This window comes from Tasmannia lanceolata, unplaced genomic scaffold (genome assembly GCF_043159265.1).
Source record: "Tasmannia lanceolata isolate RefF3 unplaced genomic scaffold, GAP_Taslan_0.1 ptg000013l, whole genome shotgun sequence".
NCBI classification, from domain to species: domain Eukaryota; kingdom Viridiplantae; phylum Streptophyta; class Magnoliopsida; order Canellales; family Winteraceae; genus Tasmannia; species Tasmannia lanceolata.
This window is the reverse complement of record NW_027518690.1, coordinates 39,669,212-39,813,390: the sequence shown is the minus strand read 5'-3', so window position 1 is coordinate 39,813,390 and position 144,179 is coordinate 39,669,212. Positions and strand designations below refer to the sequence as shown.

The 144,179-nt window shown below is 38.2% G+C and overlaps 6 protein-coding genes across 10 annotated transcripts in view; 2 read left to right on the top strand and 4 right to left on the bottom strand.

Moving 5' to 3' along the window:
- The window catches only part of LOC143890092 (glutathione gamma-glutamylcysteinyltransferase 1-like), a 14,050-nt gene extending 3,743 nt beyond the window's left edge, over positions 1–10,307 (top strand). For both annotated transcript variants that reach the window (XM_077394643.1, XM_077394644.1), the window contains exons 4-8: positions 5,153–5,316; positions 6,848–6,899; positions 7,908–8,135; positions 8,228–8,728; positions 9,972–10,307. In XM_077394643.1, the coding sequence (XP_077250758.1) occupies positions 5,153–5,316; positions 6,848–6,899; positions 7,908–8,135; positions 8,228–8,728; positions 9,972–10,061 (1,035 nt within the window). In that variant the 3' untranslated portion in view covers positions 10,062–10,307. The remainder of the gene's footprint in view (positions 1–5,152; positions 5,317–6,847; positions 6,900–7,907; positions 8,136–8,227; positions 8,729–9,971) is intronic.
- Positions 10,308–25,091: 14,784 nt separating this feature from the next.
- LOC143890091 (large ribosomal subunit protein eL14z-like) lies at positions 25,092–34,418 on the top strand. The gene is made up of 5 exons (XM_077394642.1): positions 25,092–25,245; positions 25,400–25,501; positions 31,670–31,799; positions 31,882–31,994; positions 34,099–34,418. The coding sequence occupies exons 1-5, from the start codon at positions 25,243–25,245 to the stop codon at positions 34,153–34,155; spliced, it is 405 nt and encodes a 134-aa protein (XP_077250757.1). The 5' UTR covers positions 25,092–25,242; the 3' UTR covers positions 34,156–34,418.
- Positions 34,419–35,282: 864 nt separating this feature from the next.
- LOC143891447 (proteasome subunit alpha type-3-like) lies at positions 35,283–52,254 on the bottom strand. The gene is made up of 10 exons (XM_077396019.1): positions 52,026–52,254; positions 51,868–51,907; positions 51,687–51,770; positions 47,686–47,759; positions 47,390–47,476; positions 47,181–47,265; positions 46,883–46,929; positions 46,462–46,527; positions 36,693–36,783; positions 35,283–35,588 (listed from the first exon to the last, which is right to left on the bottom strand). Exons 1-10 carry the CDS (start codon positions 52,127–52,129, stop codon positions 35,517–35,519), a joined length of 750 nt encoding a protein of 249 aa, XP_077252134.1. The 5' UTR covers positions 52,130–52,254; the 3' UTR covers positions 35,283–35,516.
- Positions 52,255–61,307: 9,053 nt separating this feature from the next.
- Positions 61,308–81,148, bottom strand: LOC143890090 (COP1-interacting protein 7-like). Of its 3 annotated transcripts, none has more exons than XM_077394639.1 (14): positions 81,017–81,148; positions 80,796–80,923; positions 78,235–78,414; positions 75,531–75,651; positions 75,369–75,408; positions 74,975–75,027; positions 74,842–74,897; positions 73,419–73,571; positions 73,027–73,277; positions 70,745–72,372; positions 68,013–68,957; positions 63,116–63,524; positions 61,677–61,739; positions 61,308–61,584 (listed from the first exon to the last, which is right to left on the bottom strand). In XM_077394639.1, the coding sequence occupies exons 2-14, from the start codon at positions 80,852–80,854 to the stop codon at positions 61,517–61,519; spliced, it is 4,026 nt and encodes a 1,341-aa protein (XP_077250754.1). In that variant the 5' UTR covers positions 80,855–80,923; positions 81,017–81,148; the 3' UTR covers positions 61,308–61,516. The 3 variants fall into 3 exon arrangements, with proteins under 3 accessions (XP_077250754.1, XP_077250756.1, XP_077250755.1); XM_077394641.1 differs by having other exon boundaries at positions 75,369–75,405; XM_077394640.1 differs by having other exon boundaries at positions 80,796–80,864; positions 80,975–81,122.
- A 12,152-nt stretch (positions 81,149–93,300) lies between these two features.
- Positions 93,301–120,522, bottom strand: LOC143890089 (serine/threonine protein phosphatase 2A regulatory subunit B''beta-like). The gene is made up of 13 exons (XM_077394638.1): positions 119,834–120,522; positions 110,632–110,877; positions 110,317–110,422; positions 110,116–110,215; positions 107,947–108,052; positions 107,689–107,779; positions 106,504–106,645; positions 105,301–105,448; positions 105,096–105,205; positions 96,916–97,072; positions 96,692–96,817; positions 96,415–96,567; positions 93,301–93,830 (listed from the first exon to the last, which is right to left on the bottom strand). Exons 1-12 carry the CDS (start codon positions 119,984–119,986, stop codon positions 96,427–96,429), a joined length of 1,626 nt encoding a protein of 541 aa, XP_077250753.1. The 5' UTR covers positions 119,987–120,522; the 3' UTR covers positions 93,301–93,830; positions 96,415–96,426.
- Positions 120,523–125,209: 4,687 nt separating this feature from the next.
- Positions 125,210–142,525, bottom strand: LOC143890088 (casein kinase 1-like protein 10). 2 transcript variants are annotated; one of them, XM_077394636.1, is made up of 14 exons: positions 141,541–142,525; positions 141,395–141,435; positions 140,169–140,238; positions 139,937–140,085; positions 139,702–139,797; positions 133,154–133,224; positions 129,107–129,168; positions 128,916–128,979; positions 128,717–128,801; positions 128,254–128,380; positions 127,954–128,027; positions 127,235–127,316; positions 127,017–127,147; positions 125,210–125,923 (listed from the first exon to the last, which is right to left on the bottom strand). In XM_077394636.1, the coding sequence occupies exons 1-14, from the start codon at positions 141,614–141,616 to the stop codon at positions 125,636–125,638; spliced, it is 1,416 nt and encodes a 471-aa protein (XP_077250751.1). In that variant the 5' UTR covers positions 141,617–142,525; the 3' UTR covers positions 125,210–125,635. The 2 variants fall into 2 exon arrangements, with proteins under 2 accessions (XP_077250751.1, XP_077250752.1); XM_077394637.1 differs by having other exon boundaries at positions 127,259–127,316; positions 141,541–142,523.
- Between the last annotated feature and the right edge of the window lie 1,654 nt (positions 142,526–144,179).

Genomic DNA, 144,179 nt, shown 5'->3' with positions numbered 1-144,179 from the left:
CTCGGGTAGGGTTGGGTTCTCCAAAACCCGACCCGCCCGACCCGAGTTGCAGCCCTAAACAAAACCATCCATAATGGCTTAATCACATAGAACACCTAGTGAGATGCGTTGCCATGCATGTCTTGAGTAGTAAAGTCAATAAAGAAGTACAATGTAATTTGAAGTATTAGAAAGTACAATGACCAGTCTCCCCTCTAAGGACCCCAACTCTATGTCAATACCAAATAGAATTACGAGGTATTATTGGTCCTTTGCCGATATGACATCCCATGCATAAGATACGGTTACTTTGTTGTGCAGCTCAATGATGTAACCTACCAAGTATCATTCTCGACATTAATGAAATGAAATGCAGATAATAACATCTTTCCATTTTTTTTTGTTCTGACAATTTCGATCGAATTTTGGGAATTTCGGTCAAAATTTCGGGGAATAATTACGTGAAAGAAAATCATGTAGTTTTTGTTTCGGTGGGGATGGAAATAGAAACATTTCAGTCATTTCGGGGAAATTTAAAACCACGAACCCTTCCAAATGCGCATACTCTAGGCTATACTGGGATGCTCCATACTTTTGCAATGTGTGAAATCGGGGGTTTGAAGAGATGTGGATGTAGCACTTGACAGAGAACTGTCCCGAAGATGCAAGAGTTCGAATCAAGGTTACTTGGAATGCGGTTCGTTCCATTATGCGGTACGGGAACGGGTACGGGGTACGGTGGTAGCCATGTACGTGGTACGATGAGGGTAGGCTAAAGTTTGTCCGCTATATTGGGTCGCAAGTCGGTTTGGAGCGTTAATCCGGGTCGCTCTGGTGCTCTCTCTCTAGTTTAATGTTATGCCAGGAGATGCTAAAACATTATTAGGCCTTATCTTAAATATGACAGTCAAGCATATCAATTGGTGGCTACTGACAGTTTTTGGGAAAGGTAATCACATTTGACAGCTATTTTAAAAAGAGATTAAAACTTGTAGTGCCTATATCAGTTTTTAGGAAAGGCGATAACATTTGACTACTGTTTAAAAAGAGGTTAAAACTTGTAGTGCCAATATCAATAGGCTTGTGCTCGAATTTTTTATTTAGAGTTTTTAAGTGGCCTCATGCCTTCCACGGTATCCATTTTCCCTCCTCCTTTATGCCATTTACATACCCCGCTCTCCCTAGGGGTGAACATGATTCGGTTTGGTTCTTTTTTGGGTTATACCCATGGTTTTAAATTTCGACCGAAATCCGAAATTCCGAATTTTCGATCGAAATTCTGACCCAAAAAATCTGTTTTTTTAATATTAATTTAATATTTCACCGAAATTTCGACCGAAATTTAATATGGAAAAAAATATTCGTTTCGGGTTATGTACCAGATTTCGACCGAAATTTCGAAATTCTAGGGGCCGAAACCGGTACCGAAACCGAAATTTTAAACCTTGGTTATACCAGAACCGAACCAATTGCTATCAGTTCCCAGAATTTGGAACCAGAACCAAAGCACTCACCATTAGAATCGAACCGAACCAGAACCGAATTTGATTGGTTTGGTTCGATTCTGGGTTTACCCAACCTTTTTTTTTCAATTTTTTGGATGAATTAATGGAATGCATGGGCTCAATTATCATGCTAGTGATGCACTAATACTCTATAGTCTATACTATAGAAATGAAGGTCAAGATTGGCCCATGAAAGTTTAATGCTATATTAAACTGATGCTCTGTACTGATGCTCAACATTGGCCCATGAAAGTTTAATAAACCACCATGTATCAACCTGTTCAACAAAATTTAATATAGCATTGATGCTCTATACAAAATTTCATTATCTACACTCTTTCAGACGGTTCAGTTCTCAAGTCAAAAGAAAAATTGTAAAAATTTAAAACTCAGTATGTTAAAAGTTTCGGTTCTGGTTCGGTTCTCAGCTCCAAGACCCAAACACAAAACCGAACCGAAAACAAAATGGTTCCCAATTTTGGGAACCAGAACCGAACCACCAAATCCTAGAACCGAACCGAACTAAATAGAGGCCGGTTCGGTTCGATTCTTCAGGTTGAACCGGAACCATGTCCACCCCTACCTCTCCCTGCAAAAACAAGGAAGTAGGGAAGGAGGTTTTACAATACTGTGCATGGATTGTATTTCAATTGTCGATCTTTAGTGGAGGTTTATGTCGGAACAACATCTGTTCTGGTTAGTCTATTTACCTCTTCTCGGTTTCTTTTTTTTTTTTTTTTGGCCTCCAATGAGGTATGATTAGATTAAAGGTGGGAAGGAGAGTTGTTTTTTGTTCTCTTTTCCCCTTCTTCCCTCTCTCTCTATTTCTCTATGCATCTCTCCCTTTCCCGCTGGTTGCCCAGGTCACCATTTTTCGTGATCCGGGTCGAAAACAGCCCACGTTTGGGGTCGACGACCCCGAATCGCGGGTCAGAGGGTGGGAGGGCGATCCCGGCAACATTGGTTCGAATCGTATCTGTTGAAGTATTAAAGATAAAAAAACATATTTCTCCAACAACTTAAGCTTTTGGAGAAGTTGGTAAGTTAACAGTATCGAATCATAAATCGGATCGTAAATCGTAAGATTTTTTCATATTTATATATGTAAATGAGAAAAAATATTAAAAATAAAGAATAAAATGAGTAATTATCTATTTTCCATTTGAAACTATTAAATTAAATATAAAATTCCATGATTAATAATCTGAAGCACAAACCATATTCATTGCACAATAAATTACTAAACCAAGCACAAAATATATTCATCATAGAATAAATCATTATATAATTTATACCAACAGTAAACAAAGCACATACTCAAATCTACAAAAATCATCATACAAAGAAATGTCAGTGATAAACAAAGCATTTTGAAATGATTTTCATTTTGAAATCACAATCAGTTTTCAAAATCCAAAACAGACAGAATCATAAAATCGTAAAAATTGTAAAAATCGCACGATTCAAAGTCGAATCGTACTTGAATCGTAAGATTTTTACGAAAAAAGATTCTTCGTCCGATTTGAATCCCTCAACCCACGAATCGATTTGAATCGTAAATCGTAAGATTTTAACTACAGAGTATATATATATATATATATATATATATATATATATATATATATATATATATGGCATCTAGGATGTCTGTCAGGTGGGCAACTCTATCCTTCTCCCTATCAACGAAGTTACATCTGAAATCCGGGTTCCAAACAAGGCTCCATTCCTCCCTACAAAATCAGTCTTGGACCCAAGCATCTCTGTTGTTGGTAACAACAAAGATTTCAGGAAAAACATCTTTTAGCGCCGCTTCCATGCACTGCTTATCATGTTGGAACCTCACTCAGTCACCTTTGTATACTTTTATGTTTGACACTTTAGTCTCCAAAGCAGTTTTCTAAAACTCGGTGACTCGGCTCGGAACTCGGCCGAGTCGACACGGATTTGCAATGGCTGCGTTTTGGTGTCCCGGACTCGGCGAGTCCTGGCCGAGTCATGGCCATTTTGAACAACCGACTGTTTGCCGCTGAAAAACCCTGTATACCCTAACTTATGAAGAAGAAGATGGAGGAAATGTATATCTAGCCTTCTGTTTTACTTGGGACAGCCACTCTATTGTAAAATAATAGTCATAAATATAACAAAAAGTGGTGTCCAAGTAAAACATGAGGGCAAATACATTACTTACCCAAAAGCAATACAATATTTAATTTTATTTTTTGGGCAGTGTAATGCCAGCCCCCCTTTTTGCTCTTGTCTTATTCTCTACTTTCCCATCACAAATTAATCAGCTTCACATAAAAAGTGCCTCGTTTTTGCTGCCTACACCGTCATTTGACTCATCTTTGGTAGTTTAAATAGGTGTGAAATTTTATTTGAACTCCCAATTTTTAAAGAAAAGAAAAGACATGTTGGATTATTGCAATTATTAAAGGGCAGTGATAAATTCACCCCCTTGTGTTACAGTATTCATCCCCTATTTTTCAAAATGGATTGTACAACTCACACAATAGAATGATGAATGATCCAAACTGTCCATTTGATGGGCCACAATGTAAATAGGTGCCCCAAAATCATTTCCATAGGATCTTCCTAGCCATCTGATTTATAGAGGCTTGGATGATCTAAACCATTCATTTGTTGGGCCCTACTTAAATGGGTTTGGATTTTTGTATTTTTTCTTTGATTTTTTTTAATAAAAAAATAACGACTCATCTGACTTGACCGTGTCAACTGCGTTCTTGGTTGTGTCAACCGTGTCCGCACTGAGTTGACAAGGATTTTCTTCGGCCGCGTTCCGCGTCGAATCCGCATTTTTAAACACTTCTCCAAAGTGGCTTGCTCTTGATCCATTAAGTCTAATTCTTTAGCATTGGGTGCTGCTCTAGTTTTGCTCTATTTGATGCTGGTAACTTATTGTGTAATGACTAACTTGAGTAATTTCTGGATGTCTATAGAGTCAACATCATTAAGAGAATATCCTTCTGTGTTAACTTTATGAACCTCAAGTTATTTGCCAAATTTGCCAGCTATTTGGATCTGTATAATGATGGTAGGAAACATACCTAGCATTAAATCATTTATTATTATTTTTTTTAATGGTAGCATTGGTGGTTTCTTTACAGACACTATGATCATTTTGGTGCATGCGATTAAACTCCTGCCATGGTTGAGATATTTTGGTGCATGGTGGTCACTACTAGGGAAAGTAGCTAGTCTAGCCAAAGGCTCTTTTTTTCCAGATGATCTATGAATATTAAGTTACATTGAATGTTATTCAGTTAGAGAACATTGAACTTTTATCTTAATTTGTAGCAATCAGTACAAGATTAAGATGCCAGCAAGATTGAATATGGTAACTAGAATTATTTTATTTTTTTAAATAATAGAGCTCGATGGTTAGATGTTTGTTGTAGATATGAGGAACTATGTTTTCAAGATAAAAAAGAATCAATCTGACAAACAACATATGGCTGTCGCTCATGCCTTGCAGACTAATGTAACTGTGATACTTGGTATCTAAGATTCTGATCAATGGTTTAGTCTTTGTAATCTACATCTTTGTGAGTAGAGTACTTGATTTATTCAGCAATGCTTTTTCCATGTCCTTCCCTTTGAGTTGAAATTTTGGGAGATGATGGAAATATCATATTAGCGTTTGATTGCAGACAGGAACTGGTCATTTTTCACCTATTGGTGGTTATCACGCTGGAAGAGATATGGCACTTATTTTGGATGTTGCTCGCTTTAAATACCCTCCTCATTGGGTTCCACTTTCACTTCTCTGGGAGGCCATGGAAACAATTGACGAAGCAACGGGATACCAAAGGGGGTATGAGTTTGTGTGCGCTCTTTAATTCTTGAAAAAGAATTTTACCTAGTTATAAATGCTAAATGTTACAATTTACAACATGTTAATGAGAACAAAATTTCAAGTAAATGAAGGCACATTCTCTATAGAAACCTTATTGATGGTCCTTGTTATTTTTGATAAGTCAACAATAGTTTCTGTAAAGCGAATCAACCACAGTCTGCAAACATGCATCGGCCAAATGTATTAATTAAAACAACTCTGATACAGGGATGGACATGATGCTGCGCAATACAGACGTGAATCTCCAAGCAACCAAATGACATATATTTCCCTGTAAATGTCGAAACAACAAAAGAAAAATAGAAAGATGTTATGATTTACAATGTATAACGTTATTGTTTTTCTCAAAAAAAAAAAAAAAATTCCTATCATAATCTCCAGAAAAAATAACACTGAAAATCAAAGAAACACGTTTTTTCCTAATTTTTCATGATATTTTTTCTAGAAAACCATGTAGAAAAATATTTAAGATTTTTAATCTTCGCCAACATGCTTTGTGGGCCATCCTAGTTGAATCGAAGGTGGGCCTACTTTTCATTTCAATGACAAGAGTCACAAGAATTTCAAATTTCAAATTTCAAAACCTAAGCATCATACAATGACTCTCTAAGTAAGCAAAGAAAGGGGAATTATTTTTTTGTCTAAGCCATTTTACTTTGCATTTCATTTCGTTAATGTAGAGAATGATATGTGGTAGACAACATCATTGAATTGCACTACAAAGTAACCATATCTTATGCATGGGTTGTTAGATCGTCATGGGACCAATATTACCTCATAATTCTATGTGATATTGGCGTGTGCTCCAACGCATGTCACTAGGTATTCAACGTGATTAATCCATTATGGATGGATGAATGACTTTCTTGCTTATGTGATGGTTTCTAAGTATGTTTTAGTGCTTATTCCAACATTTCCCAAAACTTCATCTTAAAATTTCTTCATTTGCTTATGTTTCCATATGTTTCCGTGATTTTACAAGATTTCCACCGAAATTTCCAACCGAAGCCAAAATGTTTCCGTTTCTGTGCCGACTGAAAATGAAACCCAAACCGAAATTTAAAACCTTGCTTGATTTTAGGAAGACCCATATTGATTTTTTTGGGATTTATTTCTTAATTTTTGTTCAATTTTTTTTTACACATGTATTTAAATCCACAAAGTGGTGTATAACCTTAGGAAGCTAAACTTATGAAGTCTGTTAAGTTTGGTTATGGTTCTTTATGATAATTTGTTTTAAAAAATTAAATCTTGTAAGCTATTTTAACCTTAAATGTGCTCTTTAATTTTTAGGGACATAGGCATTCTTAACCCAGACGGATTTTTTAGGTTCTATTAAATTTCTTAGTCCACAAAAATTTATTTGAGATTACTTTGGAAGTTGACTTCCTTGCATTGGCAAGACAATTTGAATCTACAAATGACACTTGTTTGTCGGTTATTTTCAAATGCTGCTCAATTGACCTGTTGAAGCTCAATCATTTTGCAGGTTCATGCTTATTTCAAGTCGCCAGAAAGCACCGTCTCTGCTTTATACCCTGGTAATGTTGGCTAAATTATTTACTCATAGTCAAGGAAGCGCGGGTACTCTCTGGAGGCCCACGCACCCGTATCGGGTGGCGCGTATTGGGTGCGGGTGCACCTGGGTACTCCCTGAGTGTGTGTACGGGGTACGCACCCAAACAGCAGACAGTTCAAAACTGTTTGGGGATCACATTTGGACTCAAAATTGCATTTAGGCCCTGTTCATTTGAGATTGTGACAACCGATTTAGAGCCCAAAACTGATTATTGGAATCAAAATTGTGTTTAATTTTGAGTCCAATAATCTGTTTGGGGCTCATATTTGGGCTAAAAATTGCATTTAGGCCATGTTCATAGATTGTGACACTGACAACCGATTGAGAGCCCAAAACTGATTATTGGAGTCGAAATTATGTTTAATTTTGAGTCCAATAATCTGTTTCGGGCACATTCGGTTGGGAGTTGGGACAATCCCAAACGAACAGGGCCTTTAATTTTTTAATTTTTATAAATATGTAATAAAATATAAAAATATATTATATTCAGCGTACCGCCAACGTATCTGTATCCTTTTTTCTTTTTTTTAAATCACGTATCCATGCACCCTTATCGTGTCATACCCGCACCCCGTACCCGTATCCATGCTTCGTACCGCATAGTTCATTATCTAGGGTGAAGGGGTGAGACCTAGCCAGCATTTCTGTTATTTTAGTTGATCTTTTTGTTTTTCATACTATATTTTTAGAAATTCAAGAAATAATCCCTGGCCAGTTGCATATTTACGGAAGGCTTATCTACTCATTCCACACATTACACTTTTAATGGATTGTAATTTTCTTCAAGAGTTCCTCATGAAAATTGACACATTTTAAAAGATTGTGGGTTCTTCACTCATCATACACACTTCCTAACTGTTAAATAGATAGCATACTATCTTTATTTGATCTTGATGTTGTCATTGACATGTGAAATTATTGAATGGTACTTTATGGTGTTTTTAAGTTGTTAATTTGAAACTGTCTGCAGAGTTGTAAACATGAGAGTTGGGTCAGTACGGCAAAGTACTTGATCGAAGATGTCCCCATCCTATTGAACTCAGAGGATATAAACAATGTCCAGAAAATTCTCTCTGCTTGGTTTACATCCCTACCTACCGGTGCAGAAGAGTTCATTAAGTGGGTTGCAGAAGTTAGGAGACAAGAGGAAGGGGAGTCGAGTTTAAGCAAAGAGGAGAAAGAGAGGCTTTCTGTTAAGGTCTTGTACTGCTCCCTAACCCATCGCTTCCTATTTTGTTTCTGATGACCCTGAAATCATATGCCCTAATTTCCTCATCTTTTGGGTTTCAGGAAGAAATATTGCAACAAGTACATGAGACCGAACTGTTTAAACGTGTAACAGAATGGATGTCGTCTACAAGTCCTTGTTTCAGAAACTTTCAATCTTTAAGCAACAAAGATACTTTGACTGAAATTGCAGCAACTGTTTGTTGCCAAGGAGCAGAGCTGTTGACTGGAAAGCTTGTTGAAGCTAATAGGTTTTGTTGTAAGGTGTCATGTGTGAAATGCTTGAAGGGTAACGGTGACCCACCAAAAACAGTTGTCTCTGGGACAGTGGTGACAGGTAGCATTGAGGAAGGGGTTGATATGCTGGTTCCCGTATCTCAAAGAAGTTACTGTTGTTCTGGTGTGAGTTGTGTTGGGAAGCACCCGGCAAGAAATGATGTTCTTACAGTTTTGTTGCTGGCACTGCCTCTACAGACATGGTCTGGTATCAAAGAAGAGAAATTGTTGGCAGAAATTCAAGGCCTTGTGTCAACTGAAAATCTTCCCATTATGCTTCAAGAGGAGGTAGACCATTTTTTAATTTCCTTGTTTCTATAACATTACTTTTGTCACTCAATCAATTGCTGCCTCAGTTGACTTTTTTACTCTAAAACACGTCTGAACTATAGAAGAAGAACCATCCATTGAGTTTGTTACTTTGTTTCTTTGGGCTTATTTGGACAAGTGTGGAAGGTCTATTTCTTGACAAACAATAGAAAAGAATTAGAAGAAATTAATTTCTATAAAAAAAATTTACAATATAAAACCACTTGTTTACCCAGAAATGGCGAAATGTGGGATCCATACAGAATATATACTTCCAATAAATAGACATGGGAGAATTCATATGTATGATGTAACCAATCTATCCAAAATTTGTTGATGTTAATGCATTTTTAAGATTACAATATCCAGAATTACAACATTCAGGGAAGACCCAATATACTTTCAGAAGATGCAATTAATGTTTTGAAAGTTTAAGAATCTATGTAGCTTACACAGGCACATCTGTCAGTGTCAGATATAGACACCCTAGAAAATCCAAGACACTGACATGTTCATACACTTGAATTTTAATTTTACAAGATATTTTATTTTATATATTCATAATATAAAAAAATGCATCTAGATAAATAGGGTTGTGATCAAATATATAAACCATATATAACACTAATTTCCCTAAATAAGAACAAAAGATAAATTGCTTTTCCTTGTAACCGTGTTGATGTGGGGCACATGGATTAAATTCATTTCCCTCCGAAATTGAAAACAAATATTTAATTTTCAGTACATCAACTTCTTTTGTCAAAAAATAATCGTACTATAGAAGTGTTCCCAAGGTGCCCCTTTTCCTCGCAAGAATTTGGAGAAACTATACTAGTTGAAGCTCCATTTTGCCGTAGCTCCATTGCAACAGAATCAGTACAAAAATGAAATGTGTCTGATGCCAGCCTCTAAAAGCAGTTCATTTATTGTGCTGAGGCAGATTTTAGATCACTCCTCTCGAAATACATATTCACTGTGCTTAGCTTCAAAAGGAGACTTCAAGAATCTCATTTGCCATAAACAACAAGTCTTGTTTCCAAGCACAATTTACTAAATTTCATAATATTCGTTAAAAATTTTACATTTAAATTCAAGGGAGTATTGAACAAAGCAATTTCTAAATTCTGGCGGTATATGTATTCTGTGACTATCGTTACTACCATCATCCAAGACCTATCTAAAGAAAATTGCTTTGCTGATTTCTCACATTTGATTATGGCAGGTGCTGAACTTGCGACGGCAACTCTATTTCCTCAGGCAATGTCAAGACAACAAGGTTGATGATTATCTCGGTGAGCCCTCTCTCTTCTAAATATTATGTGGCTCTCTTTACATCTTCCTGTAATTGATGTTCTTCATATGAGATTGTAAATAGTCTGGGCAGATAGAGAATCAGATGCTAATTGCAGTAAGATATGCTTATTTATGAGCGTTCAATGTAAAGCAAAGCTGATTCTTCTAACACAATTTTGTGGGTCGAAGAGATTTGTGACTGAAACAACAAATTACTCCAAAAGCTTGAACTGTTTGGTGTTATTTAATCATTTATACTTCAATACTTCCCCAGGTGCGTGGCCTCTCTTTTTGTGTTGGAGGTTTTTTCTTTCTTTTCTTTAATAATGAGTTCTTGGGTTTTGAACACAGGACCCGCTGTGAGGCAATAGCTCTGATACCATGTGAAACAACCAATTGCTCCGAAAGCTTAAAAGCTACAAGAGTTGGTGTTATTTAATCATTTATACTACGCAATCTTATGGGTGAGATTAAAGATCATTGTTTGTAAGGTGCTCTGTCTTTCTCTCATTACTAGAAGCGTCAATGGGTGATTGAGCGCATCCATAGGGATTAATCCCGCCCTAAACTGGGGTGGGGATACCCTATGTCATAAAAAAGAAATTACTGGAAGCCCCAAGCTGATTGTCTGGCCAAATCAGAAGCATCTAGTGCCTCATTTTATATGGGGCAATCTTTGCCCACCAAGTCCACTTGTATACCTTTCTTTCGAAACGGAATCGGCATCTTTCTTTCTATAAACAAAAAAGGGTTAAAGCAAAGCTTTTAGTACGACATACACACGGTATATAATGTACACACGAAGCACTTGTATTGTCTGACAAATGTAGTCATTCTCGAATAGCTCTTGTCAATTTAGAATGTCTCATGTGCATAAGACAAAAGTACACCTCTGTTCTATGCCAAATATTTGGGCGTGTTTTAGCAGCCATGAAAAAAATATTCCATGGGATATTAGTGGGGCAGTTTTTGAGAGATTGGCGGATAGGGTCAGACTTGAGGATGGGAGTGAGGGGAGCATGGAAAACTTTATGTTTGGCTGCAGGTAGTTGTTACCTTGTAGATTAGAGGTATAATTAAGTAGTGGATAGGAAGGAGACAAACATTTGATTTACCTCGTAGAATAGTGATAAGTGGTGTTTGGTTGCCAACCTTGTAGGGTAGTGGGACGGAGTGTCATTGCTGAGAGAGAGAGAGAGCAACATTCTCCAAGCTAAATTCCACTCTCTTTTTTTTTTTTTTGAGAAGTAGTCTAAGCTGAAGGGTGCCCTTCCAAAAATCAGACGAAAGGGCCCCAAAGTGTATTTATTTTTACAATTTCCGGTTTTGTGATAAATGCACTTCGGTGATGAGTATCTAATGGGGGTGCCCTTTCATCTGAATTTTGGAAGGGCGATCTTTAGCTTAGACTTCCTCTTTTGAGAAATTTGGCTTGGAAGGCATAAGGAGGCCCTGGACGCTATGTCACCAGACATGCAATAATTACCTATGTTTAAATGTTGCATTGCCAACAAAACAAGAGATTTTGCTGGTGTGGCATCCAAATGCAAAGCAAAACCTCTAAACTATCCTGGTTTTTGTGAGTATTATTTTTCACTGTTTTTTAGACATTTCTCGTGCTCTCTCCGTCTGTGCCTCATCAATTATCTCCTATCTGTCCTCATCTCATCTTTTACAGTTGGGCCCACGAATATTCTATTAAATAATTTTCATGGTTGCCAAACATGCCTTTCATTTGGAAGCTTCCCTTCTCAGTTTTTTCTTGTAAGACCAAAATTCACTTCCCTACACAACCGTTACACGGAATCAAGAATTGGAATTGACATCATATTCCAATTCCCATTCTGATTCTCCCTTAAACGGAAGGAGAAAAAATAAAAATAAAAATAAAAATAAAATTTTTAAGTTACTAATACTAGCTCTGCTATATTTTGATAATTGCACTAACTCATGCTGTCTTTTACTGTTTAATTAGTTTGTGAGAGCTTTTTGTAGGAATTGTGTTAACCTTTGGCAGTTGGTTAAATAGTAAAGAAAAGGTGAGTTAGTCCAATTATTAAAACATGGTAGTGGGCGAAATCAATATCCAAATTTTATTGCAAAAAAAAAATATCTAACAAAAATTCCATTTCTAACCGGACGGAATAAGAATACCACCTCTTGAGGCAGGAAACAGATTCTGGCATCCCTCATCCCCTCTAATTCTGCTCGCTTGATTCCGTTCTTTTTTTTTTAACCAAACACTGGAATCAAGTGGGATTGGAATCACATTCCTAAGCCTGATTCCAGTAATCTAAACAAAAGCAACCATTAAAGGATAAACACTTGAGGTTGAAACTTAATCACGTGTGTGTGTGAGAGAGAGAGAGAGAGAGAGAGAGAGAGAGTAGTGGTTCAATCCATGACCTTAGGTGGGTATTTGATTCCATTTTTAACAATTTTTTTGGTAGCAGCATTACCAAGATCAATACCACAGATATCAGCCAACCTAATGAGATATAACAAAACATCAGATAGTTCTTCTCCCAAATGCTCCTTATCAGATTCCTCCCAATTTGGCAACCCCCTTTCCACCTCCCCCCTCCATTGGAATATCTCTGACAGCTCTCCAACTTCACCAACCTACATATACCACAGAAAATAGAATATCCCAAAAGATTAATTAAGTGAAAAGCCATCATATCTCAATTTGATGATGTGAAGATATCATCTCTTAAAATTTTAAGCTAGGATTAAAAATGAAATTTCATTTTAGTTTAAAGCTTGGAATGCATGTATGGTGTTGAATTTCTTCTTCTTCTTCTTCTTCTTCTTCTTCTTCTTCTCTCTCTCTCTCTCTCTCTCTCTCTCTCTCTCTCTCTCTCTCTCTCTCTCTCCAAAATGAAAGAAAAAAGTAAGGGCTTCATTAATTCATATAAAAGCATGAACCATCCCTTGAAAGAAAGAATAATATGGAAAATCTATTTTTCAAAACTAAAAGGTATTTTTTGAAGAGAAGGCTACACAAATTCTTTAAAACAGGACATGATTATCTACTAATTTAAAACACACACACACACACAGAGAGAGAGAGAGAGAGAGAGAGAGAGAGAGAGAGAGAGAGAGAGAGAGAGAGAGAGAGAGAGAGAGAGAGAGAGAGAGAGAGAGAGAGAGAGATTTATGAGCGTGTAATGAAAATTACCATGGCAAGAAGTAGATTCCTTGGGCTATGATACTTTTCCCAATCTCTTGCCTTAGCAAATTCCTCAAGCTTCCTTGAAAGGTATTTCAGACTTATCTCCCCAACCTTCTCTTCTTCATCTCCTACTCCTTTTTCTTTTTGTTTTTCTTCTCTTTCTTCTTCTTCTTTTCCTTCTCTTTCACCTTCTCCTCCCATACTTAATTTTTGGATGTATGGAAAGAAGAGAGATCTTCTTGCTTTAAAGGAAAAAATGGAAAAAAAAAAGAAGAAGAAGAAGGAAGTGGGCAAAGGCCCCATGTTTAATATATGAGATTCCATTACCCACCATGCAAAATGGCCAACCACGCTTGTCTAAAATAAGGAGAGAATATTTATCTATACTATGTGCAAGGAGGATTGTCAAAATCATGAAAGATACATCTTTTCTAATTATTTTTCATGCACCCTTGTTAAATTAAAGAGAGGCTAAAATTAGGCCTAGTGGCCGACGTATAATCTGTTGGAGATTTTGTCAAATAATCTAATAGGAATTTTCTGTTAATATTATTGCCATGGATATAATAATAATAAATCAAAGTAATCAAATAATTCAGGAGAAATTTTTTAGAAATAGTCTGTGTTTAGGGATCGAGGCACACCAGAAAATGCGGTCTCCTTAGAAACGATACGCCCTGTTCTGCACTTGGTTGTTCGGCGTTCATCTCCCAAGATACAACGATCCTTTGGGTCTCTTCTGTGCAAGGAATCGATCCATCAAACTCTTAACCGACCATATCACAAACACTAGTATAAAAGATGATAAACTGTAAAAAGGCAAAAATCTGATGTAAGGGTTTTTCATGGTAGAAGAATGTACTTTTGTTTTTGCAAAGATCCAAATTGGGAGAAGAATAAAACGTTTTTATAAGAGAGAAGGGTTACGTTGTGGAGAGATACTCACGCCCCTTAATTCTCTCTTTCTATAACGTCCCACTTCTTCCAAAACGGTTTTCCACAGTAATTTCCTAAACTTCAGAGAAAGTTAAAATAAGAAATAAAAACAGATAAACATGCTTTAATTTTTTATTCTAACAGAAATAAAAACAGATAAACATACATAATTTTTTTTTATTCTAATTTTTTTTAAATCACTTACAACATCACCAATCCATATCAAGCACTGAGGACTAAGGCCCTCTTTGGATGCCATCAATCATTGTCCTTATTTTGTAAGAGAGACTAGCAAGACCAATTGTTGTCTTTATTTTGGAAGAGAGAGACTAGCAAGACTATCTAGATGAACAAAGTCATGACCCAGTGCAAATGTGGCGTGTGTTTGATGACCGGGACAGTTAATTTGGTAGGCCATCACAGGGTGACCCAATGGTGTCTGGTATAATGCTGAAGGAAGATCACATTCACATGACATGATTGAGGCATGCAAAAATCAACAGTTTAAAGAAATCTTAAATGTTGTCTTTTCAATATGATTGATTAATTAAAGATCTGAAATCATCCATTAGAGTGGGAACAAGGGCAATTATCAAAATATGGCAGTATTGATATCATTTCTCTTGAGAAAATCCGTCGGTAAATCCGATTTGATCGTGCACAAATGATCGAAATAGTAAAAAGAAATACAAATCACAACATGAAGACCGAAATTTTACATGGTTCGGTCAAGATGCCTACATCTACAACACAATCTTCACTGCGGGAAAAATAAAATACAAGGATTACAACAGATTAACTCAAAACCTGCAAACCCCCAATCATTTTCTTGTCCTCTCAACTAAGACCCTACACAAAAGAAACCTAAGAAAAATCCACTAGAAGAAACCTGAGAAAAACCCCTGAGAGGAATCTCTCTCTCTCTCTCTCTCTCTCTCTCTCTCTCCTTCCTTCCTTTTTTTCTATCACGCCCACCAAGAGAACACACTCTCTCAAAGTATTCAGCTGCCACACAAAAAAGCCTCCACGCCAAGAGAAAAAACGTATGCTCGTTTTCTATTGGAAAACAAGGCAACTTCCCAACAACTCTCTTATTATTTATTACAGTTATTTAACTTATCCTAATTCCACTTTTCCTTTGAAAATAGTTTAGAATCTAGATCGAATCTAATCATAGTGAGAGAAGTTTCAAAAGGAGAATGCTGTGCCCACATTTTAATTACAAAGTTGGAACCTTTATCTTACAATTGCGACTTTGAAAAACATATCACATTTTCAAAAATTCCGTTAGATATGGTTTAATCATTCTAATGGGACTTTAAATATTCATTACAAGAAGTCGTGAACATTCGATGATAGCGGTGGCATTTAAGTAAAGAAGAAGAAAAACCCACGCAATGTTCGAACCATGGTTTCGGTGGGGGGGGGACCGAAACCAAAATTTATCGAAATTTCATTTTTCACCATTTACCAAATTTCGGCCGAAATTTTGGAATTTCAGTCCGGAAATTCGAACCAAATTTCGAACTGAAATTTCGGTTTTTGGTGGGGTCCGAAACGGTTACCGAAACCGAAATTTTAAACCACGGTTCGAACACATCAACACAACGCATGCAATATTTGCTTATTTAATTTGGGGCCCACAGAATGAACAATCAAATTGGGAAGTTATATATTTGCCCCATTTTCTTCCAAGGGCCACCCCCTCCAGAGTATTTACGACTACACTTTTTACATTACAAGGAGGTGGCCTGAGGAAGAAAAGATATGATTTTGTAATCATACATTTCAATAATGCCATGTGTTGTGTGTACCAAAGTCATTTTAAAAAGAGGAAAGCTATATTCACAGAAAAGGGTGGAAAGGGCGCCCCCATTGGTCAAATACCATTTAAGATGGCACAAAGAATACAATCATGGTAGCATTCCTCTTTTAAAAATGAGATAGGGCTAATTTTATAATAGAGGAATGGTAAGCTCAGGGACGCCCTTGCAAAAAAAGGGATGAAAGGAACCCCCATTGGTTGCACCCATGGTTTAAAATTTCGGTTTCGGTAACCGTTTCGGACCCCACAGAAAACCGAAATTTCGGCAAAATCCGAAATTTGGTATTAAGAGTCGAAATTTGGGTTTAAAATTTCAAAATTTCAGCCGAAATTTTGTAGCAATTTTTTTTTATTAAAAAAATGCCAGTAAAACGAAATTTCGGACCGAAATTTCGTAATCGGCGAAATTCGGAATTTAGGTGAATTTCAGATTTCGGTCAAAACTTAAAACCATGGTTGCACCACACCAAAGTGAATTAATGTGTTTGACTTTTACATATGATAAATGCACTTTGGTGTGGTGCAACCAAAGGGGGTGCCCTTTCATCCGATTTATGCAAGGGTGCCCTTGAGTTTAGCATCCCTCTTTTATAATAAGGGATTTGCTAGTGTCCATTGCAGAAGGCATTTCGCAGATGGTTTGTGCATCTGACAGCAACCATAGTGGCTCACTTTTCAGCAGATTTTGTACTCATTCATGAAGTGGCTGCTGCCAGATGCAACAAACCATCTGCAAAATGCCTTTTGCAAAGCAAACTATGATAAAATATATGAGCATTTTTTTTTTTTTGAAATGATTAAGATTTATTAGGAAAGCTAACTATGATTAAGAGAGTCTAGGCAATATAGAGTACAAGAGAGAGGAAGGCGAAGCAAAGACATGAAACAAAGAGGGCCTGATACTAAGGGGGGAAGAAAATCACATATCTCTAAAGCCGCAGGAGATGCTCCCTCCCAGGCTAAGCAATCCGTACAACCATCTCCTAATACTCCTTGCTAGAGCAAATCTCCTTCCAACAATGCATGATAACCGAGGCTGATTAAAAAATGGAAGTAGACTTTGGCCTATGAGATGACTAAGGTTAAGATCTAGGAAAAAAGTAGAGATAGTACTCAAAGACTAGATTCTTGAATTTGCGATCATTTCTCTATTTCCAAAGCACCCAAAAACATGCAAACACTACTAAGCTAGCTTCCTTAAAATTCTTCACTTGTTAGGCCACGGCATAAAAGACCAACATATGAATTAACATACTTATTAATATATGATTTAAAACATGGCACAATAGAGATGGCTGTCTAGACATCCATGTCACGGGTGTGTGCCTAAGATAACTCAATTTGAAATATCAATTCAGTGAAACATCCATACTTTCCAATTCCTACACTTGCTTTGGATTCCTTAAAAAATTGAAATTCCTACACTTGTTCTAGATTCCTTTTACTAGAATTTAAAAGTTAGGGGAAGGATAAATTTGGCCTTCCAAAACAGGGGTTGAAAGATCTATAGTCAGATTTAAGTGAATAAACCAAAAGAAAACATAAAAGGATCTAAAATCAGATCTAATGGAATAACCCAAAAGAAAAGATATAAAAAAACTTCACGATCAGATCTAATGAAATAAGCCAAAAGAAAAGATACATGGGATCCAAGATCTACTCCAATACCCTCTTTGGGAACCTTTATCCATGCAAGCTGAGAAGGATAGAAAGTAGAGAAGGGAAGAAGAAGAAAGAGAAAAGAAGAGATGAAAGATAGGAGAAAATGGGGAGGAGAAATTAAAGAATATAGGTTTCTTGACTACCACCCCATAAAAATATATTTATAATATGGGATTTGTTTGGCAATTTCACGGCTTACTTTTGCAGAAGAGAACAGCCACATCAGATTAATTAGATCAATAAGACAAAATATGCTAAACTGAGCCCGTGTGGCTGTTCTCTCCTACAAAAGTGAGCCTCGAAATGGCTTTCTGCAAAATTTTCTAGCCAATCCTACTATATCAAGAATCAAAAGAATTGACGAGCACGGGCTATCCGGTAGTAGGTCCTATCAAATAAACATAAAATAACTTAAGGAAACTTAAGTCTCTAATGAATGTAACTTTGTATGTTGGGCCCTAATTACTATCAACAAAGCTAAACCGTTGATTTCTGTAGTCCTTTATTTACACATGGGATGTCCATTCAGGATAAGACAAGATTGTGTGTTGCCTTGTGATGTTCTCTCCAAGATCAACGGTCTTGATTTCAAATACATGCTGCATGTGCCCCCATATAGGACCCAAAACTTGCCTTTTACCATTGATGGTGAAAGTGACTGTTTTGCATTGCTGTTCTCATAGAAATGAGGAAGGAAATAATCTTTTAAGATGATAAGAGTATGGTTAATTCATATGGATATTATCATAAATTGAAACTTCCAGGCTGCTTATCTGTTTTGTGTGTAAAAATGTAGGGAATTTCAGAAATATTTTCATTTCCCAACTTTTTCGGAAGGGATTTGCTAGGGTCCATTGCAAAAGGTATTTCTCGAAAGGTCTGTTGCTTTAGGGAGCAGCCACCCCATTAATACTGACAAAACCTGTTGGAAAGTGAGCCTATGTGACTGCTCTTTGACGCAACAGACCTCCCGAGAAATTCCTTTTGCAATGGACCCTAGCAAATCCCTTTTCAGAAAATTCATGCAATCCAAAGAGAGCCTTAAAGAAAATGACAACATTAAGACATGTACCCACTATACCACGTGCAAGGTGATCGGTTTCGTGAATAACCTAATCTAATCTAACTACTATATATAAAGGCGGAATCTCGGTTAAGTTCTTCCACCCTTTGCCAAAAATCCAATCTATAACCCAGCTGTATTACGCCAATTTTCTTTAATAATAAGTTACGATATTAACTACTTTCTTTAGGGTAAAATCATAATCTACAAACGAAAAGTACCAACACGGGTACCTGTCTATGACAATTACGAAAAAAAAATACCAAGAAGAGGTAAAGATATATGACAATGACGAAACAACTACTTTATATTACTCATGCAGGACACTTGCAAAATATTGACGGATTCCGGGCACCTCAAGAGGAACAACAATTATGGAAACCTCTATCAATTGGAGGGCTAGGATCAGCCTATGTCGATTGGAGGGCTAGGGTAATATTAAATAATATTAATAATTACGGAAGAGGAACAACAATTACGGAAACCTCTATTGATTGGAGGGCTAGGATCAGCCTATATCGATTCGAGGGCTAGGATAATATTAAATAATATTAATAATTATTTAATATTATCCCGAGATTTCAGCCAAAATTACCGAAATTTAGGTCAAAATTCTATACGAGAAAAATAGTCGTTCATTGATTTAGTCGAATTTCAGGCGAAATCCACGAAATCCATAAAAATCAATTTAAAAGATACTTTAACTCGGTCAAAATTTCAGTAATTTTGGCCGAAATTTCAAGATAATATTAAATAAGGGATAAAATCCATATTTTTTTGGGATATTCCTTAAATTTCGGAACGGGATTTCGGGGGGAAATGAAATTTCGATTGAAATTTTGAAAATTGAGTTAAATTTCGGAAAAAAATTTCGAGGCAAAACGAAATTTCGTTAGAAATTTCATACCATTTCGGGTTGACCGGATTTTGTATTATGCCTATTCTCTTTAATAATAAGTTATGATATTAACTACTTTCTTTAGGGTAAAATCATAATCTACATACGAAAAGTACCAACACAGGGTACTTGTCTATGACAATTACAAAAAAAAATACCAAGAAGAGGTAAAGACATATGACAATGACGAAACAACTGCTTTATATTACTCATGCAGGACACTTGCAAAAATATTGACGGATTCCGAGCACCTCAAGAGGAACAACAATTGTGGAAACCTCTATCGATTGGAGAGCTAGGATCAGCCTATGTCGATTGAAGGGCTAGGATAATATTAAATAATATTAATAATTACTGAAGAGGAACAACAATTATGGAAACCTCTATTGATTGGAGGGCTAGGATCAGCCTATATCGATTCGAGGGTTAGGATAATATTAAATAATATTAATAATGATTTAATATTATCCCGAGATTTCAGCCGAAATTTCTGAAATTTCGGTCAAAAGTCTATACGAGAAGAATAGTTGTTCATTGATTTAGTCGGATTTCAGGCGAAATTCATAAAAATCAATTTAAAAGATACTTTAACTCGGTCAAAATTTCAGTAATTTTGGCCGAAATTTCAGGATAATATTAAATAAGGGATAAAATCCATATTTTTTTGGGATATTCCTTAAATTTCGGAACGGGATTTCGAGGGGAAATGAAATTTCGATTGAAATTTTGAAAATTCAGTTAAATTTCGGAAAAAAATTTCGAGGCAAAACGAAATTTCGTTAGAAATTTCATACCATTTCAGGTTGACCGGATTTTGTATTATGCCTATTCTCTTTAATAATAAGTTATGATATTAACTACTTTCTTTAGGGTAAAATCATAATCTACATACGAAAAGTACCAACACAGGGTACCTGTCTATAGGGGTGTAAACGAGCCGAGCCGAGCAGAGCCGAGTCGAGCTTGGCCAGGCTCGGCTCGGCTCGTTAAGCTCAAAAGCTAGGCTCGGGCTCGAAGCAGGCTCGGCTCGGCTCGCGAGCGGCTCACGAGCCTTACCGAGCTCGGGTTATATTAAGTTCACACCCCTCATCTTCCTTGGACAGCCCTATCTAGTGTAATTTGACTACTTCTTTTACACTATGGGGGGTGGTCCAAGTAACAAATGGGGTTCCAAAAATGAAGTGACATATTTTGCCTCCCCCTTTCACTCCCTGGATAACTCTTTTGGTGTATATATTAATATATAATATATATATATATATATATATATATAAATATATTAAATTCTTAACGAGCCGAGCCTGGCCTAAATCGGGCTCGGCTCGTTAAGCTTAACAAGCCTGGCAAGCCGGCTCGGCTCGGCTTGTTAAGGATTCGAGCCGAGCTCGAGCGAGCTTCCGAGCCCGAGCTAAAATTGACACCCTTACCTGTCTATGAAAATTACGAAAAAAAAAAATACCAAGAAGAGGTAAAGGCATATGACAATGACGAAACAACTACTTTATATTACTCATGCAGGACACTTGCAAAATATTGACGGATTCCGGGCACCTCAAGAGGAACAACAATAATGGAAACCTCTATCGATTGGAGGGCTAGGATCAGCCTATATGGATTGGAGGGCTAGGATAATATTAAATAATATTAATAATTATTGAAGAGGAACAACAATTATGGAAACCTCTATTGGTTGGAGGGCTAGGATCAGCCTATATCGATTCGAGGGCTAAGATAATATTAAATAATATTAATAATTATTTAATATTATCCCGAGATTTCGGCCGAAATTTCGGTCAAAATTCTATACGAGAAAAATAGTCATTCATTGATTTAGTCGGATTTCAGGCGAAATCCGCGAAATCCATAAAAATCAATCTAAAAGATACTTTAACTCGGTCAAAATTTCAGTAATTTTGGCCTAAAAATTTCAGGATAATATTAAATAAGGGATAAAATCCATATTTTTGGGATATTCCTTAAATTTCGGAACGGAATTTCGGGGGGAAATGAAATTTCAATCCAAAATTTGAAAATTCGGTTAAATTACGGAACAAAATTTCGAGGTATACCATTTCGGGTTGACCGGATTTGGTATTATGCCTATTCTCTTTAATAATAACTTATGATATTAACTACTTTCTTTAGGGTAAAATCATAATCTACATACGAAAGTACCAACATAGGGTACCTGTCTATGACAATTACGCAAAAAAAATACCAAGAAGAGGTAAAGACATATGACAATGACGAAACAACTGTTTTATATTACTCATGCAGGAGACTTGCAAATATTGACAGATTCCGGGCACCTCAAGAGGAACAAAAATTATGGAAACCTCTATCGATTGGAGGGCTAGGATCAGCCTATATCGATTGGAGGGCTAGGATAATATTAAATAATATTAATAATTAGTGAAGATGAACAACAATTATGGAAACTTCTATTGATTGGAGGGCTAGGATCAGCCTATATCGATTCGAGGGCTAGGATAATATTAAATAATATTAATAACTATTTAATATTATCCTGAGATTTCAGCCTAAATTACCGAAATTTCGGTCAAAATTCTATACGAGAAAAATAGTCGTTCATTGATTTTGTCAGATTTCAGGCGAAATCCATAAAAATCAATTTAAAAGATACTTCAACTCGGTCAAAATTTCAATAATTTTGGCCGAAATTTCAGGATAATCTTAAATAAGGGATAAAATCCATATTTTTTTTTGGGATATTCCTTAAATTTCGGAACGGGATTTCGGGGGGAAATGAAATTTCGATCGAAATTTGAAAATTTGGTTAAATTTCGGAACAAAATTTCGAGGAAAAATGAAATTTCGTTAGAAATTTCATACCATTTCGGGTTGACCGGATTTGGTATTATGCCTATTCTCTTTAATAATAAGTTATGATATTACCTATTTTCTTTAGGGTAAAATCGTAATATACATACGAAAAGTACCAACACAGAGTACCTGTCTATGACAATTACGAAAAAAAAAATACCAAGAAGAGGTAAAGACATATGACAATGACGAAACAACTACTTTATATTACTCATGCAGGACACTTGCAAAATATTGACGGATTTCGGGCACCTCAAGAGGAACAACAATTATGGAAACCTCTATCGATTGGAGGGCTAGGATCAGCCTATATCGATTGGAGGGCTTGGATAATATTAAATAATATTAATAATTACTAAAGAGGAACAACAATTATGGAAACCTCTATTGATGGGAGGGCTAGGATCAGGTTATAGCGATTCGAGGGCTAGGATAATATTAAATAATATTAATAATTATTTAATATTATCCCGAGATTTCAGCCGAAATCACCCAAATTTCGATCAAAATTCTATATGAGACAAATAGTCGTTCATTGATTTAGTCGGATTTCAGGCGAAATCCGCGAAATCCATAAAATTCAATTTAAAAGATACTTTAACTCGGTCAAATTTTAGTAATTTTGGCCGAAATTTGAGGATAATATTAAATGAGGGATAAAATTCATATTTTTTTGGGATATTCCTTAAATTTCGGAATGGGATTTCGGGGGTAAATGAAATTTTGATCGAAATTTTGAAAATTCGATTAAATTTCGGAACAAAATGTCGAGGCAAAACGAAATTTAGTTAGAAATTTCATACCATTTTGGGTTGACCGGATTTGGTATTATGCCTATTCTCTTTAATAAGAAGTTATGATATTAACTACTTTCTTTAGGGTAAAATCGTAATCTACATACGAAAAGTACCAACACAGGGTATCTGTCTATGACAATTACGAAAAAAATACCAAGAAGAGGTAAAGACATATGACAATGACGAAACAACTGTTTTATATTACTCATGCGGGACACTTGCAAAATATTGACGGATTCCGGGCACCTAAAGAGGAACAACAATTATGAAAACTTCTATCGATTGGAGGGCTAGGATCAGCCTATATCGATTGGAGGGCTAGGATCAGCCTATATCGATTGGAGGGCTAGGATAATATTAAATAATATTAATAATTACTGAAGAGGAACAACAATTATGGAAACCTCTATTGATTGGAGGGCTAGGATCATCCTATATCGATTTGAGGGCTAGGATAATATTAAATAATATTAATAATTATTTAATATTATCCCTAGATTTCAGCCGAAATTTCGGTCAAAATTCTATACGAGAAAAATAGTCGTTTGTTGATTTAGTCGGATTTCAGGTGAAATCTGCGAAATCCATAAAAATCAATTTAAAAGATATTTTAACTCGGTCAAAATTTTAGTAATTTTGGCCGAAATTTCAGGATAATATTAAATAAGGGATAAAATCCATATTTTTGGGGGATATTCCTTAAATTTCAGAATGGGATTTCGGGGGGAAATGAAATTTCGATCGAAAATTTGAAAATTCAGTTAAATTTCGAGGCAAAACAAAATTTCGTTAGAAATTTCATACCATTTCGGGTTGACCGGATTTGGATTTGGATTTCGGTCGAAATTTCAAACCATGCTTAAGAGCAAGATTTCAAATTTCAATTTAAGTTTCGATCTTCTTGGAAATGTGGACGTTTCAGTTTCAGATGAAAATTTCGGTAAAAAGTAAAATAATACTGTTTTCCCTATTATATGAATAGATCCTAGGTAGTTGTTCCTTTTAATCAACTCCAATATTAGATTGCCACTTCATTTTGCACTATTTGAATTGATATTTCGGTCCCACATGCAACGCACGTGCATTTTTCCTAGTATTGAAAATTACAAATCGAGCCTATTTCCCTAGGCTTTACTCTCATTAGATGATTCTATACCTCTGATCAAGCATGACAATCCTTTAAGATGTCTTTTAGCATATAGATTAACACGTACATATGGATTTGGATTCCACTCAGATCCACATACTATTGGATTCTATCCAATTCAGATTGGGCCCTTTAGATCCGTTTGATACTAATTTAAAAAGGGATCTCATGTTTTGATATGATAGGGCCTACCATCTCTACCTTGGGGTGCAACTTGGGTCAGGCTCAACCCGAACCCGACATGATCAACCCGGTTTTGGCTTGGGTTGGGTTGGCATTTCCTTGGGTTAGGTTGGGTTAGGGTTGGGCAAAGCCAACCCGATTTAATTTCGGATTAGGTTAGAGTTGAGGCCTTTGCAACCTGAACCCGAGCTCCTTCATCTAGTGAGTTTCTTAGGGTTAATGTTTTTTCTCGTATTTTTCTTTTTAGCCCTAGATAAACCCGAACCCAACCCGACTCAATCCGACCTGATTTAGAAAAAAACAACCTTCAATGATGTTGGGTTAGGGTTGACCATCCTCGACCCGATGCTTGGGCTGGGTCGGATTAGGGTTGAGGGAATGCTATCACTGGTTGGGCTAGGGTTGGGCTCATCTCTACCCAAACTGCTGCATATGATGGGCCCATCATCTCCACACTATCAAATGGACGGCCTCGATTAACCAATGCTGGGCCCACTGTAAAGTGCGCTTGCCTTAACCATGGGGGCCATTTTAGTAATTGTACTCGTCTCGACCTTAACCTAGATCGCACGGTCATTTATAAAGGAGGAGAAACCCTAACCTTGTCCTCTCTTCTCTCTGCGTAAGAAACCCTAAACCCTAATCCCATTTCTCCCTTAGATCTCCAACCATGGTAAGAAAATCTCTGCGATTCAGCCATTTCGTTACATTTTCTTCTATGCATTTTCTATTTCGTCTGTTTTCTTCGTCAGCTCTAGGGTTTTGATCCATTTCCAAAACAAAAAAAAAAGGGTTTTGATTGTGTTTTTGTTTTGTTCCATTTGAAGCCGTTCAAGAGATATGTGGAGATCGGGCGAGTCGCTCTCGTGAATTACGGGAAGGATTATGGAAAGCTCGTCGTGATCGTTGATGTTCTCGATCAGAATCGGGTAACTTTTTTTATTCTTCTTTGTATTTTTATTGAATTAGTTACATGATTCCTAGAATGATTTTCTGTAAGAACAGTTATTTTCACTTTCTTTAATCTTGTCTGGTATAAGAAAATGATCAAGAATGCGGTTTTCTTGGTAATTTGTTTTTCATTCTTTTCTCTTGTTTAGATGGAGCTTGTTACGGCGAATATAAGGTTTAGGTTGTGTTAGAAATGAGATTAGGGTCAGAGGAGAGGAAGAAGAAGAAGAATGGAGAGATGGAGAGTCTCCACTTGGGAGCTCCTCATGAATCTGATGTATATATAGGCCCAAACTAGGGCAACAATGTACAATAACTACAATACACCTGACTACTACAAGTAATGTCTAAACTACCCTAATACATTATTCAACACTCCCCCTCAAACTGGAGTGTATATGCTATGGAACTCCAAATTGGTACAAAGAAAACTACACCAAACAACTAAAAATAACAAAATGTACGTAATCTCAAACACACATCTAGCTTGGTATGACACTCCTCAAGCTGATGTGGTATATATATAAGAGAAACATAACGAAAGATAACGACCACTATGAGAGTACGGTCGTCGAGATCAGTAGCCACAAAAAAGAAACAACTCCACCTGAAGTAGCATTACGGCGAGAGCAGTCACGTCACATCCGGGTCTCCTTGAATGAGAACCCGGCAAATAAGTTTGAAACCGCGAAGGATCAAACTGTGCTCCTCCGCAGGGGAATAACAACAATCCATCGAGCAAAAAAAGGCACACCAAAGGTGCGCATGTGAGCAACGATGAAGCATCACGAGCAGGAACACTAGCTAAGCAGCATCATGCCAATAGAAGATAATCACTGATGGGAAAACCAACGAAGACAAGGTCGACGAGGAAACCGTCGCCTGAAGAGAAGAAGAGAGAGAGAAGATAACCAGCCAACGATGAGGAAATCATCATCTGGTGACAAGGTCGACAGCATGAACATCTTTGCCCGAAGATAAGAGGAAAAGGACGGAAAAGATAAACCAACCAACGATGGGGACACCATCGTCTGGAGACTAGGTCGACGGCATGAACATTGTCGCCTGAAAAGAGCCGACCAACGATGGGGAAACCATCTTCCGGAAAAGAAAGGTCGACGGGAAAAGACCGTCGCCTGTAAGAGAGCCGACCAACGATGGATATGGAAGCCATCGCCTAGAAAAGAGGGGATAAGGCATAAAGCCGAGAAGACAAAGACTGAATACGGAGCACAACAACACTCCCCCTCGGGCGAAACTACATGAGCTCAGAGATAGAGATGACAAGACAAGGAGGACAATATCAAGACAACAATAGATAAGGCATAAAGCCGGACAACACGAAGAGACATGAAAACAAGACAACGCTCCTTCAAGGAAAGACACAAAGAACTGCATGAGAACACTCCCCCTTAAGAGAAGACAACAAAGATAGGCAACCATAAAAAGAACAACATAACAACATAAGAACACTCCCCTAAGAAGACAATACGAAGAAAAAGACAACACTCCCCCTCAAGTTGAATACCTTCAACTTGCAATGACAACGAATACAAACAAGGCACCACACCTCTCGGACATTTCATCAAACACATAGTGTGCGCCTTCAAGAAGAAGACAAAAAAACGAAGACAAACATGGCACCACACTCTCTTAGACATTTGAGAAAACACTTGGTGTGCGCCTTGAATAACTGCATAGAAGACATAGAAAACATAGAAGATAATACTAAACAATGGAACGAAAGAGGTGACATCAACACAAAAGACGTAGAAAACAATGGAAAGAAAGAAATGACAACACTAGACAACACTCCCCCTTCAACTTGCAATGAAAAGAAGAAAATCAAAGCACCACACCTCTCTCGGACATTTCATTCAACACTTGGTGTGAGCCTTGAATAACAACCCAAATGAAGAGAAAAGAAAGAAATTTGATGTGAGGTTGGGTGTATTGGGAGCCATTTGAGGAAGCTAAATGGGATGGTGGTGATAAAGTATGGTCAAAGAAGGATTTAGGATTGTGAGTTGAGATTGGGGGTTGGGATGGTGGTGAGAAAGTATGGTCAAAAAAGGATTTGGGATTGTGAGTTGAGATTGGGAGTTTTGAGTTGAGAGCCAAATAATCCAAAAAATATAGAAAAGAGAAAATAAAGGGTTGAGTGGAGATTTAGGAAGCCAAAGAGGGATTTGGAGATTTAGGAAGCCAAAGAGGGATTTGGAAATTCAAGAGAGAAAGAAAGGGAAGAATTAGGGATTGGATGGAGTCTTGGGATGCTAAAGGGTGGTAGATGGAAGAATAAAGTGGATCTTGGATTGGGGGGTGAAGGTTTACAGCAAGGAGAGAGAGGGAGATGGGTTGGTTACGGTAAGAGAGAGGAGCAAAGTAGCCCATAAGACGTTTTTTTTTAGTATTTTCGGGAATAATAATAATAATAAAAAGGAGAGATAGAGATTGGTAGGGACACCGTAAATGATGATAAGGGGACAGAGAGATTTGAGGGACTGAGGAAGAGAAAATAGCAGGAATGGATATGAGAGATTTTTGAGGAAAAATACAACTGACCCATACGCAAAACACAAGTTAGATAGATCTGTGAAAGATTTAGGATTCTCCAATCTGAGGTTGGGTCTACTGCTATAAGCTGGACTTATGGTCATCAATCAAATCAACGGATCTGATCACATACATGTGGCAAAAGTGGGGCCAAATAAGGAGGGACTAGAATTGGGGTCACCCACATGATATCTAACAAGATCAGAACCACTGTCAAGTAGGCCCTGCAAAGATGACATAAGATGAAAACCTCACTCATTGGAGAATGTTAGCCACCCGATTGGTGGACTTGACTGTGTATCAGTTGTCAGATTAGGTTTGGTTTTTTAGACCACAATGGACAGCTGAGATCATGCAACATCATCTAGGTGGGCCAGTTGTAGTGCTTCTCATTGTGTCTTTGATAATGTCTTCTCATAGAACATTCCTCTATATTTAAAGGGCCCACCTCTGACTAAGCCCCCATGATTTCTACCAATGAGCAGTATAGAGTATAGAGTCTATAGACAAGGTAATAGGGTGCACTTTGTAATATTTGACCCTAGTGAGAAATGCTTGAAGCGAGCAACCACACTTGACCCTATTTAGGATAGTCAGAGGCCCAAAAATCAAGACAATTGGAAATTCTAATACGCAATAACGTTTTTTTTTGGTTGTTGAATCTAATCCGTTGATTTTATGATTTTACTTAAACTTTGACCGTCATCATTCGACAACCGAAAATACATTTTGATGGATGCTACGATTGTCCAATTGGAATGAATTTTGGGTTAGGAGATCCAATATATGGCGTATTAAATGGAAGGTACGGATCAACCAAAGGGGAGTCTATTAGGAATATCATGAGAGAGAGAGAGAGAGAGAGAGAGAGAGAGAGAGAGAGAGAGAGAGAGAGAGAGTAGAGTTGTGGGTTATTTTGTCATTTTAAAAGTTTTAATGGAGGTAAGTATCCGAAGTTTGTTTTTGGGATGTTGTGGCAATTATTTTATAAATGTAGGACTTTTTAAAAATTATGAAATTTATGAGGACTATTTAGCAACAATTTAGCCTTCCCCAGATCCCGCAATGATGGGAGCCTCGTGCACTGGGCCGCCCCTTTTTATTTAGAAAAAAATTAGCAAACGAGAGACTAATAGGCAAAAATCTCAAAAAATCAAAGAAATCTTGTGAAACCCATTTTGTCTACCTCACCCTTCCAAATGAAGAAGGGATCTCATTCCAGTTCGGAATGAATGAGAGGTATAATGTGAAATCCTTCTCGAACAGTTCAGTGAAGATGTTCCCTTTTTCCATTTTCTGTTCCTCATCAGTTCAGTGTCCAATTTTTCATTTCAGGAGATTGCCATCAACTGGCGATGGCTGTGTTGAATTAAGTGCTCTGCCACGCCACCTTACCTATCATCATTTAAAAAAAGAGAAAAAATTCTATAATTTTCTTACAGCTTCTTCAGTCTCATAATATCCAAAACTCATATATTCTTATTGTTAGTGAACTCACTGATTAGTTGTGCCATTACCTGATTTTTGATGTAGAAAGAGGCATATAACCCAAAAGAAATAGACTAACCAGCTAGTATTGGGCACTTTTTCAGTGTACTTTTGCCAATAAAGAATCAATCATGCATGCATCCCAATATCATTACTTGTGTGCTCACATGGAAATCTGCAGAACCTTACTGCTCTACAACTCTTGCTACCATTTAGTTTAACCAAATTCATGTGGTATAAATGTTCAAAAAGCACTTGTCCAAAATAGACACTTCCAAGCAATAGATAGTTATCTGTAAAAAATCAGTCAAAATACTGATTATGCTTGCCAAGGTTTGAAAACTTGAAACTCTTCTTAAGCCTCATTGGGTGTCCTGATTCGGCTTGCTTGAGATTCAGTTTAGGATTTGCTTGGGTCAGTTGAATTTTTGCTTTTAAACCGTTCAAAACTCAATGGGATAAAAAATGATTTGTGGAGCACCAGTTAAGATAGAAGTACCTGTCAAATTAATCAAAAAATGCATTTTTTGACAATAGAAGGATGATAATAGTTGAATAAGGATGGTATGTATTTGATAGGTAAACTCTACTAGTCACATGTGCCATTAAACTTACAAGTTACAAGTCCTAAGTATTTAATCAACCCAATAATCATATAGAACAAATCAAAATTCAGTCATATTGTTTACTTGTAATGATAAAACCGGTGAATCTCATGTGACAACACAACACAAGTGCATTAAGCCAATAATATTAAACTACAATGTTGCATAAGAAATATGAATTTAAATAGTAAATCAAGAAATTATAATGTACCACACAAATTAGGAAAGGCCTGAAGAGCTAGAGCCCAGCAGTCATAATGATAAGCATGATTGATAATCCCTGAGCAATATTTCATTGCTTTCTTTATACTTGGTTCCATTCTTTGCAAACAGATCAGGTTTGGTTAACCATTGCCAGGATCAATTATCAAGACAGTTGAAGTCTCCTGTGTTGATATACCCTCCAGCCCGCAAGCTCTCATTTCTATCTCTATCATCATTGCCATTCTCTCCACTGACAGTGGGTTGCATTTCTATCTCTATTTTCATTGCCATCCCTTCACTAGCACTAGACGGCATTTCTTATACTTCTTCCATTTCGACATCCTCTACTGTTGCAGTTGGTGTGGACTTTCTCAAGTAATCAACGAGTTTTCAGTTTTATTTTCTTAAATACCAGGTTACAAGTGTAAATTTTCCTGACTTTGAATCAAGTAAAGTCAAATGCCCAAGCCCTTGGGCTTTTTTTTAGCGAGCTTTTAAAACTTGTGATGCTATCTTTATAATAATGTCTTGCAATGATTCGTGTATGTTCCATGACATCCATCTCTTCTTAATTGATATTCCTAAGGCTTTCCGCATTGAAGGAACCTTCCTTGTGATTTCAAGTAAGGCTCATGTCAGGAAATGCCTTTTGAATTTTGAATTTTGATCACAGGGGCTGGGAACTTGAACAAAACTGGGTTAGGTAATTGTAATTATTTACATGGCGCGTTGAAAATGCAAGCGTGTCAGATCGGTGAAAACATGCTGTGCTTGAAATTAGTATGAAATCAATATTGTAAACATGAATATGTTAGCATAATTATGTGCCCCAATGTATCAACATTTCTTGTAAGATTTCATAAAAGAAAAAATATTTTTCTGTTGGATTTCTCTTTTTCTTAGAGATGTTTAACCAATATGCTATATATTCTGACACATTCTTTCCATGTTTACCAATAGGATTTGTCAGTTATCACTTATCATCGTTCTAGGAACATGGGAATGTGGTGCTATGACTTGCTTGAAATTAGTCAGAAAGCAAAATTCGTCATTTAACATCATCTTTTATACCTTGTTGCTAGGACCATGGGAATTTTGTGCGTTTTCGTTCATGGCCACAAAATTGAGTTTTATTCGTTACCTATGTGCTAGGAACATAGGAATGTAGTGTGGTCTTTTAATTCCTCATTATGATGCCTCTAACTACCTCACTTCCATACCATTGCTTGCCTAAAAATATAAAAGAGAAGGATGGCTGCCGTCTCATGTTTGACGAGCATGTTGATTTGACAGGCTCTAGTTGATGCCCCTGAAATGGTTAGATGTCAAATGAATTTCAAGCGGCTTTCACTGACTGATATCAAGATCGATATCCCAAGAATACCAAAAAAGAAGTCTCTTGTTGCTGCCATGGAAGCTGCAGGTAAAACATTTAGTTGTTGATGAAATGAATGATGTATTGTATTCCTATTTGCCTATTGAAAAAGGAGTGTTAATGATGGCAGATGTGAAGAACAAATGGGAGAAAAGCTCATGGGGCAGGAAGCTGATAGTGCAGAAGAGAAGGGCTTCTCTCAATGACTTTGATCGCTTCAAGGTCATGTTGGCCAAGATTAAGGTTTGTGAAAGCTCATTCATCATCCCTCTTGGGGTAAAATATTCAATGTAGTATTTGACAAAATCGCAGTGCATGCTTGACCTCATCCATTACTAAACATTCAGTTGAGGAGATATCTTAATTTTCTTAAAACCCGGAAGCTAATTAAAAAAAAACATTCGTTTTTTAAAACCCCATCTCAACCGACTAGAGTAACCTGTTTTTTTTTTTTTTTTTGAAAAATGACAAATATATTCATATTATGAAATTAGCATTGGGGACGAGAGGTCCCATCTTGCATTACATAGTATGGCCGGTCAGGAGCATACTCCTAGACTATCAAAAAATAGAATATAGCTAAAATGTCTTCTTGGTCCCAATTACATTCTGATTTTTCCTATTACATTCAAAGATCATCCTATCATCCCATTAACATTCCAACAAAAAGCCATCCATACAACAGAGCCATCCTGCTTCCAAAATTTCGCTTCCAAAAACCTCGCTCCACTAGTCTTCTCTTCTCCAAGAATCGTAACCAGTAAAATGCCTCAAGATGCGAAAGACCAAAGTCTCTCAAGCTTGATGAGGATCTGCATCATTTCATTCACTCCCCGATTTCCTCTTAAAGATTTTTAATGAACCAACTTAAACAGGCTTCCCGCCTAAGGGACAAAGCAAAATAGTTCCTCAAGATGTGAAATCCCGAAGTCTCTCAAGCTTTGATGAGGATCTGCATCGTTTCATTTGCTCCCAATTTCCTCATAAACTTATTACGAACTAACTAAAACAGGCAACCCACCAAAGAGATTAAACAATAAAATTCCTCAAGATGCGAAAGACCAAAGTCTCTCAAGCTTGATGAGGATCATCATCGTTTCTTTCGCTCCCAAATCTCATCTGAGAAGGTTTAATGAACCTACTAAAACAGGCATCCCGCCTAAGAGACAACTAACCATAATCCTCCAACCAACAACATAAGCACGCATCCCAATTACTCATGATCGTCCTTCCACCTAACAACTTACCCTTCTTCCAGAAACTGATTCAACCATCCTTCTTGACTGAGATAAATATTAACAACTTAAACCCTAAACCAATTCCCTTAAACACATGACAACATCTTGAACCTTAAAACAACAAACTCTTCCCAGCATCTGAATGAAAATAACAGACCTAGATCCAACACTATTTACTTAACCCAGAGGCGAAAAAAGAAAAGGAAAAAGAAGAAAGACCAAAAACCCTAATCACAAACTATTTATAGTAGGGAAGATGACCTTTCTATTTCTTGAGGGCAAGGAGCTCTTCCTTCCCTTTTCCAGCTGCTTTTTCTTTTTCTCTCCCGCAAATCCCTTCCATTCCCAGAAACATTTTCTTTGTTTCATCAATATTTTCCTCATTCCTATCCCAAAACATCACCAATCGGCAACATCTCGTTAAACTCGTCAGAAGCCTCCCCCGAATTAACCTCAATCTCCTTCTCACGTGATTCTTCCCATGAACAATACAAGAGCGGACTAAGTGGCTGACTTCCCTATCCAGAGAGTCTCTAGAAGTCTGACTCCTCAATCTAGAACTCCAGCAGTCTTAACCTTTTCTCTATTTTCCTCCGCCATCTGTGCTTCCCATCGCAGACGCCTTTCTTTTCGTTCCTTTTCTAAAGCTTCTTTGAAATGGGGAAGTTTGTAAACTGGCTTACATACTTCTTTGACATTACAGCCGGAAAAATTCCTCCACCATCTGTGCATACCATCGAGTAACCTGTTGTACTAAAGAAAATCTATTATGGGTGTTACTGCTAAAAAAACATGAAAAATCAGATAGTATTATAAGCTTTATAATCTCAAGAAAATTGATATTATACTCGACCAAGTAAATTAACATGATTCGTGCACATTTTAGGCTCTCTTTTTTTTGGATTGTGAGAACCGATTGGAGTCTGGAAGTTATTTATTGGACTCAAATTTTTGTTTATTTTGAATCCAATAATCAGTTCTGTCCTTGCCATTGGTTCTCGAAATCCAAAACAAACAGAGCCTCAGATGAGTTGAGTTTTTTGTATTCTTGTTTTGAACTTCTGATTAGTAATTTGTCTCGAGCTTATATGTGCAATGTTTGTGTTCAGAGGGGAGGAGCGATCAGGCAAGAGCTCTCAAAGCTGAAAAAGCAGGCTGCATCTTGAAATTCATCCATGATTTCCCAAGTTTTTTATAAGATTGTCTTAGTTATAATTTGGGTTCTGTTATTTCCCTTTCTGTTTCGTTAAGTTTGGAGATTAAATGTGATTAGATAATATTTTCAGCTAGTGGTACTCTCTTTCATTTTTGGGACACCACATGTTTTGATTAGGCATGAGTAGAGTTCTACCTGTCCTCTCGTCAGGATGTTGAATCAAAGCTCTTAATTGTCTGATCAAATATAGAGATTCTCGAATGTTCTCCCCTATTTGGCTTGTTTACTTTCTGGTTTCTGCAAGCTGATTCGTGAAGGACCTCCTTTCTCCTTATGATCAACATTGTTATGTATATTTTTTGTTCGTTCTATTTCATGTCAGCCACTGGTTTGACGTTGTGGCAGATATGCTTCTTTCCTAATTTCGAAACCCACTTCTTTGCCATTTCCCCCTCATTTATACCTGCTACCAATCTTTTTTTTCTTTTTTTTTTGCAATTTCTGATTTGTTCTTCAATTCTTTGTGAACAACAGAAAATACAGGAGAGAGAGAGAGAGAGAGAGAGAGAGAGAGAGAGAGATTCTTTGTTCTTCAATTCTTTCTGATTTGCATGCAAAAAGATTTTGGACATTTTAATTCTTCGATTTGGGTGTTCATAAAATTGATCGTCTCAATGTGTGTTTACCCATGATTTTGCGAGAGAAAATGAGGTCATGTATATCTCTGTGCTCGTGTTTAACATTTCTTCATGTTTCATATTATTTATTGTCGTGCTTGTAGATCTTCGTCCAAAAATATCAGTTAAGATGTCTCAATGCCAGGCCCAATGTCTCCCCCCATTTGTTTTGGATCTTGACAACCGATTGAGTCCAAAACTGATTATTTGACTGAAAAAAATGTTTAGTTTTGAGTCCAATATCGAAAACAGGGCCTCAATGTTAGCCTGTCGCCCTTCTTTAAGACCCTGTCATCCTAACATTTGTCGCCCTCCATATTAATTCTGGAGTCCCATGCTTAGGCCCTGTTCGTTTGAGATTGTGACCAACTGTTCTATCAAGGCTTAAAGAAATAATGTTGGGCAACCATGAAATATTTGTGGGACGAGACAAGTGTGGGTACGTGTAACATAGAAGAAAAGTAGACAAGATTTCATCAGCCTTTATGGGGATTAAAACAAAGTATGCATCGCTTGACAGCGAGAAGCACGGTTCTAAAGTGTTTGATTATATTGAAATGGATAGATAGTTCCTCCAAAAAAACGTGTCTTAAATGGAGATGAGTTCAATGACGATAGAGAAAAATGTATGGAGGGTGGGGGTCCCAGGTATCACTGCAAGTGAAAAAGAAAAGGGAACTCAACAATGGTGCTGTTAATCTGCATCCATTTCCTCAAGTGCTGCTTTGGCCGCGGCCTTGGCTTCCTCCAAAAGATCATCTGGAACCTACAGCTCTCAGAAAACAAAACAAAAGAATGCATTATGAAGAGAACAAGGCATTTGAGAGAGAGAGAGAGAGAGAGAGAGCAACGATAAATTCGCACCCCATGCAGTACGCATATGCACCCCTTATTGCATGATTTGATGTGAACAGTGCTCAACTTTTAACGCTTTTTGACTTCAAATCACGTTATAAGGAGTGCGTACGCGTACTCCGGGGGTGCGAATTTATCATTGCCCTTGTGAGAGATATTTTCCTGAAGGGATTTACAGGGGAAATCCCCAGGAACAGAGAGGATCAATTCAATTGTCACCGGAACATGAACTTTTGATGTGGAATTTGGAACTTCCGATGTCAATCCTACATTGATGTCTTGCTACTGGGCATGTTTGGCAACCATAAAAAAAATATTCCATTCGCTACTGGGCATGTTTGGCAACCATGAAAAAAATATTCCATGGAATATTAGTGGGGAAAATTGTGAGAGATGGGCAGAGAGGGAGACACGAGATAATTGGAGGGGAGATGAAAAGCCCCTGAAAAACAGGGGAAAAACCTAATTTTAAGTAGTTTTTTTTACAGGTTTTTTGGGATTTCTCATGCTCTCCATGCTCTGTCCATTCGTGCACTCTCTAGTCTCTCCCCACCCTCCTAAGCTCCTCTTTAACAATTGGGCCCACATATATTCCATGAAATAATTTTCATCATTTCCAAACATGACCTTGATGTATTCCATCATTCAAATCTTTTATGTCAAACAGATAATGCAATGAAGATAACATTGCCATGCAATGAAACAACTTTGTTGTGTTTTTTTAGTCATAACTATGGCACTTTTTGTTGGATTCGATTCAATTGCGGCTATTGGGTAATGTAAGGGGGTAATGAGTTTTTCTTTTGGGCCAAGGAGAATGCTCCTGGGCAATTCATATTATGTAAATCTGGTGGGACTACTGGTCCCCATTGTAATTTTGCTGGTATGAATATATTTGTCAATTTTCAAAAAAAAAAAAAGAAGATAATTATCTAGTGCCCATCAAAAAAATGATTTTCTAGTTCATGCACATGCATTGCTAAATCAATTTAGCAGCGGTTATAGTGATAATTACCTTCTGATGTTGGAGATTTGACTCATCGCAGATCCAGCTCATTTCCAATTCGAAGGCCTTGTCCTTTGCCTCATCATGTACTCCATAAATGCTACATGCCAGAAAGAAAGGATGTCAACAAACTAGATTATATGCAGTGCAGGGAAATACATAGAGGATGACCAAAAGATGCATGCCTTTTTAAAATAGCTTCTACCGATATTTCTCTAAATGAAGATATCAGAAAGCTTTTGATCTCATTTCAAGCCCCTTTTTTAATTTTTGAAATGATTTAACTGGCTGATTAAGAATGGCCAAAGCATCAATATTTCTTCAAAATACAGGCAAAGAGAAAGCCTAAAATTTCATCTCACACCTTATTTTCTAGGTGATTTAAAACACCAAAAATATCAAAAGTTTTGGTGACCGTATCTTTTGATAGGAAAGATTGCATTCAGGATACAGAATAAGAAATCCCTATAAGTCAAGAAAGCTTGAATTCACCAGATCATTAGTCTTGACCAAATTTACCAGTCCTGTGGTTCGGAACACACACACTACAATACATAATCTGCAGCATGCCAAAGCACTTCCCTTTCTAATGTAACATATACACTTCCACAGCAATGTTTCAAGAAACATACCAGCGAACAATGAAATTTGGCAACAAATAAATCGAATTATTATTCTTTTTGTCGTTTTTCCTTTTCTTTTTCTTTTTTGAAAAGCGACATATTTCCTTAATATTCAGGTAGCATTCGGGACCAGGAGTCCGAGCCTGCCGTACAAAATATTAAGGAGAACTGGAACAAGCATACCCGAGACCAGTTCAAAGTACACAAAAGATCCAAAATTACAATAGAATCCAAGCATTCCATTTCTGTCTTCTGCTCGAATGCATTCTTCAGAACTTCTATAACCAGATTAGAACTATCACTCTTACCCCTCTTTTTTCTTAAATAGACATACACCTCCTAAACAAAAGATCTGGAAACTTCAATCAAAACAACTGATCAGACGCTACCATAAACCACCTTCAAAATGGTGAAATCATCAGAACCTGTTAAAACTGCATCCAGGAGCTCCACAACAAGGTAAAGAAACTACCCAAGAGATAAAGCACCTCAAAAAATCCATATAGAATAGCCCAAGCGAAAGAATGAATCTCTAAAGCTATGGCTATGGAAAGTGACACCTTCTGGATAGTAGCAAAACAGTTCTCAATGCTTGTCAACAATAGAAAGAATTGTATCTCCTTTTTCAAACACTTCTCTGTCTTATCAATTGCAGAATCCTTCTTCTTCTATTTCCTTTATCCCTCTCTTCTCTTGTCCTTCATCCCCTAGCAAAGATTTTTTTTTTTGGGGCGGAAGGCCTTTCAATTAGGGTTACTACCCTCGGCCCCTTTTTCCTCATCTTTCTTCTCATTACCAACCTTTCTTAATTCCTTCAAATCCCTAATGGCCATTGATCGAAATAGATTCTTTGTTGCTTCCAAATCATCATCGAAACCTATTCCGAAGACATCCCCAATAGCCAACAATTCATCCATTTCATCAGTGGGAATGACACTTTGCTCTTCTGATTCCAGAAATTCTATCAACCTTGAATCCGCCTCTAGTCTTTCCAAATCCTCTCCCAACCGAGTCCGAACTTCCAAACTTACCTCCCGATCCAAGGAATCCCGTGACTCCTGAGATACATCATCTGAGTAATTCATCAGTTTTTCCAACCGCTCAATCTCTGCCGCTCTATCCTCTTCCCAGTGCTGAAGACGGGCTCGTCACTCCTCTTCTAGAGCATCCTTAAAGAAAGAAAGTTTATAGATTCTGACGAACTTTTGGGTCGAACTTACCTGAAACCTTTAGAAGGCTATCCTTGTTTGCCAATGCCTCCTTAAATTGTTTCCACTGTCTCTTCCAGATACCCATAGAGATTTCCTTAGGCGTCAGGCATACTACTTCCGCCATCGCTTCATCATATTGAAGAGCCCTAAGAAACTGTAAATCATCTATCTCAAATGTAACCGCCTTCCTTTTCCTTGATGAAGAACCCGACTTGGTTGACATAAAGGCTGAATGAGTCTTGAAAGGCTTATCAAAATCTTTGAGGAGGTGACTAAAATTGGAGGCTAAATTTGATTTTCTTAGTTCTTCTTTTCTTCGAGAACCCAAGAGGTTTCTTTTAAAAAGAGAAAGACCTCCTTTAGTGGCTAAAAGGTAATTCTCGGGACACACACCACTCCCCTTCTGGCCGGCTTTACATGTCTGAAACCACGAGCCCTTTTTGGGTGGATTGGCACGAAATCTATTGATGTGACTATTAGGGTCCTTCAATGCCTTTAAATGTCCTTTATTCTTTTTGCTCTTAAAGAGGCAGTTTTTAATCTTAACCGTCTTTTCCACTGACATGGGTTGAAGATTACAACAGTTAGAGATATCTTTCCTGGAAGCTTTTCTGGTGAAAATACTTGGTTTAACTTTTCGGGTCTTCTGACACGGTCCTTCCCCAGGACTGACCCCTTTCCCCTTCAATGATGAGGCTAAATTTTTTGGGGCTTCTGCCGGCTTCTCCATTCCCAAAGTAGAAGATAATTCAAATTCTGGGGCAGTGTTTTCCAACAGCTCTTTTGACCTGGGAATGACAGATATACCTCCAGAGATTTCCAGCGGCCCACCCACAGGCAGGTCAGTCACCGACACTCATCCACCATCTTAACGCCAACTGGATAAACCGTAGAATCTACCAGAAGGTTAATAAAAGAAGGCAAACAATTCCACAAAGAGGTTAGAACCTTAACAAAAGCAAATTCCAGGCAATGGTCATGACTACCCGACATCTGAGTTTCCAGAACTTGACCAAAATGTTGACCCAGAGTCTCCACCGTGGAAAGAGACCATGCATTGAGCGGGATGTTAAAGAACTTAAGTGTCACTGTTCTTGCACAAGTATTTAAGGCAGGTGACCATGGATAGAGGGAAACTATGTATCTACCCAAAGCATCACCTCCCCGCTGGAGAATAGAAGTGGCCTGACTTTGAGACTCAAAGCAAAAGAGAACCAATGAGTAGGGACTAATGCAAAATGGTTTGCTTAAAAGGGGCAGAGCCCATTTCCTCTTCGCCCAAGACCAGACTTCTTCCAACAAAGACTTATTCCTCAAGGATCATATCAAACAACTCTTTAAAGTTTTCTTCCTAACGATGATTAGATCGGTTGGGACAATAAACACGGGGGTTTTTTCATCCACTCTGGGAATGTGGTTCTCCTTAAGGATCTCCTTAGGGATCCAAGACTTAGCGGCCTCAACCTTTTTAGTAGACTTCAGCCCCAAACATTTTCTACAGATACGACGAGTCCCACAATTGCAATAGCTACACTTCAAACACCTCCATTCAGCTAATCTTTGGTTTGGTTGTGTCCACCTTCGAGAAGATCCATTTCGAAAGTCAAATCTTCCTGTTATCAAGTCCAAATCCTCTTGACTTCCTACCGATCGAGGAAAGGATCTAGGGGGACACCATGGAAATCTCCCTCTACTCTCCCCTTGACTTATCAGGATCAGAGACCTCCGACAACAGCTATTAAAAACTCCAGATGAATAGAAAGCTTCCTGAGCTGAGTATCCGCTTTCTACCAGGTCAAGGAACGTTGGGGCCACCCAGTTCAATGCTGGAACCACAAACGCATTGATTTGTGGGGGAATCCCGGCCCAGCGGGGGAATCGCCTGCCGACGATTGAAGAACTCTCGAACGAACATTGTCCTCTCCCACAGGTAAATTTACCCTTGCATCAACTTTTCATGGTTTTTCCATTTTTCTTAGACCATAATTCCATATTAGTTTGGCAACAAATAAATCGAAGGCTGCAATATTGACGGAGTGCAAGCACAAATACATATACGGATTTGGAATCCAGGGGAATAAAATAATGAAAACCACTTCAAATAGAGTGAAAAAACAACAAGATGCGTGTTGCTGCTGTTAGTAGAGCTTCTTAAAGGATAAAACCATTCTTCAATTTTGAAATCTGTAGTAATGATTTAGTTACAGGATTAAACACGGTTTGTAACAAGCAACAAGAAGATGCGAGAAACACAATCACACAAGACAAGATTTACGTGGTTCGACAGTGTGCCCAAAGGAAAAGAGTTCCACTATTTCAATCTTAGGGTTACAAAACTCTCCTTTCTCTGGTAGTTATAAAACTCTCATCGGCCAAGAAATCACAAAGAAAACCTTGCAAACCGTAACCCTAATATTGTGGCTTATATATCAATGCCACCGCATCAAGAAAATTACTGAAATGCCCTCTAAGAGAAACTTAAAATTATATTTTCCTTAAATTACCAAAATACCCTTTACAACGAAACTGAAACTTAAAATTTCCTTCCAGCGCCCTTGGATACCCCACCAGGGGCACAATGCCCCTGCACCCCAGCTCGACCCGTGTGTTCATCGTGCACATTAATCCGTTGGGTGCTAGATAATCCCAAAATACAAGACATTTACATAACAATCCATGGAACTCCAACCAGTTTTTTGGGATTCTCCCTACTTTTTCAAAATGGTAGCAGGGACCCTGCATTTGCTTCGATCGAAAGCTGAAGATAAAGGGTTTATTCGTGGGTTGGAGCCGAGCAAAAATTCGATCCCTACCTTACACATGCAATTTACCCACGATGCCCTAATCTTCCTACAGGAGAACATGTGAATAAACAAGAAATCTAAAAAGAATCTCTGGATGGTTTGGAATGGCATTTGGCTTGAAAATCAACTTTTCAAAGAGTTTGCTAACGGAGTTGAATATGTGGAGAAGGCGTTGGTGGCACGATATGCCTCCGTTCTCACTTGTAGGTGCGAAGAACAGCCAATAACTTACCTTGGTTTGCCTTTGGGCCATTAAGTACCTAAAGCTTCCCTATGGGGACCCAGCGATAGAAAGAATTGAGAAGAAGCTAGAAACTTAGAAGAGCAAAGTGCAAATTCTCCACAATCTGGCGATTGTCAACCCCCCCCCCCCCCCACCTTGGGTGGCAGCTTTCGCTTGGACAGTGGCTCACAGGATGATCAACACATGCAATCGTCTCAAGAAGCGCAATGTGTTTCCCACAGGCGGAGCAACTCATGCGATGATCTCAAGAAGCGGCAATGTGTTTCTCACAGGCAGATCAACATATGGGATCGTCTCAAGAAGTGCATTGTGTTTCTTGTTAGAAGGAGCATCCTTTTGAAGGCAACAGAAGAATCCTTAAAAAACCTCCTCCCTTGCCCCCTTCTCCTCTATTTTTTTGAGGAATATTATCAGAGGTATTGGATTCTCTTGAGATTTTCAATTATCCATTTCAAGAACATTGCTAGTTTGGCCTCTCGCAACCCCTTTAGAAAGACCGGATTATTTGTTTGGAGCCGGGTACCCTATATTATCACATGCCATATGTGTAAGAGAGAAATAAAAGGATCTTCGAAGACAGAGAAAAAAAGGCTTTGGGAGGATCCTATCGAAGGTCTAAGATAGATCTCATAGCATGGGAAAAAATAGTAGATATCTTGGCAACATACTCATCAGCCGATACGTTGAGGAATTTGAGGTTGATGATTTGAGAGAAAAGTGTAAAAAATTACCCTACCGAAATTGGAACCCCAAGAGGTTGGCTTAATCTCGACTTTGACGGTAGTGTTAAAGGTAAACTAGGACCGACAAGGATTGGAGGGCTTACTCAGGATGCGGTCACCCGTTATCCTCCTTCCCCGCTCTGGCTGGGATTTGCATGTCTAACGAGGTGGAAGCGGGAGCACTATTATGGGCCTAGGGTGGTTCATCACTCATTTATCCGGCCCCTTGATTGTGGAGGACTCTTCTAATTTCCTAGCTCGGGCGAGCAGCTTAGCATTGGGTCCTTGGAAGCTCTGAAGTATCATTTCCGAAATTCGTGATTATTACAAGGAAATTTGTCCACGATTTTCACATACGTACAGGTTCGAAAAGGTCAAGTCAATGAGTAGGCAAAAGCCGGAGTGGACAAAAAGCATTGTGGAGGAATATCTTTTATTGGTTTTGCTAACTGATTAGCTTCTTCCCTCTGGAGCTTTGAGAATCATGGGGTGTGGTTCAAATTGTTTCACTTTGGGCAGTAGAGCCTACTCACACTTTAGATTTCTTGTTGATTTTGAAAATTATGAAATTGTTGAAGTTGCTAGTTTTCTTAATATGAGAGTTGAGATAATATTATTTTTCCAGCTTTAATATTCTTGATTTCAAGACCATGGTTTTAACTTTTAAATTTCAGCCGAAATCGGGGATGACTATCAGGGACGTCTTTAGAAGCTGGAGGAATATTCCTCCGAGAGCCTCTGCTCTCTGCATTTCAGCAATCGTTGGAATTTTTCTGTGAGTGTCGATATAACCTTGAACGACTCTCTGAGCCGTACCTGTCTTGCCTAAATGGAGGCCACTCTGTTGTGGAAGTTTATGAATCCCTTGGGATTTTTAATCCATGCTGTGGAAGATCTCTGTTTTTATTTGGGCAGGAAGTCAACGTGGAAAGGCCTCAATGGAATCAATGGCGCCCACCTAGATTGCATGCGGGTTCTTTGGGAAGCATGGAAGACTGGGACACCAGGCGGAGGAGATTGGAATTTGGTGCTAGGAAGGTTCCTAGTCGGAGCGCTGTGAAATCATCCCGCAGGCCATTCTCGAGTGGGAGTGACTGGTTGGGCTCAAAATGCAACTATAGAAACTTTGGCGCACGCACCGTAAGTAGAAAATGCTTGGATCCTCGAAATAGAGAAAACCCAAACTTAGTGTGGAGACCCAAACAGGTACAAGTCGCCACTCATGAAGAGGAGCGAGGCCTGGACGTTCCGACCTCTGTTGTAGAAGGAAGAAAAAGAAAGCTTAAGAGTTGTCTTATTGGGAGTTTGAAATCTGGATCCTGGCTCATAGAAGATGTCTGGGCTTGGGCCAAAAAATTCTGGGCCCTTCCAGATTTGGAGAAACCTTTTGCTATTAACACGGTGGATATCCTCTTCCACTTCGAATCTGAGGTCCAAGCCACCTCGATTCTTCGAAGAGGAGGTGAAGCTTTTGGGGGCTAGAACCTTTCGGGTGCGGTTTTATGATATTCCACTTCATGCATGGTCTTCTGCCACAGTGGAGATCCTTGGCTCTCATCTGCGTCAAGTCCTTGAGACCCAGCTTTTTGGGAATCACACTCATTGTTTGGCCTTCGCCTCTTCCCTGATTATGTCCCTTTTATGGAAATCCATCCCTCAATCCATTAATTTAAGGGTAGATTCCTCCATTTACTCGGTGGGAGTTAAGGTGGTGGCTGATGATAGTATAAATTCTCTGGCAATGTTGAGGGTGGAAGAATCCAGTAGTAAAGACAATTTACCCCTTTTTGCTAATTCTGATCAGATTCCCATTGACAAAGGTTCACCGGCAGCGGTCTGCTCATAGGAAAAGGCGGCAGTGACCACTGGGCGTGGATCAGAGCCGGTGGACCCCATTTTAAATTTTGAATTGCCCTCCTACCCTCCTGGCCCCTCTGGGAGTGTCACTTTCTCGTCAGAAAGTAGAGAGGCTAAGTTGAAGAGACTTGTGACTCTGTCAAATGTAAGGATAGCACCAAAGTCAGGTTTGGCAGCTCCATGTGACACTAAAGGAAAGGCGGGTAGAAAGGATGTTGTGGATTCTTTTAATTTAAAATCGGCTAAGGAGCTGAAGGCCCTAAAATTAAAAAATAGGTTCCTTAAGGCTAGTGAGAGCTCAGATGCAAAGGGTACATGTGCGGGCAAATACAAACTCAGAAGAGGTCTTGGCCAGAATGCTCGCCTCCTGGCTACCCTGTGGCCTATCAGCACTTAACATGAAGATTAAGTGCTTGTTTCGAAAGAAGGAAGTTCGTAAGAAAAATCTTCAGTCCGGTAAACACCATTACCTACGAATCTTGCAAAATTCGCCCAGTCCAAGTATGAACGGAAAAGATCGATCTGAGGACACTAGTAGCGTAAGTAAAGGTGAAATTACCTTGGTGGATGGAGACCTTGAGCTCCTAAAAAACCTCAAATATAATGAAAAGGTTGCAAGGAAGGAATCGCATACCCCTGGTGAGGTGTTAATTTCTCCTCTTAAGAAGCAATGGTTGAAAGAGCGGGCAACAGTAAGTCAAAGCTCGGGATTATCTCCTTCCCATGTCACTTTGAATAGTGAGGAAGAGCTTCATACGCCCCTTCGAAATTTGCCCATTTTTAACATGATTTTAGAAAAAGAAAGGAGAACCAGATGGGGTTTATGGGAAGAGGAGAAACAACTGGCGATTGTAAGTCTAGAAACTAAGCGTGCGACCCTGGGTGCTGACCAGGGTTTGGGGTCAGGTATCCCCGAGGTGGAAGATTGGACAGCAATTAGCGCAGTTTAATGAACCTAGTAAACGCGACAAAGGTGAGGGTGTCTTAGTATCTCAAGAATCTGGGCACCCAGAATTGGTAGGTTTTAATGATTTCTTAGTAATTGGTGATGTGTTTGGGATCTCCTACCAGGAGAATCTAAAAAAAACTAGAGAAATGTTCCTTGCAATGCAAGCCAGAGTTGTAGATGATAAGGAGGCTGAAACAGAAGCCGGATTATGCGATTAGAAGACCTACATTGAGAGGGTGGTGAGATGTTCTGTATTAGGGAGTGCATTTTTTTCCAAAATTATCATTTGAGGAGAATTCGCAAGTTGAGGAGTGGTATACACGACTTCTGGTGCCAGACTATCTAGACTAGATGCTCCTGATTGATTTCATTATTTAGAGGCAGGCTGGGAAGGAACCGGTTGCAGGAAACTAGAAAGTCAGTATTGAGATGATGGAAATTGTGATGGTGGCTTCAGTCCCATAGACTGGAGGTAGGATGATTGTTAGAAGGATTACTCGTACGGGTCAGTCCCTGTGTAGGTAATTCAAGATTCTAAGTGCGTTGAAATAAGATATAGTTCCACATTAGCTTGAGAGACCATGGTCTTTCGCTAGTGGAGGCACTCTGGTCTGGGAGTCTCTTATTGCTATTAGTTAAGAAATTGAGGTGTGGAAAAGAGTATGGAACGAACGTCTTTGGAAATGCAATGGATAGCGTCAAGAAGGCATGATAATGGAGGGAGGAAAGGGATAATTTTGGCTTTTACGTCCTATTGTATGGTATATTCCGTTTTGGGCACGGGTATGCCCGTGCCAATACATTCTTTGATCCCTTGTACTGCAGGCTGGGACCTCTGGTCCTGAATGCTTTTTGAGTATTAATGAAATATGTCACTTTTCAACAAAAAAAAAAGCATTTCCAATCCACTTCTGTTTAGCCATGCTTGCCTGCGACTTCAGGAGGATTTTTTTCACTAGCCACATCTTAATTGTATTTGATCTAGAGAATGGGTTTTTTCCCCGGGGAGGGGGGGTGGTTAGGAGAATTTTTCTTATTCAATCGAGATTAATCTAATCTTTGGTCCTACAAACCCCTTCTTAAGTGACAACATAAAAACTAACTTAAAAAATAGTCTTCACTAATAATTTATTAAAAGCTTACTGAAGTTATAAGGTACCGGTTTATCCAGAGCAAAAATAGTGTACCCACTAAATTGATAAAAACTATTTTAAATAGGATAACTTGGTCTAAATAAATTTATTTGTGTTTATGACTTTATGTTCATGCATAAATTTGTTCTGGATAAATGAAATTAGGGTGCCATTCAAAAAACATAATTAGGGTAGAAATAGAAAGAAAAAAAAAGTAGAAATAAAAACCACTTACATCTTCGCAACCTCAATAACTCCTTCCCTGCAGGTTAAATCTGCAAGCTTCAACTTCTCGATCTCTCTGTACAAACCAAGCATTTTAAACATCAAAGTTAGGAACTATAAAATCAAGACAAGGCATCACCAAATGGCTCCTACATACCTACCTACAGACATGTAGCGGTGCAACTTGGGTCGGGCTCAACCCGAACCCGACCGGTTCAATCCGATTTTGGCTCGGGTTGGGTTGACATTTTCTCAGGTTGGGTTGGGTTAGGGTTGGGAAAATCCAACCCGATTTAAATTCGGGTTGGGTTAGGGGGTTGAGGCCTTGGCAACCGGACCCGACCGACCCGGCCTCCGTCTTCTAATCTTATCATGATTTTCTTAGGATTATGTTTTTCTTTCTCGTATTTTTCTGTTTAGCCACCACTTACGTTTTAGCAGCCTGCCTTCCTTTCCCTATTGCAGCACCAAAATATCTCTGCACATTTATTTCCAAACAAAAAATTGTAAACACAAAGCAATGCCAGAAGAAAAAAAAAAGGATGTAAAGAACAGTTGGAGAAATTTAGTATGCATTTAGTATATTGCAACTTACTACAGTTGCTAATGGAGCAAACATATTGCAAAGTTCAGATGTAGACAAAAGGCGAAGCGTCAACAGAGTCACTCCTTCAATAGCTTTTTTTAAATAGTGACTTTTTCAGTTTTTCCCAACAAAGATCAACTTACATATGAAATTCCAGAGGGTTCCACCATGTATAGTTGTGGTCCGTCTCTGTCATAACCTCCAAGAATCACTCCGCATCCAAAAGGCCTGCACCACCATTTTTTTCGTAGTAAAGGACAATATTGAAAGTAGTCACATAAATATACAAAATATCATCTGCAACCGAGTACAAGTTTCAACAATTAACAATCTATGGATGAATATTCGCGACCTTAACCACCAGTAGAGCGTGCATAAATGCACATAGCTGGCAACACGTTCAGCAAGTTCTTTCACAGGTATGGGCTCACCATAGACACTGCACAGAAAACCACCAAAGAAATCCAGATGAACATTTGAAGCAGCATAGAGAATAGCTGTATTTGGGTATCTACATCAAAATGTGACCCTTTTAGCAATAAATGTTCCTATTCCCAGGCAGAATCCCAGCTAAATGGCTTGAAGATAATTAATACAAGCCAAACTGCAATCATTCAAAAAAAAAAAAATACAAGCCAAACTGCAAACCTTTCATAGTTAGTTGCTTCAGATTTGGCTCGTGCAACAATCTGCCTTCCATCAGCAGCTAATCCAGCAACACCCTGTATTTGGAAGTGCATAAAAAGTTGGACACAGACAGAATCCAGAGAAAAAAAAACTGAAGGAAATGACCAGTTGGAACAGCAATGAATTTTCATGGTGAACAATATCTGCAACAAGTAATTCCCAGTTGGTTACAGTGCTGAAAGTAATATTTGTGATACACAATACTGTGAGCTGCTCCACAAGTAGTGACGCTGCTTCACCTACATCAAGGGGATACAATATCCTACACCCAATGACGTGACAACAGAATGTATAAGACCTCTATAAAGGTTTGCTCCACCCAGATAACGTGCAATCATTCAAAATGTAAATCGAATACCAGGTCAGCCTCATAGGATAATAATCATTCTGATCCCCTGCTCTCCAGCAATTTTTTAAAATTGTAGCATTATGTACAAACTACCAATGAACTTGTAGCATCCCTCAAAAGTATTAATGAACCACAGTAGAGAACGAGAACATACTGATGATTGCAGTTAGAGAGGGACATCACAAGATAAATGAGTGGCATGGCCTGTGGGTAAATGACATTTTTTTCAAAAGATATGGTAGGAAGCAACAAGACTTTCTCTAGTATCCTACTGAAACAAATCCACAAACAACAGTAGGGAACGAGAACACACTGATGATTGCAATTAGAGCATGACATCACAAGATAAATGTGGGGCATGGCCTGTGGGTAAATATCACTTTCAAAAGCCATGGTAGGAAGAAACAAGACTTTCTCTAGTATTCTACTCAAACAAATCCACACTGCACCAGCGGGAAGAAAAGTGTATTTCCAAAAAGAAATGTTTCCAGCATTTCCATAATCACCGACTAGTCTTAGAGCACGAGATATGTTAAGACCTAAGGTTCATCACTTAGCATTGCCAATAAACCTATATTCATGGTTTAAGAGATCATCAAACAACACCAATGTCAACAGCAGAATACTTAATATTATCCAGACCCAACATACCTGCTTCTGTTTCAACTTCCAACATTTTCTAACTATTGACAAGATTTCTGTGTGATGACAAGTATGGTGATCTCAATTTAAAAAAAAAAAAAAAAACGTTAATTCCATTGAAAGCAATGGAAAAGAGTACAAAAAAGTCCACCAAGGGCATTCTCTGAGCCAAACAACACACATAAACTCTAAACTGAAAACTAGCAGAAAAACAGCACTATACAATCAGATATTTATCGCATAATGAGCTTGCTACAGTCAGCATCTTGTTTTGCCAACATGCCTGCATCAGAATTAGCGGATCTTCAACTGTGTTGGAACTGTGGAATAATAACTCTGCAAAGATATGCAATCTCGATAATAATGTGTGGCATTTTCCAAGGGCCCACCGTAGCACTTTTCACACACACTAAAACCACTTTGGAATCCCCTTCCACAATGCACTTTCTGCCAAAAGACTTCTTGAAGATACACAGGCTGCTTAGAAGGGCTCTAGCCTCCACCTCATTTAAGTCCACTCTACCACAGGACCAGAAAAGCATTAAAGGGTCTTACCCTTGGCGGTCTCTAAAGATTCTTACAATGCTGAAGAGACCATGTTTATCTTTTGAGCAGCCATTGAAGTTCACTTCTATATCATTTGGAGGAGGACACCATCTAGGATTGGGTTTTTGAGAAAGTTACCCATCCCAAATGATCTTCCAAAATCCTGAAAGATAAACTAGTAGTATGCACCCCGCTAGCCAATTTGTCCTTTTGACTAATTGAAAAAGTCCATTGTGTCCGTGATGATCTTATTGATAGATTTGCTTTTACTCTGGAAGATTTGCTAGTTCCGCTCAACCAAAATTGCCACTCTTGCAAATGGTAAATGTTTCCACATAATCCTACTGTTCCGTCCGAAAGGTCCACCTATCCACTGAAGGCCAATTTCTATAATGGAATTATAGAAGATCCGTGACATTCCCAAAAGAGAAAGAATGGATCCCCATATTTGAAAAGATGTGGGGCAATGGATGAAGAGATGCTCCAATCTTGGTAGAAGAGATTGAAGTCAACAAGGAGACCTTAGAAGCTTAGAATCTCGATTTCATTGAACTCTGGTTGTTCGACCCTTGAACATATTGAACGACAAGTTTCCCTATTGAACGACTATATGGGTAGTCGATCAAACATTTTATCGTTTATTGACTTAGGGGTAAAACCAAGTTCCATTGGAGACTAACCTTCCAACGGGACTAGGATTTACAAACACTTTGGAAGAACCTACAAACCTACTTTGAAAACATAGGTGTGAAAGAATGGGTATTTTCAATGACCCATCTATCCCTTCAGTCTTTATTCTATTAAAAAAATATTATCCAAGCACTCTAACACATGTTCATCATCAGAATCCAACCTCAGGGTTTTCAACTAATGTTAGGTAAGGCATGAACAAAACGAGGTGTCTACAAACACAATGGAAACAAGAGAAAAATTAAAAAAGAAATATTGTTCTAAAGACAACAAGGGACACAAGCAGTCAAGCATCACAAAGCATAAACCCATCCATAAATCGAGCCTCTAATAATATCTTATTATCATCCGATTCAAGCATACGAAAGAAATAGTTGTTTATGAAGCCGTAGAAACCAAAATAAATCCAGTAGATCATAAATTCATATACCTAGAAGAGAAAGATGAAAAGATCAGAACAATAGACAAAGAAGGCATGACCTGAACAGCATCAACTATCGTGAACAAGTCACTAGGAATAGAACCATATAAATCACCACCTGGTTCAAGATATACTCACAAGGCACATACCTTAATAACTGCCCTACAAAACGGCATCAGTAATACATCCACCCCCCAAACCCCAACCCCAACCACGCCCCCGCCACTACAATATATCCCATTGCTCATCCACAAAATCAAGAGGAACAACCACTAACAAAAAAAAGGTTAGCATAAGATACATAGAGGGATGACCCACAACACTTATTAAATGGTTTCTGATGTGTTCCATCCCATTTTAAATCTCAGACCCTCCGTGATACTAGAAAGACATTTACTATGTGACGTGGACACTTCGAAGTGGGTGAAGTGCCTATCTGTTTCCTTTAATGATAGAGAAAATATAAAAATGAAATTAACACAACGAGCAGATAACTCCTCTCTCTCTCTCTCTCTCTCTCTCTCTCTCTCTCTCTCATGATAAGCAATTAGCCCTTGATTGAGGAAAAGTGATTCAAAGGCACACCTGCTCTTACAAGTTTTTACTTCAAGCATCTGCATCATTAGAGTTTAGAGTATAGACTTCCTAATTTCAGCAACCAGCCCCCACAAATGATCCATTAGAACAACATCCAAAGACCCAGACAATCAAATTGAGACTCTTGTCATTCATTTTGATCAAGACACTCTTGTCATTCTCATTTATAGTTCTTACATACACTGTCGTGATGGAAAGGAAACAAATTTACACTTGCACGAGTCTAGGAGAAAGCTGAAGTCCACATTTAAGTTCAAATATCTTAAAATTTTGTATTCAGACATCCACGCAACGGCATAGTAATTCCCTCAACCTAAAACCAATGCAATCCATGAAAACTGCCTGTTCTTAAATTTGACCCCAACCATTTAAGCCTTGTTTGTTTTAGATTATGGTAATCGATTGTAGAGTCCCCAACTGATTATTGGACCGAAAATTGCACTAAATTTGAGTCCAATAATCGGTCGGGGACTCCACAATCGGTTGTCATAATCTAAAACAAACAGGCCCTTAATCGGTCAGCTAAGTATTCTCTTAAATATGGTCAACAAAAGAAATTCAGTGATAAAATTATAGGAGCAATCATCTCCAATACAACCAAAGCAAAATGAAGAGCCATTTTTAGCCCTAAAAGTGATGAAGAAATTAGTAGATTAAAGACAAAAAAAAAAGTCATAACATATATTAAAAAAAAAAAATGAAACCCTAAAACAATACCATGCCAGAATGACGATGAACAGAATGGATTCTTCTGTTGGAGCCTGGTAACATCATCTTTGAAGAAATGAGTTTCTCGACACCCTAAACCCACCAATACTAACATCAATAAACCCATCTCCCAAAAGAAAAAACTGAACATAATCAGAATAAACAAAACCCAAATTGTGAAAAACAATACCATGACAATACCATCTTTGCATTTTATGCCAATAACAGTCCTGTTCCCAAAAAAGACAAATAAAATCAAAATTTCAGCAAGAACAAATAAAAAAGAATGTAGTGATAGGAGGGGAAATAAGAAAACCCTAATTGAGAAAAAGGGGAGGAAAATCTGACCCACTGTTGTCGACAGCTTTGGCAGCGTATTCGATCTGAAAAACGCGGCCATCGGGCGAGAAAGTGGTGACCGAAAGATCATAACCTGTTCCTATACTGCTCATTCTCTTCCTTTCTTTTCTTCCTTTTTTTATCCTTAGTTTTCTCTACCTTCAAAATGAGAGAGAGAGAGAGAGAGAGAGAGAGAGAGAGAGAGAGAGAGAGACTGTGCCTTGGATCTCAAGAAAATGAGAGCAGGAGCGATAAATAGAAGGACATAACAACTCAAAATTAGGGGGGCGAAAGCATACTGCAGAGGGGTGAAAATATTATGTCCCTACTTTATAATGAATAATGATATGGTAAACCTCATTATTATTCTATGATCCTACCCGTTCATTTGTTGGGTCTAACTAAGCTTAAATAGGAAGAGAAACAAAATTTCGTATGATGATCTTAGCCCTCGGATTTATAGAAGGAAGTCGGATCTCTATTGTTATATAAACGATGAAAGTATGATTTTAAAGTTTAGGGATTTGCTAGCCACCTTCACGGGAAGCCGTTCCTCACCCATCCTTTCTTGTGATGAGACTGATGACAACCACCTATTTTTGGCAGATTTTGTCTTATTCTGTCATCAGACTCATCACATGCAAAGGATGGGCGAGTAATGCTTTCAGCGAAGTTGGCTAGCAAATCCCTAAACTTTAAAATGTTGATAATATGGTTTTAAATTTCGACCAAAACCGAAATTTCCCGAAATTTGATATTTTGCAAAATACCAAATTTCGCTGAAATTTTGAGAAAATGGCATTTTTTAAAAAATAAAAAATGAAATTTCAATCCCAAATTTTGGATTTCGGTGGGGTCAGAAATAGGTATCGAAACCGAAATTTAAAACCTTGGTTGATAATTGCAACTCCCGATTTAATCGTGTCTTGCGATTAATGACAATAATCGCAAGTCGCAATTAACTCTGATAATTGCAACTTGCGGTTAATCCTAATCGTAACATAAAGTATTAATCCTAATCGTAACATAAAGTAAAAATCGGTAGTTTCGATTGAGAATTCTTATAACCGAGCATGAGTGGTGCATAATCCCCTCAACATATCTAACCACGCCCCTAACCTAGATCTAGGTGTAGATCCGCTTTAATGAAGCCAAAACGGGCCCTAGGCCCTATCCTAGGTGGCAACTTCGGTTGACCCCATCAAGTATTGCATTTGTGTGTGTGTGTGTGTGAGTGTGTGTGTGTGGGGGGGGAGTGCAATTCGTCTATTGATCAAAATGGATTATAGGCGAAATGTACTGGAGCCCAAATTTTGTTAAAAAGACTACATTAGAGGAAACCATTGGATGATGGGATGGTGTAGATCACAGGAAGTAAAATTACGAATTTCTGTTTGGTTGCCGGGTTTTTTTTGTTCCCGGGAGTTATGTGGGAGAAAAAAAATACCCTGGGAGATAGGTGGGGAAAAAAAAGTCCTAGAAGTATCCCGGTAAATTAAAAAAACCCATGTTTTGTTGACCACACTATGGTAGGGAAAAAAAAGTCCTAGAAGTATCCTGGTAAAATACAAAACCCATGTTTTGTTGGGTGGACTATGGTGGGAAAAAAAACCCTCTCTGTATCTTATTACGAAAATGGCATTGTATAGTCTATTCTGTTTTTAGATGGGTCCCACGTTACATGGTTGAATGAAACGGTCACGATTAATTTATTTTTTGGTGGGGTTCACTGCATGCCTATGATCCAATCCAGACGTTCAATGGGCCCAGCATAAATAGACTGCTACGTAATCATCTTAAATGGAAGAATCTTGATATATTTGATGGTTGGGATAAAACAAGAACACAGGATTTTCGGGGCATGGCCTATTTACATTGGGCCCCAACAAAATTCTCTTTTGGGTGGACGCCACTGCATTTGGAAAAAAATGACGAACTTATAGAATTGTTATTTTTCTACATGTGAAGGGTAGACATTTTATGAGAACATCAGAACATTGTTTATTTATATATAGAGTGAAGGGAAAAAAAACAGTTTGCATCATATCAGTTAGGAAAAATGCAAGAAAAAATATATTATCATGCTTTCAGAATGTTCTCATAACCATGATTTCAGAATTGCAGCAGCTCATCTTGTCCTTCTGTATACAACAATTGATTCACCAACCCATGCAATCCAACAGGAATACAGATTAGGCAAGCAGGCATGAGTAGAATATATTCTGAAAACAGCAATTACCTAATATCATTCGGCACGAATAAGTAAAGCAGTTTAGTGAAACTCTATGTTTTTAAATCATGACCACATAAACCCCTATAGCAGACTATGGCCATAACTAATCATGTCATTCAAGAAAAGAAAAACAACTGAATTCAAACAATCTCCTGGACATAACTAAGCAAACCAATAATGTATGAGCCTCTTATGACAACAAAACTGGAACCAATAGTCATCACATAACCATGAAACAAGTGCTGAATATCTTGCATTTAGGTGAGAAAAGGACTGAAGCACTGCAACTCTAATGACAAGACACATAGGTTTTGCACAAGACACATAAATTGTTTTTGGTAGAATAGAATAAATTGTTTATGCTATACACGAAGACACATAAATTTTTTTTGGTAGAATAAATTAATTAATTTTATCAGATTTTCCCCTTTGACTGGGGGTACAAGAAAAATGACACGAAGAAAACCATCCTAACGATCCAATGAAGGGCATGCCAAAAAGTAACACTTGAATCAGGGAACATAGTGACAATAGAGACAGCAATTGTTTCTATAAAATCAAAAGTTTAGACTATTGAGGTAACTGTCTGTTAGAAGATATTTATTGCAATGGTTAGCCAACAAAGCACTCTGTACATTGCATCACGCACAGCACCCAACAATATTTTTTCAAGTAGAGGAATTTCTGGAGTGAAAAGCTCACAACTTGAAGTGAGAAATTGCACCTTTATCAAACAAATACCTAGAATGAGGACCATCAACCTAGCAAATAACTGTACTCAGCACAGAGCTCTGTAAAGGGGAGATCTACATTTGACAGCCGTTCAGACAAGACCCAGCCAGTGTGAAATTGTCAAATTGTAGTTTTGTGTTGGGACTTTGACACCAGATTATTTGTCATCTAACCATGGTAGACACTAAACACTAATAAAATCATCTCAAATTATCTTTCAGGGGATAAGACTAGACTTACTACCTTTTCCCCAACTGGAATGCTCACAATCTACTGTCCTTTGCACCATGTTTGAAGACCCTGTGAAAATGGCTATCAACAGAACATTTTATAAATAACTAAAATAAGAATTATAGGGAATGCACACAGTACATAATGCTTGTCAAAGCAATAGTCTAAACAAATAAAATGTAATATAGTTGTGCTACTTCGAAGACACACTCTTTCTATATCCCTCAACACACTCTTTCTGCCATACAAGACACATAAATTGTTTTTGGTAGAATAGAATAGGACAGTAACAAGAGACACCAAGAATTGAGGAATGAAGAGATTAAGGTGTAAAGCAAAAGCGTGTCTATGAAGATGGGTTTTTGCTATAATGGCAAGTTTCTTCGTTTCTTTAGGAGATTGGTTGAAGGCCTTACGCAAAAAAGGCAGTTTGAGAAGATGAGTTGTTGCTATTATTCTCCTTTCTTTTAGGAGAATTGGTCGAAGCCCTTCAAGGCAAAAAAGGCAGTCTCAGAACATAGGTTTTGCAAAAGTCTCACTCACGTATAACTCCACAATGATAACAAGGACCTTGCTTCCTCATCCAAAAGTGACACAAGTTACATAGAAGGGTGTTAAAATGAAGCACTAGTGACATAGAATCCAAAATTAGTAGACCTTATAAGTGGCATACGAAAATATGTGCCATACAATCCAACCTCAAGCACCATACATGAACCATACAAATTTCGCAAACAAGAACCATATCAAGCAGAGGGTGTATAATCTCTCCACATAGCTGAACATATTTATGTCCTAATTCTATCTCCTTCTATCCCATCCTGAGCTCTACTTAGCCATGGCTCCCTACGCAGTTCTTCCTCATCTAATTCCTCCTCATCTTCTGCTCTTCCACCTTGCCTACTTGTGGAGGCTAATTCACTATCGGCAGAAGCAGCGAATTCACGATCGACAGCACCAACAAGCCCATCCCGAGGCATTACGCCTCTAATGAAGTTGTGAATACAACAACAGGCTATGACTAAATCAACCTGTTTGGGGAAGGGGTACATTGGTTCCCCGTGGAGCACGGCGAAACGCTTCTTAAGCACACCAAATGCACATTCAATTACATTTCAGGCTGAAGAATGCCTATGATTGAATAGTTCATCAGCGGTCCGTGGCCCGTTGCTTCGAAATTCATTCAGATGATACCTCGTCTTACGGAACAGGGTGATGAAATGACTGAGCAAGGGAAACCCGCCATCCACAAGATAATACTTCCCAGGGTGGCAGATAATTCCCCTCTCGTTAGCAAGCGTTTCCCCCAATAGTCTAGAGTCAGACGCTGATCCTTCCCAACCAGCTTCGACGAATGTGAATTTTAAGTCAAAATCACATGCAGCTAGTACATTCTGGCTAGTCCACCCCTTACGACATAAAAATCGGCCTCGCGTATCCAATGGCACTTTAGCCCGAATATGTGTCCCATCGACTGCCCCAATGCAATTCTATCATATAGGAAGGAAAAATATTACTGACATAGTCTACAAGAAAGGCATAATTATAAGGCTACAAAGTCAATACCTTGAAGTAAGGATACAATCTTCGATTCGCTCTAATCTGTGGCGGTGTATCCGGTGATGGAGGTTTTATGAGTAAGTCTGACAAACTCATAATTGCGTCGAGAACCTTACTGAAATATCGACTAGCAGTTTCCCCTGATCTTCTAAAATATGCTTTCATACAGCGGTTCCTCAGGTCATGTGAGATGATGTGTAAGAAAATCGCGAACTGCTCTTCCACTGAGCAGTGGAGCGTATCAGTTAGCCGCCCGGTACCCTTTAATATATGGACAAATCTTGTGAAACATTCGACATTCATTCGAAGGAGATCATGGCAGTGCTCGTCACTTCGCAGAGCATAGGGGAGAAATGTGCGTGGGGTGAGATAGGTGTTCTCATAAGGAGAACATTCGAAGAACGCTTCTTGTTCTTCGATCACTGCAGCCAAGGCTGCAGCGGTACCAGCTGCAACCAAAGCGCACCCCTGTATCGCGAAATTCATTCCACCATCATCTCCATTACCATCATCTTCGGTTGGTAGTAAGCTCATTTCAAATGAATAAGTATACTCAAGAAATGAGAAATGAATGTATCTATTCATGAAACAAGGATGTAAGTATGGGTCAGTATTATGACTGGAAGATTCACTCTACAAGGATGTAATTAGAATCTACAATATTCAAAACTCAAATGTCTCTCACTAACCCCATGAACTGATTTTTAACTACCAACATGGGTTAGTTAACAATATTAAGTACTGATTTTTTGTCCAATGGGAAAAGTTGATTTAAGTCTTGAAGGAAGCTATTGAGGGTTTGTGATTAGTAACTGTGTCATGTATATATCCAATAATTAGAGAGTAAATGTTTTATTAATTTTGAACACTGGTCACCCAAATAATCCTATTTTGTTCGTGGAGGAAAAATTATATACATACCATACTGTCCATAGAAGGAAATTATCTCTTCCGTCGTCAAATTCATGCATTCTTAAAACAGGATATATAACAACAATCATTAAGCATTGGTTAACCATGCATTCGTTGCCCTTAATTAGAATCTAATAAGATTGAGAAGAGATTATGACAGATTGAAGCAGAAAATGACATCAGATTCTACCAGTTCACAGATTGAAGCATATAATGACAGATTGAAGCAGATAATGAGGAGAAATTGAGACGGGGTTCTACCCATTCAGAAGAAAAAAATGACAGATTCAAGCAGAAAATCCTTCAATCTGTCATCAGGTTCTACTATTTCAGGAGATACTCATCTTATTATCCAACATCAATATTTTTCCAGTAGGATTTCTAACCAGAAAATGACAGATTCAACAAGGGTTCTACCTGTTGAAGATTTGCTCGAGCTCGCTTTCCTCTTCGGTGGGTCGATTTTGTCGAATATAATGGGCTAGAAGCTGTGCTCTCCTCCTCAGATGCAGCAGCAGATCTCTTCCCTTTCCCTTCCATACACCATAACCCTTCATTCATCAACTATTTCTTCTTATAGAACCCTACGACGAACTACCACCACGAATTTCTTCATCTGACCTCTGTTTTGCAGGATTTCTTGTAGATTTTGTTCTCTGCTCTGCTTCTCTTTCATTAGCTTTCTTCTTTTTTGGGGCTAGGGTTTTGACTGGGAAAGAGCTTCTGTTGTGGAAGGGACAGGTTAATCAGAGGGTAGGGTTTAATTTTGGTGAAGAGAACAAGCCAAAACCATGGAGGGGACAGATTATTCGAGAAAGAGAGACGAGTGGGTAGGGTTTTTTTGCCCTTTTTTTTTTCTCCTCAATTCGATCGTGAGATTGGATTTTTTCTTTCTGGGATAAACTCCACAGTTGTATGCGAGCAAATTTTTGTCCTTGGGATATATTTTGCTCCCACATAAAACCCACCAACCAAACATGGGTTTCCTGCGGAAACTCCACACATGTCCCAGGGCAAAAAAAAAACCCGGCAACCAAACAGAGCAGGGGTTTTAGTGACTTTTGTAATATCTTCCATCTACTTGGGGTTGTCTCTTCAATTCAGAAATGTCTGTTCGATTTGAATTATAAACAACACATTAATTTAAGGGAAAGTGATAAATCATATATCCGCCCCTTTTGATTACTCGGGACACCCAGCAGCAGTGTACGTGGCAATCAGCTACATCGAATCCTTCTGACGTGAAGTACATCAGCCCCTCTCCAGTCGTCTGCAGTCATTGATACACTGCTGCTGGGTGACCCAAGCAGTCATGTCACCTAGGTGGAAGGGTGCCGTTATTAAATCAAGACCATTTAATTTAAAAAGGTGCAAAAGACAAAACCATTTGGAATTTGATTTTGGAGGGAATGATAGGAGCAAGGGTGGCCTTGCATAAAGAGCCGGAGAAGGGCCCTTGATTGGATCGAATTAAAACCTTGATTTAAAGGACAGTTAGGTTTGAAATTTAAATGGGAACCTAATCATATGGGACAGGACTAAACCAAGCAGATCTTGACGTCATTACTCTAAAATAAACATCTTTATCTATCAAATCAAAATAAAATCTGGTAGTCAAGATATCATCAAGGATGCAAACATATTGATGTGAGTTGGGAGTTTTTATATGGTGTAAGCCCTTATGGTCCCGTATTTTTCAAAAAAGTACTGTACGGACCCCACTATAAGATGATCCAAACCGCCCATGTGATGGCCCATCACGTAAATAGGTTGTGTCCAAAAAATCATTTCTATAGGATGATCCCAACCTTCCGATCTATAGAGGAACTGCAAATGATGGAAACCTCTATAGATCGGATGGTTAGGATCTTCCTCTAGAAATGATTTTTGGGGCACAACCTCTTAATCGTTGTGTTCCATGATCCATCACATGGACGGTTTGGATCATCCTATGACAAGGTCCGTACAGTACTTTTGGAAGAATACGGGACTATAAGGTCTTACACCTTGAAACCCAAGACCATTTTCTGTCTCTTAAGAATTCATGGACGCTTCTGTAGTTTCATGAAATGTTAGAAAGGGGATGTTAATTTGGTTTATTATATAATTATTTTGAAAGGGTGATTATATTGCCATCATATGGTTTTAAACTTAGACCGAAATCCAAAATTTCGGGATTCGGTCTCGGTTATACCCGAAACGGTACAAAATTTCGACAATTCCTGTAGTTTAATGAAATGTTTGAAGGGGATGCTAAGTTGGTTTATTATATAATTATTTTGGGAGGGTGATGATATTGCCATCATGGTTTTAAATTTTGACTGAAATCCAAAATTTTGGGTTTCGGGTATAGAGGTTATACCCGAAACGGTACACAATTTTAAATTTCAACTGAAATTGGGTATACCCGAAACGGTACAAAATTTCAGCCGAAATTTAAGGAATTTCACCCCAAAAAAACTCAATTTTTTCCATTATTTAATACTTTCCCAAAATTTCGGCTGAAATTTTGAATGATTATTTTATTTGCTTTCGTCGGATTTTGTACGAAATTTCAAAATTTCGGGTTTTGGTGAGGACCGGAACGCTTTCCAAAACCGAAATTTGAAACCATGATTGCCACTCTTAAAATTAGACAGCCACTATGTCAGTCCATCCTAAATGCAAAAAGAGTGAAGGCAAATCTATATGGTTGGCAATATGCCTAATTGTAGGGGTGGCAATATCATTTCCCAGTATTTAAAATATGGACATAGGCTGTTACTGACTTACTGTTAGGGCGGGGCGGGATGTTGGGGTCCCCTTCCCCTCCCCTGCTGCGGGGATGGTGGGGAATCCCCCTCCCCTCCCCGCGGGGAATATCTAATCCCCTTCCCCGCCCCAACATCAGCCCCTCTTTAGTCATTGATACACTACTGCTGGGTGTCCCTAATCAAAAGGGGCGGATATATCACTTCCCTTAGACACTGCTGCTGGGTGTCCCTAATCTATGGATGTTTCTCTCCCTAATCCAACAAATGAAATTTAAATAAAAACATAATCATGAGATGCATGAACATCAATGATACAAAAGGAGAGTTTCCAATACAACAAAAAAGTTCAGAACATAATGCAATGTTGCATATTAAGCAAGTGACCAAGCTAAAAAGTCCTGAGATGATGTTGGCACTCCCATGTTTTGATATCTTCTCCTAACTCATCTTGTCGAGCTGTCTGTTAAGTTTTAATTTTTAATCAGACAGACTTTGTTTGTGCAATTATCAAAATATGGTGGTTCCAAAATCACATGGCCTAAAATAAAGAAATGCAAATGTGAAAATGAAATGTTTAATATTATATTCCCAAGAAAGTTCTCACCAAAAAAAAAAAAAAAAACACTTAAAAGATACTAAAATAAATGGTATTGATTAATGGGGTTGGGGCGGGGCGGGGCGGGGCGGGGGAAACTACATCCCCGTCCCCGCACCGGGATTTTTTAAAAACCCCCGTACCCATCCCCGCTCAAAATCGGGGAATCCCCGCCCCAAGCGGGTCAGGGCGGGACGGATCCCCGCTTTCACGGGTGAAATTGCCAGCCCTACTTACTGTGTTACATAGTTGACTGCATAGTGCAAATTGTAAGGTACAAAAGTGCAAAACAGTTAATGATGATCTAAATAATGCTGTCATTACAACATACATGATCAAGGACAGGATTTCTTATTATATAGAACATTTGAACAAATCAGATCATCTCACCACTTCACATGCAATATATAACACAGATCAACAATAGGCAAAAGAAAACACTCAATCTTTTCCTTTTCTGACCTTAAAAATTATCATGGCCTCATCATGTTGTCAGCTTCTTCTCGCTGGTCTTGCTCCGAAAGGGTGACAGCAAAGAGAAGGGCCGAGAAACTGTAAATAAGAATGAGCCATTTGAGGCTAATCCATATACATCGATGAAAAATAGAAGTTTCTTGGCATGGAAGAACAGAAAGAGTTGCTACCTTTCGGCGGAGTGCCTCCAATGGGACTATCGTCTTGAGAGATGAGATTCTTCAGCGTATGAACTGAAAAAAAATAAAAGATAAAATGATCATATATAGAGACATAGAGTATAAATATTGAGATGAGGTGGGGCCAATTCACAAAAACCAGAGTTCAACTCAAAAATTTCTATTTAATTTCCAAATTTGACTTGGCTGAATTGATGAACAGCTTGGAATTGTTATATGAAATCACGCGCAATAATAATCAACTTGTCTGCTTTTTCCTGGTTTCCGAATTCAATTTGGCTGCTGAATCAATGGACAAGTCGCAAATTTTATAAGAAATCAAGCTAAATGGTCAATCTTGAATGATTTGTTATAAACCAGTATTTGAAGTTTAGGCTCAGTGCTAATAGCTGGCCAAACTGGTAAACGTCGACTGAGTTTTTAAGACGTCAGCCTCTTGGATCAGTGTATAGCTTCGAGTTTAAGAGTGTAGGTTGAACGTGAATGGTTTTGGGTATAGATATAAGATGGGGTTGTTAATATCAATGGATCAAGTCAGTTCATGAATTCAAGTACCTAACAGGCTTTGAGACAAGGGTTTTGATTAATTATGGTTCTTGCTGCAAGCATAATCACAATGCTAATAACAGTTGAAATTTTGCTCTTTCAATGCCTGAATTTATAGAACTCAACATTATGGCAGATTGGCAGGGATGATTAGAAGTGTCCAGAGATTTGGCTTCCAGGTTTGAATTTATAGCAGAGGATTGAAATTTACTGCTTAACCTTAAGCTGCTCTGGTGAATGGTAGTTGTAATTCTTAGAATGTACAGTACAGACCAAGTTCAACAAAATCAAAACTTGGACTCAATAAGACCAAGATTATGATTTCTCCAAAATCTTCCAAGTTCTTGGATGAGGTTTCTGAGTTAAAAAGGACTGCACTGTCTGTATTTGATTTTTTCTGTCTTTTGAGTACTTGATCAAGTTTTTCAAGGAGATAATTGTATTTTACGTTTTACAGAATTACAGGTACCTGTTTCGAGTATTTTGAGTGCTCAAATCAAGTTTGCAAATGCTGTTAAAAATGGCAAGATTCAGGTACAATATTACAGACTTAGAGTATGGGATAAAAAATATTACAGACTTAGAAAGTCCTGTTTGGATTGCAGGAATTTTTGGGAAGTTTGGAAAGGAAAAATATTCCTAAAAGTTCCTCCTTTTTTTACACACGAGAAAAATAACTTGAACCAACCTTACTCAATTTTTATTTAAAGGGACCTTCAATTTATGACGATATTCCTCTAAATTAACCATAATCATATCATTTTCCTCTAACATGTAGACAGAAAACATATTACAGAGAAAACATTTTCCATCAGAAATATTTTTCTTCCAATCCAAACAGGGCCTTAATTGTATAAACTTGTACAATAGAGCTGAGAATTTACCTTCATTAGAAGAAGCTGTTCTTGCAGTATGATCATCGACAGCTGAGCTGTCAATACTCACTTTGTCTAAATCCACACTATGTTCACCAGCAGCCGAACTATGATTCTTTCTAGCAAACTTCAACAGCCGTTTGAACCCTTTTGAGGACTCCTTGCCCCGAGAGTTCTCCAGAGTCTCTGGAAATTGTTCACGTGAATTCGGATCATAAAAATCAGAGACATGTATCCTGACAGTCTCTGTTCCTGTTGCCATTTCATAGCTTACAGGTTGTGCTTTGCTGTATTCTAAATTACTAGTACATGGATCTTCCAAGGATGATAGTCGAGCATAAGGGGCCCTGTAAGGTTTTTCAGAAGCACTATTGATTGAAAACTTTTGTAACTCATTGTTCCCATGATCTGCTGTCACCTGAACATCAGAAAATATTATCTACCCAAAATCAAACGATAAAATTTGCAAGCTGCACCAAATTAAGCGAGGAGAATGCCAAAGTAAGAGTCAGACCCAGCACCAAATGCAACTTCTATAACCTACTGTGATATCATATTTCTTCATATCATAACAATATTCACTTTTTAAAATGATTTCACAAGCTCAAATCCAAATTATTCGCTAAAATGAAAAAAAAATAATCAAATTCCCTAATTTTTACGAAAATTGGATAATGTACTGTCTCAGGCTGACGGGAAGAGATTAATACTCAACTGGTACCAAAAAGAAAAAGTAAAAAGATAACTAGGCTTCTCCAATCTGACATGAATAGTCAGTTGTAAGTACGCTCAACACTTTGGATGATAAGGAGAAAAGAAAAGAAAATATCCAATTACTGCAACTAGAACTTGCTTACCAGCTGAGCTTTCAAAAGTTTCAATGAGAAATTTCATTGTATAAAAAGCGGCAATGTCTGCCATTCACAGAACAACGACAACAAAGAAATGAAGAAGAAGAATAATAGTTACAATTATAATGGCAATAACAACAATAATAAGAATACGAGCAATGATGACAGAGCCTACTGTTCTATGAAGAAATAAAGTATCTCCTCCTTTCTATACTGATCTCTATGTCCAAGTATTACGGCAATGAATGATGTCGGATTCGTAGAGGGTGCCCAAGTTGATCATAAACTTCTTGTCAAATTTATCTGATTGTGAAGCTAGATTAGGTTTTTACTCACTTTCTAAAAACAGTCCAAATCTAACCCTCCAATATAGTTCAAGATTCACCAGTAAGGGTCAACATAATAATTGTAATCGAAATCAATCCAATCTGACTGTTGGATCTTGGGATCAACCTAATCTATAAATCTAATAGTTAAGATCGGCTCAACCAACCGTCAAACTTAAGATCAGATCCGTTCAATTTAATTATCTTAACGATTACCAGTAAAACCATATCTCCCGTGGGAACTTTAGATTTCAAAATCAATAAAAACAGAAGTTTCACAATATCCAATGATTGAGATCAAACTATCCGGCCATTGGATATAAGATCTGCTTCGATCAAATTACTCCAATTTAAGCCCTTACTAAAACCTTTGAATCAAACAACAATCCAACTTGGAAAAATCAAATGTACGGAAACTCTAGAAATTCAATCAAGAAAGAAGAATGATTGGTAGAGATTACCTTGATAAGAAGATGAAGAAAGGTAGAAGTTACTGGGGTATCATTAATACTTTACTTCCTGGAACTGAAGTTTCATTTCTTGTAAAGCAGATCACAGTTTGGCATTTTCCTCCTGTGCTTCTTCACCTGTAGCCGCCAGGTACATTCTTCAACTTCCTTTCCATTTTTATTTAATAGCCTTTCCATTTTTATTTTGGTAACTTGTAGAGCATTAGTTTCATTTGCTGGCATCTTAAGTTTCCGCTGTGCCTTTCTAGCAATTGCTACTCTCTACTTATATTAAGTAGTGAATTCCGCCTTCGTTATCCATAAATAATGTAAATGAGCCAACTATTGGCAGACTCAACTTTGGATGGCGAGTTGGCGACAACTACTCTTATCTTTTGCTTGAAGTTAAGCTCTTTACAATCATTCATTCCACGTAAACAACATTAGATAGTGGTAGCCGAGGAAAATAGATTTCTGAATGCTTTCCTTACAAGATACATTTGCGAAGTTTTCGGTATCCTCAGAGAGACATCTTTTCTTCATATGTTTTCACATAGTTTAGTAGTAGGAACCTCCACTTTGATGTTTCCTTCACAGTCTTCTTGATCTCTCACATTCATTGGTTTACTATCGTACTTGAAATGGTAGGTAGTGTTTCGGCCATTATGGTACATCCACAGTCCACGGTTTTAAATTTCGGCCGGCTGAAATATTTCGGTGTCGGCACAAACCGAAACTGTTAAAGTATAAAAGATAAATAACGCCTTTCTCCAACAGCTTAAGCTTTTGGAGAAGTTGGCAAGTTAACATGGTATCAGAGCCAAAGATCTCCAGTTCAAACCTACCGGATAGCAAAATCCACATGCGATTGTCGGCCCAAAGTGGGACCACATTTGCCATGTGTTTGCCAAGTGGGCCACACGTGCAGGGGAGTGTTAAAGTATAAAAGATAAATAACGCCTTTCTCCAACAGCTTAAGCTTTTGGAGAAGTTGGTAAGTTAACAGAAACGAAATTCACATGAAGTCGTTTCTTTACAAGATTTCGCCGAAATTTTACCGAAATTCTGATATTTCGCCGAAATGTCACCGAAATTTTGGTTGATTGAAATTTCATTTTTAGACTTTTTTTTACAAAATTTCCACCGAAATGTTATAATTTCCACCGAAATTTTAGACATTTTGATCGAAATTTAAAAAAAATAAACGAAGTCATAATCATAGTTTTACATGATTTCGGCCGAAATTTCGGTCTGAAACCGAAACATTTCGGTTTCGGTGGTGGCCGTAACCGACATCGAAATCAAAATTTAAAACCTTGCCACAGCCTACCAAGCAATATTTATTACAACACCCATAGGGATAACATCACAACATATGGAATCACAATAAACGCCACTTTATAAGAAATTAAACGCCTTTGAGTTACTGGGATGGTGGTCTTGTGAACCCATGCAACTTTATTTTAACTTGGATATTCTTCTGATGTCTACTTCAGGCGCTCAAAGGTACTCTACAACAAAAATTCATGCTGCTTGCCCCATCGATAATCAATCAACGTATTTTTTCCTAACAACAAACATTCGTCGAGAAGATAGCGGTATGAAGAATTCTTCTTCCTCTAATTTTGGGGTCGCCAAAATATGCCTAGCTAAGTTGATTTGTGGGGTGTCATTTTCCTCATCAAGGTCTTCATCAACAACAATGTTCCCTTATTAATCCCACCACCTTAAGTAGCAATATGAGCCTAAGCTCATGTTAAACTCCCTATAGAAACCTCACTACTTTTAACAGCCAAATGAACCTGGCTCTAATACTAAATTGATGTAGGATTCATAGAGGAAGTCCGAGTTGATATTCAACTTGTAAAAATCATCCATTTGTGCGGCTAGATTAGGTTTTATTCACCCACTTCCCAAAAATATCACAGATCTAACCCTCCATCTCTAGGAAAATCTTGAGCATGAGCTCCCAATTTACAACCCCATAATGCTTAGGTGGGACCCTTTCTAAACACTCTTAAACTCAAATAACTTAAGGGTGTGTTCGATAATGATTCTCATTTTCCCATTGGAAGAGAGGACGAAAAGGGAGGAAACGGAGAATGAAGGCTTCAAAAAATGGGTGAAAACTCATTCACCCTCGTCGTTTTGTGTGGATCTGGAGAAATAGGCGGAAAGGGTCGTGTAGGCTAGGGAGAGAAAGAAGAAGAAAGAGGAGAAGAAGAGCGATGAGAAGAAGAAGAGGAAGAGAAGAGAAGAAGAGGAAGAGAAGAGAAGAAGAATAAGAGAAGAAGAAAAGAAGAAGAGTAGCAGAAGAATAGAAAAAGGAAAGAGAAATCTGAGGGGAGAAAAATCTGTAATAATCTTATTCCAAAAGCCACCAAAGCTCAACCTTATATAGGCAATTAAAAATAAAATAAAATGAAAAATGAAATCCCTAAATCTGAATAACATGGAAATAAAATTTCTAAAAGTTCTATTGGGCAAATGTGCAACTTTTTGGGCCCCACAGACATCTAGATCCTCATCATTCTCCCCTTCTTTAAAAGAACACGTCCTCAATTTCTCCACTAGTCTCGTCATCATAGTAGTCTGCCTGGATCAAATATGTAGATGATCCCCTTAAGTGGTAGTCGTAATCCGTCAAAGTCAATCATGCGGTATAACGCTCGTGACATCTATGAAAGTAGGATGAAGTGCGGATGGAGAGATTGGGAAGAAATCACAAGTGTAGAACCATAAGAACTCAAGCCTCAATTTTTTAGTTTTTCTCATTTTCTATAAGGAAAAGGCGAGCCTTGGCGCAACAGTAAGGTTGCTCCATTGTGACCTGGTGGTCACGGGTTCGAGTCATGGAAACAGCCTCTCTGCAAAGCAGGGGTAAGGCTGCGTACATCTAGCCATCCCCAGACCCCGCAATGGCAGGAGCCTCGCACACTGGGCCGCCCTTTTTTTCAATTTCTATAAGGAAAAAAATGAGAAGCCGCGCGGAAAATGGTTGCCTAACACGCCTAAGTGATTTAAGTGGGAATAGACCCTACTACTCCCTGTGACTTAAAAGAAAACACTGATGGAAGATCATGATCACTAAACCATAAGAACGCAAGCCTCAATGTTTTGCCAGTCCTTCGTTGTTTTCGTGATCACGATCTTCCATCAGTGAGATTTCCAGCTTAGCCTCCCAAAAGAAAATTACTCCTAAAATAAAAAATAAAATAATTAGAGTAAACAAAATTCATAGATAGAAATAGCTCTAAACTGTGTGTTTTACCGATCATACCTCATGAGAACTAGGCAGCTCATCAGGCTGGCATTCACTAGGATCTTCAATAACTTCACTTATGATAACGGGGGAAGTTGGAGCATGGATAGCTGTATATTCTACAACCGTCTTAGGATTCTCTCCCGTAACATTATCATATGATCCCTTTCTTATCTCCATCCTTTCTTCAGAAGCTTGCACAACAGAAACCGGTTCACTTTCAAGCATCACAACAGTGTTCTCAATAACTGGGTTTTCGTCTCCATTGCTATGGTGAGAGGTCTTCTCCTTACTCTTTTTAGGTTTGATACTTTCAGCCATTGGAGATCTGCTTCCATTCCCTTTTTGCATTATCACCTTTGTCACTGACTTGGTCTGGACCATTTCTGACGAGCCTCTTGATGTTCTAACCTTCAGCTCTGGCAGTGTTGCAGACTTAGTTCTATCAAGGCTCATAATTGCCGAGATCTTCTTGTTCGAAGGCTCATCAGATACTTTTGGCTTTGGAGCTGGGGCATTGCTTCCAGGCTTTAGGGAAGAAGTACGATAGGTGTTGCTGCCCTTAGGGTCTGAAAGTCTCCTGGTACGGGTTGAGGCTGCCCTTGGTTCAGGTGAGACTCCATTATTCTCTCTCTTCAGCTCATTTAATGATGATACTGAACGGCTTAATCTGCTCCCAGCTAACCGCGTACCATTTAATCTGCTGGGTTTAGTGATTCCCTGAGAATCACTGGAGCCCAAAGCAGTCTTGACATGCAGCTTTGGTAGATGGGAAGATGATGCCAGCTCTGAGTCACTGAACTTTGGCCCTTTAAGTGAGGTTGGAGAGAGCTTTGTTGGCAACCGGGATTTGGTCTGTGAAGAGGGTATTGGTGATTGAGCAGCATTTGAGCTTCCTTTTGCAGCTATTCTCTTTTGTCGTTCTCTCTTCAAAGCCTCTAGTCGTTTTATTTGTTCCTCTTCCTGAAAATTGAGTAGTTTGAAATAAAAAACTCAAATAAATAACCAAGTCAAGCTAGATGGCCGCAGAGCCGCAAGAATAAAATAACAGAGGTAATACAATGTTGGAAAATAGTAAAACAAAGACATATTTTGATACCAAATACCGCCTCTAAATTATTTTCATGGACGTTCATCTGAAATTTGTATGGGTTTTTTGGGGCAGCATTCTTCAATAAAACACAAATTCATAACCTTTGAAATTCCAATGATAGAAGAGCAATCAGATTCAAAAACATAAGAGCTAACTTTAACTTAAGAAACCAGTGATTTCTAACATTAGCCGTATATATACCAAATTTAGCATAAAGTAGAAATTTTCTTCGAAGTGTCTCAAGCTAAAAAAAATCAACCAACTCTAGATGTTTTCAGCCATAACAAGAAAAGAAAAAGGAGGAAAAACAATGTAGTATGATGTTTTTTTCCCTCAAATGGCAACGATTTTATTAAGAAAATAAATGCAGTAAGATATTTTCAGATAAAAAAAACATATGCATAAAGTATCACATCATGAAAAATCAAAACGGCATATATTTAAAAAGTGGAAAAGTACTCCCAATGTTTCGCAGTGATGTATCCAGCAAATAGTAGCAGTGTTTTTTATTTTTTATTTTTTTGATAAAGAGCAGGGATTTTAAATTTTGTTTTCTTTTCTTTTTTCTCAAACAACAAACTTCCTATTTATTTTACAACTCAAGAAAAAAATGGAAAATAGTTAAAAACAGAAATAAAGTTGAGATAGATCAATGGGAAAAATTGAACAAATTAATTTTAGAAAAAAATAGGGAGGTTGCACATTTGTAAAAAAATCACCACTTAGGCAAGAGAAGCTAGGTATTTCCACAATCTCTAAACTCTTGGAGGCTCTTTCTTTTTAAACTACACTTTTCGTTGAAATTACAAAGAAGTCATTGAAAACTAAGTAGTTAATTTCATTCTGCTTCAGTTCGGAGGAACACAAGCACACAGACTAGAACATATTGCCATGGGTTCCAGATTCCAGTGCTGCCGGAAAAGAGCATTTTGCCTCTCCCAGCCGAAACACCCCAATCTAGCTGGAGCTGATTTGTTTTTAACTGGCATTCCATGAGGGTTTTTCTTTTTTCTTCTCATTTTTCCAGATAATTTAGATGTCTATTCGTTGGGTTAGAACCTAGCAAAACCTTCTCTATCTGTTAAGATCTTTATAACCCTAACGATCTTAGCAGAGGTTGAAGAGCCCTTTTTGCCATTTCCGACTAGGTCTGTCTGGTCTGCGGATAAGAAAGGGCGAATAGTGGCTCCACGTAACCCTGAAAATGGGACTGCAATTCCAGACCACTCACAGTTTTCAGGAACGAGCCGAAAACAGGGCCCTATTCCCTCTTCTAGCACAAAAAATGGTAGATGAGCAGTAACAGAATCAATGCTTTGCGACTCTGCTATACGTAAACCAAATAATTCCACTAGATCCATAATCCAGGTTTGGTGCACACAACATTTGTGCAATATGCTATTTGTTATTTTTTACATCTCATATTTTGTGATTTTCAAAATTTTTATAACTTTTTTTTATTTTTCTAACATTTTGCTTCATCTTTTGAAAAACATAACACTAAACAGACAGTGTACCATCCCAGTTTGAAAGCATAAGATCCACCATATGACAATTGAGAACTTTGATCCAGAGACACATTTAGTACGCCATTTCAAGTTGCGAGTTGCGACTGCTGTCAAGATTGAACTGAAAGAAATTAAAGATTGGAAAATACCTTCTCTCTCTTCACTTTTTGAAGATCAGCTTTGAAGGCCCGCAGCCTCTCTGCACGGACTTGTGCTTCAGCAAGAGGACTCAACTTTGATGGCTTCCCCTTCTTAATCGCGGCCTCCATCTTTCTTTTCTCCAACCCATTTTGAATTCTTGGCTTCTTTTCCTTGTCCAACTTCTTTGATCCTTCCTTAACACCAGCCACAATATCTTCTCCATTTCCGTTCTCTACAACAACAGCCTCTTCGGAATGTACCTGCATTTCATAGTCTACAGCTGGATCATAACCAACAGACTCCTTCTCTGTTCCAGGCTCCGGCATCAAGCTCAACTCATCTGGTTCATAGCTGAGTTGGCTTCCAATCCCGTTCGAAGAGTCCTCGGTTCTCTGAAGTGCTGATAGGAATTCAGAATCCATATCAATAGCAGTTCTGCTATCCGTTCCAACTTGATTTTCCAACCTAGACCTGAAAGGAACTATAAAGGATTCATCCATTACATTATGTGAAGTGCTCTTATCCGACTTATCCACATGCCCATATTGTTCTCCAGCAAGCGGATCTGGCAGAGAATTTGTAATTCCTGATTGGTTTTCTCGCCCATAAATCATGAAATCATCGCTACTCACCCTTCTATACCCTCCCCCTCCCCCTTCTATCTCTGTGAACTGTACATCCACCTGCCCATCTCTCAGTCCCCTTCCATCATTTGAATGAAACCCTTCATGAGAGATTGCCAATTCATTATTTGATGCCTTCTGCTTATTATACATTCGGAATGTCCTACCACTAACCAAATCGAATTCTGACGTCAACTGTTTTGGAACTTCACCCATATCTCGTTCAGGCGGAAGGATAGGATCTGCCCCTCTTATCTGCCATCTCTTTAAATGGGGCTCTTTTTCAACAGAAAGCATATCTCTACCAGCATTGCTTGTATTTTCTTCATCATCTCGCAACAAACAATTTTGAAATGCTTGCCAGTTTTCACTATCTGCCTCCCTTCCATAAACAATACCATCATTTGAATTCCAAGTATCACTAGACTTAGTGATGTTGCCTTTAACTTTTGAAGATCTCAGTGGGCCTTTACGCTTCCTTTCCCGGGCATTAGACTGAAAATGCTCAGCTTCCTCATCAGTTTCTGGTTCAGAAGCCGATTCAGATTCACTTCCTGATGCATTTTGCTTCTTCGAACTGATATAATTGATGTTTTGAATGACAACCGTGTCCGATTGTTTTCTAACAGACCGACCAACTTTTCTCCGTGATTCTCGACCATGTGAAACTTCTTTCTGTAACTCCAACATGCCATGATCTGCACCTTGTCTGCCCATTTCTGAAGTTTCTGACTCATCATTGTCTTTAGTATCCATGGAACCCCTTGTCTGCCTTATCCTTTGTGCAGTGTTGAATCTGGGATCGTCCGTTTGAGGATATGGTGGCTGGAAAAGCGGGGCATTTCCTGCATAGTTCTGATAGTAAGGCATGATTTGCATGGGATAGGGTGGAAAAACTGGTGCACCTGAGGGAGAATGAATGGGCCATTGAGGATATATAGGATGATGAAATTGGCCTTGAAAATATTCATGGGAGCCTAATGGCAGCTGGGAATCCATGGGGGACCTTTTATCTGACCATGAACAAATAGATATCAAGATATTGAAGTTCATTAAGCTCAACTAAAATGCAAAGAAGATATGAAAATCGCGTCAACACAATATACGGGGATTAATTAGGATAGGAATGAGGTTTTGTACAAAAAATGACGCCATGCAACTACAAAAACAAATAAAGCAGTCCTTTTAAAATGCCAAAATTTTCCTTACTGGGCATGAGGGGCCACTAGGAACTTTACAAGTTCCTAATGGTAATTTTCATCAGAGATGAGAAAGGAATCTGACAGAGGAGCTTCAGATAAAGGAAAATTACATTGGTCCCCCTATTGATGCAATTAACTTAAAAAAGAAAGAATTTTGGTTTTTATATTTGAAGCGTCAATAGGCTATGGCTAATCCAGACAAAAGCAAAACCCCCAACTTTACAAATCCTAAACTGCCTCTATCAATCAAAAGTTACAGATGCAGGAGAATTTCTTACATATAGCCCTGAGTACCTCTTTTATCCATTTATACTGGAAAACAGCGGAATCATTTTTCCATTTTAAAAGAGAAGTGACAGTTGTTATTAAATTATTGTGCAATGGTACCTTCAAAGTATTGAGACCATTTGGTTTGCAGGATAATAAAAACAGCGGTATCATGTTCTTTTACCATATAGTATTAACCTTTGTTGGGATCCGAGGTCAATTTCTGAGAACTAATATCTACACTGGCATCACTACTTGTTTTCCCATTGCTTTCGGTGCCCAACTCACCCTGGACATAATGCCTGGTCTCACTGGTGAGTATAATGCCTGAAGCATTCATAGAAGAGAAATCTGATTGGCTAGCCTTCACCTCAGTTGCCTCAATTTCAACCCATTGTCCAGTTTCGTGCTTTCCTTTCCAAAGTTCAACAAAACTTAAGCATGCATCCCTGATGAATTAATAAACACAAAACCATTAGGGGAAAGTTTTAAACAAAAAACTGGCACACTTACTTTGGGAACAAATAACATAAAAGGTGACCTCGTAATGAAATTCCATAAACCAATCTATAACAGGGAGCACCGCTTACATCAAACGTGTGGCCCGAAAGCATTCAGCGAAGGATATCAACTGTGCCATGTGATCCATGTCAAAGCCTGCTGCTACAGCACGTGCAAAGGCCATCCCCTGTTCTTTCTGCAATACAGTTTTGCGTGTCTCGAGTACTCTTAATAGTTTAACTCTGCCAAAAGAATTATGCATAAGATAAAACGTGACCCACAATTATTTTTTCGAAACATTTAATGTATCCTACACAGTGAGGGAAAGATAATCATAGCCATAAACAGATAAGAAGTGCAACATGTATACGTGTGATATGATGGACTATGTACCACACCTTTGTTAGGAAAAGGTATGACACCAAAAGAATGATGAGCCAAAAATTCAGGTTTAAGATGTTTTCAACCTAACAAATATGGATAAAAAGGCCAAAAGGATGAGAACAACAAAAATGGTAGGTAAAAGAGCACGGGTTTAATACATCCCGGGGTCAAAAGTAAGTAATAAAAAATGGTTCATATCATATACATTTTCAATCCATCTTAGATGAAACATTATTTTAGCATTTGGCATTTAGGTTTGGACTCACTTATGTGAATTGTTATTATTAGAAGCACTCCTCCTAGTCATTACATTTCAAAAATATGGATATTGCAGCTACCTTATTAATTGGGAAATTGAACAAAACAAATTGAAAGAGTTTGAATTGATGTAACATGGAATATATTAGTTAGAAAGTGCTACGAAAGTCTACATCGATGGGAATGTTCGGCATCTAGTCACTGGCTCTTCACACCTAGGGCTTAGAAATAACTATATTTTTGTAGTTCATATGATGCGCTTGGAGCTTTACGTTAGAAAACTAATTAGATTCTTTGTAAGCAGACACTATTTCAGATAATCGAACAACATTTGTATTCTACATTCAACGCTAGACCTCAACTCAACATACCTCAAATTTCACTGAAGACCTTGGTGTGAGTTTGAGAAACCCATATTTCCTTTGAACTTAATGAATTTACTCGCTATCATTAAAAAAATGAATTTCCTTAAAAAATGAATTTCCTTAATGGGAAGAGCTATTTCAAGAAATAACTGGATAAACAGAGCTTTTCTTATTATTTCAAAGTTTAAAAAGTCTTATGAAGCTTCATTGGAAAAGGGCCAGTAATGGATTTCCAAGATAAAGCAAAGTTTTTTTTTTTTGAACGGTGAAAGCGAAGTTAAAAACGCATTTTTAACAATACTACAAGTTTTGGTCACATATGGACATCCAATTTCATTTTCTACGACTCTGCACTCCAGAAAATTGCATGTCATCAGATGTCTGAATCAATTTAAGGTCTGGAGCCCTGAAGGACAAGAAAATTACTATTTTACACCCGCACGTATGCTCAAGCAACAAGAATAAGCATGATAATGTTTGTAGTAAGGGTGTCAGTAGTGTATACTTTGAATTCTCCTCCTGTATGGTAGATCCATTTGATTCAGGTGGATGTACCCCAGGCTGCCATAAAAGAAATGATATTGAGAACGATTACTAAATGAGCCTGTGAATGATGAGGGAATGTACTGTGTCAATACCTTAAAAAGGACAATTGCTTTCTCTGCATCACTGTCAAATACAGACTCGCTACCTGTCCAAAATCATCGTCATTAAGAAGGGTATACAGTCAATCAATATTTCTTGAAAACATTCTTCATTTTCGAATAACTCCAGAACATAAAAATAGAAAAGCAAAACAAAAGACTAGTCGACAGATTCTATACATCGTTGTAAAAAAATATTAAGATGGAGAGGGGCATAACTGAGAAGAAATAACGAATTTTTAATTGCTGAACCCTTTGAGAGCTTTTGAATAAATACAGTTGATAAAAATGGACTTGAAGAATAAAAACAGAACATGATAAATTGAGATAAATGTCCTCATTGCATGCTACAACTAGAAAAAAAATCAAAAATTAATTTTTAGAGTACCTTCAATGCTCTCTATGGATTTCGGTTGATCTTCTACCTGCTACACAAAAGGAATAAAATTACTCTTTTACGGTATATGAACTATGTAAAGATTAATCAAGAATATTACTTAAAGTGCTCAACATATGAACTATGTAAAGATTAGTCAAGATTATTACTTACGGTGCTCAACCTGATGTTGTCATTACTCTGACTAGAAATTGCTTCATCGATTTGGAAGATCTCAGATTCTATAGTATTCACTCGTTCTAAGAGCTCAGGAGTGCTCACAAACCAAACAAGCCTATGAGAGAGACAAAAGCATTACAAGTTTTAGTTTTTCTCGTAGGCCCATAGAATATCAAGCATATGCTGAAGAAGAAGAATTAGATGAAAGAAACAGACAAATTTCTTTTGTCTTTCAAAAAATAAAAACAGACGAATTTCTTTGCAGTAAAGAATCAAATCCTCGATTACCTTTGAGAGAGACAAAAGCATTACAGTTTTAATTTTTCTCATAGGCCCTTAGAATATCAAGCATATGCTGAAGAAGAAGAATTAGATGAAAGAAACAGACATATTTCTTTAGCCTTTGAAAAAAAAAAAATCAAACAAATTTCTTTTCAGTAAAGAATCAAATGCTCAATTACCACATTATAGTGCAATGAAATCCAACATATCAACCAAGATTTAATAATTGAGATCGACTTGGATATGAAGACATGTCAAGTTAGAGTTGACTCCGATGAAATCAGAGCAGCGTTGCAGGGCCTTAGATTCCTGGGGTCTCATGATTTATCTAAGGTCATTATTGAAGGTGACTCTTCAAATGCTATTGGATGGCTAAAGGATAGCAAGATGTTCCCTTGGAGATTAGCCCGTTGGATCGATGAAATTAAGGACCGTATTGGTAGATCTACGGTTTCCTTTATCCATGTTAGAAGGTCCGCGAATGTAGAAGCGGATAAACTCGCTAGGGATGGAATAGCAAGGCAAGATCTATGTTACTTTGATTTTCTTCCTCCCTGAGAGGCTTTTGTTTGTATTTTCTTTTTCCTTCTCCTTATTTTCTTTTTCTGTTTTTTGCAGACTATCTCGGTCGGCCTTGTATCTTCTTTCTTCATCAATGATATCTTAGCCATTAAAACAAAAAAAAACAGTCCAAGCTTATTCCGAACTGGATTCAAATTCAAAATCGCCCATTTAGTCTGCTTCCAGAGTTTCTCAAGTACTCAATCAGCTTATCGCGTATTTTATCAAGTGCTTTGGGCCAACATTTTGAAAATCGAAATTGAATCGTAAATCGTAATAGGGGTTGAATTGTAAATCGGATCGTAAATCGTAAGATTCATTCAAAAAAAAAAATATATATATATATATATATATATATATATATATATATATATAGAGAGAGAGAGAGAGAGAGAGAGAGAGAAAACTTTTGGTGCGCTTAAGTTGTTATAACGCCTCCCATTCGTTTAAATGTTTGGGTCCCGCTTAAGCGCACCAATGGGAGGCGTTATAACAACTTAAGCGCACCAAAAAAATGGTGCGCTTAAGCTCACCAACAGTTTTCTCATATATATATATATATATATATATATATATATATATATATATATATATATATATATATATAGAGAGAGAGAGAGAGAGAGAGAGAGAGATGAAAATGATTCTGCGCTCGAGCGCATATAGCTTATATGCGCCCAAAACTCATGTGGGCCCACCGGCCCACATTGTTAGGATGATCCAAAGCATTCATTTGAAAGGCCCTTACATAGATATTTTGCCCTCCACTTTTGGATGGGTTAGGATGATCCTATGGAGCTGATTTTTTGTACACACCCTATCTATGTAAGCGCCTTGCAAATGAATAGCTTAGATTACCACACAAAAAATGTGGGACACATGTGTTTGGGCCCTCGAGCACATATAAGCTTACGTGCGCTCTAGTGCACAATCATTTTCCTCTCTCTCTCTCTCTCTCTCTCTCTCTCTCTATATATATATATATATATATATATATATATATAATAAAAAACTTATAAACAAAATAAAGAATAAAAAGCAGCCAATTATTCATTTTTCATCCATATTTATTAATTCAAATAGAAACTACCATGATTGGCCATTCAATACTGTAATATGAATTGTTTGCTACAAAATTTACACATACTAATCATCTATTTCTCATCCAAAACCATGCATATTGGATAATAATCTTAAAAATAAAAAAGGAACAACATCATATCAATTCTCAAAGTTTCAAACATGAAATGACAAATATCAATCATAAAAGACTGGAGTCACCAGTGTTTTCCTTATTATAGTCATCTTTAACCTTGATGTAAGTAATGCCCCGAAGGACATGTACTGTGCTTTACTGTTTCGATTAATTCGAACTCCTACTCCTCTGTCTTCTTCCTTCTAATGAGAGGGATTTCAAAGACTTCTTGTAATGTAGAAAGGAAATGAGATCTTTCAAAAGAAAGTCCAATTTTCTTTTATACAAAACTTAATTTGGATAAATCGCATGAATCGTACGATTTATGATCGAATAGTAAGATTCAATCGAAAATCGTAAGATTCATATAAATTATGATTCAATCATGGGATTTAAATCGTTATGCATAAGATTTGATTTGAATCGTAAAATCAAATAGTAAATCATAAGATTTTCAAAACAATACTTTGAGCAATTGATTGAGTATTCCCAGGTTAAATGAAATACAAACTAACCCGTTAGCTTGGCCTGGGTCTAAGGGGAAACAATTCAACACAGTCTATTTATCAAGTACCTGATTGAATTGCAACAGTTGACCATTAAGAACTAAATCATGTGAAGAAGCACAATCTGCCATGGAACGTCAACAAAAATACAGACCTTTCCACTGTGCCCTTTGTAAACCATGTTGCATCAGTTCCAGGATCCGGTTCAAGCGTAATTGAATAACCCCCCTTGGCAATCTCATCTTGGGCTGTCTTCAAGTGGGCAACAAAAGCGTTCACCAACCCAGATGCAATCTTCTCTGTTTTCCCATTCGCTGTGATAACCAAGTCACACCTGACGAGAAACAGTAGATTTCCATCAGCCTATGAAGCACGGGTACGGGTACGGGGTGCGGGTACGTTCGGGTACGCCGAATATAATAATATATTTAAATATTTTATTATATATTTATAAAAATTAAAAAATAATAATTGTAGAGCAATCAAATAACAATAACATCACCAAAATGGAAAATTCTAATATTACTCTTCATTTCATAAGTGATTAAGTTCCATATTTCATAACAAGAGGCATCATTCATTAGAAAAAAAGTCTGTCACCAGTGTGTTGACCAATGCCTGACAAGATGAATAATTTTTAGAGAACAAATTATGAGATTTTTTTACCGGACTTTTGGGATTTAATAATGTTTGGACAAAATAGATTTTATGAATTTTTAAAATTTGAAAAATACCCCACCGTTTGGAAGTTAAGAAAGTTAAAATTTTGACCCGACCCTTTTTCTTTGAATTTTGTACTAGAACTGGAGAGTTGACTTTTTTTCCTTTTAGATTTGGGTGTTGAAACTATTTTTAATAAATCCAAAAGGGGGGTATTCCGTTATTTACATGTAAATCTTAAGTAAATGTCTTTGTTCATTTACTTAAATGGTTTACATGTAAATACCGAGTACAGGAGAGGAAAGAGAAGAAGCAGGAGAGGAAAGAGAAGCAGCAGGAAGAAGCAGGACGTGTCGGGTACGCGTGGTGCGCACCCGACACGCAAAATTAGCTTTTTTTTTTACAAAAAAGGGGGGTACGTACCCCGGACGTACCCGCACCCCATACGTGTCGGGTGCGGGTGCGGGAGCCCCGGGAGAGTACCCTTGCTTCCTAGCCATCAGCAAAGACCCAATGTGAAGCAGCAAAATGATAAATCACGCCTAAAAGCATCACTTCGGACCTCATAATCATAGGGATATTCATATATCAGAATAAAAAATAAATAAAATTAACATCATGGAAATACAAAACATCACTGTACGGAGTAAATTGAGTTCATCTAGAAAAGCAAGAATACCATCTTCGATCTTATTAAAGTGCGATTTCCATACCACATACCCATTAAAAAAAGATAAAAAAACCTACTAAGTAGTACTATAATTTAGATTCAAAAACAAACTATTCAATAGACAACACCTGAAACAATATTTCTTACTGTAATTGCCATTGGAAAGCAATGAAATTTGCATAACAACTAAAAACAAACATTAGTGATAGAAACATATATTACATTTGAGACCGAAATCCAATTTCCCAAACTTAAAATTAACAAATCGCAAACTCCAAACTTACAATATATATTCCTAACATTACGTACAGTCCAATTCTGACCAGAAAAAATAGATAAAATTCCATAATTCAATAGCCAACCTGCTCATTAACACAAAATAGCAATGCCGTAGTTGAGATCCAATAAATTTCTGCTTTGGAAATGAAAATTAAAGAGAAAAAGAAAAACAAATCCAAGACAAAGAATTCTTAAGATCAACTGAACTGGAGGCTCAAAACTCCAGAGAGTCAACAGACTTCTCCACAGATTTTTACTCTGGAAAGATGATGTCAACGAGACCTACAGAAAAGCAATTCGCACATAGTACAACAAGGTCGTCATAAAATCTACAAAACACTACGCAGATCATGCCAAAACCTATGCTGAAACTTTAGAATTGCACGACAAAATGCCAGATTTTGAAAATTGCAGTTCTTTCGGAGAGTTAATTCTCGAGCCGCATTGATGTACGCATAGTTAAGACATTCGAATTGCTTCCGATCAGAGTAAAAGCCCAAGGCCAAAAATTCATCAATTAAACCCTAAAACATTCTCAATATCAAAACATTTCCTATTGAAACTTGCATATTCTGAAAATTGCAGTTCTTTTGGAGAATTTCTTCTTCCGCATTGATGTACACATAATTAAGACATTCCTCCGATCAAAGTAAAAGCCCTAGGCCAGAAATTCATCGATTAAACCCTAAAACTTTCTCAATATCAAAATATTTCCCATTAAAACTTGCATATTCTGAAAATTGCAGTTTTTTTTGGAGAATTTCTTCTGCAGCATTGATGTACACATAATTAAGACATTCAAATTGCCTCCGACCAAAGTAAAAGCCCTAGGCCAAAAATTCATCGATTAAACCCTAAAACTCTCTCAATATCAAAACATTTCCTATTGAAACTTGCATATTCTGAAAATTACAGTTCTTTTTAGAGAATTTCTTCTTCCGCATTGATGTACACATAATTAAGACATTCGAATTGCTTCCGATCAAAGTAAAAACCCTTCGCACAAAATTCATTGACTAAACTCTAAAACTTTCTCTATACTAAAACATTTCTGACTATAGAAACAAAATCGAAGAAAGATTTGAGTAGGCACAAATCGGGAGTACCTGGTTCGAGTAGGTGTGAGCTGAAAAACTGCAGAATCGAGACGAGTTTCGGACTTCATTGAGGTAAAACTGTTGAGAGAAGGTTTGGATCTGTTAATTAGGGTTTCATTTGTAGAGAAAGAAGTGACCTGATAAAATGAGAATTGGAAATCGTCAAATGAAGAAAAAGATAAAATTACTTTTAAGGGAGATCTAGAAACAAAGATATTCGGAAGAAGAACCTATGCGTGTTCGTTTTTTAGCAGTAATATTAGGGGGTAATTGTAATTGAAGAAAAAGCTTTCCAGAGGTGTTTCAATGGCGGAAAATAAAAAATGTATAAATGTGTGTGTGTGTGTCAGAGAGAGAGAGAGACAGAGAGAGAGAGGAGACTGTGAAATCAAAAAAGAAAGATGATTTTTTCGCCCCCCCTGTAAGATTATGCGCCACTCTTCTAACGTGATTCGTGTGGGCAGACAGGGGGGCGAAAAATTATTGCCCAAACGGAAAAGGTATTATGGTAAATTAAGGATAAATATGTCTAAAACAAAAAAGAATGATATTTTTTCGCCCCATTTTAGGATAATACCCCCACTTGAAACGTGATTTGACGTAAAAAGCGAGTCTGCCCACAATTCACTTTAAGAGCGGGTGCATAATCCTACAGAGGGGGCGAAAACATCATATCATAAAAAAAGGGATATAAAACACGTTGAGATTTTTCTCCGGAATTACCAAAAACAGAATGATTTTAACAAATTGACGATGCATTTATTAGAAACGATTCCCGCTTGGGGGCATGTGATTAAAATGCTCCTAATCCTGTCTAGAACATTAAGGGCCTGTTTGGATAAGAGTCCACATCATTAAGGGCCTGTTTGGATATATGTATTTTATAATCAAGGATTGCAAAATCCTGAATTTTACAAGCTAAAACCTGAGTTTTATAAGCTAAAACCGGGAATTTATAAGCTAAAACATGGGTTTTACTAGGGTTGGAACTCAGGTAGGCGAGTCGGGTTTCCCGAGAAATTATCTCCGGTCGAGTTTAGTTTTCTTTGACAAAACCCTAGATTCATAAACCCGACCCTACCCTACCCAAGATAGTTTTTGGGGTCTGGTTTTTATTATTTAGCGTAGAATAATGACAAATCTCAACGATTATAGAAAACAACAAATTTTCACGCCAAAAGTCTCTAAACTTATATCATTAAATGCATAAATTTAAGAAGGAAACTATTTTTTCACATCACAAAAGTGATAAGCCCAACAAAAACAATTTTGGGAAATGACATCCCCGCTCCCTAAACAAAAAAAAAAAATCCCTCCCTTTAACGGTTTTTGTGAGAATGGTTCACTGCTTGAGGATAAATTTACCCCCTTAAACATTTTTCTTTGCCTTTAAAACTTAACGAATAAGGTTAAAGGGGGGATTTTATCCGTTAGAGGGGGGTATCATTGTTAGAAGGGTTGTAAACCCCGGGCAAAATCGCTACGCGCAGCGGAATTAAAATCACGTAGAACAAAAAAAAATTCTTCAATTTTGCCAGTATCCGAGGAATCCTAGGGTCTAGATGATCTGATGGTGATCAAAATAAAACATATAAAACATAAATTACCTCATATGTTGTTGCGAAGAAGAATCTCTGCGTGATCTGCTCACAATCATTCTAAATGTCGCGAACCCACAAGTTGATCCGACTGAATCCTTTGTTTTGCACAAAGGGGATAGGACAACAATTGTTCTTGATTATATTCTGATTTCTGATCCAAATCAGAATATTTTTGAGGAAAAACACATTTAAGATGATGGAGCTTTGCTTGTAGAATGCCTTTTGAGTTCAAAACCCAAAAACAGTTGAAAACAAAGAGAGTGAGAGAGATGTACGAATTTAGGGGTGTCAATATTAATTCCAGCAGCTTGGGCAACCCAATTCGTCCACCTTTGCGGCTTAAATAATGTTGTGTGTTGCTTTTTACAATTCTCAAAAGGAACGTGACTTATTTCCCAACTCTCTTGGGATTCCATTTTATATTAATTTTTGTTTCCAAAAATTTTGATCAGATATTCCCTTTCTCTCTCTTTCCATTCATACAAGCTTTTTCTTTCTTTCTTTTTCATCTAACAATTTAGAAATGAGATAACGTTCATAACATTAAATCTACAATTGATATGGACACTCCATATGGGGTGCACACTTATGGGTCCCACCCAAATTCGTCCCATGTGGGTTTCCACTATCCAATTTGAAATCCTTTGTAATTTCCAATAAAATTACAAATCCGTCCTATCCAATAGGATCAAAGCTCCATGATATATTTATGTAATTTCCTAAATACCCCTATGGTTAATACTTAACCAATTTGGTATTCTCAATGCGTCACATTGTGCACATACACCATTCGCATTGTAAATCTTCCCCTTGCATCAAATGCCACAAAACTAGTCTGTGAGTGCAACCAAATAAATGCGGGACTCCTATCAAATAGATTTAAATGGGTCATTCAAGTTGTGAGTGGGATTGTTGCAGGGATTCAATCAGTCGATCCTACAGAATCCAATGGTGGGCCTCACTACGATCTTACTCCGTAGTCAACACTACAATAACATTAGATCAATGGCCTCCATCAGAACGTAATCCTGAAGATAATCGTCGAATCATCATACCCGCAATCCCATCAAATATGTGCAAGTCCCTTCTTTATTTTCACATCTACTGAGTTGGGTCCTACGGAGGGTGGACACACACTACCTCCTGGGCCCACTAATGGTATACCTTTTAGTCAAGCAATTTGGGCCCGCAAATGCATTTGCTAAAAAAATCATTTCAAAATATATTTTGGAAAGCATTTGATAATCCTTTTATCAAATCTACCTGGCCAGGTAATTTTATAGTCATACTGCTCTGACCAAAACTGTAGATGATTCATAACAATTTGGGCGGAGAATTCCATGTCGGATATCCCTATTAGTCTCGTAAGTTTGTCCAACATTTTAGTACTACCCTTAGGTGATCCTTAAAAGAACCACTAGTAGATAGACAAAGAAAGAATGACAGTCCCACTGATCAATATGACCCCTCAGGTCAAAAGACATGTAAAGGGACATGTCTTGTAGAATAGCCTTACTATCTCATGTCCACGGGCTATCCTAATATGATCATGTTCAGTGCGTGATCCCATCGTCGCACCCACTCTTTTTGCTTAGGGTCTACTACCCAAGTGTCTGAGATAAGCCACTCTGCGACACATACATGTACGCAAGATTGGTGCTAGTTGTGTACATGAGCAGATGCCCAATCTCGACCCCAACTAGGAACCTTCAAGGTCTACAAAGAACCGAAATTCCATTTTTCCTTGCTTTCCAGGATCCCTAAATCCTTGAGCATGGGATTCCTACTTTGCTTCTTAAGGACAAATATGTGTAAAACGATTAAGTACATCTCACATGTTAATTAAACAACACCCAAGAATGTCATGAAATGAAACTTTTTATTAATTAATAAGCAAAGTACACGGATTTTTAGGACACTAACTCTAACAATCATTTCCCTTAATTTTAAATTTCTCAGAGAAGTGCTAAACAAAACAGTGCGTCTTTAGGGCGTTGTCCGTCATGCATGTCTGGAAGGCCATCCCGGCCTAGAACCCCTAGAGGGACTGAACTGGACAATCCCTCTTCGCAAACTGCCATTGGGGCGTCCCAGACATTCCAATCCTGCCAACAAACCATTCCCCTTGGGACATGAAAGTAAGTGAGGTGTGGGACCTTGAATGAGAGTAGTTCACCCCTATGACGAAAGGCCTCTCCTATAAGCCCTATATTAGTCAGTGGGTCAGACAATCGTCCGATTGCCTTGAATTTCTTTCAAATAAACCTATCAACTAGTGTAAATAGCTGCTTGGGACAGAGCGAACGTTATGAAAACCGGCGGCCCATAAGAAGGACGACACCAGTTTCATTGGAATGCCTTTCATTAATCTCTTCCTGATTCTTTCGTCCATTTTTAAGTCGAAAGAAACGGAGCCAAAATGAAATCGTTTTCAAGAAAAACAGAAACAAAAGAGAGGCATGCTATCATTTCTCATAAAAGACAAACAAAAGGGATGGGAATACTGGAAATATCATTAATGTACACTGACACATATGTTTGGTGATTGGGTTAATTGATCAGAAGGTTAAGATCGAATAATGTTTGATGAATCGGATCAATGCAAAGGATCATTGGGTCCCATATGGCCACTTAATTGTGACCATTGAACTTATAGAACATCATGAGGCGATCCATGTGGTCTAGATCCCATGTATGGGACATACGTATTACTAGTAAAGACCCGCCGGCGATACCCGGCACAATAGAGAACACTTAAATGATTCATAAAAAAACATGGAGATATAGAAAACAAAATAAAAAAATATCAAAGTTTGAAGCTAACAAAAAATAAAGATCCAGTTGTTATTTAAAACAAAACATAAAGAGTAATTTGGGAATTTGGAGGAAATGGGGAATGTAATAGTAAAAAAGTGGTGGAAGAGTTTGAAAAAATCAGGATAAAATCAAACTCTAAATCAAAGTGTATATAAAATATATACAAAACAATGAATGAGTAGTTTTTTTACTTATATTTGAAGCAAAGAAAATTTCCAGAGAAATTGCAGGATAAGAAACACCAATTCTATGTTACATGGATTATTGTTCTTAAAAGTGGTGTTTCTAAAAATTGAAAAGTCCAATTGAAAAATTGAAAGTCCGATTGAAAAATTGAATCCCATTTGATAAAAAAAATCATAATAATCGATACTTTTTTTTAGGATGATAGAGATATAATGATCAACGTCACAAAAAATATGAAGATTGGAGTAGAAAACTTAGCTAGAAAAAGAAATTCGGATTGGAATCATTTAGGTTTTGTTTTGAAGATGATGATATAAATATTTTTCTCTATCATGGGAAGAAATTTTTCTAAAAGTTTGGAAAGGAAAAACATTTCTAAAATAACCTGAACCAATCCTATTCAATTTTTACTTATGATCTTATCCCTCTAAATTAAAAAAACAAAAAGAGAAATTGTGGAAATTTGGAAGAAATAGGGAATGTAATACTAAAAAAAGGGTGGAAGAGTTTCAAATTTTAAAGAGAAATAAGTTATCTTAGCTCTTTATAACCCAACTATAGATAAATTTTATTTTGAGTAAACCCATCGCGATAGACCATTAGCTATCTTGCCTGTATAGTGTACCCTATCCATTAGGGCTGTTCCCAACTTGAATTGAGGATAGAGAGACTATCCAAGGATAAAATAAAACCTTGCTATGATCTCAAAAACCCAGTTCGGAGGTATGCTAAACGCCCGGGAGAGAGAGAGAGCTGCAGATGTTGACGTGGATGGAGACATGTTTATTCCGTCGTTTAGCAGGGATAGGGGGAGTCATTTTGGAGAGAAAATAAGGGCATTCATGGTATTTTTGGAGAAAAATCTGTGAAAAAAATTAAAGGTAAAGGTCGGGATGGTAGAAAATGTAAATATTAATGCTGATGCATAAATCTCACAGAAAAAGAAAAGAAATTTCTTTTTTCTCTAGCTATATAGTAGTAGATACATTACATAAAAATTAATGATTTAAATTTTCTTAGTAAGACACTAAACAAAGCTCGAAGGATTGAAGGGCTAGGATCATCTGGACAGGTTGTTACTAGTTGGATCAATGGATCGACCGATCAGTCAACGTGGGGCCCAAAAAATGGCTGTAAGGAAAAAGCCTAAGAACTATTCTACTTAGCTTTTTCTATAATTATATCATTGTTCCAAATAATATATAAAATTTATATAGGATTTGCTAGGGACCATGGCAGAAGGCATTTCACGGGCTGGCTGTTGCATGCAGCATGAGAGAGCAGCCACATAGGCTCACTTTTCAACAGATTTTGTCTTACTCATTTAATTCATCTGAGGTGGCTGCTATCTCATGCAACAACAGGCCCACAAAATGCTTCCTGCGATGGTCCTTTGCAAATCTCAAATTATATATAGGAATGACTGATCAGGAATGCTAAACTGAAGGATGCCCTTGCGAAAACCGAACCCGGGGACGCAGTCGGTATTAAAAATGGATTCCGACTCGTCTTGTTGCGTCTTCAAAAGTAGTCTCCATAGAGATGTTTGAGGGGCACTCCTGGCTAAGCGGGTTGGTTGCCTAATCCCTTTAAGGGGGTTGGTTTCGCGACATGCTAACTCCTCCCTCGATATGCCAAGCAGCCTAGCAGGTGTGGGCCAGAATCTTCATGGTTTGCGAGTTATGTGAGGATTTGCCTGTGCACCAAACTACAAGGACGCCATATTGGACCATCTCACCAAAGTGCATTTATTATTCCTATAGGCTAATAATAACATTTTTTCCTGGGATTTTCTAGGCAATTTTGCGGAAAGCCATTTTGAGGCAGGCTTTTGCATGTGAGAACCGGCCACACAGGTTGACTTTGTCATGGATTTTGCCTTTTTCATTTAATTCATCTGACTTGGCTGTTCTATAATGCAAAATGGCTTTCCGCGAAATTGCCTAGCAAATCCCATTTTGGAAATGATAAATAAATCCTTCACACGTGAAGTACATCAGCCCCTCCGCGGTCAAAGATGCACTGGTTGTCCCAAGCATTGTTTTAAATTTCGACCGAAATCTGAAATTGACTGAAATTTTGGATTTCGGTGGAGAACGAAACCGAAATCACACATACCCGAAACAATACCTTATTTCGACCGAAATTTTATGGAATTCGACCAAAAATCTAGATTTTTTTAATTTTTAATTATTTTCACGAAATTTCGGCCAATAAATAAAATACTAATTTTAATACGTCGGATTTCAGTTTCGGTGAGGTCGAAACCGGTACCGAAACCGAAATTTAAAACCATGGTCCCAAGAAAAAAATGGGTGGATATATCACACATACCCGAAACAATACTTTGTTTCGACCGAAATTTTATGGAATTCAACCAAAAATCTAGATTTTTTTAATTTTTAATTATTTTCACCAAATTTTGGCCATAAATAAAATACTAATTTTAATATGTCGGATTTCGGTTTCGGTGAGGTCGAAACCGGTACCGGAACCGAAATTTAAAACCATGGTCCCAAGAAAAAAAAAAGGGCGGATATATCACTTCCCATTTTAAAATAGTTCAATTCTTTCAGTTATTTTATTTGCAAATAGAGGCCAGTCTTTTCTCAAAGGAAATTGATATTTCCCCTACAGGGGGTGAATTTATCCTCAAGCAGTGAACCATTCTCACATAAACCCTATTTATTTATTTTTATTTTGGAGGGGGGGCGAGGGTGGGGGGTATGATTTCCCTTCTCAAATTGTATGACAATTTTAAATGACGAAAATACCCTTACAGTTTGATTTTATTTGGATCGTTTCTGATTTCAGCTGGGATTTCCTTTGAGAAGACGTTTGCACCGTAAATGGACCCTGATGATTAGCATAGGATTAGTTTATGTAAATACCCATAGATTTTAGTAGGGCTGCAAATGAGCCGAGCCGAGCCGAACTTTGGTGTGTTGGGGCTCGGCTCGCTTAGTTTGAGCATCGGCTCGTGTTCGTGATGAGCTTTATACTATGGGCTCATCGTGTTCAGCTCGCCTAAATTCAACAGAGCTCGAGCTCGGCTCGGCTCGGCTCGTTTAGTAAACGAACAAGCCCGAGCCGAGCTTTTAATGAGGCTCGAGTTTGGTTGGGTACGCGTTCAGCTCGTTTAGTAGACACATCAAATAAATACCATTAAGTAATATATAGTAATATAACGAACATAATCCGAACTAAGCTCGCCTCGGCTTTATGAACCGAATCTAAAAAGTTAACGAGCTCGTCCAAACCGAACTATACAAAGCTCGAGTTCGGCTCGTTTATCTGACGAGCCTAATTTTTGGGCTCGGGTTCGAATCGTTTAGTAAACGAACCCAAACATGTTCGTGATCCGGCTCAATTCATTTGTAGCCCTAGATTTTAGCACAGCATTAGTTTATGTAAATACCCCTAGATTTTATCAGAAATTTACAGAGATACCTTTAGAGAACAGAATTAAATTTATATTAATATTTTGTCGGTGTGCCTACAACAGCCTGGATCACCTTGCATAAGTATTCGATTAGGTTAAGATGGTAAGAAGGATGGTATGGGCCCCATGTGGGTGAAACCCACGACAAGTGCACGTTCAGATACCTCCTAATCAGACAAAAATATTAGAACGTAGAAAATTGTATATCTTTGCCTGTTTTCTACTGTTATAAAACTATCAGCCAAAAAATCATAAATTATCAACTTAGTCTTCTCACTCTTTTACTTTTATCTCCATGGGATGATCCTAACCCTCCGATCCATAGAGGTCATCAAAACGGTTTGGATCATCCTATGAAGTGGGCCCCACGGTACCTTGTGAAAAAAAATAATGGACTTAACGCGCGCATCATATAAATCTATCATAAATGATGAAATTACCTTGTCTTATACGCTAAAGCAGATGGTGACAAGAGACTTCGTCCCATTATCAAAACATTGTTGTGCGGATATTAGTCGCCTAAAATTATTCAATTACTTTATTATGATCAAATCTCTTAATTTGTTTAAATCTTTGAACAAGGTAGGCCCCACCTATGTTTTTCAAAATGAACCTACGGGCTACGGCCTACACAATACGATGATCCAAGCCATCCATTTGATGGGCCACACAACGTAAATAGGTTGTGCTCCTAAAATCATTTCCATAGGACGATCGCAATCCTGCAATCGGAGGGCTAGGATCATACTGTCGGGCAAAACCTATTTTTGGATTCAAGATCGAACGTAAATTTGAGTCCAGTAATCGGTTTTGGATTCACAATCGGTTAGCATAATCTTAAAGGAACAGGGCAAGTTGGGGCCAACAGATGAATAATTTAGATCATCGAACCCCTGTATCAGTTTTTAAAATACTTGCACCTACTTGAGTTTAGAAGAAATATCTCACCGTTCAAAGAAAGGAATAATTGTCTTATTTTCTAGACTAAAATTGGAAGGATGGCTTGCAGAAATTTTGGTCAATTACACTCAGATCTCAACAATAATAAGAAGATGACAACAGAAGAGGGACCCTCCACTGTTTTTACACTATAAGCCAAAGAGAAATTCACAACAATCAGACAGAAAATAGAATGAATGTAATGTCATGTCAGAAATATGCTTACTTTTATTTATGAAGTTTAGGGAAATAGTTTTGTCATTTCTCCTTACACTTGTCATTCATCTATGTTGATAGGGCCTGTTGATGTGGTGGGCCATTGCCCATTAATCCATACAATCTATCTTATCCATCCAATCAATTACCTGCAAATGGATGATTAAGAGAAGAATTAAGGCAGGTTCAGCAACTTTGAAAAAATATTCCATGGAACATTTGTGGGCAAAGTTGTGAGAGCTGGAGGGCAGATGGAGAGACTTGATGGGAGCATGAAAAGCCCCTAAAAATTGGGTAAGTAGTCTCACAATTGGGTAAGTAGTCAACTGGTAGAGTAGTCTCCTGGTAAAGGGGTGGTGCCTTATGATGTGTTTGGTTAGAGAGAGAGAGAGAGAGAGAGAGAGAGAGAGAGAGAGAGAGGGGCACTACCAAAAAACTAAAGTTTTTAAAGTTCTACATTAGTAGGGTTAAAGGGTGCTACTCCATAGACAATGGACTGACAAATAGATTGGTAGGTAAGCCATCTTCTGGGGTTTTGGCTTCTTTTTGCAACTAAATGCCACATGACACCACACTTTGCTAGTAAACAACTTATCAAGTCATTCTCTATGTAAGACTAAACAAGCGGACTTTAAGAACTATGCTTTGTCTTAAAAAAAAAACTCACTCGGGCACACCTTGTTAAAAGATCCAAACCTTTCATTGATTGGGTCTTAACCCAAAATCAAATAGGCCTTCCTCATAAAATCGTCTCCATAGCATGATCCTAAGTCCTAACCCTCTGATCTATAGATGGATAACATATATAAACCTCTACAGGTCGAAGTGGTATGATCATTCTATGAAGATTATTTTTGGGTGCAGCCTATTTACATTGGGCCCAACAAACGAATGGTTTGGATCTTTGAACAAGGTGGGTCCAAATACCTTATCGATTCCATACTATTTATAATGGGAAAACTTGTGTGGGCCCAAGTTTATTTAAAAGGAGAATAATTTAAAGACATCTCATGAAAAATGTAAATCTTAGATTATATTATCGCTCTAGATATTTGAGCTTTATAATGCTTGTTCGTAACTGTATGCTTTGGAATATGTGGAAACTGAAGCACACCTTTTTTTGGCCAGTGATAAATCGAACCCCAGTCTAACCCAAAGGAGAGAGAAAGACACATAGGGGGTCCATTTAAGATATATGGGGGTCGATTTATCACTCCCTCCTTTTTTATGACTTATATTACATTTTTGCTATTTTTCTTAAATTTTTATACTTAATACATTTTAAAAATTAACTCGGCGGGTTCAACCCAGAAAAAAGTCTGGTTGGGTTGAGTTCAGGCCGGGTTTGTGTTCAGGTTGGGTTTTCTCAACCCGGGATGAGTTCATGGTTTTAAATTTTGGTTTCGACTAAAACTTTGGACTTACCCGAAACCGAAATTTCAGCCGAAAATCCTGGTTTTTTTTGGACGAAATTTCAATCGAAATTTACAAAATTTCAAATGAAATTTACCAAATTCCAGGAATTTTGATTTCGGTACGTTTCTGTTTCGTTCCTCACCGAAATCAGTCGAAATTTAAAACCATGGTTGAGTTGGGTTGAGGGCTTGGGCAACCCGACCCAAGTGAACCCAGCATTTTTAATAAATTTTTTTATTTTTTTAAGCTTAAAATCTTGGGTTGGGTTTGGGTTGGCAAAAAATGTTTCCTCGGTCCGGGTTGGCCTCAACCCGACCCAAGTTGGGCCCCTAGCTAACACCTTAAAAACACAAGTGCACGACCAGAAGCATCTAGAATCACTAGATCCGAAATAAGAACTGTATCCTCCTCAGAAATTCTTGAATCGTTCACAATCTAAATACAGCTCCTCCACGAACAAACAACTACAGCTCCATTAAACAGAGAACTACAGTATCCTTTTGTGTGTCAATCTGCCTATTAACACTCATATAATAGGGATAATTACATTTACACCCCCTCTAGTTTCTGACACATCCACTTCGACCCCTATAGTCTAAAACGTGACAAATACACCCTTGTAGTTTCAATTTGTTTAAGGTAGCCCCCTCAGCTGAAGGTTCGTCCATAGATTGAAGGGTTAGGATGATCCGATGGAGCTGATTTTTTGGGCACACCCTATCTATGTCAGGACCCATCAAATGAACGCTTTGGATCATCCAAACAATGTGGGCCCACATTATTTGGATGATTTTTTAGTAGTGTTTGGATTCAGGTATGGGCCCACATTTTTTGGATGATCCAAAGCGTTCATTTGATGGGTCCTAACATAGGTAGGGTGTGCCAAAAAAATCAGCTCCATCGGATCATCCTAACCCTTCAATCTATGGACGAACCTTCAGTTGAGGGGGCAAACCTTAAACAAATTGAAACTACAAGGGTGTATTTGTCGAGTTTTAAACGTTTTAAACTATAGGGGTGGAAGTGGATGTGTCAGAAACTAGAGGGGGTGTAAATGTAATTATCCCCATATAATAATACAACCACATCTTACTTTCACTTGTATAATAATGGAAAACACTTTGAAATTGGGATTCCGTGCGGAAAATAGAAACGAAACGGGAGTGACATGACATTACCGTTGATTTGACACTTTCAACATTTTTTTTTGAATTGACATTTATTATTCCAAAAAGGGTGCCAAATAAGGGACAAGCTGTCCCCTAACAGCCTACAAGAGTACCGCCCTCTACATACAGTGGGATTAGCTTACATATCACTTTTCAAGATCATTGCTTTATGGGGATTTGAGCTCCCTTCCTTTTGTCTTTTCCCCCACAAAACGGATTCCCATTTTCTTAGCAGTGCTCATAACACTACATTGAGAAGCAAACTCAACCTTCAACAATATATGATCTTGAAACTACTATAATCACAACAGATTCTGAACAACAAAATCATTCCCACCAGTTCCAGAGTCTGAACAAATATAGATGTCCTTCACAAGGGAGACAAAAAGCAGAAAAAAAATTCAACATGCGAACCACTGCAATAAATTGGCTGATCCTAGGTTTGGCTACTCAAACATAAAACATGGGAGAATTTATTTTTGCTAATGGATGAATCTGGGTAGCCACTTATGTAATACTTGATACCAATGTTTCAAACTAGTAATTAGAAATATGCTAAGGGTTGAATTTGAAATTGAAGGCAATTCGAAGAGATAATTAAGATTATGGATATCTAATCCAATTTATGCTATGAGGTCATCCATTACTGGAAGGTCCAACTTCATATCAGTGGCGTGCGGAAACCAAAGAACAAACATATGCAATTAAAGAACTGAAATGGACCATAATACATGTGAAGTTTTTTCTTTTCATCATAAAATCCAATATGAAAATAAAATGTAACTGCATAGACAAACCCATAGACAAACAGACAAACCATCCGAGATAGAAAACGCATGCCGGTAAAAGCTAAAGATAGGCATGCTCTTCCGCACCTCCATGAATCACCAGAAAAGGAACAAGAGGGGAAAAAGCAACTGTAGATGCAGCTGATTTTCCTAAAAAATGACTAATATTCTAAGACTGTTACCTGGTTGTGGTGGATGACTAAACACAGTTCATCGAGTGCCCACCTTGTGTAGCTGGCAGACATAATTTTAATGAAGAATTTCATTGTACTCCAGAATGCCACTCTTTCACTTGCACAAAATCTGGAATCTTGGCTGTTAGAAAATAGACACCCCAGAGATTTGGCATGTCAAAGCTTGGAACTTTATCTGAATGTTGTTGCTAAATTCAGTCCAGGGGTACTTGTGACGATTGTTACCCCCTTCAATGCTCAACTTAGAAGAAGCATCCAAAGCTTTCTTGTTGGCAGCTGAAAATAAAGACTAGTGAAATTAAGAATGGAGAAGACATTTTTTTGATGATTAAGCATCAAGAAATGTTAAAACAAATTCATATATGCTAGCAACCATCGCAGAAGGTATTTTACAGAACGGCTGTTGCATGAAAGTGCAGCCACATAGGCTCAGATTTTGTCTTATTCATTTAATTCATATGAGGTGGCTGCACTCTCATGCAACAGGCGTTCCGCAAAATGCCTTTTGCGATGGTACCTAGCAAATCCCATCCACCCCCCCCACCCCAAACAGATATATATGGTGGAAGGACGTGTATGCACGCGTGCAGCCCCAAAATACATGGGGCCTCCATTATTTGGGTGATCCAAACCATTCACTTGATTGGCCCTGACATAGATAGGGTGTGTCCAAAAAAAAATCTCCATAGGATCACCCTAACCATCCGATCAGTAGATGTTTAAAATGGACGGCACAGTATAGAAACCTCCACTGATCGAAAGGTTAGGAAGATCCTATGGAGATGATTTTTTGGGCATACCCTATCTATGTCGGGCCCATCAAGTGAATGGTTTGGAACTTTGGATCACCCAAATAATGTGGGCCCCACTGTATTTTGGGGCTGCACGTGCATGCACGACCTTCCACCGTATAATTTCTATCTAAAGGCACACACATCGCCAGGAGAAAGCCCACAGTAGGAGGTAATACTTTTGGAACACCGCCATTCATTGAGCATTCATCAGCTCACTAACACACAAAAAATCAATAAAACACGTCCAAACTCCCAAGCAAAATCCATATAAAAAAGTAAGCATAGACAGAAAACACTGTTGCAGGAAGAAATTCTTAAAAAAAAAAAAAAAAACCATTGTTGCAGGCAGAGATATCTATTTTACTCGTTGAAGCAACTAAGCAATTAATGCACCTTATGTGACTACTCAACCAACAAACAATTTCACAATAAAAGTATATGAAGAGCAGCAAGAAAGTTTGCGACAAAAGATAAGGAAGAACTCTGTCATCAGTCATCACTGCAGTGATGGGATGCAGATGTAGAGGGCCTATGTTAGACAACTTTGGAAGTATCCCTAGATCCCCACTAACTAGAGTGCGCCAGCTATTAGCGTACGGCAATTGTGAGTTGCGATTAGGACAACTTTTAGATCTGGGTAATCGAGTGGTTAAAGTCAATCAATGTATGCAATGGGAAAGAATACTAGGAAACAGCGCGCATAAGAAATTGAATAAATTGATTTAGATCAGATACAAAAGACGGTCACATTGAAGACATCAAAATGATTAAATAATTCCAACATATAGCATTTGCATGGAGACATGAAGCATTGGAGTGTCAGACCATAGCCGCATAAAGTGGCAGTAGAAGAAAAGTAGTGGTCCTAAAAAAACTGGGATGCGTCTGTATGAAGTAATACTACACAATTTTAAATATGAGGATTCTTAGTAAACTTTATGCAAATAAGATTTGTACTAATTCATCTCACCCAAGTATGTGCGGTGATTAGAGGCGTTCATCCAATGGACCAACACCAGACTACAACAGGCTGTATGATTGCAATCCAATTCCAGGCCAAATGGAGATCACATCCACTCAGTAAAGGCATATGAATACCAACAGTCAATAAAAAAAATTAGGAACATATTATAAAAGAATCCACTTTTTATTGAGAGTCAATGCTCATCATTTGGTGTGGATTTGACAATTCCATGCATTCCAGAAGGGGTCAACCGGATAATCATTGCACATGCCACATGTGCAATGGGCACCCCATGAATAAAAATAGAACTTGTGCAATAGCAGGATGATTACTAGCAGTCTTCTATATTAATAAAATGCAGGAATTAAATTTATAGCAAGAAAAAAATTGGTTTTTTTAGTAATTGTAAATAAAATAAAAAATTACTATAAGGACAGAACTGATTGAGCTGAAGTTGATATGAAGGTATGATAAAGAGGAGGGTCCAAAATAAAAGCCAAACTAGCAAACCACTTTTAAAAGGGCTAACAGGGCCCCTCTCATGTAAGGAACGTGCAAGGTTATGTTTTGAAGCATACTATACTAATAAGGGCTAAGAGGGACCCTCTCACGTAAGGAGCGTGATGCCCTGCCCTATTAACCCACACGCTTCCCTATAAAAAAGAATTCATTGGACTTATATTACTAACCTCTCATTGATGTATTCTTCCATTGAGATCAAAATCAAGATGTAATTTTCTTGTTCCTGAATGGGCCACTTCAATTCTTTTAGGTTTTTGCTTACTTCAATTCGAGGACAGCTATATTGGATCAACTCAGATAGCGGGCAAATTCCAGCACAAGTCCTGACTCAGTTATCTGATGAAAGTTTATGTTGCAGCTCATCCTTTATTTTATTTTTATTTTGTAACACCCACCCCCAATAAATAAATAAATAACGCCCGGTATCAAATTATAATCCATTTTCATTCGCTTTAGCACCAAGTAATGGGTGTTATGACAAATCGGCATATAAAATTTAAAGAACACCATGAATAGTGTGGGGGAGAAACAGCAAAGGACTGATGAAAATCTAGACATAACAATGAAGGGAACCTGTTACCTGGAACTGAATTCAAAAGGGAGCTTCAAGTGATTCATCCCAAACCTCTGCACTTCCATTGGAGGCATCTTCGCCATCTTCTTCCATGGAAAGCCTAACATATTCTCTATGAGCAAAGCGATCCCACTCTGTCAAAGTAGGATCTTCACGTTCCTGCTCAGACCATTGGAATTGAAAGCATAAATAAGACATAACACTGCTACTGGTATGCTACCACACCTTCCATCCTCTCATGCTCATGGCTAAGCAAATATGCATAAAACATAAATGCAGTTACCTGACGAATAAGAAAGGGATCGCGAGTTTCAAAAGATATGAACTTATTCAGATTGAAAAGAATATTGAAAACGTTTCCTGAGAGTTTGCAGCCTTTCAAGTCACGTAGTGTAAAATGGCATTCCCTCTGCATCAAAACTTGATGTGTTATGGGTAACAAAGCTGTCTCTACCCAGAATGTAAGAAAGAAAAATTAAAAAAGAGAATTAGTGGAAATAAGGTGACCTCTGGTCCTATCATGTCAACCATCTGGCATAAAATATCCTCAAAAAGCACAGGTTCCTGGGCCATGCATTCCATGCGATGCAACTGCTCTTCATAAAAGAATTGCATTTCATTGTGTGTGAGTACTCCATTTCCGTCCAAATCTATACACTTGAACCTGAAAGACACAAGTAAAATTGGAACCTGAGAGAGGTCAAGGATGGAACTCAACAAAAAATGAATCCACAAGATATATCATTCGCAATGTCAATCCTTCACACAAACTTCACACAGAGGTGATCAAAGAAGAAAGTAGATCCTACAAGTTATCCCTTAAATTTCCCCAGTTAAAATAAATTAAGGACAATGGCCCCCATAAAAATTTCTCATAAAAAACAAGACTTACAAGTTATAGCAACCATTATTTTGGCATGTGAAAGCAAACACTCAGTTCCAAGCAATTTCCATGTGTTTTGTGATGCTTCAAAGAATGACTTCATCTCTTGGAACTAAAGAAAGTGACCAGAGAACGAATCTCGAGAACCAAATATATAGTTCATATCAAGGAGCATTAGAAATATACTTAAAATGTTGCATCGTAACTTCTCCCTCTCTTTTGGTGGAAAGACATGTTGACAACAAAGGCAACTTCTTCATTGACCTGCATGGCTGTATCTCACTCTCTTATGGTGGAAAGACATATTGCAAACAAAGGACAATTTCTTCATTGACCTGTGCATCTTTGAAGATCCACTCATACTCGGAGTTGTTCCCTACACATCCCTTCAGCTTTAGATTGTGATTCTCCCTCGGAAAAAAGACCATTTCTTCATCATACTAAAAGGATAGCTTCCCTTTAACTCTTTACAAAAAATACCTTCATAGTCCTCTTCTCTAAAGATCTCAACTTGACCGTGTCCTCATTTAATGAATTGACGTTACCTATCTGCCATGTCTCCCTAGACCACGTGATAGCAGAGCCTTCTAGTGTTTTCAAGTCTGGATTTTGAAAACCCATGTCACGTGGCTCACTATTGCCCAATCAATTCATGCAATCTTCTCTCCTTCGACGCCATTGAGTCGTACCGTCATTGTCCTCTATTGGTTCTTGAAGCTTCCTAACAGTGCTTCATTCTGAGTAGTCATTGAGGGGCCGTTTGGATACGCGGATTTTAGGATCCTGGATTTCCTCAAAATCGTAGTTGGGAGACAAAAGAAGGAGACCGACTGCTTCACTTCTCTTTAGAATCTTGGATTTTAAGTAAGAAATCCAGGTTTTGGAAATCTCTCCGACATCCTGAGATTTCTAAAAACTGGAAACATAAGATGATCTCCTGCTCTCTTGTTGACGGAAAGAAAGGCGAGAAAACAGAAAACGATGGCAGGTCTCCTTCCCTCATCTCCCAGCCACAATCAGGAGTATATCTAAGATTCTAAAATCCGTATATCCAAACGATCCCTAAATGAATGCCATATGGTTGAACCTAGCTTTCTTCCATCTTCAGTTCTTCACCTCACATAGTGCTTCTTCAAGAAATGCTCCGGAAAGGGCCTTTTCATCTTCTGAAACACCTATTCGGGTACCCCTATTTTTAGGAAGAGACAAAGCCTTTTAATCTCTTCAAAATTTTATTGATGAATAGAGAAAAATGTCCACTCGTTTTGTTTTCTTTTGTAAATTTGAAAGGTGTGGCCATCTTATGTCAAGATGACATCATCATAATTATTTAGTTTGCTGCCCTTTCTTCAGCGTTTTCTTTTCTTTATTGGGCTTTGAAGGTTTGAGTTGTGGGCCTTGTGACGCATTATGGTCTGGGATTTCGGCTGCAACATTTCATTTCGGCCAAAATGTTTCGATTTTGGCTGCTACAGAAAGAAAATCCACTTGTATTTAAAAAAATACCAAAATTTGCCAAAAATTTCGGGATTTTGCCCGAAATTTCGAGATTTCATTAATGTCTCGGTCGAAATATGCTTGACATACGACCATTCAAAAAAAAAAAAAATGCTTAACATACAACTTTTCAGATAAAAAGAGCAAAAGTTCTATCAAAAGGTCGAAATTGCGATAGAAACCCTGACAAAAATAGAAGAACAACGAGATTCCTTTAAAATAATTCTAATAAAAAGACAAAAAAGAAAAAGAAAAAGCAGTGATGAAGAATCTTGCTTGGATTTCATACCAAAATGCTTCAACGATTTTACAAAATTTCCGCCAAAATTTCGTAATGAAACCTAAATGTTTCTGTTTCGCTAAAGGCTGAAACCAAAATTTAAAACCTTGCACTTTATAAAAGAGGGCTTTGTACTGGTTTTTCAAGTATTCTCAATTCAACTCAACTCAACTATGCCTTTGTCCCAAACTAGTTGGGGTCGGCTAATGAATCCTTTAGAAAATTTTCATGTAGAAGGTGAAAGTATCTACCCGGCTCAAATTGACCAAGTCTAATCCTGACACTAGCTGGGTTCGTCTACATGGATCATTTTCTTCCATTCTCTTCTATCCAAGGTCATGTTCTCCGTTATGTTCCTAGCCATCAAGTCTTTCCTCTGCCCCTAACTCTTTTTACTCCATCAACTTGGCACGAGTCACTTCTTCTCACTGGAGCATCCAAAGGCCTACGTTGGATATGCCCAAACCATCTTAAGCGGTGCTCTCTCATCTTCTCCTCAATTGGTGCCACCCCCACCTTTTTACAGATGTCTTCATTTTTAAATCTATCTACCTTGTGTGGCCGCACATCCATCTAAGCATTCACATCTCCGCTACACTCATCTTATGCACATGCTGCTTCTTGTGCCCACCATTCTGAGCCGTACAGCATGGCTGGCCTCACATCTGACCAACCTGCTACTTGAAGGGAAAGTTTTATAAGACACCTGTGAGGCATGCTTCCACTTCAACCAACCTGCTCTTATTATGTGGTTAACATCCTCTGCAATCTCTCCTTCCTTATGTAGGATTGAACCAAGATAGCGAAAGATATCTCTCTTTCAAGTAGGACGGTAATAAAATATTATGCAAGCAGTTTTGCCTTTTCCCCTCATTTCTTTTTTAGGACAGCACCAATCTTTCTTTCTTTCTTGTCATTTATTGAGTATGTGCTTGATATTGTTTTAGTTGGATTTAGGTTTGGAATTTGTGATTTTTTTTTAAATGGTAGCAAATTCATTAAATAAGAAAGAGGAAGACCGAGGTGGTCCACCAAAGAGAACAAGAAGAAAAACAGGGAACAAAAGATACAGAGGAGAAAAAAATTGAGGAAGAAACTCAAACATCTCCAAACCCAATTTCCCAATGCCCTCCCTAACAAGCCTATCCGCCACAATGTTAGCGAGTGTACCCTTATAGATAGGGCAAAAAAGAAAGGCCTTTAGCTCTACGAACATGTTTGAAAGTAATAGACGACCCAAGCACCCGATCAAAAATCTAATAAAAAAAACGGAGGCGAATCTCCACAAAGGGACTACCGATCCACAGAGGCAACTAGTAACGTTTGTTAGGAATTGAGTTAGGGTTAGAAGAGAGGAATGGAGAGATGGAGAGTCTCCACTAGGGAGCTCCTCATGTAAATGATGTATAAATAAGCCCAAATATGGCGCCCAAATATGGCACCCAATGTACAAAGACTACAATACCCCTAATACTACAAGTAATACCTAAACTACCCTTACATGTTATTCAACTCACCCTCAAGCTGGAGTGTATATACTATGAAACTCCAGCTTGCTACAAAGAACTACAACAAACAACTAAAAATACAACAAAAAGGATCATACATCATAAGCTCATACACATCCAACTTGGTATAGCACTCATCCTTAACCTGGTGTGGTAAACACATAATGAAAACATAAAAAAAGATGGCAATGGCCAAGAGTATAGTAGCATGATCGACGGCCATAAAAAAACGGAGCAACTCCCCCTAAATCATCGTGAAGGCGAGAGAGATAAAAACAGAGCCTCCCCCCCTGAATGAGAGCAAGACAAACAGATCCACATATCAACAAGCAATGGAGGCGCCACGGTAGGAACCAACAACGGTCCAGTGAGCAAAATAGGCACACCAAGGGCGCGCACAAGAGAAACGGCGAAGCAACACGAGCAGGAACACCATCTAAACAACACCACACCAATAGAAGATAACCACCGATGGGGAAACCATCGGAGGCAAGTTCGAGGGGGAAACTGTCGCCGAAATTAAGAAAGAGAAAGAGGATAACCAACCAACGATGGGGAAACCATCGTCTGGAGACAATGTCGACGGCATGAACATTATCGCCTGAAGAGAGGTCAACGGGGAAACCACCGCCTGAACAGAACCGACTAACCGTGGGGAAAACACCGCCCGGAAAGAAGGTCGACGGAAAACGAAGTCGTCGCCTTTAAAAGAGCCGACCAACGATGGGGGACACCATCGCCCGGAAAAGTAGGGGTGTTCATTATTCGGTTATAACCGAACCGAACCGAATTGGTTTGGTCGGTTCGGTTCGGTTTTTTCCCCTTTCGGTTCGGTTTCGGTTATTTTTTTTTTGCAAATTCGGTTATTCGGGTTCGGTTATCTCAAAAAAAAATTCGGTTAACCACATAACCGAAATTATGGATAAAAACTATTATTTTTCCAAAAAACAAGTGCTATATGGGCACTCCGTAGGATGATCAAAACCGTCCATTTGATTGATCACAACTTAAGTAGGTTGTGCTCAAAAAATCATTTCGATAGGATGATCCTAGCCCTCTGATCCAAACTGAGATTTTGCTTTTTTCCCTCTTTTTCTCCCACTATTCGGTTATAACCGAATAACAAAATTTTTAATCGGTTCGGTTTCGGTTATCGAAATTTGATAACCGAAATTATTTCGGTTATCGAAATTTGATAACCGAAATTATTTCGGTTATCAAATTTCGGTCTATTCGGTTCGGTTATAACCGAACGAACACTCCTACGGAAAAGAGAGGTTGATGGGAAAACAAAGCCGTCGCCTGTAAGAGAGACGACCAACGATGAGGAAACCATCGACCGAAAAAGATAGGTTGACGGGAAAACGAAGCTGTCGCCTGTAAGAAATCCGACTAAAGATGGGGAAACCATCACCTGGAAAAGAGAGGTCGACGGGAAAACGAAGTCGTCGCCTGTAAAAGAGCCGACCAACGATGGAGAAACCATCGCTCGGAAAAGAGAGATAGATGGGAAAACGAAGCCGTCACCTGTAAGAGAGCCGACCAACGATGGGGACACCATTGCCTGGAAAATAGAGGTCGACGGAAAAACAAAGTTGTCGCCTGTAAGAGAGCTGACCAACGATGGAGACACCATCGCCCGGAAAAGCCGGAAACTAATGCGTAAAACTCCGTCAAGAGAAGACATGAGAGAGGACACATGACGAAGGAGACGAAGAACAAAATCACCAACAATACTCCCCCTTAGGCAAGACTACATGAGGGCGGAGATGACAAGACAAGGAGGACAATATGAAGACAACATGGAGAGATGAGGCATAAAATCAGACATCACGAAGTGACATGAAAACAAGACAACACTCCCTCAAGAAGACAATATTAAGACAACATTAACACTCCCTCTCGAGAAAAGACAACAAAAGAAGAACTGCATGATAACACTCCCCCTCAAGTTGTTCGTCAAATACCTTCAACTTGCAACGAACGAAGACAAATAAGGCACTGCACCTATTTCGGACATTTGATCAAACAGTTGGTGTGCTTCGTGGAGAAGAAGACAAAGGAACGAGGACAAACAAGGCACATCACACCTCTCTTAGACATTTTATCAAACACTTGGTGCGCGCCTTGAAGAACTACATAAAAGACATAGAAGAAAATAGAAAGAAAGAGATAACAAGAAGACAACAACAAGACGAGCACAAGAGAACAACAAGAAACAATACAAGACAGAGTGAGATTTTAGGGAGATAATGTGGTCTCGGGAAAAAAGAAACGAGCCAGAGAGATTTTCTTCAAAAGAAAAATGGGTTTTACAGACAAGGAAAGAGAAAGATTACGAGAGAGATATTAGAGGGATTTGAGATTCGAGGGAGGAAAACAAGGGATTTGGTTTGCACAACACACAAACTTAGAGATAGAGATGCGAGACAAAGCGAAAACAAAAAAAATGCCGTCAAGGCATGTATGGCGTGGAGGGAGATAGACGCTTCTTTTTTCCTTCTTGAGAATCAACCCATTTGCTCTGATACCATGTTAGGAATTGAGTTAGGATTAGAAGAGAGGAAGAAGAAGAGGAATTAAGAGATGGAGAGTCTCCACGAGGGAGCTCCTCATTTATTTTTTTCTGAAAGGGCAAATAGATAATATATTAAGAACGAGACCAAGGAAGTCCTGAGGAAAATACAAGATAAAATAAAACAAAACAAAAACATAAGCTGTATAGAGATCAAGAAGAAGAGTTGGAAAGTGCCTCCCAAACTTGAGCAATCTGAGGGCTCCTTTCCACACTGAAACATACCTCCTTCCAACCCTCCAAGAGGTCGAAAGCCGAAACGAACCGAAAGGCAGGGAGGACACACGCTGGAACTTGTTATTCTTACTTCTTATCATTGATTATGTGATTGATATTGCTTTGGTTGAATCTAAGTGTGGAACTTGTGATTCTTATTCTATTTTTGGTGCATCATTATTGATTCTTTGTTTGCCATATATAGACGGCATATCATGGTGAGCTGAAATTCCTTTACCTATCGAGTGTTGAGATTCTCCAAAACAACAGCCCAACAAAAAGCTTACAACCTTGGACGTCCTAGGGCACTCCTAATCAATTAGAGAAAAGCATATGGAAAAATGGATTTCAAGGCACAGATTTGCTCTTAATTTTGGGTTAATTCTAAATTCAGCCTTTATATATAAAACATAATCCAAGGTAATTGTGTGTGTGTGTGTGTGTGTGTGTGTGTGTGTGTGTGTGTGTGTGTTGGTGTGGGTGTGTGTGTGTGGGGGGTGGGGGGGGGGAAGTAATTCTAAATTCAGCCTTTATATATAAAACATAATCCAAGGTCATAATTTTCACCCCTCCCCTCTTTAATTAGATGTTTGTGTTTATTAACTTCACTTCTTTCCAATCCCCTTTGGTGTCTCTCCAATCTTTTAGCCATCACGCTTAGTAGTGGAGAATGAGCTGGTGGGAAAGAGATGGAGACCATGACAAGCATTTTGACACAAGGAGCCCCTGAGAAAGTCATCGGGTGGGAAGCGGAGCTTCTAGAATGCCAACTACATGCAAACAAATTAAGGATGGGTTGATTCATATTCTTGATGCCTGCTTGACTTCGAGATGTTCGTAATCATAGGTTTTATCGAAGTCATTTAATTTATACCCTGAACTGTATTACATTGTTTTAGTAGGGAAACAATAACTTTAAGACTACAAGAGAATTTTCCTTTCGAGCTATGCCCATTTAAATTCCAATAGAGAATCCATTTCATATTGTATCATAGTGAAAAAATTGAGTGAAGCCAGAAAACTATGTAAACTCATAAATCCCTTCCAAAAGATTTCTTAGCGACAATAAAGACAATTTAGAATGAGATGCTTCTTCAGTGGGCTAATCTTCAAACTTAATTTTACCCATGGTTTTAAATTTCGACCATTTACCGAAATCCATTTCAAACTTAATTTCGGATTTCGGTGGGGACCAAAACCGAAATTTTCCAAAATTTCATTTTTCGCCATTTACCAAATTTCGATCTTAAATGCCATTATTATTATTATTTTTAATGTTCCGAAATTTCGAACCAAATTACCAAATTTCGGATTTCCCCGAAATTTCGGTTTTCGGTGGGGTCCGAAACGGTTGCCGAAACTGAAATTTTAAACCATGATTTTACCAACGTCAAGCACCTTCAAGTGAAGACCAAGGATACCTCATGTGATCTTACATATCAGCTCCAAATGGACTCCTCCCAAACAAAACATACAATAACAACCACCAAAAATTGTACTTCAATGGTTTATGCCCAGATATATTTACGCATGTGCGTAATTGTTCAAGTTCTAACTAGAAACCAAGCACAGTTTCAACTTCCAATTTTTTAACCAAGAATTTAATGCATTTGAAAATCAGCATTTCACATTTATCAACTAAAAGAAAGTTAAGATGAAGAAGGGTAGAATAACGAGGAGAGTTTCACCACACCCCTAATATTTAAAAGCTAAGGGATGAATAGATACCAATACTCAAGACTAGGTTCAGATGATTTATCCTCCTCTGAGAGCATGAAGTAAACAAAATCTTCATAACCCATCTTTCCTTCAATTTTGCTAGAAAATTTTCTTGGGATCTAAGATACAATTAAAATGTAACGAGATCAGAAACAATTCCTTTTACTGAAAAACGTAAGTTGGTTTATGCAGTATGCGCAAAGCAAATACAAACCTGCGAAAAGATTCTATCAACGATCCTGTACGTAAGAGCATGGTTACCATATCTAATAAGGTTCTCTTTATCGATCAAGAAATCATGATCTGTATCCAGCTCCCAGAATTTGCAGTATATCACATAGAAGTGCTCATAAGAAAAGTACCTGTAGAGTGAAAAAATATATTTAACTTTCACAATAGGCAGCAGTCATAATGTGAAGATGCAAAACCCACAGATCTTCTGGTCGGTAGCAACATCTTTAATCCATATTAGCCATAGCATTAAAGATTTCAGAACCAGTTACCATGTGATTCCATGTGTTGTGGAGACCATTCTTTCAACCGTTTCAACTTGTATTCACACAATTTATGAAATATAATATAATCGGTTCATGGTAAGAGTTCTCTAGAGAATATCCTTGGAAGCTTAGTTGCCAATTCTGTTTCCATTCCGGACGGAATTTCCAAAATATTCTGTTTCGGAATAGCCTTTAGGAAATTCCATCCAGAACATGTGAAAAGCCAAGTGAACTGTTTTTCTCCCAATTTTTTTACCTTACATTTTTTTTCATGGTAATTGACAGGCTTTTAAGGTATTTCAGCCCTCCCAATTGGATGGGAAATTGTGGCTAAAATCCATCAAAATCTACTCTTTTGGTTAGATTTAGGATTTCTTTTGCTTTTCAAATCCTAAACCGAGGTTGAAGATGACCATTTTTGGTCATTTTTCATGCTTGATATCTAAGTTTTGGTTCTACAACACCATTCTTAGTTAAAATAATCTTCATTTTAATTAAAAATTCAAAATTTTGCAGCATTTTTTCAAAAAACGGAAACACCAGAAGGAGTGGAACATCGAAACATTCCAATCAAGGAGAAAAAAGGAATGGCCACCAGAACGTAATTGACAACTAAACTAGGAAGGCGGAGTGAATTCCCTTGCAATTGTGCTTAAAGATCCCCCCTACGAGGAACTGAGGCCTGATGCCAAATGGCAAGCAGAAAGTAAGGATGTTCTCTAGTTTGTGGGAGAACATCAACTATAAAATGTTAAAGCTCAACAACACCTGTGTGGGTCGAGGTTTCTTATTGGCATTAGGCATTATATCGTAAGCCAGGAAATAGAACACGAAAAGGGACCACCGATGGTGTGGGCCTTAAAAACTGCATAATGACATTTTTCTAAGCAAAAAATTTAAAGATTAATTCAAGTACCTACCTCAACACTTTGTTAATATCCTCTTCCTCATCAGCATGCTGCATTGTAGCAATTAGATTTCCCCGTTTCAGCTCCCTAAGGGTAAGATGGCCATTTCCAGATCTATTCACGTAATAAAATATTCTGTATATGACAGTTTCGGCTGGTCCAGATTACAATGTATCAGTGACAGAAAAAATCCATGCTTACTATGTTAGGAAATAATGAACTTGATCTCAGATTTAACTGTATAAGGCCTCCAAAGCACCATGTGGAAAGTAGCAATGAGAAATTGAGAACATTACATGTATACACTCATCAAAGGGGAACGACAGTGGATACCCATGTATTACAATGTAAATTCCCTAGCAAGACACCGCATGCTCAATGTAGTGAATGTAACTATAAATCAGGAAGGACAGTTTATACTATTACCAATTCCGAATCTTAGGCATTAAAAGGCCTCTGTGTTTCATAGGTAAACTTAAGCACCTAATTAGCCAAGAGCCCACTCTGCAGCTAGCCCAAATGTGGCGATAATCAAACTTTGAACAAACAAGCCGCCACATTCATAGTTAGCTTATCTTCCACACTGTAAAAACTTGTGTTCCCCACAACGGGCTGTTGAAAGGTTTTATGTATCAGTATCTGCAGCAAATCTTTTGCCTACTCCCAGATTGGATTCAAATGACTACAGCAAGATTTGATTTTCCATTTTCTCTTCTATTCATAAATACAATCAACATGATGATTGAAAATGATCATTGTCATTCACAATCTTCAACCCTCTACTCACAATATTATAGAAATTTATCTATCAGACTGTCAGAGAATAATTTGTTCCTTGGGAAATTTTCCATCCTTTGTGCACACATGTGACATTCACAAAACCAATTCAGGCTTAATGGCAGCCCTTTTCTTTGTTCAATACCAAAAAAGGGTGAAACATATACTCATTAGACATACTGGTTAATTGGATCAAAGAAAGTAATGTGAAAATGAAGTCTGCACCATGAACTTTGTGCCACGCACAACACTTGGAACTTCTTTTTTTGAATGGCACACAACACTTAGAACTAGCATGACCTATGAACGTAGGAATGCCGACAACTCTCTTATAAACAAAAAATGCAGATAGTGAATCTTCAATAAAGACATTAACAATAAAAAAGAAACACCAAAGTACCAAATGGATAAAGAATGCACCATATCTCTCCTGAAACTCAGGTGTGCTCTGTAAGAACTCCAGCCCCGGATGAGCCGCCAAAAGTTCTCGAAGAACGGGTTTAAAGTCTTCCTGTATCCAGGGGTTCAATAGAATTGAATAAGAGATTAAATAAAAAAACAAGCAACATGTTTAAAATCTACATTTCCTAGGACAACAACTCATTGCCTCACAGAAGGTTCACCACCAAGCCAGATCTAGGTGGCACATGAATGCAATACATATCAGAACTTTTGGACCTGAGTAAGGTATCTGCGATCCGGTTGCTTTAATATAGAAAATATTTGGGTAGCTATATCCATTGTCAACATGTTGCTATTTACCCAATAATTGACAAAGGCATCCCTGCAAAAATATTAGAAAAGTAAACTAACGATAATCATCATTAAGAGAAAAAGAGAACTACTAAGAAGACAAACCCACTCAACAATCAAACTTCTTTATATTAAAAAAAGGGTTCCAAAATATGATTTGGTGTCTCTTTCATGTTTCATCAATGACAAAAAACATCTACTGCACCTAATGTCACTAACAAGACTCAACAAGAATGCACATTGGAATTAAAGAATTTCTATAACATAACTAAGGAGTAAGACAGGTGGGGGTGGCAGCAACCGAGGAGAAGATGAAAGAGCACCGCTTAAGATAGTTTGGGCATATCCAACGTAGGCCTTTGGATGCTCCAGTGAGAAGAAGTGACTCGTGCCAAGTTGATGGAGTAAAAAGACGTAGGGGAAGACCGAAAACAACTTGGGTAGAGACAGTGAGGAAAGACTTGAGGGCTAGGAACATAACAGATAACATGACCTTGGATAGGAGAGAATGGAATAAAATGATCCATGTAGACGAACCCAACTAGTGCCAGGATTAGATTTAGTCAATTTGAGCCGGGTAGATCCTTTCCCCTTCTTCATGAAATTTTTTTAAAGGATTCATTAGCCGACCCCAACTAGTTTGGGACAAAGGCTTAGTTGGGTTGAGTTGAGTTGAGACTAAGGAGTAAAACAGCTTCCTGTTAAATAGCAAGCAGTAACATGGAAACTTTGAAGTAGAAAATAAATAATGACAGACAGAATAAGTATGATTTGTGGACGACACGAGTGTCGTGTGTCAAAACAGACACGGAGTGTCGGACACGGTAAAATCTGAAAAATTTAGAAACGGGGATACGGCTAAAGTAGAAAGTATATATAATCATGATTTGTGGACACGGATTCATATGTCGAGTTTCGATACAAATACGAGGCGTCTAACATGGAAATTCCTCAAAATCTACAAATAGTGACAAACCTCTACACGTACATAACTTATTACTATCATAACTTGCAACAATATAAATGTGGTATTCATTTAACAAACTAATAAGTCTTAGGATCAATCAACTATAATATAAATCAAACATGAGATAATCAAATAACAACGCATTCAGCAATTTAGCCTATTCTCTTTAGTCTCCAATGTGTTACAAAAATGGGAGACCAATAGGATACAACGAATATAATATTGGAATAAGAGTTTGTTTAGGTTTTTAGGTTTAGAGAGGGGATATAACAACAAATATTAGTTAAAGAAGAGCTAAAAGAAGAGTTTATAATCAAAGAGGAGTTACTAATAAAAAGGTAAACACAATATTCAATAAATAAATAGAATGTCACACTCGAAACAATACAAAAACGTGTCGAGACACCCACATTAAGTTTGACACTTCTTGTAGTACATTAAGAAGTGTCCAAAGGAGTGTCTACACGTGTGGACACAGGTGTCGTGTCGGACACGACATGACATGCGTGTGTCTGCAATAAATTCAAAGTGTCGGCCAAATCATGGGGAAAAAGCAATGTTGAGCGTAATCAACCATCATCATGATTTGTTACCAATTCGTCACATCAGTGGCAACCAACAAGGTTGTAGAATAAACAAGTTCTGAAATAAAATATTTGTCTACCTAAAGTCTGAACACAAAAAAATATATATAAATCAAGGGAAATGTTATCAACACTACTGTATTTTGATGAGGGCACTCCTCACTTTATTAAAATTACAGTATGGCCTACACCATAAGATGATCCAAACCTTCCATTAGATGGGCCACAGCCTAAATAGGTTGTGCCTCAAAAATTATGTCCATAGGTTGATCCTAACCCTCCGATCTATAGAGGGTTAGGATCAACCCTCTAACATTCAGATCGGAGGGTTAGGATCAACCTATGGAAATGATTTTTGAGGCACAACTTATTTAGGTTGTGGCCCGTCTAATGGACGGTTTGGATCATCCTATGGTGCAGGCCATACCGTAGTGCTGATAACATTTCCCCAAATCAATAGGCAATCTCTTGAGAATTGAAGTGCCGAATTAACTCATTTATCATATCTCTAGAAAATATCGAATACTAACAGCACATGCATACCTTGTGACTATACCAATGCAGTCAGCATCAATCCTTCTGAAAAGGGTGCTGGAGAAAAATGACGGTAGCTTGCAAATTTCTTTTGTAATAGTTTTAAATTCTGATGAGGAAGAAAGCTCATCAGCTTAAGCTACAACCACCCTGTAAACTAAGGCAAAAGGTTGTAAATCAGGATAGATACATATCAGGTATGCTTCTCACCTTGAACCTGCAGTCCATCCATGTGACCAAAAAAAAGCTGATCAATTTTAGATAAATATTGCTCTTTCAGCGCATTTGGAGGTGGGCGGCCATTCTGGAAATAGAACTGCAAGCATTTCAAGCACTCTATCAAAACCTACTTTTTTTGTGAAGCTAACTATCAAAAACTATATCAACATCCAACATCATGGATGGGCCTAACAATGAGATTAATTTGAGCAAAAGCATAATAAAGCACACCAATATTCCTGAGTAAGAAAAATTATAGCTGATGCTATTTAGAGGAGATTAATACAGTCACAAAATAATCAATACCTGTGGTATGACTTCTCTCACTGGCGCACTTACTACTTTTAGTGGAGAACCTAAAGATGAAGGCCCGACACCTTGGCGTTTCAATATACGTGGAGAACCAGAAGTACTTCTCGGCGAAAGTGGAGGTGCACTCCCAGCAGGAAACATGGAAGGCAATGCATTGCTTGAAGAAGCATTTGTGCTGCTAGAATTCCCAGGAACATTCAAGGGCACGCCTGCCTTTGCGTCAACAAGCAAGGTTTTCACCTGCATGCAAATTGCAACATTAAAGAAACACTTCTAAGATGATATACATACATGCACGCACGCACGCGCATGCGCGCGCGCGCACACGCACACACACACATATATATATATACATATATGTATGTATGTATGTATATGTACATGTATTTTTTTTATGACATAGGGTATCCCCACCCCATTTTAGGGTGGGACTAATCCCTATGGATGCGTGCAATCACCCGTGAACCACACGCATCGGGTTTACTACAGGGGGTTCAAACTCGACTAAGCCAAAAAGGCACACCCGTCCGAGTAATATGTACACGTATATATATATATATATATATATATATATGCACATATAATAATATCCGCACTCTCTTGTTTTGATAATGGCACTCCTCACTTAAATAAACACTTTTCTCACTAGCTGTTGATAGCTTCGGGAAATTGTAACAGCTTATAAATCTATTTAGAGAAGTACAAAGACAGGAGTACCATTATCAAAATACGGGAGTCCAAATACCATTTCCCCATCCTGCCACTTACACACCCCATGCACCTGTACTAAGGGTGTCAATTTTGGCTCGAGCTCGGAAGCTCGCTTGAGCTCGGCTCGAATCCTTAACGAGCCGAGCCGAGCCCGATTTAGGCCAGGCTCGGCTCGGCTCGGCTCGTTAAGGCTCGTTAAGAATTTAATATATTTAAATATATATATATATATTATATATTAATATATACACTAAAAGGGTTGTCCAGGGAGTGAAAGGGGGAGGCAAAATATGTCACTTCATTTTTGGAACCCCCATTTGTTACTTGGACCACCCCCCATAGTATAAAAACAGTAGTCAAAATACACTAGATAGGGCTGTCCAGGGAAGATGAGGGGTGTGAATTTAGTATAACCCGAGCTCGGTAAGGCTCGCGAGCCTGACCGAGCCCGAGCCTGGTTTGAGCCCGAGCCGAGCTTTTGAGCTTAACGAGCCGAGCCGAGCCTAGCCAAGCTCGGCTCGGCTCGGCTCGTTTACACCCCTAACCTGTACGACTGAACCTATGATACACTTTCGGATACGGACACGTGACCAGCGATGTGAATTAGCATTTTCCAAATTCTAGAACCTGTAGTGCTTTTTGATCATCTCATGAACCCCAAGTTCAAAAAACAACTTAGGTTCTGTATTTCATTTTTGTAGAAGGATGCTATATCACAATCATCAAAGAAGAAATAAATTGTCGCATTGTCAACTTCAAAGGCATCACGCACGCACGCACGCACGCATGCGCGCACACACACACACACACACACACACACACACAAGGGGAAAGTGATTGTGAGCGGCCCCTCATATAAGCTTATATGAGGTGACCGCTAAAAACATGGTGAGCCCACATTTTTGGGGTGATCCGAACCGGTCATTTGATAGGCCCTGACGTAGATAAGGGGTGCCCAAAAAATCAGCTCCATAGGATCATCCCAACCCTTCTTACTGTGGAGGTGAAAGAGGGGAAAATGGACGGGTAAGTGGGCAACTATTATATATATAGAGAGAGAACATTTCCTACAAACTTGTGTAGGTAAGTTACCTACACACTAGCTTAAAATACAGTGGGGGCCCACATTGTTTGGGTGATCCAAACAATTCATTTGAATGGTCCTCACATAGATAGGGTGTCCACAAAAAATCAGATCCATAGGATCATCCCAACCCTACGATTTGTGGAGGTAAAATGGACGTGTATAAACCTTCACAAATTAGTCCATTTTTTGCCTCCATAGTTTGAATGGTTAGGATGATCCTATGGATCTGATTTTTTGTGGACACCCTATCTATGTGAGGATCATTCAAATGAATGGTTTGGATCACCCAAACAATGTGGGCCCCACTGTATTTTAAGCTAGTGTGTAGGTAACTTACCTACACAAGTGTGTAGGAAATGTTCTCTCATATATATATATATATATATATATATATATATATATATATATATCAGCAACTTTGTGGAATGTCAAGCAATCTGGTTACAAAGCATTCTATCTGATTTGCACAGGCGCACGCTTACACAACGCGTATAGCAATCTAATTACAATGAATTCTATCTGATTTGCAGCAACCCCAAGAGACGTGGATGCACATGCAGCAACTTCTGTGGCATGCCAAACAATCTGGTTACAAAGAATTCTACTTGATTTGCATCAGCCTCCAGACATGCGCAGGCACACGCAGATGCCCACAAAAGTGCACACACCAAATGTAAATAAATCAGTAACTTTTGTAGCGTATCAACCAATCTGGTTATTTGCATCAATGTCAAGAAACACACACACAGACACAACAACTTTACAAAGAATTCTATCTGATTTGCATCAACCTCAAGACGCGCACGCACACAAAATTAACAGAGGGAAATCGACCAACAAATGGCAGAAAATAATAAACCCAGTGTAGATACAACAGTGCAAAACGGAAAGGATATTTGGAAGCCTAAAAAGTGAAGCAAGGGCCTCAAAAGCAAGACATAGAATTTCTATTTCTCCCAGCAACGAGGAATCAAATACACAAATATGTGAGGTAGTCAAGAATAAAAGAATCGACAAATACACAAGAGAAGAGAGAAAAGGTATGTCCGCTGTCCACTTTGAAGCTACTAGTGTGGTTAGAGATTTACACACAAAATGCAAGTATATCTTCTAACTATAAAACTCGATAAGTATTTTTCATCGTGAATGGGATATGGGTGTAACTTTCAAGGTTACCTAAATTTAAAAGTGTTTGGAAATTGATGGTATGTGTGTATGCACACAAATGTAGGGAAATGATATTTCAACGTGGTATCTTTGATCAGTTAAAGCACTAACAAGTTCTGTTTTTACATTACATTCATAAATCTAAAACGAAAAAGAATAGCAAGACTTCTGCCCAATATATAACAATTGCCCTTTGCAAGTTGGTGTTGCTGCTGCCCTTTGGGTCTTATGGAAGGAGAGAAACAGTCGTATTTTTAAAAATTCAGTCAAAGCATAGTTTTAAATTTCGGCCCAAGTATTTCGGTGTCGGTTTGGACCGAAACCAAAAGTACATTGAATCAGAAAAATACATGATTTCACAGTTTTTCACCCTTATTTATAAAATTTCCACAAAATGTTAAAGATTTCCACTGAAATTTTAAAAATTACCACCGAAATTACCGAAATTTCCACCAAAATGTTTCAGTGGAAATTAAAAAAAACGAAATTTGTATGAAGTTTTTACATGATTTCGGCCAAAATTTCCCGGAAACCTAAATATTTCGGTTTCGGTGGTGGTCGAGATCGACACCGAAACTGACATTTAAATCCTTTGGGTCAAAGGCCATTTCTTCTTGTTGATGAATATTATATCGCTTCTTATATAATGGGTGAAAGCCTTATCGAACTTCATGTACATATCTTCCACAGACGTAAGGCATTGTTGGAGGGAGATTTTGCTTTAGTGAGAAAGAGGGGAGAGGCATTTCCCTCCGTGGGAGCATCTAGATCCGTAAAACTAAACTTTGACGGTTCGAGAATTGATAACCCTGGCCCGGCTAGTATTGGAGGCCTTCTGAGGGATGAGACTAGCTTGACCAGGTGGTCTTTCTCTGGTCCGATCGGGATCAAGGACTCCAATGAAGCAAAAGTTAGGGCAGTCTTGCAAGGCATTAGGTTTACCGACTGAGGAGACTTGAATCGGTTAATTGTGGCAGGGGACTCACTGAATGTCATTAGATGGCTAGATGGGAGAAGCCCCTACCCTTCCAGGTTTTCAGAGTTTAGTTCAACTTGCAAACAAATTTCAACAAGGGGAAGGACTTCCTTAGTCGGCTGGCTTTCTTGACCGAGTTAAGGTCAAGCAATTGAAACACATTACTGGGTATAAGGATAGAAGGATTTCGGGTTTACTTCATGTCAAACGGATGGAAAATAGTGAGGCAGACCGGCTAGCCCGGTTACAGGTGGATCATGCAAACTTAGAGTTTTTTTTCTCCACCCTGATTTGTTCGCTTTTGTATTAGCTTCTTCAGTTGTTTCCCTTGTCCCGGTGTCTCTTGCTCGTTTGCTAATAAAATCTACCATTATTAAAAATAAATCTGTGCGATGCAACTGTCTTCTCCATTCCTTCCGTCAAAAAAAAAAAATGAGAGTGACGATATCATAATCTGTTCGGGAAAACTGTCTCACATAGGCAGCGGACTGTCGGCCACAACCTGCATCAGTTAGAACAGTTGTGTGAAACATGTCATTGTCGTTGGTTGACGGTAAAGGAGAGGGTTGGCGATAGGGTGTGGTACTTTCGTATTCAATCTAAGCTTGAATCATCTCACAAATCTTGAGATTAAGTGGTCTCGATCTCCATATTTAGGGTCATATTGAATGCGGGGAGTTCTAATAGAGCAGAAAAAGGGCTATCTACTTAGGATAGGAGTTAGGGTTAAATAAGGGGTTACATATCGGGTTTTTGTTATAGATTCCAGTAGCCTATGCTAGTGAACATCGACCGAATTCCATGTGAATATAGAATTCTTCGTGGGTTTTCATCTTTATTCGGTATACAAACAGTTCTATTGAGATTTTAACATAATATTTGCAATTTCTTGTTGTTGCTTGAGTTATAGCTTTATTCAATTATTTCTTGCACTAGATCAGTGATTTCACAGGATGATGTTTGAAAAGAGGAATTTCATCAATTTTGTTGAGAAGTGAGCAAGATTTCATACTTAGATTCATGAAATGCAGGAATTTCTATGCTTCGTCAAAGAACTTGCCAATGGGTTGAACATACATGGATTTTTGGCAACAATGAGAACGCTAAGGTAATAGCCTTATCCATAGCATGGGTTAGAACCCTCCCTAGCTTCAGGTTTGTTTCAGCAAATGACCAGTGGCACAGTTAGAGAGAGATATGCTTTAGCCGCAAGCAGAAAGCGAAGCCATCCCCGGCATGGGAACCACCAGGACCCGGAAGGATATTTTGATGAATCTAGCCTGAGCAATCAAGGGCCAGCAGGAATAGGAGGCCTCCTTGGAGACTGGCACAGAGTTACCTCATGGGACTTCTCAGGTCCTATCGGTATCGTGGATTCAAGTGAGGGAGAGATTAGAGCAGTGCTTCAGAGCATCAGAGGAATAGAGTGAAATCAAAATCTTTGATGGATTGACAGTTGATGGTGATTCCCTAAATGTAGTGAGATGGCTGCTTTGATGGATTGACAGTTGAGGGAGATTCCCTAAATGTAGTGAGATAGCTGCAAGGGCATCACCCCATCCTATGGAGATTTGCACAGTGGTTCAATGAGATCCAGGAGTGACTTGAGGGATCAACTATCTCCTTTCAACATTTTAGAAGATCATCCAATGGGATCAACTATCTCCTTTCAGCATGTTAGAAGATCATCCAAACTATCTCCTTTCAACATGTTAGAAGATCATCCAATAGTAAGGCAATGGGCTAACAAGGGACGAAGCCGCAAAGGAATCCATAGAGCTCTTTTGACTTTGGTTTCTTGTATTGTTTCGATGCTTCTTTCTCTTTCTATTTTTCCTTATATTTTTGTTTTTCCTCTTTGTATTGACTAACTCTGTCATGTTTCTCTTTTTCCTTATTTAACACAATCTTTAACCATTCAAAATCTCTAACCATTCCCAAAAAAAAAATGCAAACATTGAAGACCAAAAAGAAACATAAAGATCACTTACAAATCATGAATTGATACAAGAATGAGTTTTTCCCAACAATGAATGCCTAAATAAACCATAAATTAGACCATAAGTCAGCTTCAACATAGAGTTTTGGTACCAAGAAGAAGAAATAAGGAACGGGGCTCGTCCCTTGTAATAAAGTCATGTTAGCATCAACACGGTGCCCACAATGCTCCAATAGCACCAAACTAGAAAAGATGGGTTTCCTGAATGTGGATCCTTTCAGGAATATTTTTTGGGGGAACTTTCACAGTGATTTGAGTAGGCTTCTTAGATGGCACCTTTTTTTATGTGTGTGTAGGGATGAGGAATCTAAAATGTACCCTAATGGTTTCAAAGTTCAAACAATGCCGGGGTTGAGAGTGACTCTGACCAAAATCACCATTGTAGTTTAAAAGTTAAGGGGAAGAAAAATAATGGCATGTATGGGAGTGTTTGGATGTTATTAAAGTAAAAAAAGAAAAGAAAAGAATGACACCATATTAGCTCACCATCTAAGGAGCCATGCCATCCATTTATCTTTATGACAGCTCATCTAGCAAGGGTCTGAGTTGGATGTGTTCGGACTTCGGACGCAAGAAAGGTGTTATCCCCCCCCCCCCACCCAACAACACACACACAACACCCACACCTGCACGCACCACAGGGAGAGAAGTCTATTTGGAACATAGTTGATCTGGATCAATTTTTCAACAATATTCATATTTCTGTTCCCCATGGTTTCATCTCTTCAGCATCAAAATCTGATACGAAGCAATTTATCCCTTCTTCAACTCTAATCTCCTTGTCAAAAGATGACCATCTTTTGGAGCATCTTCAGCACACTGCCCGGTAGGTGAAGCTTTGATACCCACATTTGCTACATTTCCAATCCTCTAGCTTCATTCTTGAATGATATTCAGCCATTCATTCGATCTATCTCTCCCTCCAAGATTTCATCAACAACCATTTGCTCTCCGATCGTTCAGCTTCTCTAAATCTGTGTTGTCCAGCCTCATTAGAAACCCTTTTGGACCTCCAAATTCATGCAGCATATCTGTCTTCTTCCTCATGAACACTTAGGCATTATATCTCTCTTTCAAATGAACTGAAATTAGCTTTACGTGTCTACAAAACACAAAATCCATACAAAATTCCTATCGATCACTGAAACAAAAAAAAATTTCCTGAAATTAATAGAGTGGCACATTAGCGAGGATCATTTCTTGGTTCCCCAGGATTAGATGACGGAGAGGCTGGCTGGTTTAATTGGACAATCTATGCATCTCCAGAACAGAGAAGAAGGGTTCACAGCCACACGGCTCCAGATGTAGCAATAATTTTATAGCCATGACTTTATCACATCTGTTCAAATAAGTATGTCAGACCCTAATCAGGTCCTAAAGCACTCAGTGGAAGAAAACAAGAGATCACTGGAGAACCCATTGCACCCACAAGTTTCCCTAGAAGATTGGATTCTACGCCTAATTAAATTGGTATCGATAGAAAATTGAAATATTAGCAGTTAAATCCTTCCAAGGTGTCAACAATGCTAATTCTAGCAAATGGCCCAAGTGGAACCCAAGATAGAATCAGTTAGAGGGTGATGATTTGGGATGCCAATAGGAATAAGCCACCCCTGTGCAGATACTAATACCGTTAAGACCTAGGGAAAAGCTTGAAAGGCCTAGCAACAAAATCAATCCTCTGCTCGTGCTATTGGTACATTGTTAAAAATGGAAATAGCCATGTAATTCAAATGCAAATACATGCCCTCTCTAGAGAAAAGTTCTTTGTACACGTGAAATGACTCCCCGCTTTGCAAGCACACAGCAAATCTTGATAGCCACTCCCTCCTTGCTGAAACCTACAACTGTGTCATATGTTCACTCCTCATCAGAATTCCCTTTCCTTTAGTATTTTAATATTAAGTTATTAATATTAAATTCCCTAAAATTCCCCATGATTTATAAAAAATGAAAAAAATAAAATGCTCTGAAAGATGACGATGTGTGAGGAATACAGATATCGTCTCTTGGTGGCACTCATTCGTACACCTACTTTCAGCTGTCATAAACTCAACTAACTTATATGGGTCCTTCAATCTCTTTACATACACATTGGCAGGTTAATTTTGTTTTATCCCAGTCGGTCCTTCAATCTCTTTTCATACACATCAGCTATACATATGATTCAGATGTGGATGTGAGAACAGGATCTTTGGTCTTCTTCACAAACTTCATTAGGTCCAGTTTGGATGGCAGGAATTGTTTGGAAAAGTTTGGAAAGGAAAAATATTTCTAAAATTTCCTTCTTCTTCTTTTTTTTTGAAAATTGACAGATCTATTCATAATAGCATAATTACAAAGATTGGGGACCAGTAGTCCCACCCCATTACATAAGGAAATCCAGAAAATATTCCCAAAAAAAAACCCATGGTATTCCGCCCCAACCTTGCCATCCAAACTTGGCGACAAGGGAAGCATATGTCCCAATACACGAAAGACCAAGATCTCTGAAGAACACGGGAAATACAATTATAGAACCCTCTTCCCACCCTCATATCTGAGACGTCGTACCAATGAAGAAGAAAATAAAATTCCACTCCAAGGGACAAAACTAACCCCCGCACATCAAAAGACCCAGGTCCCACAAGCCCTCTCTGATAGTGCAAAAATTTTCTACTTTTTTAGCACACAAAAAAGATACCTTGAACCAACTCTATTAAATTTTTATTTAGAGGCACCTTCAATTTATCATGATATTCTTCTAAATTAACCATAATCATATCATTTCCTTCAAAATTGTGGAAAGAAAAGAAATTTTTTCCGTCAGAAACGTTTTTCTTGCAATCCAAACAGGGCCTTAGGGATTAGATGATACCAGTGCAATCCCTCAGTTATCTTTTAAGCTCTATTTCTAAAATAAATTCATCTCATCATCAATCAAAACAAATAAAAAGAAATTAAAGGCAATCTCAAAACAAGAAAATCATCAAATGATGCAGAGTTGCAGACCATTCTATGAACCAATCAAGCAATCCCTCAGTTATCTTTTGTGCTATATTTCTAAAATAAATTCATCTCATCATCAAACAATACAAATAAAAAGAAATTAAAGGCAATCTAAAAACATCAAAATCATGAAATGATGCAGAGTTGCAGACCATTCTATGAATCAATCAAGAAAGCAACTGATACCAACCAACGCAAGCTAAAATCCAAGGACAACGCATGGAAACAAATAGTAGCACAAAGACAAAAAAAAGAAGATGATAAGTACCAGTCTACTGGTATCTGGAAGTGAAAGCCACTGTGAGAATAGCTCATCAGCAAGGTAAGGATTTGATTTAAGCGCCACTGGAGAAACCTCTGAAAGCTGCAATAATTCAGGGTCGAGAGACGCCATATCCCCCACGAATTCCACATCCATCATAACAAATTCCTATCCTTCATACACCCAAAACCCTAATCCACCTAAACTAATAAAAATAATACTACAATCAACAGATCTCAATTCTCTCCTTTTAAACCAAGAACCCTAGAATAATAGAAAAATAAAACCTAACCCTAATTCACAACCTACAAAAATAGGACAAAAAAACCCCTAGATCTCAACATCTCTTCCCACAATTCAAATCCTTCTTCTTCCCTAACATTAAAATATCAACACACATACCTCGAATTTGCAAAGAAACCCTAGATTTCCAACTCTATAACAAACAAAAAAAACCTAGATCTTTACGGTATCTGAAAATTGCCCTTTTTCTGGCTTTGTGGTTTCATAAATTAAATCGAGCTGGAAATCTCTTGGTCGAGCACCGAGAAAATTGGATAGATGAATCGATGGGGATTTTCAAAGAGATCAGAGGTGAATTCAGATTTTTTCCGCCATTTTCGAAGAGCAAAGAGACCTTGAAACCCTATTACAGAGAGATAGAACTGAAAAAAGCCACAAATACAAAGACGACTCAAGGCAACATATGCATCATGTGTATTTATACTGTAGACGTATATAAATATGAGTATACGGTTATGGTCACGTGAGGAAAATATAAGACACCTTTCATTACAAGTGATATTGGGCACTACCATGTTTTGATAGTTGGACTCACTCACTTTGTCTTTTGTTTTTAATTTGCTTGTTAGACCTTGGGGGAATGTGATGATGACGCTTGACACAGCTGGTTAAATAGTAATAGACGAGTTGAGTTAGTGCAGTTGTCTAAACATGATAGTGTGAATATCAATAGCATTTAACTAAAATTTCCATGCAAGACCTATAGTTAGTGATAATTACAAGAAGAGATCCCAATTATCAAAACATGTAGTGTGAATATCAGTAGCGTTTAATAGTTGCACCCTGTTACTTTCTTTTAGGCAAATTAGGTAAACTAAAATGCATCAATCAAGAAATAAATCCAAAATCCCACTAATAAAGAAAAAATTAAAACTATCTAGTGCTGACTTTTCTCTTTGAAACTTTCATTTAAGACCTATAGTTAATGATAATTTAAAAAAATAAGAGACCCCACCAAAAATATTTACATGTTATTTTTTGGGGAGTGATAAATCGACTCCCCAAATTGATAAATCGACTCCCCATGTGTCTTTCTCTCTCTAGGTTAGAGAGAGAAAGAGGAGAGAGATAACCACATGGGGAGTTGATTTATCCATCTGGGGAGTCGATTTATCACTGCCCTATTTTTTTTAGCAAATTATGGTTTTATCCTACAAATAAATAATTTTAGTTTTTAAAAATGAAGATCAATCTCATTAAGATAAATAGTCTTAAAAATAATGACTAAAATAGTTTCTCTTTTCCACATTTCGATAGAGGTTGTTGTTTAAAATAAACTATTAAAATAGCTTTTCGTGTAATGGGATCGACAGAAGTTGGTCTTTCAAAAACATGATTCTTAGGAGAGGGTTTTTTGCTTAAAAAACGATTAAATGAGATTTCAAATACGGAAGGGCTCACTTTTTGAGGAGCTGCTGTTGGATCAAATGTCAAGGGTGGTACTTCCACCGTACAAAAGGCCTTACTGTTGTTAGGCCTTACACCGTATAATTTCTCCGATTAAATAAGCTTCTCTTTATCATAGTTCCTGACAGGTAAGTTTTTTAAAAAACAAAATAAATGGAATATTTTCTTGTTAATATTCTAGAAAAGTATTATGATTCAAATAGCTTGAATATTTTCTTGAGATAAAGTTCACATTGATGAATCTCTGAACGATGAAAAATGTCAACTTGGGCAGGGTCAAGTTGAGCTTTTGCCAAAATCTGAATCGGAATCAACTCGAACCCAATCCGATTTTATGGTAAAAGCTCAACCGAAATTCCTAAAATTCGACCCGAGATGCACCCCTAGTTTTAAAGGGATGATGGTCTATAGTTTATTAATGTTTTTGTTTCCAAATATAATAACCTAATCTGATAGTGGTGTGATGGAGCTTAATGCTATTTATATAATAAGGTTGTAATGCGCCATGTGGTCCCCAACAAACCCTAGCTTTCCTTCCAAAAAAAGAAAAATATAGAGAGAATGTGTGTGTGATCTGGGTTGTCTCATCTGGTCAACCTATATATCACAAAAATTTGCATTGATTGGATGAACTAACACACTACAACAAAGCTGGGCTCCTACAAACCATATTAGAACAAGGAAGAACCACCCAATTCTTCTACAATTGTTTTTAAGAGAAAAACAAGGCATCTAACATCTATTTTTATACATAAAAAATATAGTTAAGTAAATAAAAGAATTTAAAGAAAATGAATTTATGGTTACTTTAATTTTATATCTTCAGTGCCATTATAAATGCACTTTGTTGAGATGGTCCAGTGAGAGCGCCCTTGTGGTTGGGTTTTACGAGAGCGTCCTTCAGTTTAGCATTCCTCTTATCTAACAACCCATATAAAAAATTTATGCTTAAACACTTTATAATTGGGATTTTCTAGGGACTATCGCAGAAGGCATCTCGCAGAACGGCTGTTGCATGAGAGAGCAGCCACGTGAGTCTCAATCATTTATTTCATCTCACGTGGCTGCTCTCTCATGCGACAGACGCTCTGCGAAATGCCTTCTACGATGAACCCTAGCAAATCCCTTGTGAAAATATTCAATTTATTCAAGGGAAATGACATATTCACCCCAGTTTTCTCTTTTATGGTGCTTGAAGTGAGAAAACTACATGAAATACATAGATCAGGCACCAAAATTTCAAACATTTCACTATAGCTAAAGCCCACAAGAGAGTGTGGTCCTAAAGAGCTCATTTCAAATCAAAATCGTTCCTCCCCTCTTTCTCTTGCAATCTCTATCATTGTCTCGAGTCAGAGTTGTCGAATTAGAAAAAGACACTTTGCCGATTGCTTTCTTCATTTTCATGGGCCCTTTCTTTCCTTCTTTTTTCCATGTCTAACGTCACGTTTAGACATGGATGATGACGTAGAGGCAGCAAGCATTGCACTTAGACACTGGTTTTGAGGTTCTTTTATAAAATGCAAAGAGGTGAAATAACTCTGTATACATTCATACATACATATATGGGATTTGCTAGTGACCATCTCACGGACACACAGACATTGGATGAATTAAATTAATAAGACAAAAAGTGAGCCTATGTGGCTGCTCTCTCTTGCAACAGCCGGTCCGCGAAATGCCTTTTGTGATGGTCCTTAGCAAAGCCCTACATGTATATACATAAATATTGGCCACATATTTTGATGATTTAAACCTTTCATCTGTTGGGGAGATAATGCAGAGAAGATGTCCCGTGAAAATCTTCTCCATAGGATGATCCTAACCCTCCAATTTTTGAAGTTTTAAAATGGATGACACGATATAGAAGATTTTAGGGCACGACCTATCTACGTTAGGGCCCAACAGATGAATAGTTTTTTAGATCACACAAATATATTGGCCCGCTATTTTTTATTTATTTATTGATATATCTGCTTCTGTGTGAGTCCACCATATGAAAAGGGAAGCGATATATTTACCTTTTTTTACCTGGGACAGCCCACTCTAGCGTATTTACCGCCACTCTACACTAGAGGAGGCTCTCCCGAGTAAACAAGCGGGGGTTGAATATATCATTTCCCTGTGAAAAATTTCTTATATGAAGTATATTTCTTCAAGAAAAAGTAGGAGCGGGGGTAACAGTACAAGCAGAGCCCACTTATTTAATGATGTAAACTATTAAGGGTGATGATAAATTTGCACCCTTTGCAGGATAATGCGCACACCTTTAATGTGAATTGACGTCAGAGAGCAGGCCACATAACCACCTTTAAAGGGGTGTGAATTATCCTAGTTAAGGAGCACTAAAGTCGGCTACAAACCCTCCTTTAAAGGAGTGCCAATTATCCTAGAAGGGGTGTAAATTTATCATCGCCAACTATTAATCTCGTATGACCTTCCCTTGGACTGGTCAATCATTCATCAAATTCCGCTTCAATTTATGGTCGTGAAAATAATCCAAATAATCCGTTGATTATGCATTTTCTCAACATCCATTTAACAGTTACATATATATATATATATATATATATATATTTTCAATGAATGAATGAATGAATCAATCAATCATGCAAATTATTGTTGTGTAATTGAAGGCGTTGATCAACATCATCCTGGCCCCATCTGACCCGCAAGATTAAGGGGGTAGGATAATCAAATCTAGGTGGGGTCAACACCCAGACTTTTTCTCGACGATCGATCGATCAATCAATCAATCCAACCACTTTCATGGGATACATGAGGGAGTCCCATCAAATTGTTGCTAGGAAAGAGCCTAACAACCACCGATCTTTATAGAAAAGCATACATTATTAAAGTAGGACCTCTATCAAAAGATTGATTAAAAGAACATTAATATCATCTGCATATGCTTAAGGAGTTATTCAGGCCATATCTCAAAGGAACTATAGGTTAACCACGTGTTTACTCAAATCAATTTGGATCAGGCTTAATTTCCTAATCATCCACTAATTGCCTGCAAACTTTATCATTAAACAAATAAGACAACATCTGTAGCTCTCACATGCAACAGCCGCCCATCCGCAAAACACCTTCTGCAGTGGACGCTAGCAAATCCCAACAAATAAAGCAAAGGATTCACAAATTAACACGCAAAAACTAAAATTAATGGATAGTATAGTAAGAATAAAGTTGGATGCATACATATGATTTAAAAAAAAAAAAAAAAAAAAGTTGGATGCATGCATAATTCATTGATAATTAAAAAATAAAAATAAATAAAAAAATCACAGTGGATCACTATACTACCCCACCCTCTTTGTTTATGATTTTGAGAACCAATTGTGAGTCGAAAACTGATTATTAGACTCAAAATTATGTCTAGGCCCTGTTCATTTCAGATTGTGACAACCGATGGTGAGGGCCCCAACCAATTATTGGCCCAGATTTATCTTCAAATTTTGGGCCAATAATCAGTTGGGACCCTCACCATCGGTTGTCACAACCTGAAACGAACAGGGCCTTAGTTTTGAGTCCAATAATCAGTTTCAGACTCACAATAGGTTCTGAAAATCCAAAAGAAACTGGGTCTAAGTCTTCATACCATCACCATCACCAATGCATTAGTAAGTGAATGGATAGATGCATTGAATCAGCCATCGGTCAGTAATAGAGAAAAAGGAAATGTTGGCTAGGAATTTAAATCTGTGGTACATAAAAATTAGTATTTATTAGTACAAAAGGTCTCATAATTTCAAACTCCACCCAAGTGAAATTTTTCCTTACTTGGATGAGTGTACAGCACTTAATAATGGCTAGAGCCTCAGAAAACAAGAAACTGCAAATGTTTGGTAAAGACACCTTACTATATCCTATGAAATATTACTAAAGAGAGCTTCATCTGTGGAGAATGGCAGAGAAAGGATATTTTGCATAAACATATATTACCACCATCAGGAAAAGACACTATGGACAAAGAAACACCAGACCATGAAGGTAATAAATGCCCAGAATAACAAACAGCAAAGGGATTTTATTTTCCCTTGCTAGTAGCCATCTCTTCTTACCAGATAGCTGTCTCTCTCTCTCCCTCTCTCTTCACTTTCTTTTTTCCGTGCCGATTGAAAGGAGCTCAAAGCTCCGAAGTGGATCATTGCGGGTGCCTCTTGCAGCTGCACTGCGGGAGAAGGAGTTGGACTTGGACTCGAACCCGGGCTGAATCCTTTGGGCAGTGGATGAGCGGCTGTTGCCTGAAACCAGTCGGGTTGTACGGTTGATCTGCTCAGTGGGCTCACCTGAAGAACTTGGGCGGCTGCTTGAGACAATGGCTCTCTTTGATGTGCTGCCATTACGAGATGAACCACGGCCTCGTTCGGAATCAGCTGCCTGAAAAGTTATACAGGAAGCAATATTTATAAACCATCAAGTAGCACAGACACGGGCAGTGGACCATAAGTCTCGAGAGTTCAAAATACTAGACATTGTCATTGTTCGATGGAAGGAACTAGGGAAATTACACGGGATGAACAAACATTTTGACATGATGTGAAGAAACAAATTTTCTTTCCAGAACAAAATAAAAAACAGAGACAAAATTCACTAAAGTTAAAAATTCCACGATTTCATCAGAAGTCATCAGAGGAATATTAGTAAATGAATCTCAACCTGCTCAGAACAAATTAATCCAAATATATTGAGAATCTAAATTGTCTAAACCCTTTGATGGCTGAAATTGTGAGGGGCATCCATTTAGGGAAATGCTTGCATTATTGAGAAGTTTATTTGGACAAAAAGAGACGAGAGCACAGTACCACATTGAATTGACAGTATCTTGAATGCTGTTATACTAAAACAAATGTGATTTGGTTTCACATCAATTAATAGCTAGACAAACGTGACTTCGGCAATGCTAATGATTGCCTTACATTTCAGGTGACTTAAGCAACGCTAGTGGTCATCTCACTTGTGTTACATTGCAGGTGACTTAAGCAACACTACTGGTCATCTCACTTGTGCATATGCCCTTGACCCCTTCGGCATCGTCCTGCCCTAATAGTGCCTGCCCTGATGTTATTTATCAATTTTACGATTGTTGTGCCACCTAATACAATAAGCATTGAACAGTTGGTCACCCAATTGCTTCGTTAAGGTAGGAACCAAGATGAGGTACTCAAATTCAACTGAAAGTTCTGATACTATGGATATCAAACGCAATTGAAGGTTTATTTTTCAGTCTAAGTTATAAAACGAAATCTAAGTTGTTATGCAAAATCGATTTGTATTTGTTGGGTTGATATTTAAAGGCTTGAAGGCCGGGCATACTGGGAAACATTCTTGTCTTTCGAGAGAAGTGCAAGCATTTGAATCACGTCAAAATCAAACACCCCAATACTAATTAAAGAGACAAACAAAACAGAGAATAAAGAAAGGAAGCCAACAACAAAAGGTAACTATTATATTTTTTGTTGAAATTACATACCACTTCCTTGGATGATGTCTCCTCCAAAATCTTATGCTTGGAATGATCACCATGCAGACCGGAACCTGCACTGTTTCTTCTAGAAAATGCTTCGACTGCACCCGAGAATCTATCACGAAGCTCTTGTCCCACTAAAATAGAAACAAAATCAATCATCAAGCACTGAAGAGTTCATAGCGCGAGTTCATAGCACAGGAAACAGCTGATTCACAACTGACATTTTCCACAGGAAGGGAACAGACCTAAAGCCCTTTCTGCAGATGGGCCAGCAGCAGTTGCACCTGTTTTTCCACTGGGCTGCTGAAAAGCGTGATGAGAGAGAATGTGAAACATACATGCTCAAATGCAAAAAAATTCGTAAGAAAATACTATTGTTTTAAAAAAAATTGGCTTAAACAATGCCACAAGGATATTCGATTTCTGAGAAGATCATCATGTTGAATGTGTCAGTCATGTTAGACACATCTACACGGCTGCTATGAAAGAAATTAATTTACAGTTTCTTGATTCCAGACATAATTTTCTGTTTATATATTTTACGGGGCTGCTGATAGACACCCTTAAAATTAGGCATGACACTCATGTCAGCCTTAAAATTAGGCATGGCACCCATGTCAGTCTATCACTCTATCTTATATGGAAAAAAGGAAAAGCAAAATCAAGTCAGACAAACTGATATGGTGCAAATTGCCTAAATTTTTGGTGTCAATATAATTTTTTAATGTATTTCCGTTTAACTAAATATATTTATCTATCTATTATACATTTATGAAATAATATTTATATCTTTCAATATAATCACGTAACAGCATGGCTGCATTAGACACCTCTCCATGCCAACAATGATTTTTTCTGCTTACACAGTAAAATAAAACTTGACAATACATGCATTCTATACATAAAAAATCCCCACGATAAATTTACTTAAAGCTTTTACCCTTGCTCTAGAATTGGCGCCAATTTGAGGGTACTTCAAAACAGTCCAATCGAATACATAGTCAAATTGGTAACCTGCACATTGGCGAAGTCAAGAGTTAGAGATGGTTAGAAAGTTTTAACTGGATTCTAGAAATGAAATTTGACGATCCTCTCAAGGTAAATATCAAATAATTTCATCCACTAGCTACGCATCAAAGATGATGTATAGGATAAAACACAGTCACAGCTATAATGTTCCTAAAGAAGGCAACATGCCAAAGTAACAGATTAAAAAAAGAAGAAAACCACTGTTGCTTACCTTCTCGGATAAATAGATCACGAAACAGCCTCTTCAAATACGAGTAATCTGGCTTGTCATCAAATCGCAAGGATCGGCAATAGTGGAAGTACGATATAAATTCTGAGGGATGGGATTTGCACAGCACCTGTGGAACAATATTAGCATTTAATGTTAAATTCACCAACTCTGTGGCCTTGCAAATCTATTAAAATGATTACATAAAAAGTCCTTTAGAACTGCATTTATTGTAAATTTACCTATTCGGTTGCCTTATAAATCAACTAAAATGATTGCATAAAAAGTCTTTTAGAACAATAGCTGAGCAAGCAGCAAGGACATTGGAATTCAAATCCAATGGCCAGACTTCTACTCATGGTGGGACCTAAGTAGTATAAGTTCATCAGACAAGGGGTACCTAAAGTATCTTTGCTTTGACTTAGGAAAAGTAACAGGAGCTATTTATGTTAGCAAGTGATAATACCTCTATGGGAGTTAGCATCTTCTTTTCGCTGATTTTATCATACTTCTGCTTTTTAGTGCCAGCTTTCAAACCCTGCCAGGGAAGGCTGGTACACAATTGTACAAATCGAGTAAAAAAGGTGAGGATACAAAAAGTCCCATCATGGGAGGGAAAAATAAAAAGAATTAAATAATATAAGCAGCTCTATTGTAATTTTGACCTTCCTCTCAAGAAATACATAAGCACATAGCCAAGAGACTCCAGATCATCTCTCCTGCTTTGTTCTGCGGGCAAGGAAAGGAACTCCAATCAGTGTGATCAATATGTAGAAGATGACCAAATGTAAGTCAGCAGTAAGCAAGAACATCAATATCCATTTTAAGTTATTAGTTTGTAGGGTATATCACTCACCGACACCAAGGTGAGTATTAACACTCGCATATCGAGCTGTTCCAGTGAGGTTCTTGTTTTCCCTGAAAGGAAAGACTTGATAAGACACTTCCAGAGTAAATAATCAAAGAAAAATGCTAATGAACTGGAGCAGAAGACAAGAGTGCAAAAATGTAAGTAAGCTCAGGGAAGCCTAAATCTCAGACTGCCCCATTATGCAAAAAAATTAAAATAAATAAATAAACAAGTAGATTATACAAACAAGATTTAAAATGATAACTGACACCACCACGTTTTTTAGAAGAATAAAAAAGAAACACTACGATAGGAGCAGAGATTGAACCTCCAGAGTAAATAATCAAAGAAAAATGCTAATGAACTGGAGCAGAAGACAAGAGTGCAAAAATGTAAGTAAGCTCAGGGAAGCCTAAATCTCAGACTGCCCCATTATGCAAAAAAATTAAAATAAATAAATAAACAAGTAGATTATACAAACAAGATTTAAAATGATAACTGACACCACCACGTTTTTTAGAAGAATAAAAAAGAAACACTACGATAGGAGCAGAGATTGAACCTCCACTTAAACATCCCTACATGCCCTTATTTAATACCTAACATTATGAAACCTTTTTTTTTTATTTTTCCGAAAGGCCAACATTATGAAATCTGATTCATTGGCAAACAACCATGTTCAGGCTTCTATGTAAGCAGCTGCAATAGCCTACTTGCATTTTTAGCAGCCATTTCCCCGTCAGAGAAACTTTATTAAAGAGACACAAAGCACTGAAAATGCCACTACTAGAATTTTTTATTATCTTCAGAAATCCTAGAGTAAACCTTATCAGTAAATGTGATGATCACATGGTTAGGATGATCCAATCACAATGGGGCTCGAGGCAATGGGTCGGCATTGTAGTGGCCCGCCAGATCTACAAAGCGGATCACCACAAGTGCCACATATAAGATAGGCCAGACCAGGTTACCAAAAATGGAGTAACATGACAGTGTCTGTCTAGCATGATCCATGCAATTTTCTAACCATGCAATTTCACCAGGTGGTTTTGCGCATGATAAATAACCTCTATGTAGAAAAAAAAATACTAAAATAGGCAAATTTTGGTAGCCATGATGTGGTGACTACATGTATCATAGTTGCCAGCAATGACCTTGGGTGGGTGGGAAACTTGTTTCCCGGAAACGTGTTTTAGAAACGTGAAAAAAATGGGGAAACGTTCCAGTAGTGCATGGGTAACATATAGGAAACATATGACATTTATGTGAAATATGTGCAAAACAGGTGAGAAATGTATGGGAAAAGAGTGGAAATTTTACATGAAACGTACATAAAATGTTTTGCAGAACTTACACCAAAAATATTGTGGAATACATATTAAAAAAGAAAACAATAGTATATAACTAGATATAGTAATAAGTAAACAAATCATGCTAAAAAATAAAATATGTTAAGAACATACGTAAATCATCTATGTTTACCTCTAATTCTAATAAAAATTATGAAAAAATTATAAATGTTGGTATTTATGCGTAAGAGTTGGTAAAAATTTAAAGTTTACAAATTCAAAATCTACAAAAACATATTTCGTGTTTCCCTTGTGTTTCATACGTGTTTCCCTTAACGTTTCTCTATCGTTTCTGAAACCTTTCTAATAGCCTTGTTTGGTTGCTCAAACGCTCAACATTCATTGAAGTTTCAAATCGCCAATGAAGTTACAATGCATGCCGATTCATGTTTGGTTGCCAATTTTGCATTGAAACTCCATTTCACTCCCAATTTTGGGACATCATCAATGCCTTTTTTCTTACGTGGTGCCCAAGTGGCGCTAGTGTTCCCTCCCCTCATCTTTTTTTTTAATGGTCAAAAAATTTATTACAGAAGAAGAAAAAGACGAGAGAAAGAGAGAAACATATCTATACAGGGACAAAGACAACAACGAGAAAACCAAAAATCAACGCGGAAGGAAGTCAAACTGCTGCATCAACTCCAAACTAACCCCAAGCCTGGCCAACCTATCCTCTCATCTTCCAACCAAATTTTACCAAAATGGAGAAATTTGGGTAGAAGAAGAGTGTAAAAGGTCTTGTCTTATCCCCCCCCCCCTCTCTCTCTCTCTCTCTACCAAACTCTATACTAGTAATGACACCCCTACCTTTTTACTACTCTTCGAGAGGACTGCCGCGCAACCAAACCACTATTCTCCTGGTGGAAATTCTAGACATTCTTGTCTAATCCCTTTTGACTTCTTATTCCACTACTCTCCCAGCCACCTATGAGCTGCCAATGTGTTCCGTAAGACGTTTCTCAATGCATTGCTCATGCGATTTTCTATCGCTTCTCCATTTCTCGCTTCTCTTCCACATTTCCCCGCTTCTATTTCATGTTTCGCTTCCCGAATTTGTTTCCCAACCTGGTAACTATCATATTAGATGAAAAAATAAATAATAAAAAAACTCGATTTTCTCTCTTGCTATATAGTAATAGATATATAATAAGAGAAGAGAGTTCCTGCTCCATAGAGTATACAACTTATCTACTCCGTGGGCTTAAAATACAGTGGGAGGCGCACATTGTTTGCGTGATCCAAAGCATTCATTTAATGGGCCCACACATAGATAGGGTGTGCCCCAAAAAATCAGCCCCATAGGATCACTCCAACCCTTCGATTTGAGGAGGCAAAAAAATGGACAGATTTGTGAAGGTTTATACCCGTCCATTTTTGCCTCCACAAATCAAAGGGTTGGGATGATCCTATGGAGCTGATTTTTGGGGCACACCCTATCTATGTGAGGGCCCATCAAATGAACGCTTTGAATCACCCAAACAATGTGGCCCCCACTGTATTTTAAGCCCATGGAGTAGATAAGTTATCTACTCTACGGAGTAGGAACTCTTCTCTCATATAATATACTCTCTGAATACACCCCCCCCCCCCCCCAAAAAAAAAAAAACACACACACACACCACGACCCAAACACAGCCTTGGACACATTGAGAGCTGATAGTGATAGTTCTGGTTGAGAGTAGTTCTGCATGGACATGGTGATCAAGTAAGATAAATCCGGCATCAAACAAATAGATAGTCATCTCATCTCCCATCTGACCAGCCGAACCAATTGGAACAAAACCCCTCTTTCCATTTGACTGATGATTGTGAGTTTGAATTTGGATCTCGACACCCCTGCAATCATTTCCAAAGCCCTAGCTGAAGCAACTAGAGACCCTTCCTACAACAATAATAGGAACGAAGATAAAATATTCAGTGGAAGATCTAATATCGCCTCATTCTCCTCTTCAGTCCATTAATGTTCTACGCAAAACACTAATGCAGTACAGAGCAGCCGAGATATGCTTTGTATGAGTCGGGGCTTGTAGCTCAATTGGTCAAGGCTTGGTATACCTCAACCTTTAGGTCATGGGTTCAATCCCAGCTAACCTACAGAGAGAGAGAGAGAGAGAGAGAGAACCCCAAATAATATTCATGTACACGGAAAAGGGGTTCCGTACACAGAGAAGGGTTCCCCATACTAAACCAAGAGTAGTCGATGGCTGAATGCAAACCATCAATGCCGTTGACCAAGGAGGAGGGCACTTCTATAGAAGTTCTCCCCTAAGTCGCTTCAACTTAGCATTCCTTCTATATATGTATGTATATGTATACGTAAACAAACACACATGCATGTATGTATGTGTATATATGTACACACACACATATGTATCTCTCTCTCTCTCTCTCTCCTGGATTGAGATCAAGAGAATGAGAGAGTTGTCTCTTCCCATTAGTTGGCCATAGGCGTATTCATGTAATGTGAAAGTCTAGATCTCTAATGTGTCTAATACATGAGCAGATTCATAAACCATGTTTGAGCTCCGAAAAAAGACATGCATAAATGCATGGTAATAATCATACAACTTGTACTTCTAAATTAGCATACATTGCAATGACAAGGTCAGCTCAAATAAACAATAACAGTAGACAGATATAAAAACCAGGAGAACTGATCATGTAGTTCTACAGTAAATGTACATGAGAGAATTATTGAAAATACCTGTATGGTATGTGCTTATGAGTTTGAAGGTCCCTATACTTTTTTGCAAGGCCATAGTCGATGATATATACCTGCAGCAAAAAGCACATCAGCCATAAGAAAACTAAGGTCATGAAAGCATACAAGAAATCCTAACTAAGGTCATGAAAGCATACAAAAAATCCTCCCATGGTTTGGAAAACGATATACCATGAATATCTATGTGCGCCCCAAATATTATAAATTCCATAGAGAATTCATATATACTTTGTTGGAAGATGAAAAGTTATAAATACTAAACAATATAAGTTAAACCTAATTACGTATATAGTCATGTTTGAACGTAGTAGAACTACAGAACTATCCAGTGTAGGCAATGTTAATCAGGTTTCAACATGGCAAACTGGAAACTTCGCTTAATGAACTATTGTAATTATAACCACCAAGTTACATCCTTTTAGCAATTGGCACCTGACTAAAGTAATCAAGGAGCGGTGATCTAGCCTATGCTCGTCTGATCAGTAGCAGCCATGGGATACATATGAAGGAGATAGCATGACATGGCCCAAACTCAAACTCCTTAGTGACATCCAACTGGAAAAGTTTGGATAGAAGGTGGCTCTCACTGGTCCTAATCTGGTTTTCTTTCCTTCCTTTTACTTTTCTCTTTCAATGATAACTGGTCCAATATGATTGAATGACTCCTCCGCTCCTAGGCAATTTCCCTAAAATATAGAGAAATGGAAATGATTTCAGCTTCTATAAATGATGTCTATCAATCTCATATTCCTCACTAAGGTAGCACAAAAGTGTACCGTTAAGCGAATATGGAGTATGTCTGCCTATGACCATGCATTGGCAAGGAATGCAGATAAATAATCCCTCTGGTTTTCTTTCTTTCCTTTTCCTTTTACTTTTCTTTTTGAATGATAACTGGTCCAATTCCAATATGGTTGAACGACTCCTCCCTTCCTAGGCAATTTCCCTGAAATCTAGAGAAATGGAAATGATTGCAGCTTCTATAAATGATGTCTATCAATCTCATATTCCTCACTAAGGTAGCACAAAAGTGTACCGTTTAGCGAATATGGAGTATGTCTGCCTCCTTTAGCCCTTTTCTTCTGTCTCTTGATTATACTCATTGTTTTTTCCTTTTTTTTCTGAAAGATCTAGGTCTACTCATGGTTTCACATGATTACAAAAGAATTAACTTAAATGCTATGATTTGGCCGACACTTTGAATTTATTGCCGACACACATGTTGTGCCGTGTCCGACATGACACCCGTGTCCACAAGCCTCGACACTCCTTTAGACACTTTTAAATGTACTGCTAGAAGTGCCAATAACTTTACATGTATGTATGTGTATGAGTGCTACTATTTCTATATTTTTAGGGGTTGCCATGTCAGATACCCCGTATCCGTATCAAAACTTGGCACACGAATTTGTATCCACAAATTATGATTATATGCACTTTCTATTTTAGCCGTGTCTCCGTTTCTAAATTTTGGGAACTTGCCATGTCTGACACTCTGTGTCGTGTCGACATGCGACACCCGTGTCCGTGTCCACAAATCATAGCTTAAAAAAAAGAAACTTGATCAATCATTAACACTTCAGGATGTTTCTAGAAATATGTATCAAACTATAAGTGTGCAAGGCAATTGTTCTATATGAAGATTCTGCCGATACTCAAAGGAGGTGATGCAGAGCAGAACAAGGAAGAGGAAAGGGAAAGGGATGTAAGGGGAGGGAGAGCGAATAGGAGGGAAGAGGAAAGGGAAAGAGAGGTATGGGGAGGGAGAGACAATAGGAAGGAAGAGGAAAGGAAAAGAGAGGTAAGCAGGGGGAGAGAGAGAGATAGAGAGATGAAAACTTGCACTTGATTAATTATTCAAAAACTAAACTTCAAATATATCATTTATCCGTATATATAGGCAGCCCTAAAATGAAATAAAATAACATAAAATAAAATCTCTAAAGGGCAATTAGGCCACTTATTAGGCCCCTCACTTATCAGGCCCGGGCTTATGACCGCAATTGGAATAACTCTGAAACAAGGGCCTACAATCCCCATTATTTCTCATGAGGTCAAGGTCAAGGCGGCAAAGCTCCTCCTGTGTAAGCCAAGTAACATCGGAATTGGGTTGCCGACGCTACTTGCCAAGATAGCGTTGGAACTCTGCATGGCGTAGAGCGACAATCTCATCAGAAAGTATAGTCTCGATTTGGTCGGCATGAGGCGATGGGACTGATGGAACGATGGGCACCGGACCTAGAATGGAAGAGATAGCAGTCTGATCTGGAGAAACATCTATAGACAAAGTAAGGTGCTTAAAGGTACCTCAATAAGGAATTAGGTCCTCCACGGTGAAGACGGGGCTAATATTCATATTCACGGCCAAGTCAAGTAAATAAGCATTAAGGCCATACTTGCGAATGATACGAAAAGGTTCATTGGCTCTAGCACTGTGACCTGGTGGTCACGGGTTTGAGTCACGGAAACAGCCTCTCTGCAAAGCAAGGGTAAGGTTGCGTACATCTAGCCCTCCCCAGACCCCGCAATGGCAGGAGCCTTGCACTGGGCTGCCCTTTGCAAATGATACGAAAAGGTTCACTGGCTCTAGCATGCAACTTTTTGAAAGAATGGCGGGGATAGGGCTCAGGGCGTGCACGAACCATGACATAGTCCCCTTCATTAAAGTTAACATCAGTTGCAGGTTTGTAGTTTATATCTGATGGGGCCCATGCCATTCACAATGGCATGGACAGGATGTGGGCCCACCCCAAAGTGTTGTGAAGCAAGCTTAGGTGCAAATAGAGGCAACCATAAGACTTTCCATTTCCTGAATGCCAATTAGGGAAGATTTGTTTCTATTTTCCTGCATGCCAATTAGATAGATTTATTTCCATTTTCTTCCATGCCAATTAGGACAGATTTATTTACATTTCCATGCATGGCCAAATAAGGAATATGTCCATTCCATGCATAGCTAATTAAGATCATTTAGGATTGAGTTTACTTTTTATATTTAGGTTGCCTTTAATATGATGGTGCCAATTTAGATGTTTCTTCCTCCTTGTATGAGATTCCATTTTTAGAATCCCTCCTAATCTATAAAAGGGGGTGGATGAGACATGTAATGGGACTTCTGAATTCTATTATTAAATTCATGAGTTGAAGAGAAACGTCTGTTCTTGGAGTTTTCTTCTTCTTTTTTCTCTCTATTTTGCTATCGATAGAACTATGATTTCCTATTCCTGTGATTTATTTTGTACTTCCACAGTACGCGATTACATCATTTGGTATTAGAACTTGCGTTCCACGATCAAGGTGCTCATCGATAACACCAAGAACAAGGCAGATGGCTCGAGCAGCGACTCATGATGCGATGGATGACTCCCAAGAAGAGATCTTAGCGCCAAGGAGGCAAGTGGAGGAACTCACGGAACTGTTGAGATCAGTTTGTGCTTCTTCCATAGCAGGAGTGGTGAACCAGACAAAGACGCCGCGAGCCAGCGACAAGGTTACCCGCCACGACGACCAGCTAGGGCTGAGGCTACCGGGGGTGATTCTATGTGTTGGGAATCAGGTCTTAAGATTGGGATCCTCGAGTTCCATGGAGGGTTGACGTCCTAAGATTTCATGGACTGGGTTTTAACCGTAGAAGAGATACTTACGTTCAAGGAGGTTCCAGAAGATCAAGTGGTTCCTTTGATCACTACTCGACTACGTGGAAGAGCCGCTGCATATTCGCAGCAGGTGAAAGTGACCAGACGTAGGCAGTGCAAGGAGAAGATCATTGCCTAGGATAAATTGAAGAAGAAGATGATGTCGGAGTTTCTTACAATTATACTCGTCTATTGTTTAAGCAATTGCAGAACTTGAAACAAGAGGCTAATTCAGTGGATGAGTACATGGAGAAATTCCATCAATTGGTTGCCCCAAACGATTTGTCAGAATTGGACGAGCAATTGGTTTCTAGACATATTGGAGGCTTGAGGCAGAACCACCAGGATTCACTAGACCTGTTCGATTGTTGGAGTATTTCTGAACCACACCAAAGGGCGGTCATCCTTGAGAGACAGACGGGAGCTAACCAAGGTTTTAAATCTCGGTTTAGGTTTCGGTCATCAGCGAAACCGAAACGTTTCGGTTTCGGTACGAAATTTCTGACGAAATCTTGTAAAAATTTCACCGAAATTTCCGAAATTTAGGGTGAAATTTTGTTCTTCACCGAAACGTTTCACCGAAATTTTACCGAAACGAAACGTTTCGGCGAAGTTTGGTACTTTTCCGACTTATTGTGAATTTCGTTTCGTTTTCCACCGAAATCGAAATATTTCGGCCAAAACGAAACGTTTCGGCCGAAATTTAAAACGATGGACCTAACAAGCAGTATGGAGGGATCGTTCCAACCACCACCACTCGACCTCCTACCCAACCTCCACAAGTGCGCATCCCGGGGTAAAAGCCAACTCCACCACAACCAAACCAGACGACCCGACCATTCCAAGCAGCAAATCCCACCCAGGGAGGAGAGCGACAGGGCCTCGTTGTTTCAAATGCGGTGAGGCAAGGCATCTAGTCAATGAGTGCAGAAAAGGTGGGCGAGATGGGAAACAATTGCTCATTGAGGAAGCTAAATCTGATGATGATATTGGCGACCTTGTTGATTACTCAGTGCCACTAGTGTTTGATTCTTATGGTGATGACATTGAGGGGGATGTATTACACAATGATGTTGGGGAGGCACTTGTCACCGGTAAGTTGTTTTTGACGCCGAGAGATGAATCTGGCAATGACCGGCTCCGCAACATCATCTTCCACATCACTTGCACAATTGAAGGAAAGGTTTGTCAGATGGTGATTGATAGTGGCTCATGTGATAATGTGGTATCTGAAGAGGCCGTCTCCAAACTTAGTTTGAAGACTCAGAAACACCACAGTCCGTACAAGTTGGTGTGGCTAAAGAAAGGGAACGAGGTGGCAGTCACGCAACGATGCCTAGTGCAATTCTCCATAGACAACAGATACAAGGACCAAGCATAGTGCGGTGTTGTACACATGGACGCCTGTCACCTAACTTAAGAAGGTCGTGGTAGTATGATTGTGCAGTAGTGCACGATGGGAAGAAGAATACTTATTCCTTCATCTTCAATAGGGTAAAGACCATACCCTCACCATCCAGAAGCATTTAGCCCAAACCAAAACCCAAGGAGGGTATCAATCTTCTCACATCGTCCGCTTTCACTAGTGCAGCAGAGGAGTCCGTGATTATATATGCGTTGGTGAACAAGATGGGAGAGGAGAGCACAGATATTTCAGAGCTGATGAGACCCTTGATTGAGGAGGTTTACGATGTCTTCTCAGATGACCTACCACGCGAGTTGCCACCCAAGAGAGATATCCAGCATTGCATCGATTTGATACCCGACGCTAGCCTACCAAATCAAGCACATTACAAGAGGAGCCCCACGGATCATGAGGAGCTACAACGACAAGTGGACGAGTAGCTATAGAGGAGTTTTATCAGAGTAAGCATGAGCCCTTGCATTGTCCCAGCTTTGCTAAATCCTAAGAAGGACAGAAGCTAGAGGATGTGCGTTGATAGTAGGGCCATCAACAAGATCACGGTAAAATACCACTTTCCTATACCGCAGTTGGATGACATGTTGGACAAGTTAGCAGGTGGACGAGTCTTCTTCAAGCTTGAGTTAAAGTCGGGCTACCATCAAATCCGCATCAGACCGGGGACGAGTTGAAGACGGCATTCAAAACTCATGACAGCATGTACGAGCGGCTTATGATGCCGTTTGGACTCTCAAATGCTCCAAGCATGTTTATGAGAGTCATGACCAAGTTCTCCATCCTTTCATTGGGAAATGTGTGGTAGTTTATTTTGATGATATACTTATATACAATGTTAACATTGACGTTCACTTGCTTCATTTGTGAGATGTTTTGTCTACTCTTCGTAGGGAAAAGTTATTTGCGACCATGAAGAAGTGCATACTCATGGCCGGCCATGTGCTATTCTTGGGCTATGTTATTTCAGGTGATGGCATTTCCGTTGACCAGTCTAAGGGGCAAGCCGTGATTGACTGGCCGATTCCAAGGACATTGCATGAGACTCGTAGCTTCCATGGGCTTGCATCCTTCTAAAGGCGGTTCATCCATAACTTCAGTACAAATTGGATATATAACAAGATCTTTATAATGAACAGATATGGGTTCATAGAAATTCTCAGCAACCAAAAGCCATACACTTCCCTTATCAAAGCAGCATATGTATAGCTCAATCTCTTTTTAAGATAACCAATGTAAGATTAAGTTTCATGGAAATGAAAGCACATTAATAAAAAAACACATATTTTCTCTTCTATTCTACTTCTCATAACTGGAACAACAATAGAAACAGAGAGTCAAGAGAACTACAACAGCAACTCTAGAAGGATAGAGATATTAAGCAGAACTCAATAACTGCCCTGTCCTTAGTAAAAATATGATGCAGACACACTACACTCATGGACAAATAAACTGATTACTATGTAGAGAATAAGCACCTGATTGGCTCTTCGCCCTAAACCCATGAGGAAGTTGTCTGGCTTTATATCACGGTGAAGAAAACCCCTCGAGTGCATGTACTCAACTCGGTTAATCTGCACAAAAGCGGTAAGCAAGCAGAATTAGCAGGGATATACAAATAACTTGGAACAAAATTCTCAGTAAAAAGTGCATCTGCACTTCTCATCTTTGTTAGGAAAAGTAAAAGACATAACAGAAAACTGCTATACTTACTAACTGATCTGCCAGCATTAGCACCGTCTTTAATGTGAACTTCCGATTGCAGTAGTTGAACAGGTCTTCCAGGCTTGGCCCAAGAAGGTCAATAACCATGACATTGTACTCACCCTCCACTCCAAACCACTTTAGATGGGGGATTCCAGCTTCATTTAAAAATAATGTATCAGATGCAACATAAAGGTCAACTCATCAAGAAAACCAATCATGTTTACAGGTAATGACTTACTCCCTCCTTGAAGAAGCATATACAATTTTGACTCATAGTGAAGCTGAGGATGCTTGGTCTTCACGTTTTCCTGAGAATTATAACAAAAATAAGAAATTTTGTTCAAGATAAAATTGCACAGCAGTAAATTTGTTTGACAAGGCATGTACTTTGATAGAAGCAAATAATGAAATAACCAAAAAAACCACAAGACCAAGCCAAACAAATTCATAGTTCGTATCCATCATTTGTTTGATTCTTATAGCACGGAGAGGGACATTCAATGTTTCTAAGAATATGGTAGCAGCGCTAAGGATTCAACAATATTTTGAAACTACAAGGGACCTCTTTCAAGACCGAATGAATGACCCATTCTTACTATCTTTTTTCCAACTTCTGCAGCAAATTTTAAAGCAGGAAAGGGATCTTGCAAGCTAAGTTAGAGACCAAGTTGCAAAAAACAGATTAAGATGCAAAAAACAGAGCTGAACAAAATATACTTAATGGAGGAGCTTAAAAAGGAACAATGGGAAAGGACATGGATAAGAAATGCTGAAGTGAACTAGAGTACTTGGGTTGTTTGGGGAAGAAACAAAACCAATCTCCATCAGTGATTGGAGGTGATATATAAAAGGATTTATAAAGATATGGATAATATGAAAAAAAAAATAGATCAGCTATGTTGAAGTATAAATGATTAAATAACACCAACTCCAACAGCTTAAGCTTTTGGAGTAATTGGTTGTTTCACATGGTATCAGAGCTAAGGTCCTGGGCTCAAAACTCACAACTCCTTGATATTAAAAGTCCACATGTAAGGCCAACAAAACAAGGGCCCCATGTGCCACATGTATGGCCAACCAAAAAAAAGATAAGGACCACACGTGAGGAGGTGTTGAAGTATAAATGACTAAATAACACCAAATCCAATGGCTTAAGCTTTAGGAGTAATTGGTTGTTTCACAAGCTATAACAGAAATGAAGTAACTTAATGGCTGCGAAACTACATATATAAGAGAAAATGGGTAGCAATTTTGTTCATGAAACACCGAGGTGAGGTTTCAAATTCCTTCCAATTATCTGGTACATAATCAGCAACTTTTCTTTGCGTTCATATTGCAAAAGAAAACTTAAAAAAAATTGCTCCCAAAAAATTTGATCTTGAAATCATCAACAGCTCAATCCATAAGAAACCAAAATCTTCAACAACATACGCAAATTCCCACAGAAAATAAGGTATGACATACCAGCTTAATAGCCACTTCCTCTCCGCTTTGTATATTAACACCTGAATCAAAATAAGCCACGAAAACATAAGAATTTTTTGCTTGAATATAAATGGAATCTAATACACTGAAAAACGCAAAAATACTACTTAACAATCTAGATATACCTAGATAAAGCTCGCCAAAGGATCCACTCCCGATCTTTCGCCCAAGCTTAAACTTTCCACCGATGACGTGCTCCATGATCAAATCCAGATAAAAAAGCCCCAATCCAATCGTGTAAATAGCACAATAATCTTACCCTTTTTTCTTAGTTTTCAACCCAACCCACCTCTTCTCAACAATCCACCTCCAATTCCTCTTTCAACAACAAACCCTTAAATTTCCTTTGCCAACAGATAACAACAGACAAAAATAATCAAATTCACTGTTCCAGTAGATCAAAACCAGATCCTTTCCTCAATCACCCCCCAAAAGATGCACTTAAATTCCCCTAATCTCCCAAAAAAAATGAAACCTCAAACCCTAGAAATCTCCATCACAGCCAAGCCGAAACCATAAAATCTCTACCTTAATCAGTCAACCTAGAAACCTCAACTAACGAAACCCTAAATCGAATCGGAACCCTAATCCACACAGCCTCAATCATCCACCAAAAGATTCCCTTGAAATCCCCTAATCAACCAAAAAAAGAGAAAAGAAAGAAACCTCAAACCCTAGAAATCTTCATCACAACCAAGCCAAAACCATAAATCTCTGCCCTAATCAATCAACCCTAGAAACAGGCACTGCCGAAACCCTAAATCGAATCCGAACCCTAATCCCGAGCAAATCAAATCACATTCACCACAAGAATTAAATGCGATCTACAACCGATAAAAGGAAGGATTTTTCGATCAAAATCCTTCAATTTCTTGAAAAAAAAAAAAAAAACGATTTTACCCTAAAAAAAATAAATCAAATCAAATGCCTCGAAATACAAAGGACAAAATAAAATAAATTAAATTAAATGCCTCGAAATACACAGATCTGAAGATGCAGAAGGACGCTTTTGTGTCTTTGATTCTCGAAAACTTTCAGAGATTTTAAGGAAGAGAATTTTTTGAAGAGAAAGAGAAGAAGAAGAAGAGAATGAATGAGAAAAGAGAGACAGAGAAGAGGAAAAGCTGGTAGAGATTTTAATTTAGTTTTATATTGTCTGTGCGTGCTGATGTTGGCACTACCAGTATTTTATAATGCACGAACTCAGCTTGTGTTTTATTGTTCCAACAGCTGTCAAAGGTTATTACAATTCCCAAAAAGATCTAAAAAGCGAATTAAAAAGGGAAAAAAGAAAAGAAAAGCTGAGGTTGTGCAACTATCAAAATATGGCAGGGCGTAACCATTTTGATAATGAAGCCAACTCAGTTTTACTTTTAGGGAAATGATATCAGCACAAACCCATCTTGTCTTTTATTTATTTAAAGAGCTGTCAAAGATTATTAATTTCTCAAAAAGCTCTCACAAGCTAATTAGAAAGAAAGTGCAAGCTGAGTTTGTGCAATTATTAAAGCATGGTTGTGTTGATATCACTTCCCTACTTTTATTATTTAAACAGAGTCATGCTATAACAATTGCCAGAAAAAAACCAAACTGAGTTCGCCTCATTATCAAAACATTGTAGTGCGAATATTAATAACCGTTTTAATTATGCATTTGTTTATTTAATTTTAAAACGAGGGGTTAAGCGATACCTTCTCTTTACAGCTACCGCCCAACACGCTCTCTCTCTCTCTCTCTCTCTCTCTCTCTCTCTTTCTCTCTCAAATTGAAAATGAAGAAAAAGATAGCTTGTAAAACTTGCAAAAGATCTGTCCTCTGGTTGGCAACCGACATGCCATTTGGATTTATATATCATCAGAAACATTCCAAAATTGAGTTTTTGCCACTCTCTATGTTTGGGCGTTTGGCCATGTTTGGAATTTTCTTCGCTACCATTGGTGCTAGAATGAAAAGAGATATCACAAACACACTGCAAATCAGGGAAGGAAAGCTCCCTATCCGATATATGGGCCTCCCCCTGATATCATCTCGTCTTTCGGCTAATGATTACACTCCTCTCGTCTCCAAGGTCAGGAAGATAATGCAACAATGGAGCTGCAAACACCTCTCTCAAGCATGAAGGATCGATTTAGTAAAATCAGTGCTAAGCACCTTCCAAACCTATTGGGCTTCTGCTTTTGCGCTTCCAAACGGCATCTTAGCTCTCTTTGAAAAAAAATTTCAAGACTTTATTTGGGGTGGCCTTGATTGCGCGAAGAAATTTCATTCGGTCAGCTGGACTGAAATGTGTAAACCAAAAGAAGGAGGAGGTGTAGGAATCAAAAAGCTAGAAGATATAAGCAAAGCCCTTCAGGTAAAACTGCTTTGGAACCTGCTGATCAACAAAAAATCATTATGGTCTAGGTGGATCAACCAAAAATATGTTAGAAAGCAGAACATCTGGACAATTCCAATGCCTTCAAGACCATCGTGGGGCCTCAGAAACATCCTGAAAGTTCGAGATCAAGCTAAGCCTTTCATCTGCTACCAGATCGGAAAGGGAGAAGACATAAATCTTTGGGACCAGCCTTGGCTACCTACAGGCACTCTCAGTTCTAGCTTCTCCATGCTCTCTACAAACTACTCCCTGAGTTCAATGAATCTGCTATCAGAAGTCTTCAAAGATGGGACTGGAACCCCAAAATCGATAATCCATTGCTGAGGGAAGAAAATTTGGTGATAAAAAAGGTCATTTTGAGCACTGATAAGAACAACTACCCAATTT

Bases quoted from the DNA above. Each gene is read 5' to 3' on its own strand.
- LOC143890091 (XM_077394642.1), top strand. The intron at 31,800-31,881 runs GTAAAACATTTA...TAATGATGGCAG, and splicing joins TGCTGCCATGGAAGCTGCAG to ATGTGAAGAACAAATGGGAG. The intron at 31,995-34,098 runs GTTTGTGAAAGC...GTTTGTGTTCAG, and splicing joins TCATGTTGGCCAAGATTAAG to AGGGGAGGAGCGATCAGGCA.
- LOC143891447 (XM_077396019.1), bottom strand. From the start codon at position 52,129: ATGAGCAGTATAGGAACAGGTTATGATCTTTCGGTCACCACTTTCTCG. The intron at 51,771-51,867 runs GTATTGTTTTTC...TGGTGGGTTTAG, and splicing joins GCAAAGATGGTATTGTCATG to GGTGTCGAGAAACTCATTTC. The intron at 47,760-51,686 runs GTATTGTTTTAG...TTCCAAATACAG, and splicing joins TTCATCGTCATTCTGGCATG to GGTGTTGCTGGATTAGCTGC.
- LOC143890090 (XM_077394639.1), bottom strand. From the start codon at position 80,854: ATGAAGTCCGAAACTCGTCTCGATTCTGCAGTTTTTCAGCTCACACCT. The intron at 75,652-78,234 runs GTCTGTATTTTT...TCTCTCTCATAG, and splicing joins ACAAAGGGCACAGTGGAAAG to GCTTGTTTGGTTTGTGAGCA. The intron at 68,958-70,744 runs GTATTTTCCAAT...CTCAATTTTCAG, and splicing joins AAAAAGTGAAGAGAGAGAAG to GAAGAGGAACAAATAAAACG.
- LOC143890089 (XM_077394638.1), bottom strand. From the start codon at position 119,986: ATGATGGATGTGGAATTCGTGGGGGATATGGCGTCTCTCGACCCTGAA. The intron at 110,216-110,316 runs GTGAGAAGCATA...CTTCCTCATCAG, and splicing joins GGATGGACTGCAGGTTCAAG to AATTTAAAACTATTACAAAA. The intron at 97,073-105,095 runs GTATCTATTCAT...TGTGTCTTTCAG, and splicing joins GAACCTAGTCTTGAGTATTG to GTTCAAGTGTATAGATTTGG.
- LOC143890088 (XM_077394636.1), bottom strand. From the start codon at position 141,616: ATGGAGCACGTCATCGGTGGAAAGTTTAAGCTTGGGCGAAAGATCGGG. The intron at 128,802-128,915 runs GTCAAAATTACA...ATTGTGTACCAG, and splicing joins ATGTATTTCTTGAGAGGAAG to CCTTCCCTGGCAGGGTTTGA. The intron at 125,924-127,016 runs GTATGTAATTTC...ATAACTTTTCAG, and splicing joins AGACATCATCCAAGGAAGTG to GCAGCTGATTCCGAACGAGG.